This window comes from Giraffa tippelskirchi, chromosome 4, assembly GCF_054371585.1.
Source record: "Giraffa tippelskirchi isolate mGirTip1 chromosome 4, T2T-mGirTip1v1.2.pri, whole genome shotgun sequence".
NCBI classification, from domain to species: domain Eukaryota; kingdom Metazoa; phylum Chordata; class Mammalia; order Artiodactyla; family Giraffidae; genus Giraffa; species Giraffa tippelskirchi.
In genome coordinates, this window is record NC_137278.1 from 81,440,967 (window position 1) to 81,585,145 (window position 144,179).

Below are 144,179 nucleotides of genomic sequence, written 5' to 3' on the forward strand. Positions count from 1 at the left end.
GAAGCAGGTCCTCACTACCTGTTTGTTTAATCAGAATGAGTTAATTAATCTTTGTTTTCAGTCGCTCAGTCACGTCTGACTCTTTGCAACTCCACGGACTGCAGCACGCCAGATTTCCCTGTTCTTCACTATCTCTTGGAGCTTGCTCAAACTCATGTCCATTCAGTCAGTGATGCCATTCAGCCATCTCATCTTCTGTTGTCCCCTTCTCCTCCTGCCCTCAGTCTTTTCCAGCATCAGGGCCTTTTCTAATGAGCTGGCTCTTTGCATCGGGTGGCCAAAGTTTTGGAGCTTCAGCTTCAGCATCAGTCCTTCCAATGAATATTCAGGACTGATGTCCTTTAGGATTGACTGGTTGGATCTCCTTGCTGTCCAAGGGACTCTCAGGAGTTTTCTCCACTGTTCAAAAGCATCAATTCCTCGGCATTCAGCCTTCTTTATGGTCCAACTCTCACATCCATACATGACTACTGGAAAAACCATAGGTTTGACTAGATGGACCTTTGTTGGCAAAGTAATGTCTCTGCTTTTTAATACATTGTCCAGGTTTAAGGCCATATATTAAAATCTACCATTGTACTGCAAATTGATCTCAGGCTCCCTACTCATAGCTTTGTACTTGCCCTTGAATCTTAAGTTGCAATGGATCTGGTGCTAATAAGTTAATACATAACATTTTCTTACATTTTTGTGAAAATTAAGTAGTGTAATACATAAAACATGCTCATTATGAAGCTTTGACATAGTATGCAATCATAGTGGTCACATTAACTATGTGACTTCAGACAATCTGTTCATTAACAAAATGAGAATAATAATACCTCTCTCACAACTGTAAAGCATAAGATCATACAGGCCTAGTGAGTTTAAATGAATGGTTCAAGGTCGCACAGATGGTTACTAACGGGCCAGAACTCAAGCCCAGACTTAGATTATAAGTGTTCAAAACATGATGACTATTAATTATAGCTTTTATTTCTCTGTGTCTCTTCCCACTCACCCACCTGAATCATACACATACACACACACAGAGTTATTCACATGCAGTGAAAAAACTAGATCCTCAGTCTTCCTACCAGCTTGCCTTCTCATCCCTGGGCTTTAGGGCTGGCATTCTTTGTCTTCCCAGTCCACATTGCCTTTCCCCCAACTTGAAACTGCTTCTTGCTCTTTGTCCACTGGGTGCCAGAGGGCAGAAGTCTTCCTCCTGCCTGGAACATAATTCTGCAGTGCAGAGAAGGGAGCCTGATGGGGAGAATGGCAAGAAGGTCCAGCAGAGAGAGACAGAGATGCTAAGAAGTTGAAAGAGGGGACACAGGGGGATTGCAGTCTGTGTGATTAGGCACTGTGCTGGGCACCCTCCTGTTCCATTTAATCCTCATAACAAGGCCTGACCTTTGACATCTTGGGGCACATGGTGACACTGGAGATGTTAGGGCCATGGGAGGACAGGACCAGTCCAGCATCCTTTCTTGCTGTCCTTCCTGACCCCTCATGGAACCCACAGGTCTGCCTTAGACACAGGATGATTTTCTGGCAGTGGAGGAAGAGGAAGTCTTCCCTAATCTGTCCTCAAACTTAATTCCTCCCTGCGTGGAGGCAGGCCTTCTAGTTAACAACAGGAGTAAAAGGGAGGGTAGATGCTCCATCAAAACAGAAATAGTAATAATATATCAAAGGAGCAGAGCGTGTAGATAGAAGGGACGGTGTCTCTTAGTAAAGGAAGATGTCAGGGCTTCCAGAGAAGAAGTGAGAACACGCAGTGCCCCCAGGGGTGCTCAAGAACAACTTAAAAGACCTCATGTCAGCCTCCATATGTGGCCAGTCAATGGACTTTGGAAGCAGACAGGTCTGAATAAGAATCACATTTCTGTGATTCTCTTGCTGTGTGACATTAGGTCAGTTAACTGTCCACTCTGGGCAATAGTTTTCTCATTTGTATGATGAGGACAATCTCAGATGACTAAAATTCTAAAAGGCACCTCTAAATGAAGACTGTCCTTTGCAAGATTAAAGTGATATATATAAAACATTGAATAATATCTGGCTTTTAACCATTGCGGAAAAAATATAATTATTTCATCATCACTTACGAAGGAAAGTTACACGGCTCAAAATAGCCTGGAGTTAAAACTCCCCACCAGGTCCTCTCCACCATTCTATGCAAAACAAAGAACTCTCTCACCCGAAGAAAAACAAAATGGACATTAAAGTTGATTACACCCAGCTCCCAGCCACTCCCAGCCTCTGGCCGATCTCCAGAATTCCTTGCCCCAGAAGTTTAAGAGATAACTACTCCGAACAACCTTGGAGAAGAACAGGCCCCCTTAAGACAGTAGATTTCCACATACGTGCCTATATATACTTACTCTTTTCTTGGGTTAGTGCAGCAGCTCACTAATCTAACTGCTGCCCCTTCTCACCTCATTAAAGGTGATCTGTTCCTGTAAAGTGCCTGTCTCGTTCTTTTTCCGAACCTCGCCTTCTCTAACTCCCTTATCCCACAACTTATGAAACTGAAGTCAAGCTGAGCTCAGAGGAACTCCATGCTCTGTTTGGCATCCAGAGGGCTTACCTCAGTGGGACCCACGGGCCTGGCCCTCCTAGTGCTGAGAAGGGAAGGGTGGGTACGCAAGATGCCAAGGAATGTCCTCAGACATGGACTCCAGAATCTGATCAGGTGAGACCAAGGTGCGTCTGCTCCTACCTGTCCTTGGTATACCTATTGGTCCCAACCCTGTGGGCTTATGAGAATTCCCAAGTGTAATGAACTGCCCCTCCAGACTGCTTCCAGACGACTTGAGGTGCCTGCTATATGGCAGGTTTTATTCTAGAGGCTGTGGGTACAAAGACGCGTGGCTTCTGCTTGGCAGCACCACAGCTCAGGAAGATGAAAGGTGGACACAGACCCTGCTCCCAAACGCTGAGGCTCTGACACTAAAGGCGCAGGCGGCCCTGCAGCACAGACAGTGGTGAGCAGCCCTGAACCACGCAGGAGACAGTCCTGAATTTTCCAGAAAACACTGTACACAATGCGGGCATCAGTTTTCTTCTTGGCTCTTTACCCTAGGTACCCAGACTACTGAACCGGTAACACGGAACTTGGCTTATTTGATTGTTGGGAGAAATCAAAAACATCCTGAAGGAGAGGGGGCAGAGAGCCTCATGCAAAGAAAGACTCGAATTAGTAGCCGCCCTCCCTTGCCTGATGCTCCTGGGGCTGCTGAAGGGCACCCACCACTAAGGCAGACCCGGCTGCGGCAAGTCCCCAAGGTCCTCCCCTGGGCTTGGGGGAAGGGGTTGAGGGAGACCAGAGATGGGAAGAGGGAAGGGAGGCAAGAAGAGTCCTGGGCTATACTTTACTCGGACATGCAAGTAAAGGCAACAACTACCAGGTTTCAGAGGCTTCTGAAGCTTACAAACACCTGAAGGTATTACATTTTTAACTTTTCTTAAAATTCTCCTTCTCTCATCATCTCCTGAAAGTGCCAGATATGACTCTCAGCTTGGGCTGTCCCCATAGCCCTGTCAGACTACGTGGGTTATTGACTCTCAGGGCACTCCTGTCTCATCACCTATAAAATGGGCATAGTGACCCCGTGAGAGGATGATACAAGCCAAGGGCTGTAAAGCATTTCACACAGCATCTTCTACCAGTAGTTTGTAGGATTCCTTCCTTGAGTTTCTGCCAAGCTCTCTAGATCCAACAGGAAATGGAAAACACCATCAATGTGAATTCAGGAACATCTCATTTGGGTTTGGAACTATCTTTTAAGACCCAGTGAAACCAAGAAAACTGGCATGAGTTCACCATCCGGTGTGTGTGCAGCACAGTGCTGGGGCAATAGAACATGTGAAGGAATGGAAAAACAGCTCCTCTCCCAGGACTCATAAAAAGTCCCCTGCGTGCTGCCATGCACTTCTTTGGGGATTCTGGGCACTGAGCTCAGGGCTGGGTCTGTTTCTGGAGACAGTCATTAAACAACCAGAATCGTCGTCCAGCACTTAAACAAATTCTTATCTGTGGGCAGTATCAGTGGTGCCACAGGGATGCAGGGATAAAAAAACAATGTGGAAACATCTAAGGAAGATATAGAGAGCTGGAAGATTCTCTGTCTCTCCAGGAGGGAAGCTGAGAAAAAGTCTCCATTTCTACATGCTTGTTATTTTATGCATGTTTATTTAATCTTCGTGACAAAATCCTGCATAGTAGGAATTTTTATCACCATTTTACAACAAAGAAACTAAGGCTCAAAGAGCTTAAGTCACTTGCCAAAGTCTGGATCTGAATCTGAGTCTGAACACAGGACTTTTTTTCTCTCTCCTGCTACCTTTCCCAAGAAGCTTGTATTTCTGGGAAATAAATGAACTCCAGGGATAAGGCAGCACTTTCCCCATGTTTTGTTTTGTTTTGTGTTTTTGTGCATGACTTCTTCTTACTTTTTCTCTAGAAATAGATAACAAGGTCACCAGGATCCTAGAGGCAGCCCTGGTCATCCTTGCATTTGGATCAGCACAGTGGATTTTTGGCTGAGTTGCTTTGCCATCAGGCTCTTCCAGGAAGAACCCTGCATCTGACAGCTCAGTACAACTCATCTCTCAGGCTCTGCTTTCTCCCCACAGGAACCTGAGATTCTATCTCTGTGTGTGTTATCAGACCGCTAAAGAGTTACATATGTCAGCAGAGAAGAAGAGTGTTTGATGTGAGCTCCGCTTCCAGGAAAGCCCTCTCTGCTGCCCTGTTCTGGCTTGAGCTTTGTGTCTTTCATCAAGTCCCACAGGACACCTTGCTGCCTGCCAAGATCAAGGCAAATGAAGCAGAAGGCTCTCTTGGTAAATGCTCCTTCCCAGGACATGAATTTGGACAGCAGCAAAAGATGCTGATTATTCCACGGCTCTTACCCTTCACTTCCTTTGGGAGAGGGTATCTGAATTGTTGCTGGGTCTGATAGTCTGTGACTCCTTTGAAAATAAAAGGTGACAACAGCAAATTGAGTGCACGTCACAAGTACCAAAGTGAATGATTACCTCCCATCAAAGTTTGCAAACTGTACCCACACTTGTCATTTTACCTCCTTCAAGAAAAAGAAATGCAAAAAAGCAAAATGGCTGTCTGAGGAGGCCTTACAAATAGCTGTGAAAAGACGGGAAGCGAAAAGCAAAGGAGAAAAGGAAAGATATTCCCATTTGAATGCAGAGTTCCAAAGAATAGAGCAAGGAGAGATAAGAAAGCCTTCCTCAGCGATAAATGCAAAGAAATAGAGGAAAACAATAGAATGGGAAAGACTAGAGATCTCTTCAAGAAAATTAGAGATAGCAAGGGAATATTTCATGCAAAGATGGGCTCAATAAAGGACAGAAATGGTAGGGACCTAATAGAAGCAGAAGATATTAAGAAGAGGTGGCAAGAATACACAAGAATTGTACAAAAAAGATCTTCATGACCCAGATAATCATGATGGTGTGATCACTCACCTAGAGCCAGACATCCTGGAATGGGAAGTCAAGTGGACCTTAGAAAGCATCACTATGAACAAAGCTAGTGGAGGTGATGGAATTCCAGTTGAGCTATTTCAAATCCTAAGAGATGATGCTGTGAAAGTGCTGCACTCAATATGCCAGCAAATTTGGAAAACTCAGCAGTGGCCACAGGACTGGAAAAGGTCAGTTTTCATTCCAATCCCAAAGAAGGCAATGCCAAAGAATACTCAAACTACCACACAATTGCACTCATCTCACACGCTAGTAAAGTAATGCTCAAAATTCTCCAAGCCAGGCTTTAGCAATACGTGAACCGTGAACTTCCAGATGTTCAAGCTGGTTTTAGAAAAGGCAGAGGAACCAGAGATCAAATTGCCAACATCCACTGGATCATCGAAAAAGCAAGAGAGTTCCAGAAAAACATCTATTTCTGCTTTATTGACGATGCCAAAGCCTTTGACTGTGTGGATCACAATCAACTGGAAAATTCTGAAAGAGATGGGAATACCAGACCATCTGACCTGTCTCTTGAGAAACCTGTATGCAGGTCAGGAAGCAACAGTTAGAACTGGACATGGAACAACAGATTGGTTCCAAATAGGAAAAGGAGTACATCAAGGCTGTATATTGTCACTCTGCTTATTTAACTTCTATGCAGAGTACATCATGAGAAACACTGGGCTGGATGAAGCACAAGCTGGAATCAAGATTGCTGGGAGAAATATCAATAACCTCAGATATGCAGATAACACCACCCTTATGGCAGAAAGTGAAGAAGAACTAAAGACCCTCTTGATGGAAAGGGAAAGAGGAGAGTAAAAAAGTTGACTTAAAGCTCAACATTCAGAAAACTAAGATCAGGGCATCCGGTCTCATCACTTCATGGCATATAGATGGGGAAACAGTGGAAACAGTGGCTGACTTTATTTTTTGGGGCTCCAAAATCACTGCAGATGGTGATTGCAGCCATGAAATTAAAAGACGCTTACTCCTTGGAAGGAAAGTTATGACCAACCTAGACAGCATATTAAAAACCAGAGACATTACTTTGCCAACAAAGGTCGGTCTAGTCAAGGCTATGGTTTTTCCAGTGGTCATGTACACATGTGAGAGTTGAACTATAAAGAAAGCTGAGCACCGAAGAATTGATGCTTTTGAACTGTGGTGTTGGAGAATACTGTTGAGAGTCCCTTGGACTGCAAGGAGATCCAACCAGTCCATCCCAAAGGAGATTGGTCCTGGGTGTTCATTGGAAGGAATGATGTTGAAGCTGAAACTCTAATACTTTGGCCACCTGATGCGAAGAGCTGACTCATTGGAAAAGACCCTGAAGCTGGGAAGGATTGGGGTCAGGAGGAGAAGGGGACGACAGAGGATGAGATGGCTGGATGGCATCATTGACTCGATGGACATGGGTTTGGGTGGAATCCGGGAGTTGGTGTTGGACAGGGAGGCCCAGCGTGCTGCGGGTCATGGAGTCGCAAAGAGTCAGACATGACTGAGTGACGGAACTGAACTGAACTGTGTGAACCCTATGAGCTGGGGACAGCAGGCAGAAGTGTCCCCAGCAACAGATACTTGACTTAATCAAGATTAGGTGGGAGTCACACTGGGCTCCTGGCATGGATGTCCTAAAGGAGATGAATGTTGCCGGATGACATAGCAGATCTGTCCATGATGAGATCTCCATGGTTCTCTAGCATAGGCACCTCCTTAACTTCAAGTTGAGTGTCCATCCACAAGGGTTCCCTCGGTGTGTGCCCTGCTAGGCTATTCTTTCCCTCCCTTTTCCTCTCTTTTTCTACCTGTCCTTTTCAGTTCAGAGCCTCGGTTTCTTTCCTGGTTGGTATATCTTTCCCGGCTGTGGTATTCAGAACTAAAGAGCGTGTGGACTGTTCACGAAGAGTTACAGTGTGTAGCTGCAGATGCAGCTGTGCACACGTGGAATGTAAGCCTCTGTGTTACATGGCTGGTACCCTGAAGAGGCTCTGGGTATCATGCTGTTGTGTGAGGGCAGATCTCAAGATGCTGCTGCCTCCTGCTGGTTAAACTAGATCTAAATCAGCCGCTTAATTTTACAGTTTGTCTTCATGTCCTTCTTTTTCTTCCAGGGACTCTTCTTTTTTTTTTCAGTTGAGGTAACATTGATTAATAACATAATATTTCTACTTCTGTATACCCTACCACGTACTTACCACCCAATGTTTATTTTCCATCCATTACCATGCAGTTGATCCTTTTTACTCAGTTTGCTCTCCCTTCCCCTGTCCCTCCCCCTCTGGTCACCACTGCTCTGTTCTCTGTGTCTACATGTTTTTGTTTGGCTTGTTCATTTATTTTGTTTTTATTTGTTTATTAGTTTTTAAATATTCAACATATTAGTGAAATCATGTGGTATTTGTCTTTCTCCATCTGACCGGTTTCACTTAGCATAATATCTTTAAGGTCCATCCGTGCTGTCACGAATGCAAGACTGCATCATTTTTATGGCTGAGTAGTATTCCAGCTTCTTTATCCATTCATCTGTTGATGGCTTGGTGGTCATTTTTGAATGATCCATTTTACACACCACTTTTATCACATATTAAATTTGAATGTGTATTTGGATGTATTTATGACCTTTCACTTCTGTTTCACTGATTTGTTTACCTATTCATTCACAATACTGCATTAATTATCATAGATTTATAGTACATTCTTCACATCTGCACAGAATGGTTGCCTTTCCTTGACTGTTTCAGAATTTGCACAAAGATTCTTGCTGTTTGTTTTTTCATTTGAATCTTAGAACGCAAAAAAGAGTCTTGTTGGTGCTTTAATTGGAATTACACTAAATTTGTAGATTTACTGAGGAACCTTTGTTGACTCTTAGGATGCTGTCTCCTCAGTCAAAATACGCTATATCTTTCTATTTATTCAAACCCTGGGAATGCTTAGAATTTTGCTTATGTGAAAGTGAAAGTCACTCAATCATGTCTGACTGTTTGTGACCCCATGAACTATACAGTCCATAGAATTCTCCAGGACAGTATACTGGAGTGGGTGGATAGCTGGTCCCTTCTCCGGGAGATCTTCCCAACCCAGGGATCAAGTCCAGGTCTCCCACACTGCAGGCGGATTCTTTGCTTATGTAACAGGTATGAAACTTATTTATTCCTAGATATTTGATTTACTGTGGTACTGGTAAATGAGATATTACATTTTATTACATCTTCTATCTGCTTGTTATTTGTATTGGTAATGGCTATTGCTTTCTACACATTAATGTTTTATTGCACTAGCTCAGTAAATTCTCTTATTACTGAAAATAGTTTTGAACTTCATTTTCTCACATTTCTCATGCATAGAAGTTTATTTACCTACATAAAGGATGATATTTATTATTCCTTGTTAATATATTAATTTCAAATGTTGTATTGTAATTAAAGTATCTTTTCTAATTAGAGGTAGTACTTCCAAAACAATATTAAATAATAATAGTGATAATGTCACCCTTATTTTGGTTGTGACTTCTGTACAAATGCTTCTAAATTCTGTGTTCATAAGCATGATGTACTGAGATAAATATCTTTCATCCTGTTAAGAAAGTATCCTTTTATTTATGCTTTGCTAAGAATTTGTCTTTTAATCAAGAAAGGAGGCAATCTTACCTTTTAAAATGTCCTATATTCTATTGCTTTATCATGAACATTTCAGGAGAGTATATATTACATAATTAATTAATTGCATAGTTCAGTTCAGTCACTTAGTCATGTCCGACTCTTTGTAACTCCATGGACTGCAGCACACGAGGCTTCCCTGTCCATCACCAACTCCTGGAGCTTGCTCAAACTCGTGTCAATCGAGTCGGTGATGTCATTCAGCCATCTCATCCTCTGTTATCCCCTTCTCCTCCCACCTTCAATCTTTCCCAGCATCAGGGTCTTTTCAAATGAGTCAGTTCTTCACATCAGATGGCCAAAGTATTGGAGTTTCAGCTTCAGCATCAGTCCTTCCAATGCATATTAGGATTGATTTCCTTTAGGATGGACTGGTTGGATCTCCTTGCAGTCCAAGAGACTCTCAAGAGTCTTCTCCAGTACCACAGTTCAAAAGCATCAATTCTTTGGTACTCAGCTTTCTTTATAGTCCAACTCTCACATCCATACATGATTAATGGAAAAACCACAGCTTTGATTAGATGGGCCTTTGTTGGCAAAGTAATGTCTCTGCTTTTTAGTATGCTGTCTAGATTGGTCATAGCTTTTCTTCCAAGGAGCAAGCATCTTTTAATTTCATGGCTGCAATCACCATCTGCAGTGATTTTGGAGCCCCAAAAAATAATGTCTGTCACTGTTTCCATTGTTTCCCCATCTATTTGCCATGAAGGGATGGGACCGGATGCCATGATCTTAGTTTTTTGAATGTTGAGTTTTAAGCCAAATTTTTCACTCTCCTCTTTCATTTTCAACAAGAGGGTCTTTAGTTCTTCACTTTCTGACATAAGGGTGATGTCATCTGCATATCTGAGGTTATTGATATTTTTCCCAGCAATCTTGATTCCAGCTTGTGCTTCCTCCATCCCAGCATTTTGCATGATGTACTCTACATAGAAGTTAAATAAGCAGGGTGACAATATACAGCCTTGATGTACTCCTTTCCCAACTTGGAAACAGTCTGTTGTTCCATGTCCCGTTCTAACTGTTGCTTCTTGACCTGCATACCAGTTTCTGAGGAGGCAGGTCAGGTGGTCCGGTATTCCCATCTCTTTAAGAATTTTCCACAGTTTGTTGTGATCTACACCGTCAAAGGCTTTGCAGTAGTCAATAAAGCAGAAGTAGATGTTTTTCTGGAAATTTCTTGCTGTTTTGATGATTCAGCGGATGTCGGCAATTTGATCTCTGATCCCTCTGCCTTTTCTAAAACCAGCTTGAACATCTGGAATTTCATGGTTCACGTACTGTTGAAGCCTGGCTTCAAGTACTGTTGAAGCCTGTCTGGGAGAATGAATATAATTCTTGGAGGATTAATGTAATTTTAAATTATAATTTATATTATATAAGTATACATTAGAAATTATATTTATGTATTTTATATATGTTATAAATCAATGCAAGTATATTGGGAGATGTCAATTTTTTAAAATGTTTCAAACATGATTTTCATTATTCAAGCATTATATTAAAATATTAACATTTAACACATAAGATTTACTTTTATTTACTCTTTCCCTTTTTTTTTGGTCTCAGCACACAATTTGTGGGATCTTAGTTCCCTGACCAGGGATTGAACTTGGACCCTCAGCAGAGTTCTAATCACTGGACTGCCAGGGAATAAAATATAACATTTAGTATATATAATTACTCTTTTATTTACTGTTTTCTTTTTTTTTTTTTTTTGGCCTCAGCACACAATTTGTGGGATCTTAGTTCCCTGACCAGGGATTGAACTCGGACCCTCAGCAGTGAAAGCTCAGAGTCCTAATCACTGGACTGCTAGCGGATTCCCTACTTTTTCCTTTTTAATGCAGAAGGCACTTCAATATCTTGAAGGCTTTATGGATCATTATGGATATTGATTATTTTATTGGTTGATGGAAGATCAGTTAACTGAGGCTCAGTGTTTGAAAAGCCTTAGTTCTCCTGTGAAAAAGTCTGATATTTGTGGCTCTTTCAATGTCCTCCTTTATGTCAGACAGTAACACTATGCTCAAAATCCTTCAAGCTAGGTTTCCGTGGTATGTGAACCAAGAACTTCCAGATGTATAAGCTGGGTTTAGAAAAGGCAGAGGAACCAGAGATCAAATTGCCAGCATTTGTTGTATCAGAGACAAAGCAAGGGAGTTCCAGAAAAATATCTACTTCTGCATCATTGACTATACTAAAGCTTTTGACTGTGTGGATCACAACAAACTGTGGAAGATTCTTAAAGAGATGGGAATACCAGACCACCTTACCTGTCTTCCTGGGAAACCTATATGCGGGTCAGGAAGTAACAGAACCGGACATGTAACAAAAGACTGGTTCAAAATTGGGAAAGGAGTACAAAAAAGCTGTATATTTTCACTCTGCTTATTTAACTTCTATGCAGAGTGCATCATGTGAAATGCTGAGCTAGATGAATCACGAGCTGGAATCAATATTGCCAGGGGAAATAGCAACAATCTTTGATATGTAGATGATACCATTCTAATGGTAGAAAGTGAAGAGGAACTAAAGAGCCTCTTGAAGAAGGTGAAAGAGGAGAGTGAAAAAGCTGGCTTAAAATTCAACATTCAAAAAAGGAAGATCATGGCATCTGGTCCCATCACTTCATGGCAAATACAAGGGGAAAAAGTGGAAACAGTGACAGATTTGATTTTCTTGGGCTTTGAAATCACTGCAGACCATGACTGCAGCCATGAAATTGAAAAACACTTGCTCCTTGGAAGGAAAGCTGACAAACCTAGACAGTGTATTAAAAAGCAGAGACATCACTCTGCTTACAAACATCCATATAGTCAGAGCTATGGTTTTTCCAGTGGTCACATATAGTTGTTGAAAGTTGGACCATAAAGAAGGCTGAGGGCCAAAGAATTGATGCTTTTGAACTGTAGTGCTGAAGAAGACTCTTGAGAGTCCCCTGGACAGCAAGGAGATCAATCCAGTCAATCCTAAAAGAAATCAGTCCTGAATATGCATTGGAAGGACTGATGCTGAAGCTGAAACTCCAATACTTTGGCCACCTGATGCAAAGAGCCAGTTCACTGGAAAAGACCCTGATGTTGGGAAGGATTGAGGGCAAGAGGAGAAGGGGACGACAGAGGACGAGATGGTTAAATGGCATCACCGACTCAATGGACATGAATTTGAGCAAACTCCAGGAGATAGCGGAGGACAGAGTAGCCTGGGGTGCTGCAGTCCACGGGGGTCACAAAAAGTCAGACATGACTTAGTGACTAAACAACGACAACAAAATGTCAGATGGTGGTAATGACGCAGCAGTACACTGTGCCCCCTGGACCTGCAGCTCCCCATCATGTAGGACCATAGAATGACAGAGGCCGGTTTAGGTGGTAAGCTGTGTGTCTAGGCCTAGCTTCTCTGGCTCACGTGTGACACAAGTAGTGTTCCAACTGAAAGATGCTCTTTATGGCAGTGTCTGGGTGTGAGCTGATACACCGATGTGCAGACTGAATAGTGGGAAGGAACCAGGTCTCATAACACCCACAGCTTCAGCACAGCAGGACTTCCTGTCAGAGCCACTGCCAGAAGTCTTCCTGAGCAGATGATTCTGAAAAGTAAAGAAATACTAGTATTCTCTGTGGTCATAAAAAGGAAAAAGATAGCTGGAGGGATAAACATCTCTACCAACAAATTCTTTTTTATGGGATGTCTGGCTTTCTGCAAATTGTTACTGAACCAAGACATATGTTCTTTTTGAATTAATACATGCAGGGCAAAAACTCAAAACAATATGCTGATTTATTTCATGAAGATAATTTCCAGGCTAACTGTGGTTTGTTTTACACTGTCAACAAGAGAAGGAAGTGGGTGGGGAGGAATCTCGTAAAGTGTTGGAGATAAAAAGTTTGGGTTCACATGAAATCTAGAGTAAGTTCAATCTCTGTCTCTCTGTCTCACTCTCTCTAACGAAAATCTCCAGGGGGATCTTCCTGACCGAGGGATTGCACCTGAGTCTCTCGCACTGTAGGCAGATTCTTTACCATTTAAGCTACCAGGGAAGCCCCATGAAAATCCAATTTACTTTTTAAAGTATTTATTGAGCACCATGGAAAAACAAGGGCTTCCCTTGTAGCTCCGTTGGTAAAGAATCTGCCTGCAATACAGGAGACCTGGGTCTGATTCCTGGGTTGGGAAGATTCCCTGGAGAAGGAAATGGCAACCCACTCTAGTATTCTTGCCTGGAGAATCCCATGGACAGAGGAGCCTGGCAGGCTACAGTCCATGGGGTCCCAAGAGTCAGACATGACTTAGCAACTAAACCACTACCATGGAAACACAGAAGCAAGATAAGATGTTCAGTTTAGTTGTTCAGTTGTGTCCAAATCTTTGCGACCCCATGGACTGCAGCATACCAGGCTTCCCTGTCCATCACTAACTCCTGGAGCTTGCTCAAACTCATGTCCATTCAGTCACTGATGCCATCCAACCATCTCATCCTCTGTTGTCCCATTCTCCTTCGGCCTTCAAACTTTCCCAGCATCAGGGTCTTTTCCAAGGAGTCAGTTCTTCACATCAGGTGGCCAAAGTATTGCAGTTTCAGCTTCAACATCAGTCCTTCCAGTGAATATTCAGGACTGATTTCCTTTAGGATTGAATGGTTGGATTTCCTTGCAGTCCAAGAGACTCTCAAGAGTCTTCTCCAACACCACAGTTCAAAAGCATCAATTCTTCGGCGCTCAGTTTTCTTCACAGTCCAACTCTCCATTCCATACATGCCTACTGGAAAAACCATACCTTTGACTATACAGATCTTTGTTGGCAAAGTAATGTCTCTGCTTTTTAGTATGCTGTCTAGGTTGATCATAGCTTTTCCTCCAAGGAGCAAGCATCTTTTAATTTCATGGCTGCAGTCACCATCTGCAGTGATTTTGGAGCCAAGAAAATAGAGTTTCTCACTGTTTCCATTGTTTCCCCATCTATTTGCCATGAAATGATGGGACCAGATTCCATGGTGTTAGTTTTTTGAATGTTGAGTTTTAAGCCAACTTTTTCGCTTTCATCAAGAGGCTCTTTAGTTCTTCTTCACTTTCTGCCATAAAGGTGGTGTCATCTGCTTATCTGAGGTTATTGATATTTTTCCCAGCAATCTTGATTCCAGCTTGTGCTTCCTCCAGCCTGGCATTTTGCATGATGTACTCTGCATAAAAAGAAATGCAAAAAAGCAAAATGGCTGTCTGAGGAGGCCTTACAAATAGCTGTGAAAAGAAGAGAAGCAAAAAAAAAGGTGAAAAGGAAACATAAACCCATTTGAATGCAGAGTTCCGAAGAATAGAGCAAGGAGAGATAAGAAAGCCTTCCTCAGCGATAAATGCAAAGAAATAGAGAATAATAGAATAGAAAAGACTAGAGATCTCTTCAAGAAAATCAGAGATACCAAGGGAACATTTCATGCAAAGATCGGCTCAATAAAGGACAGAAAAGAATAGACCTAAGAGAAGCAGAAGATATTAAGAAGAGGTGGCAAGAATACACAGAAGAACTGTACAAAAAAGATCTTCACGACTCAGATAATCACGATGGTGTGATCACTCACCTAGAACCAGACATCCTGGAATGTAAAGTCAAGGGGGCCTTAGGAAGTATCACTACGAACAAAGCTAGTGGAGGTGATAGAATTTCAGTTGAGCTATTTCAAATCCTAAGAGATGATGCTGTGAAAGTGCTGCCACTCAATATGCCAGCAAATTTGGAAAACTCAGCAGTGGCCACAGGACTGGAAAAGGTCAGTTTTCATTCCAATCTCAAAGTAAGGCAATGCCAAAGAATGTTCAAACTACCACACAATTGCACTCATCTCACATGCTAGCAAAGTAATCCTCAAAATTCTCCAAGCCAGGCTTCAGCAATACGTGAACCGTGAACTTCCAGATGTTCAAGCTGGTTTTAGAAGAGGCAGAGGAGCCAGAGATCAAATTGCCAACATCCGCTAGATCATCAAAAAAGCAAGAGAGTTCCAGAAAAACATCTATTTCTGCTTTATTGACGATGCCAAAGCCTTTGACTGTGTGGATCACAATAAACTGTGGAAAATTCTGAAAGAGATGGGAATACCAGACCACCTGACCTGCCTCTTGAGAAATCTGTATGCAGGTCAGGAAGCAACAGTTAAAACTGGACATGGAACAACAGATTGGTTCCATATAGGAAAAGGAGTACATCAAGGCTGTATATTGTCACCCTGCTTATTTAACTTATATGCAGAGTACATCATGAAAAACGCTGGGCTGGAGGAAGCACAAGCTGGAATCAAGATTGCCGGGAGAAATATCAATAATCTCAGATATGCAGATGACACCACCCTTATGGCAGAAAGTGAAGAAGAACTAAAGAACCTCTGATGAAAGTGAAAGAGGAGATGAAAAAGTTGGCTTAAAGCTCAACACTCAGAAAACTAAGATCATGACGTCCGGTCCCATCACTTCATGGCAGATAGATGGGGAAACAGTGGCTGATTTTATTTTTCTGGGCTCCAAATCACTGCAGACAGTGATTGCAGCCATGAAATTAAAAGACACTTACTCCTTGGAAGCAAAGTATGACCAACCTACACAGCATATTAAAAAGCAGAGACATTACTTTGTCAACAAGGTCCATCTAGTCAAGGCTATGGTTTTTCCAGTAGTCATGTATGAATGTGAGAGTTGGACCATAAAGAAAGCTGACTGCCAAAGAATTGATGCTTTTGAACTGTGGTGTTGGAGAAGACTCTTGAGGGTCCCTTGGACTGTGAGGAGATCCAACCAGTCCATTCTAAGGGAAATCAGTCCTGGGTGTTCATTGGAAGGACTGATGTTGAAGCTGAAACTCCAATATTTTGGCCACTGATGCTAAAACCTGACTCATTTGAAAAGACCCTGATGTTGGGAAAGATTGAAGCCAGGAGGAGAAGGGGACAACAGAGGATGAAATGGTTGGATGGCATCACCGACTCAATGGACATGAGTTTGGGTAAACTCTGGGAGTTGGTGATGGACAGGGAGGCCTGGTGTGCTGCAGTTCATGGGGCCACAAAGAGTCGGACTCGACTGAGCAACTGAACTGACTCTGCATATAAGTTAAATAAGCAGGGTGACAATATACAGGCTTGACATACTCCTTTCTCAGTTTGGAACCAATCTGTTTTTCCATGTCAAGTTCTAACTCTTGGTTCTTGACCTGCATACAGATTTTGAAGGAGGCAGGTCTGGTTGTCTGGTATTCCTATCTCTTTAAGAATTTCCCACTGTTTGCTGTGATCCACACAAGTCAAAGGCTTTGGCATAGTCAATAAACAGAAGTACATATTTTTCTGGAACTCTCTTGCTTTTCTGATGACTGAACGGATGTTGGAAATTCGATCTCTGGTTCCTCTGCCTTTTCTAAATCCAGCTTGAATATCTGAAGTTCATGGTTCAGGTACTGTGAAGCCTGGCTTGGAGAATTTTGAGCATTACTTTGCTAGCGTGTAAGATGAGTGCAATTGTGTGGTAGTTTGAACATTCTTTGGCATTGCCTTTCTTTGTTATTGGAATGAAAACTGACCTTTTCCAGTCCTGTGGCCACTGCTGAGTTTTCCAAATTTGCTGGCATATTGAGTGTGGCACTTTCACAACATCATCTTTTAGAATTTGAAATAGCTCAACAGGAATTCCATCACCTCTACTAGCTTTGTTTGTAGTGATGCTTTCTAAGGCCCATTTGACTTCACATTCCAGTATATCTGGCCAACCTCCTTATTGTCAAATTCAGACTCAAATTGAAAAAAGTAGGGAAAAACCACTAGACCATTCAGATATGACCTATATAAATCCCTTATGATTATACAAAGTGGAAGTGACAAATAGATTCAACAGATTAGATCTGATAGAGAGAGTGCCTGAAGAACTATGGATGGAGGTTCGTGACATTGTACAAGAGGCAGTGGTCAAGACCATCCCCAAGAAAAAGAAATGCAAAAAGGCAAAATGGTTGTCGGAGGAGTCCTTACAAGTAGCTGAGAAAAGAAGAGAAGCTAAAGGCAAAGGAGAAAAGGAAAGATATATCCATTTGAATGCAGAGTTCCAAAGAATAGCAAGGAGAGATAAGAAAGCCTTCCTCAGCGATCAATGCAAAGAAATAGAGAAAATAATAGAATGTGAAAGACTAGAGATCTCTTCAAGAAAATTAGAGATACCAAGGGAACATTTCATGCAAAGATGGGCACAATAATGGTCAGAAATGGTATGGACCTAACAGAAGCAGAAGATATTAAGAAGAGGTGGCAAGAACACATAAAAGATAAGATGAGGCATATTTTAAATTATTTAGGGAATGAGTACATGTGCATATGGAGTAGGTAACAATTCAAAGAAATTTAAAATTGAATAACACTATAAGCAGCATAGACTGTATTGTGAGAGGTCACAGAAATCAGAATTAGTCATGAGCTTGTATCGACAGTGGTTCCTATAAGCAGAGAAGAGCAATGGAAGAAGAGGAACGGACACATGGTTTATATTTCCCTTTTCTCAGCAATGTTTCAATGCCATAGGCTCAATCTACCTGCTCAACTTCCAATGCAGGGGATTTCTGAAAGTCTGCTTGGATGGTCTCACTCTGGGACAAGAGGGAAATCACAGCTTCTGTCAGATTTATTATGTATGGCCAGTGTTAAGGCCAGAAAGAAAAAGTAACAATCTGCCAGCAACTTACAAGGACGCTTTTGGCTGTGGTATTATTAAATTTAGTGTCATGCAGCTAGTCAAGAGTGATTGAGCCACAGAAGGAGATACCCAATGAGCACATGAATTGATGCTCAAATCACTAGTCATAATTAAAACCACAACGAGATGCTGCCACACATCCACTAGAACGGCTGAAATGCCAAGTATTGGTGAGAATGTAGATAACTGGAACTCTCAGACATTTCAATGGGAATGCAAAATGGTGCAAGTGTCTAAGAAACAGCATGGCTGTTTCCTTTAAAGCTACCAGACGCTTACCAAGTGACACGATGATTCTTATTCTAGATTTTTACCCTCATCCTCCAAATAAAACTTCTCTGGTGGCTCAGACGGTAAAGCGTCTGCCTACAATGCAGGAGGCCTGGGTTTGATCCCTGGTCCCCTGGAGAAGGAAATGGCAACCCCACTCCAGTACTCTTGCCTGGAAAATCCCATGGACAGAGGAGCCTGGCGGGCTACAGTCCATGGGGTTGCAAAGAGTCAAGACACGACTGAGCGACTTCACTTTCCAAATAAAAACACATCCTTAAAAGGACTTCTACATGAATATTCAGATCAGGTTCATTCATAATAATCCCAAATCACAAACAACCCCAGACAGGCTACCCACTCCAGTATTCTTGGGCTTCCCTTGTGGCTCAGCTAGTAAAGAATCTGCTTGCAATGCAGGAGACCTGGGTTCCATCCCTGGGTTGGGAAGATCCCCTGGAGAAGGGAGAGGCAACTCATTCCAGTATTCAGGCCTGGAGAATTCCATGGACTGTATAGTCCATGGGGTCACAAAGAGTCGGACACAATGGAGTGACTTTCACTTTCACTTCCAGACAGGTGAATTGATAAACAATTTGCTGCATATTCACGCTATGCAATATTATAGCAACAAAATGGAATGAACTATTGATATACCCACCCAATAAAAATATTATAGATGAATCTCAAAAATGTGCTCGATGAAAGAATGAGCTCATTTATTCATTCATTGTTAAGAATAAGTAACCTATAGTGACAGGAAGCAGATTTGAGGTTCCTTAGTCCTGGGGGAGGTGAGATTGAGTGGGATGGGACACAAGGGAACTTTCGGAGCAATGCACATATTTTATACTTTGCTTGTGGTAGAAATGACACTGGCATAAACATTTGTTTAAACTCAGCAAACTGGGCACTTGAAATGATTCCATCTGGTTGTATGTAACTTATACCTCAATAAAGGACTGAGGCTGAGTCAGAGGCTAGTAGCAGTAGGTCACTGTGTGCTTGGTTAGATGATTCTTTTGAGACCTGACTCAATCCACTGGCTCTTCCCTTGATCTAGAAACTTCATCTGGGGTCTAGCTAATTACGTTCAGAAGAGCATTCTCTCCCAGGGCCTGTATGTCCCCCCATCCAGCCCGAGAAGGAGGAGGAAGGTCAGGAGGGGATGTGCTGCTGTCACTTCCACATCCCAGCGAGCTGGTCTCTTAATAAAGGAACCCAGTGTTAATGGTATCTAGCTGAGCTTGGGAAAAATCCAAATAAATTTTCCCCTCACATTGAGATTTCTTGGCCAACTCAGTGAGCCAGATAAAGCAGTCCATGTTTAGGGGGGGGTTTGCAACTGTGAGATAGGTCATATTCTCCAATAAGTAAGCTATGAAATGTAAATTATAGTTATGGAACAGTGAAAATTCACATATTTACATCAAAATTAAAAGGGAAACAAAGTATGACTATGTGCATCATCTTTTGGAGAAATGACCACAATCAGATGTAAGTAAATTATACCCGAAGGAGAAGAAGGCATCTTTCCAGGCCACTGCCATGAATTTATCTTGGACAGACCCTATACTCCCTATCCAAAGCCCATCTTAAATAACTGTTTTCCCATCCAATGAACCATTTCCTTCACTGTGGGAAATTTGTGTACATTTTTGGCAAGTTAGCAATGATACAAATTTTAAGAGGTTTATCTTTGTAGACATCTATCTTTTTAGCTGCTTTAATCACTTGGTTAGTAAATGAAAACAAAAGGAAATCAAGTTAGTTCCTGAAGGAGGTTAAATCTTACGTGGTTTAAGATGGATTGTATGGCTCCGATTATGATGTCTTTCATCACTGCACAGGCCCAGGCTGAGTCAGGACACAGGGGTCTGGTCACTGCTCACTCTTGAGCTCGGTATGTGACCTCCAGCAAATCTAACCTTCCATGGTCAGAGGAGGACGGCAGCATTTTCTCAATCCATCTCAGCAAGTAAAAAGCTTTCAGTGAAATATTAGGCATGAGAACACTTAGAAAAATGAAAAGTTTAATACGACTATAAAGCATGGCTTGTTTTGCATTTACAAGAAAACTTCAAAAATGTTATAAACATGATACGTGTGCTATCACTATACATATATGTTGTAAGACCAGCTCTCTCAAGCAATAAAAATACTAGGTCATCTTTTTATTTTTCCAATCCATTAGCAATGAGCCCAGGGGCCAAATATTCTCCAAAACAATAAGTACTCCTGCCAGGCTGTCAGGGATGGTCCTTTAAATCATTGTAAGCTTCACAATGGGGTACTGCAGGAGTTACTTTATTGCTAAAACAACAGACCAGAAACTAAAGTCTAGAAATAAAATTAAAATTTCAAAAAAAAAAAGTAATTGGGTCATAGAGAGTATGTGGTCTGTATTTCATTGAATGAAGGTTATGGCAACCAAAAAATAAAACTAAAATTTAAAAAATTCTGTATTGTCTTTAGGGAAGTAAGAGAGCACCTTAAATTTGCAGTAGAAAGGCTGGTCTTGGCATTGCCTCAGGCTTGCTGCCTCTTGTCTGGTCCTTGACCTGCCTCCTCTCTTTGCCGGCTTCTTCTCTCTTTCTCTGCTCTCTCCCTGTCACTTCATATCTGAAGGCAGACATTTTTTTCTCTTTTGGGAGCACTTTCTCAACCCATCTCAGCAAGTAAAAAGCTTTCATTGAAATATTAGGCATGAGAACACTGTGATGGATGTGGTGGGCGGGAGGGTCAATGGGCAACTTCCAGCCTGCACATCAGTGGCCCCAGTGACAGCTCGCTCCTGGGGCCTGCACTGAGCTTTAGACCCTGACTTGGACTCCGAGGAGAAGGATGTGAACAAGGTGCTGCTTGGTTTCCTGCTTTAGGGCCCACCATGATCTGGGTTTCAAGGCTTCCTGGGACCTCCTCATGGTTGGGGTGTGATGGGACTGGGAACTGGAGGCACCGAGGCTGGGCAGAGATGGACCAAGCACTGCCACAGGGCCCCCCGGCCAGCTCACAGTGCTCCAGGGGTGGGAGTCCTCCCAAGGCTCACTCACCCCAGGGAAGCTGTGCTGCCAAGGAAGTCATCGCATGCCATTTGTAACAAGAAAGGAGGCTGAGAGGGGCATTTCTAAACCATCCAAAATGAAAAATGTTAATACATGTCAATCACTCATGCTAGGTGAGAGACCAGTGTAACTATCCTATATCCCTTCTATAGACAATTACATTAAAAATTAACATCTTATGACAAAAAGAACAGTATGTGACAAAGTACAGGAAACAATATCCCAGAGATGTGCCTCAGAGTTAATAAATAATAATGACATTATTTTTCTCAATGTTTTTATATTTGTGGCATTTGTAAGCTTTTAAAACTTCGTAATTTGTTGTGATGTCTCTTTCATTCTAAATAAAGTTACTTTCATATCTAATTTTGTATTTTTCTATTCTTTTTCTTGGGCTTCCCAGGTAGCGCTAGAGGTAGACTCCACATTGTGTAAACTTGAGGCACACAAAATTGGATCAGCCCTTGGATAATTCCATGTTAGCTCAATATACATGTGATTAATTACGATCATTGGGTACCTTGAGCTCCTAGGGCTGAAAAACATTAAGGAAATAAACGCATTTCAAAGAGACAAAATAACTAAATGGTAGGTTGGCTGGAAAATCACTGTCTTCATGACTGGTACCTTTTGAAAATGAGAACAGACTGTGTTAGGCACCAGATGATTTCCACACTATACCACGGTCTGCCAGATTGGAAGGGGCTGGTTGTCCAATGAGGGCTCTGCCAAGAGGAGAGCTATGTGCCATTAATAATTTTTAATGCCGTTTCTACCTGCCATTTCAGCAGACTATATTTTCCCAATCACGTTTCCCAATTTAAATTAGGAAATGTAAATATAAAGTATTTAAGAAGGAGGAAAGATACAATTTAATTCTTCATATGCAAACTTTATGACCAAAATTTAAGAATGTTATATAAAAACAAAAAAATTATCTCAGAGTTCTAACCAAAGTCCAATTAATTAATTTCATAGTGCAATTGCTCAATTTGCTTTATTTTATAGAATAGACATATTTGAATGTTATAGAAACTTCTTTAAAAAAACAAAGTCAATATGTTAGAGTCTGGAAAGTGCCACAGTTACAACTTGCCAAATTAACAATTTCTGTCTTTTGAAATCCAAAACAAGGACAACGGATATGAATCAGTTGTTTTCAAGATATTGGTCAGCAGGAAAAAAAGGACAGTGGTTCCCGAGACACAGGTAATAAACAAAGTTAAGCCCTACAATTGCCCCAGGTCACTGTCTGGAGAGAGTTTCCAGGCAATGGTGCATAGTGGGTGCATCTCCTTGAGTTGAGGAGACAAATTAATCAACACGATGCCAATCAAAATCCCAGGTAGATTTTTTGTAGAAACTAAAAAAAAAAGAATTCTAAAATTCATATGCAAATGTAAAGAACTTAGAGTAGTCAAAAAGAGTTAGCAAAGGAACAAGCTTGGAGGAATATCTGATTTCAAGACAATAGGAAACTAAAGTAACTAACTGAAGGTGGTATTGGCATTATTACTGATAATAGATCACTGGTACAAAATGGAAAGTACATAAATAGACCCACATGTATATGAAAAACTGATTTTTGACAAAGGAGCAAAAGCAATTCAGTGGAGAAACAATAACCTTCTTAGCAGATGGTGATGGAACAATTGCAAATCCATTCACACAACAAATGAACTTCAATCCATAACTCAGATCATATACAAAAATTAACCTAGAATAGGTCACAGATTTAAATGTAAAACCAAATATTAAAAAACTTTTAGAAGAAAATATAGGAGAAAATCTTTATGACCTTGGATTAGGCAAAATATTTAGATACAGCACCAATAACAAGATACATGAACATATAAATTGTCTTATCAAAATGAAAAACATTTGTCTTGTGAAAGACACTATTAGGGAAGTCAAGCCACAGGGACAGAAAACATTGGCAAAATCTGTATCTAGTAAAAGACTTCTATCCAGAATATCTAAAGACCTCTCAAAATTCAACAAAAAAAGAAAACCAGCAACTCAGTTAAAATAATGGACAAAAAAAATTGAATGACACTTCACCAAAGAAGATATATGAATGGCAAATAAGCACATGAAAAAAATCTCAGTATAATTTGTCATTAGGGAAATGCAAATTAAAACCCCAAGTAGATGTTACTATATGTACCCAGAGTAGCAGCTAAAATGCAAATGACTGACTCTATTGTACAATACAGGGAACTGTATTCAATATCCTCTAATAATCTATAATGGAAAATATGTAACTGAATCACTGTTGAATACCTGAAACTAATATAATATTGTAAATCAACTATACTTCAGTAAAAAAAAAAAAAAAAAAGACTGACCATACCAAGTGTTGCCAAGAAGCTAGAGAAAGTGGAACTTTCATTCACTGCTGGTGAGACTGTAAAATAATACTTTGGAAAACAGTTTGACAGTTTTTAAAAATGCAAGATATAAACCTACCATATAATTCAGCCACTCTCTGCCTAAATATTTATCCAAGAGAAACAAAAGCATATGTCCATTTTAATAATTTATATGAAGATTCATAGATGTATTTCTAATAATCAAACACTGGCAACTGCCCAAATGTTAACAGGTGAATGGAGAAAAACAACAATGACAAAACTGTGGCATATGTAACAAAATACCAGTCGGAATAAAAAGGAATAAACTATTGTTACACACACCTAGACAGCATATTAAAAAGAAGAGACATTACTTTGCCAACAAAGGTCTGTCTAGCCAAGGCTATGGTTTTTCCAGTGGTCATGAATGGATGTGAGAGTTGGACTGTGAAGAAAGCTGAGCACCGAAGAATTGATGCTTTTGAACTGTGGTGTTGGAGAAGACTCTTGAGAGTCCCTTGGACTGCAAGGAGATCCAACCAGTCCATCCTAAAGGAGATCAGTCCTGGGTGTTCATTGGAAGGACTGATGTTGAAGCTGAAACCCCAGTACTTTGGCCACATGATGCCAAGAGCTGACTCATTTGAAAAGACCCTGATGCTGGGAAGGATTGAAGGCAGGAGGAGAAGGGGACGACAGAGGATGAGATGGTTGGATGGCATCACCGACTCAATGGCCATGAGTTTGGGTAAATTCAGGGAGTTGGTGATGGACAGGGAGGCCTGGTGTGCTGCAGTCCATGGGGTCACAAAGAGTCGGACACGACTGAGCGACTGAACTGAACTGAATGACATCAATGAATCTCAAAATAGTTATGTTGAGTAAAAGAAATCAGACAAAAATGAGAGTACATAATATACAATCCAGTTATATAAAAGCCTAGAAAATGCAATTGCTAGTGACAGATAACAGATATGTGGTTGGGGATGGGGGGGCGGGGTGTAGGGAGAGTCAGGAGAGAGGGGTTGCATTATCTTGCAGTGATGGTTTCATAGTCGTATATACATATATCTCAAAACGTATCAAATTACACACTTTGTGCATTTTTTTTAATATCAATTATACTTCAACAAAGCTATTTTTAAAACATGATTTGACTTTAGGCATGTAGAGCAAAATATAGGTTTGGGAGCTGTAAAAATAATCATAGAACATCAAGATATTAACCATATTTGGTTCTACAATGTGACCTTATCTTTAACTGTGAAGTGAAATATTCTTGTTAATTGTCCAATCAGTAGTTCACACAGTCCATAAGGAGGCTCTCCCCCTAAACACAGAGCAAGTGGAATGAGTCATTTAAAATAAGTTTCACCATTCCCCCGTTTTTCTTTCCTTATCTTGTGGGAAGAAGGTGGAAATATAAAAAACAGATTTAATATACGTCAGGATGCACAATGGGCTTCCCAGGTGGCTCAGTGGTAAGGAATCCGCCTGTCCATGCAGGAGATGTGGGTTCAATACTTTGGTCAGGAAGATCCCCTGGAGAAGGAAATGGCAACCCCCGCTCCAGTATTCTTGCCTGGGAAATCCTATGGACAGAGGAGCCTGGCAGACTACAGTCCATGGGGTTGCAAAAGAGTGAGACACGACTGAGCAATTAAACAACAATATGCACAATAGATTGTTGGGTACTTAACGATGATACCAGAAAATGAGTATCAATACCCAAAAAGTAAGTACAAGGAAAGATTTTTCCTTGCTCTTTTCTTTTCCTTCTGTTTTTTTTTTTTTTTTTACTTTTACCATCCCTCTCTACCATCCTTTTTTAAATAGCCCCTTTTTCCTTTCCCTTTTTTTTTCTGTTCTCCTTCCACCTTCTTTTATTCCCACATCCCCACGTTTGTTGGCAGGATTGTACAGTGGTTCAGAGCACCGCTCAGACTCTGGAGCTGGCTGCCCAGTTCAGATCTAGTACTGTGTCAGGCATGGTATCTAGAAAAATGGTACTGATGAACCTAGCTGTAGGGCAGGAATAGAGACACTGACTTGTGGACACTGGAGGAAGGAGAGGGTGGGACGAACTGAGAGAGTAGCATTAACATATATACACTGCTGCTGCTGCTGCTGCTGCTAAGTCGCTTCAGTTGTGTCCGACTCTCTGTGACCCCATAGACGGCAGCCCACCAGGCTCCCCTGTCCCTGGGATTCTCCAGGCAAGAACACTGGAGTGGGTTGCCATTTCCTTCTCCAACGCATGAAAGTGAAAAGTCAAAGTGAAGTCGCTCAGTCATGTCCGACTCCTAGCGACCCCATGGGCTGCAGCCCACCAGGCTCTTCCGTTTATGGGATTTTCCAGGAAAGAGTACTGGAGTGGGGCCCCATTGCTGTCTCCGATACATACACTACCATGTGTAAAACAGACAGCTAACAGGAAGCAGCTGTATAGCACAGGGAGCTCAGCTCAGTGCTCTGTGATGACCTAGAGAGTGGGAGAGAGGCCAAGAGGGAGGCTATATATGTAAACTTATAGCTGATTCATGTTGTTGCATAGCAGAAACCAACACAACACTGGAAAGCAATTATCCTCCAATAAAAATAAAAATAATACCCCATGCTTCAGATCCCCCATCTGTAAATGGGCTGTTTTTAAAACTGTTTTTAGTAGGGCTGCTGTGAGGATGAAATGAACTAATACAGGGAAAACACTCAGAACAGGTAAAACCATGCAAGTGTTACCATTTTCAGAACTCTTTCCCTCCCTCCCACTTCCCTCTTCCCTGCCATCAACACCAAACACACTGGACTCCACTCAGTTCAATGGAAAAGGCCCTGAGCTCAAATAAGTGTGCAGAAGGCGTGAGATTCCAAGGCCTGGAACCTGGTCCTGACTCAGCCACTCACCAATTTTCTGACCCTGTCCGTGTTGCTTATGTATCAGAGCTAAAACTGTTTACTGGTAAAATGAAAAGGCAGGTTTAGAAGATCTATGGTCCCATCCAACTAACACAGCTTTTTATAATTTAAAAGTATGCAAAGATTAAGTGAAAACCCTTTTGACAACTTTCAGGCACAACAGAGATTTTCATTTACAATGAAGGATATCCAGTACTTAGTAAGAAAGATAACATGGTAGATTACCCAGACATGACAATTGTTAAAATTTTAGCAGAACACTGAGTTACATTAATGTCTTACGAGATATTATAACATGCCCCTTATTATCTGCAGAAATTGAACACATTCAAATGTTCTGGATTGGAACTCCCCCTTTCCAAAGCTGTATATAAAGTCTCTTGAAAATATAGGAGTTCGTGTACTTCGTGGTAGAGGGTATACCATGGCCTTGGCCTTAGCGACCCACCAGGAGAAATCGTTTCAGAAACTCTCTGCAGCTATTCTGTCTTCTCCAAGGTCAGTAGAATGAGTGGTGAGTGAGCAACTACAGAGAGGAAAGAGTTCATAATGGTTCACTTTGTGTGAAATTCACTGGAGTTTAAGTGTAATAATCTACATATAATGCCGCCATCCAAAAATACCGCTCAGCTTTTAAAAGTGAGGGGAGGGTGGATTTAATGTGGAAATTGTCCTTAGCTGGCTTCACACATACATGCTTTGATTATAAACCTGACGAAGACTAGCTATGATTAGGCAGCCGGGCTCTGATGTTAATTGGCAGAGGATATGGTATTACCAGGATGAGGAGAGAGATTTCCTCCATTAACATCTTACTGAAAAATCTGTCAAATGTGGCAGAAATTCACAATATTTTCAAGATTCAAATAACTTTCAGAAAAGTTACACTCCTGTTGGGTCAAGTCCTTATTCAGAAACTTACCACTCAATTGAGAGACATCAATATGTCCAATGAAGGCATTATGGACTACAGGGACCAAATAGGACTTTTGTTAAAACAAGTGAGATTGATTAGGCCTTATGTTTCATTTATGACCCCAAGTCCCACCATTACCAAAGAGTGTTCTTGTAGTTTCTCATAATTCTTAGCCGAAGTCTCTATGCCACTTTCTGCTGGCTTCCCAGGTGGCACTAGTGGTAAAGATCCCACCTGCCAATGCAGGAGACATAAGAGACCCGGGTTTGATCCTTGGTCAGGAAGACCCCCTGGAGGAGAGTATGGCAACCCACTCCAGTAGTCCTGCTTGGGAAATCCCATGGACAGAGGAGCCTGGCAGGCTACAGTCCGTAGGGTCGCAGAGTTGGACACGACTAAAGCAACTTAGCACGCACGCACTGCTTGAATGAGCTGCTCCAGCAAAGCTTACAGTGTGACTGATTCTACATTATTTTCTGCTGCTAGACTCACCTGTCTCAACTTGCACATTCTCCTAGCTGTTTAGAGATAGCCAGAGGTAGCCATGGCTTTGTGGACATAAGTGTACCTGCAAAACTCTTGTCTCTTTAGCTAGTAGTTTCAGTGTTAAACTAGTTGTCAGAGTTTGGGCACGAATCAGTTGGACTGATTTAGGTATCTTGATGGGCTGTTATAAAAGATGAAAGGGAGAAACTAGCTCAGTTTGATGAACTGGTATTACTAGAACAAGGCTTGAAATTTAGTGTACAAGTGTGTCCATGCATTTGGGATAGCAAACAAGCAATTTTTGACCTGATTTCCAGGATAAGGCTGGATAAAGGGTAGTGGGGAATCTATAGATCACTGCTAGTTAAGTTCAATTGAAAAATCCTTTTAACTATTAAAAATTGGGGAATATTAAAACTAAAACACAACGCCACAGAAATATGAACATTTCCAATAGAAGAATTTCTATGCACATTTTCATAGAGTTGAGATCATGTGCATATATTATTTTGTCTTGTACTTGAACTTAAGATGCTCTGTGCATTTTCCTATGTCATTTTTGAAATTATTTTTAATGTAAAAAATATTCTATTGTAGTTATATTCTAATATGGTTAACTGCTTTATTACTGTTCTGTTCAGTTCGGTTGCTCAGTTGTGTCCAACTCTTTGTGACTCCACGGACTGCAGCACGCCAGGCTTCCTTGTCCATCACCAACCTCCGGAGCTTGCTCAAACTCATGTCCATCAAGTCGGTGATGCCATCCAACCATTTCATTCTCTGTCATCCCCTTCTCCTCCCACCTTCAATCCTTCCCAGCATCAGAGTCTTTTCCAATGAGTCAGTTCTTTGCATCAGGTGGCCAAAGTATTGGAGTTTCAGCTTCAGCATCAGTCCTTCAGTGAATATTCAGGACTGATTTCCTTTAGGACTGACTGGATTATTACTGTTACACATAGGGTTTTGCTGTAAAAAAATAATGCTGTTATGAACATTTGTGCATAAGTGTACTTTTTTGCTTTAAGATTTTTTTCTGTAAAATAAAATTATGAGATAAAGAGTTTATATATTTTTAAGGCTCTGGTTAAATTTTACCAAATGTTTGGTCAAAATGCTCTCCCAGCAGCAGTGTGTGAGAACGGTCCACCTTGCAGCATCATTGTCAGTACAGAATGTTTCTTTAAAGGAAAAGAAGTCCTTGCTATTTTGATGGTAAAACAGTATCCTATTATAATTTTCTTCACATTTTAAAAATTACTAGTTATAGTTCCCCTTTTGTTTTCTCTTATCAACAACTTGTTTATGTCCTTTGCCTTTTTTCCCTTTTTCTACCACATTAATAAAATTATTTTGTTTTGTAAAGTCTCCATTGAAGCAGCAATAAAACTCTCACTAGAGTTCATTTTATTGAATTGATTTAAATATTTTATTTAAGGAAATATTCTGAAGACTATAGTACATTATTTATAGGAAAAATATAAAGCATACAGGTTTAAAGATCATTTTGTAGTGACATTATAGGAAATAGATTTCTCCAAATAACATAATTAGTTTTGTAGTGCTACCAGTGGAATGCATCCTGCAGAAACATGGTTTTACCTTCAGATCTGAGCACACTGCCCTTACATCAAAAAAGAAAAAAAGGATAATAATAGAAAAAAACACAACTTTGATTAAATTTTTAGTAGACCACATCTGATTTGTTGACGAGCAAGTTCTTTTATTTACCTCTTCAAGGAAGTGCTTATTTTTTTCACCTCTTTCTGAGCATCTTTATCCTATAAAGAAAATACAAATACACAATAAAATTTCACACTTCACCCTGATACTCTAGGTACTTTGAAATAGACTTGTTGAACAAGGGGGTACTTTTTGAAAGACCATCACAAAGAAACTGTTGCATGTCTTAGGACCAGGCATGATTTGGATCTCTGAGAATGTAAGTGATACGGAGAGCTATTTCCAGGCTCTTTCTCCAGCTTGTCTGGGGTGGTCGATACAGGAAGCAGAACCCCTTCTGCATAAGCTGACACACTGGATCCATCATCGTGTTAATGATAACATTGTTTTCTTCTTCAACTATAACATGTGGAAAAGGTCTGAGTCCTAGCAGCAGAATTTGAACAACTCTGAGATTCCTCTGTAAGATCCAGACAAGATTTCATGGTAAGATCCAAACTACCTATTTTTTATCAGGTAATTTAAGATTTAAAATGATGTGTTTTATAGGACTCTATGTGTGTTATTATTTTCTTAGAACAAGTGTGGAAGTTATGAAGAGTGGAAATAAATTCAGATGGTAGGGTGCTCCTATGCATTTTTTGTGTTTAACAGACACTTACTGACCACCTATCAGAAAGAATTTAAGGAGTGTAACATATTTAAAGTAAACAGAGGAGGAAAAACTGGACAAAGTAGATTTTGGAAGCAGTTGTTGGCTATATTTTTTTTTTAAAAAAACTGGAAGTTCTTCAATAGTTTTAATCATAAGCTTTAATACAGTGATTCTATTGCAGTGACTGATAAACTAGAAGTCTACCTTCTATCAAATCAGTATTTTTGAAGACTGTGAGAAAATATGGCTAATGAATCTAGGTGAGTGATACATTATTAAAAAGAACTTACAGAAAAGCCACAATTCAAGGTTATCTTTGTAATCCTAGGGCTAGCTCAGTGCCTGGCACCTAGAAGATTCTAAATAAGTGCTTATTAAATAGGCAGTTGGCTACCAGAGCTCAGTAACAATTTCTCAAATCTAGGAACCAATTTCTTACAGATGAATGATATAGATGAAAGAACTGTTTCAGTTAAATGCTTAAAGAAATAAATATACTCAAACTACAATAAAAGGTTTAAAATTAAGATCATGGCTTAGCAATGTCTGCCCTCTGGAGGCACCACAAAGAATTCCTCTAATTCCTACCCAGTCCAACTGCTAACACACACACACACACACACACACACACACACACACACCCCTTCCTTTTTTTACCTCCTTCCCAGGGCTTCCACCCAAGTCTTTAATTAATTTACTTTTTGTTTTATGGATAGAGGACACTGGCAGGGCCTTTCAGCTAAAACAAAGTGAAGTCGCTCAGTCATGTCCGACTCTTTGCGATCCCATGGACTATAGCCTACCAGGCTCCTCCATGAACTTTCCAGGCAAGAGTACTGGAGTGGGATGCCATTCCCTTCTCCAGGGGATCTTCCCAACCCAGGGATCGAACCCAGATCTCCTGGATTGCAGGCAGACGCTTTACCATCTGAGCTACCAGGGAAGCAAAACAAAACACCACCTCAAACCACCACCTCCAGTCATGCTTTCTTGTCACTGCCTAAAATGCACTTCATTCAGGCCATTAATCCTCTCTGGTACTCACCCCAATACTGCTCTTCCATGCTCTCTCTTCCCTGACTCAACCTCTCACTTCTCCCCCTTTTCCCAGACAGAGCTCCCTGGAACTCCTGTTAGAAGACTTGTTTTGAAGTCATATTTGCATAACCAGCAATGTATTTGCTAAGAGAATATTTTTGAGGGAGGCTCAGGAAGAGAATGAGGGAGTGTTAGGGCCAATGGTGGAGGGTAATTGCCCTCGGCCGTTTCTCATATTTGTTAACAAACTCCTGATCACTCTCTTTTTATTTTATTTTTGATGACTTTGGTGCCTTGGTCACTCTCTCCACACCGAATTCTACCACCACTGTTGAAGACTTCACTGTTTCCATGGATTGTGTATCCCAGCCTTGCAGAAGGAAGGATGCCTCTTCATCTTTTCTTCCACCCCCATGAACACACCCTGCTCCATCTCTGAGACAGGGATCTTGTTCTCCAAACACTGCTTATCCTTGAGGGTCATTTACCTATCCGTCGCTTCTCTCTCTCAAGAATTCAACATTTCAGCCATACTATACTTGCTGAAGCTGAAGCTCCAATACTTTGGCCACCTGATGCGAAGAGCTGACTCACTGAAAAAGACCCTGATGCTGGGAAAGACTAAGGACAGGAGGAGAAGGGCATGAGAGAGGATGAGATGGTTGGATGGCATCACTGACTCAATGGACATGAGTTTGAGCAAACTCTGGGAGATAGTGAAGGAAGGACAGGAAAGCCTGGTGTGCTGCAGTCCATGGGGTCGCAAAGAGTCAGACACAAATGAGTGACTGAAAAACAACAATACACTTGATAGAGTGCTTTTTCACATCATATTTATCAGTTCTAAGCCTTTGTTAGTTCTCTAGTATTTCATAAAATATGGTGTGTATACCATCCATATTGGTATCACTTGGGATATTTGAATTACTTATAAAGTATGCATATTTGTCCATGTTTTAATTCACCCTTGCTAAGTAGGTATGTATTTCAACAATAGAGTAATGAGAACACATTTTTTATATGTTTCATTTTTCAGTCACATTAAAAGGTGTTGTCTGATTAAACAAAGTCTCTGTAAATGTGTTTAGAGCTGCATAAAAAATGGAAACTGATTAATCGATTAACAGTGATGTAATAAAGGAAAACACCTCAATTACTCAGCATAATGTTTCATGACTTTTAAAAAATTTATTTATTATTTATTTTATTTTTTGGCTGTGCTGGGTCTTCGTTGCTGCATAGGCTTTTCTCTAGTTGCAGCGAGCAGGGTCTACTCTCTAGTTGTGGTATGTGGTCTTCTCATTGCAGTGGCTTCTCTTGTTGCAGAGCTTGGGCTCTAGGGAGCAGGGATTTCAGTAGTTGAGGCTCCAGGATTCAGGAGCACAGGCTCAGTAATTGTGGAGCACAGGACTAATTGTTCCATGGCACGTGAGATTTTCCCCAACCAGGGATCAAACCCATGTCTCCTGCACTGGCAGGCAGATTCTTTACCACTGAGCCACCAGGGAAGCCCCATTTCATGGCTTTTAAAAGACAAATACCCATGTATTAGATTTATCATCAACAACTCTTATTAATCTCATTGTTTATTACGTCTCACCAAAATCTGTATTCAACATTTCTAAGAATGCATCATAGTTTTACATCTTTACATGGCATTATTTTCAGTAATATATTTGGCAAAAGTATAATTATATGTTGAATTTTGTACTAAAGGGTTCTTGATAGGTTCCCCCCCTCCCGAGTATGAATTTTCTTATATAAAATCCAGATGAAGGCATTTCTACATTGACTTGAGGCCTGAGGAATTCTAAAGTATAAGAACTTGAAGGCTGACTAAAGCATGATCACTTCATTCATAACACTGAGAGTGTCTGATACAGCGAAAATCTTCGCATGTCCTGGAGCGTTGCTTTATGAGTAATGGGTTTCCCATGTTTATTTCACTGAATTGCTTCTCTGACATGAACTATCATGTAGATTCCAAATGGCTTTATCCTCCTGGTAAAGACTTGCTGCTTCCCTTCCTGTTTGACTCAGTTTTCTGTAAGGCTTGAGCGTTGGCTGATGGCTGCAGGGTTTCTCCCCTCTGTGAGTTCTCTGCTGTTTATAAAGGTTGGTGCTGAGCCTGAAGATTCCTCCACATTCATTATATCTCTAGGGTTCCTGTCCGGTGTACGTTGTTTCATGATAGCTAAGGTTAGAGCATCAACTAAAGGCTTTACCACATAGATGATATTCATATGGTTTCTCTGCAGTGTGAATTCACTCATATCATTTCAAAGAATTAGTACTGGAGGCATTTCCATAATGATCACAAAGGGTTTCTCTCTGGTGTGAGTTCTCTGGTATGAACAAAAGGTAACTCTCTGGCCAAAGTGTTCACCACGTTTGTTACAGTTATAGGGTTTCTCTTCAGTGTGAGCTAACATGTGTTAAGTTATTGCTGAGCTGTGAGTGAATACTTCCCCATTCTCATTATGTTCAAAGAACTCCTTTCCAGTGTGAAATCTCTGCTACTGATGAGAGGCTGTTAAAGGTTTGCCCACATCCATTCATATTAACTCATTCATTTACATATGAATTCTATGCTGATCATTCAATGATAACCTTTAGTTAAAAGTCTTTGCCACACTGGTTATATTCAAAAGGTGTGTTATTCTCCTGCAGGTACACGTCTTCTCCTTTGGATTGAAGCATGTTCACTGCACAGCTATCTGATTAATTTTGACGCCTTCATTATGCTTCAAGCACTTGATATTTGCCCATATTTATACAAATGTCCTCTTATAAGAACCTGGGTTATTGTTTTGAGTTCAGGTTACTCCTTTCTTCCTCAAATTCAAACTATTTACTCTGACAGTGGAGGTGAAAAATAGCTTTAAGGGACTAGATCTGATAGACAGAGTGCCTGAAAGTTGAACTATGGGCGGAAGTTCGTGACATTGTACCGGGATCAAGACCATCTCCAAGAAAAAGAAATGCAAAAAAGGAAAATGGCTGTCTGAGGAGGCCTTACAAATAGCTGTGAAAAGAAGGGAAGTGAAAAGCAAAGGAGAAAAGGAAACATATCCATTTGAATGCAGAGTTCCAAAGAATAGCAAGGAAAGATAAGAAAGCCTTCTTCAGTGATCAGTGCAAAAAAATAGAGAAAAACAATAGAAGGGGAAAGACTAGAGATCTCTTCAAGAAAATCAGAGATACCAAGGGAACATTTCATGCAAAGATGGGCACAATAAAGGACAGAAATGGCATGGACCTAATAGAAGCAGAAGATATTAAGAAGAGGTGGCAAGAATACACAGAAAACTATACAAAAAAGATCTTCATGACCCAGATAATCACAATGGTGTGATCACCCACCTAGAGCCAAACATCCTGGAATGTGAAGTCAAGTGGGCCTTAGGGAGCATCACTACAAACAAAGCTAGTGGAGGTGATGTAATTCCAGGTGAGCTATTTCGAATCCTAAAAGATAATGCTGTGAAAGTGCTGCACTCAATATGTCAGCAAATTTGGAAAACTCAGCAGTGGCCACAGGACTGGAAAAGGTCAGTTTTCATCCCAATCCCAAAGAAAGGCAATGCCAAAGAATGCACAAACTACCGCACACTTGCACTCATCTCACACGCTAGCAAAATAATCCTCAAAATTCTCCAAGCCAGGCTTCAGCAATACGTGAACCGTGAACTTCCAGATGTTCAAGCTGGTTTTAGAAAAGGCAGAGGAACCAGAGATCAAATTGCCAATATCCTCTGGATCATCGAAAAAGCAAGAGAGTTCCAGAAAAGCATCTATTTCTGCTTTATTGACTATGCCAAAGCCTTTGACTGCGTGGATCACAATAAACTGTGGAAAATTCTGAAAAAGATGGGAATACCAGACCATCTGACCTGTCTCTTGAGAAACCTGTATGCAGGTCAGGAAGCAACAGTTAGAACTGGACATGGAACAACAGACTGGTTCCAAATAGGAAAAGGAGTATGTCAAGGCTGTATATTGTCACCCTGCTTATTTAACTTATATGCAGAGTACATCATGAGAAACACTGGGCTGGATGAAGCACAAGCTGGAATCAAGATTGCTGGGAGTAATATCAATAACCTCAGATATGCAGATGACACCACCCTTATGGCAGAAAGTGAAGAAGAACTAAAGAGCCTCTTGATGAAAGTGAAAGAGGAGAGTAAAAAAGCTGGCTTAAAGCTCAACATTCAGAAAACTAAGATCATGGCATCTGGTCCCATCCCTTTATGGCAAATAGAAGGGCAAACAGTGGAAACAGTGGCAGAAGTTATTTTTTTGGGCTCCAAAATCACTGTAGGTGGTGATTGCAGCTATGAAATTAAAAGATGCTTACTCCTTGGAAGAAAAGTTATGACCAACCTAGACAGCATATTAGAAAGAAGAGAGATTTCTTTGCCAACAAAGGTCTGTTTAGTCAAGGCTATGGTTTTTCCAGTAGTCATGTATGGATATGAGAGTTGGACTAAAGAAAGCTGAGTGCTGACGAAATGATGCTTTTGAACTGTGGTGTTGGAGAAGACTCTTGAGAGTCCCTTGGACTGCAAGGAGATCCAACCCGTCCATCCTAAAGGAAATCAGTCCTGGGTGTTCATTGGAAGGATTGATGTTGAAGCTGAAACTCCAATACTTTGGCTACCTGATGCAAAGAGCTGACTCATTTGAAAAGGCCCTGATGCTGGGAAAGATTGAAGGCGGGAGGAGAAGGGGATGATAGAGGATAATATGGTTGGATGGCATCACCGACTCAATGAACATGAGTTTATGTAAACTCAGGGAGTTGGTGATGGACAGGGAGGCCTAGCGTGTTGCAGTCCATGGGGTTGCAAAGCATCAGACACAACTGAGCAACTGAACTGAACTGAACTCTGACAATAGATGGCTCCTTCTTACAGATATTCTGCATGGAAGTTAGGTCCTAGCTTTTAAGACTTTTCAGCCTAGACTCTGGCCTTGGGCAAGTCCTCTCCCTCCCCCACCCCAACTTTTCCCCTTGAACCAACTGGGCAGGCACATCTGATTTTCAGAGCTCATCCCCCAGAGAGATCCAACGACTGATGTTTTCCATCACTCATGTCTCTGTATGGCTTCCTCTAAGATGGGTCCAGCAGGCCCACTCTTCCTAAGTCCACAGCCATGTCCTCAAGGGTCCTCACTTCCTGTGGCTGCAATGCCAAGAACTCAGCCACCACCTGCCTTCCTCTGTTCTCTTGCCCAGGGACCATCGGAGCACTAGGCCCACAGAGCAGAACCCAATGGACAGAGTGAGTCACAGTGATAGTGAGGTTGCTGTCACCACATTCTGCAGCTCGGCACTTTTTTCTCTCTCTAGAAAAAGGCCAGGAATTCATATTTTTAACAAGTCTCCCACACCTGAGAAGGTCTTAAAGATTTAAACGACTGGGTTTAAATTCTAATTTCTTTAGAATCTCAGTTACCTATCAGAACCTCAAGAAGGCTTTTCTTAGCCCCTGGTTCAGGTGCAGTCCCAGTTTTATTTTCTCATAAACTCTGTGCTTTCATCTCCATTACACTCATCATACTTTATTGCTATTACTTGTTTAGTGCCTGTCTTCAGACTAGAGAATTCATGGTGGCAAAGACAGGATCTGCTTTATTTCTCACTGTATCCCAAGCCTCTGACCTAGCAGCACCATATTTGCAATATAAATGAATAAAGTTAATTTTTTTCACTTACTCAAGCACACACATTTAAAAATATAGATTTGTTTGATCTGAAAGTGTCAGAAAGTATTATGTTTTGAGAAAATACATCAATGCTGTCTACTGAAGACTTCAGATAAATAAGAGAGAGACTTACTTATATTAAGCCATTATACTCTGGGCATTTGTATAATGATTTATCAGACATCAACTTTACTAGACTGCATACTGGTTAAAAATGACTGATCCCAAACTGATGCTATATCAACAGTTATTTTAAGAAAATTAATTACAGTTCAGTTAAGTTGCTCAGTCATGTCCAACTCTGCGACCCCATGGACTGCAGCACACCAGGCTTCCTTGTCCATCACCAACTCCCGGAACTTACTTAAACTCATGTCCATCGAGTCATGAGTTTCTTTTTTTTTTTTTGACAGTATATTAAAAAAAATTACAAGGAAGGCTAAAAAACTTCTTTAAGGTGTTTTTTATATAGCTAAGGCCATTATATACTGAGAAAGCTTAAGAAATAATATATATATATATGTATATTTTAGAAATAATATATTTTGAATGCAGATAAACAGAAGGTAAGAGACAAAAGAGTACAAATTGGAGTATGTAAACAGAATAAGACTTCCTACCTACAATTCAGCAAATGTCTGTTCAGATAGTGGGAAAGTATCCACTACAAAATGGCTTTATCAAAAAAATTTTTTTAACGTACAAGGAAGAATATATTCTCTAGGCAAGAATAGCAGAGAAGGTAATGTACAAGAAATACATTTGAATGAGAAAAAAATAGGCAAATACAAATTTCTAACAAATGAGACCTTGGACAACATTGCTGGATTTCCTACAACAGGCAGACAGGTTAAGAGTTGGGGACTGACTATACTTTCTAAACTTATCTGAAAAACCGATACTCTTAACTAAGATAATAAAATATGAGATCTTAACTAAAACAGAACTTAGAACTGAAGATATTTAAAGTAGAATTAGGATTTTAGGGAATTCTCTGATGGTCTAGTGGTTAGAATCGGTGGTCTCACCGCCAGGGCTCTGGGTTCAGTGTCTGGTTGGGGAACTAAGACCCCACAAGCCGAGTGGTGCAGCCAAAAACAAAAAAAATTTAGGATTTTTTTTTTTACTAAGAGTGGTTACTAAGGAAAGTGATGATTATCAATCTGTAGAACTGGTTGTAAATAAAGCCTAGGACTTTAAACTACAAGTAATTTCAAAGACAACTATATCACTTGCTTTAATTTCTACACTCCCAGAGGCATCTTCTTCCTGTGGTTGTTTCTGGTACATTGTATTTATTGTCCAAAAAGAGTTTGTCTTAGAGGAGCAATGAATGTCATTTCAAAGTTTTATAACATTTTTAAAGTAGCTTTTTTTCTTTACTGAATTAGCATATCCCTCGCTGAAACACAAAATCTTACACAATGTTTTTTACATTTGAACTTTCTCAGGTTGCTCTGAGCCAATAACTTGCACACTTCCTCTGGGCAAACAACTTTCAGGCCACTGAGGTCATCATTATTTCACTCAGTGATCATTCTCACATTGTCTCAGGCACAGGAATCCCTTTTATTTTAAAAGAAGGAATGATTCCCAGGACCTGACATTACCTTTCTAGGGTCAAGAAAAGTCCACATGAATAATAAAATACCGTAATTTCAGATTCTGGAAACATAAAGCAGCTTACATGCACGAATCTGGGCTCTAGAGGCCCAAGGGCTGACAGTCCCAATATTAAGTGCTATGTGACGAGCTCCAGGCTCCTTGATAAGGACAGAAGTCATTTCACGAATAACTGTGATGCCAAGAAGAGGGTACAAGTGGCATGGAAAGAAGCACAGATGCTATGCAAGTTCACAAAAGGGAGAGAAAACCAACGGCTGAGCTGCCTTTGTTGTAACAAATGCCAAAGCTAGATATGTTGGAAATAAATAACTGGGTCAGCAAAATCACTGATGTGATATACTTCAACTTAGAAAACCTTTACAGAGAGTGGATACTACAGATAACTTGCCTCATTCTAGTTTCTAACTGAAAAAGAAATTTGAGATATTCCTGACAGTATATTAACCACGTTAAAAAAAATACCTAGGAATACAAATTACTGGAAAAAATAAGTAATGTGGGAAATATTTGCTAATGCTGTTTTGCTTATTACATAAATAGTTCCATAGGGCCCAGCTTTCTTAGCTACACTTATTACTAGCTCAGCTGGTAAAGAGTCTACCGGCAATGCAGGAGACCATGGTTCAATTCCTGGATGGAGAAGTTCCCCTGGAAAAGGCATAGGCCCCCCACTCCAGTATTCTTGGGCTTCCCTGGTGGCTTAGACGGTAAAGAATCCGCCTGTAATGTGGAAGACCTGGGTTCGATTCCTGGGTTGGGAAGATCCCCTGGAGGAGGGCATGGCAACCCACTCCAGTGTTCTTGCCTGGAGAATCCCCATGGACAGAGGAGCCTGGGGGGCTACAGTCCATGGGGTCGCAAAGAGCCAGACATGACTGAGTGACTCAGCACAGGGCAGCTATTTAGTATTCCTATTAGCATTATTTTTTTTCTTTTGTATGGTAATAGTCTTTGGAGCCTTCCTACCAATACTTATGGAGTCCTTGTTATATGCCGGGCACTATATTTGGCACCAGGAAGAGAGTGATGAATGAAAACACCTAGTTGCTACTTCCATGGAACAACCACACAAATAACTATAGAATCACAACTGTGCTAAATGACAAGAAGGAAAAGCATGAGGTACCTTCTTGCCTGAGAGTGCCAAGGGAATCTTTCCTGAAGAAATGCCATTTCTGGTAAGGCTTGAAGAATGAAGGGAGTGGGGGGTGGTTCGTAAGGGAATGTTTCAGAAAGAGGGAACACCATATGCCAAGGGTGCAAGGCGGGAGGAACACAGTACAGAGGAGGAGAGAGGGAAACTATGGAGCTTGAGAGACTGGGAGACGCCAGCCCTGAAAGGCATGCTATAATTCTGAACTGCATCCTAAAAGCAAAGTGTGTTCAAGCAAGGAGGTGATATGTGAGGTTTATGTTTAATCTATGGCTTTGGCTGACACTGAGAGCCAACAATGACTGAGCAGGGGCAAGAGGCTATGAGACCAGCTGGGAGGTTTACATGATTGTAGTTCAGGTGAAAGAGGATGGTGCCCTACTCGGAGGGCTGGCTGGAGAGTGAGACAGATAGAGGGAGAGAGAGCACGCACGCAGCTGGATGACTCAAGGCATGTTTAGAACAACTCTGAGAACTTGGTGACTGGGGAGACACCCGGTTGGGGGGTGCTGAGAGATAGGAAGAGTCAAAGAGCATTCCCAGCTTTCCAGTTATGGGGGTGGAGGTGCCATTTACTAAGAGGGGCAGATGGAGGAAGAGTGGATGCAAAGGCCTAATGATGAGTTGAGTCTGAGATGTCTGTGAGTCATCCAAGCGGAGATGTCAAGCAGGACGTTGGATAATCAGGTCTAGACTCAGAGGGGAGGTCTAGAGACACAAATTTGAGGATCCCTGGTAGGTATGCAGCATTTGAAGCCACGGAGGATAGGTTTGGCTGGCAGGGAGGAGGAAAGGGAGAGAAGACTTAGCAACCAAGGATCAAACCCTGAAGCTCATCAATTTGGCCCTCTTGTGAGAGCCCTAAATGTCATGCATAGATACTTGCATTTCACACCAGGTAGTATACCTCATTATCATATTGAATTTTAATCTTGTATTCTAATAAGAATTCATAGACTTCCCTGGTGGCTCAGCTGGTAAAGAATCGCCTGCAATGCGGGGGACTTGGGTTTGATCCCTGGGTTGGGAAGATCCCCGGGAGAAGGGAAAGGCTACCCACTCTAGTATTCTGGCCTGGAGAATTCCATGGACTGTATAATCCATGGGGTCACAAAGAGTCGGACATGATTGAGCAACTTTCACTTTAACTTTCTAATAAGAATGCATAGACACTTAGTTTAAAACGACTGCATGTAACCCAAACTGGCATTGCTCAGGAGAGATGTGAAAGACAGTAGGCTCCCGACCACTAAAAAGAAGCAAGCAACCTGAGGGTACAAAATCTGTTCTTTGCTGGAAAAGTTACACAAACTGTCTTCTGGAGAAGGAGGGCTGTTTTCTTTCCAGGTGGCTCAGTGGTAAAGAATCTGCCTGCCCATGCAGGAGACAAAAAGGGTGCGAGTTTGATCCCTGGGTTGGGAAGATTCCCCTAGAGAAGGAAATGGCAACCCAGGCCAGTATTCTTGCCTGAAAAGTCCCACGGACAGAGGAGCCTGGCCAAAGGGTCACAAAGAGTTGAATGAGCACAGCACAGCACATGAGATGGGAACAGGAAAACATTTATCTATTTCTTTTTGTTCCCACAATACCTGTATACAGGAACACAGACCGAGCTGTTAATGCTGTGAAATTCCTAAAGCTTAGAGCACATCCAGAATTTTGAATTAGTGGGAGAAAAGGCAAGAAGTAATGTGACTGCTTCTTTTACATTAACGGTGTTCAAAGACTGAGAAAATGTTAGTACATATTTTTAGTCCTCTCCACGGCCTTGGACAGTCACAGCCTGCTATGCACCAGGGACTGATGGTAGCCACTGCAGGGACCCTCCTCCTGCTGTTGGGTGGGTGGCCTGTCTAGCTTGCTTGCTGCCTCCCCCAGTGTAATCACCAGCTCTGCAGAATTATACCTTCCTCTATCCTTCCTCTGGGGCTTATTCTACTCCCTGCTGTGTAACACCCAACAAGCATCACTGTATCTCAACTGCTAGCCCACAACTGACTTTCACGCCCATTAAAGATATAAGGGGTCTCCTGGTGAAGGGTTATCTATAGCAATTTTTAAAACTTCATAATACATGTTAAATCCAAGATAAAATCTTTTAGGATAGAAAAAAACTCCAGATGTATTTGAGCCACTTACTCATAGTTGAGGCTGGAATTGTACTAATTAAATAGTGCTTCTTGTCACTGTGTGGACTTACCTCTTTGGTAATACAAGGAAGCAACACCGCCAAATTACAGAACTTCACAGCATCGTCTATTTGATTAAGATCGACATAACACTAGAAATGAAAAAAATAATGTTAAGGGCAGCACATTTTTGTGCAATGGATTCAAAGTGATCTTAAAACAGTGGTCTTCATTACCTTGGCCATGAACATGTAATTGGACTTAGAAAACCCAGGCTGTAGTTCTTCAACCTGATTTTAAGAGAAAACAGAAAAGAGACTATCAGGGAAATATTAGAACAACAAGTAAAGGAGATATATTTCAATAAGTCTGACATTAACCAAGTTGCCCTAAGAATTTAGGTTGGTTGTGTCATATCTGAATCATTTTATCAGTTCAAGTATCTTTTGGGTGGAAATACAGCTTTTGAGCTTACCCATTAAAATGGGATTATTACTGTGGTCATAAAGCTTACAAAGCAATGAGATACTTTAAGATTTGGGGATCACCTTGTATAACCATCTTCCTCACTTCCCCTTCTCTATCCTTTCTTTTTTTTCTTCCAGGGACAAAACAACTGGTGGTACAGTCTCCTCAGGACAAGTCCCTACAATCTCCTTAGGAAGCAGGAGTGGAGTGTGACTGGTATTCTACGGCAAGCATCTTCCACCACATTAATATTTGATTTTTGATGATTTCAACACATTCTATACGAGCTGAATAATAACTGAGGCCCATGATAGCAAGTTCTTTTAAATAAAAGGCAGATGCTTAAAATAACTAGTCGAAGTGGCCAACCACCTTGCAGATTTTAGTTAGTGGGTATTATAAAGTTCTTTACGCCTCATCTGCTAGTGTCTCATGTACCAGTTCCTTTTCTTTCTCTCTGGTAAATAAGAATTTCGCCAGATATGTGGTGTTGCTACTAGAGAACTCTTCTTAGAACCTAAGTCTGTCTTTGCATTGGAGCCAGATTTTGCTCTTATGAAAGTCTACGTAGGAGGCTCCCAGGTTGGGATCCCGACCCCCAACACAGAAGAAGGCAAAACCCAAGAGGAGGATGCTTTAAAAAAATTTACAAATATATGCTTGTTTTACAACTTATGAATAATTCAGACATATTCAATGCTAAAAACTGAAAGCTTCTCTGTTCTAATTTTATTCTCAATTATGATCTATTTCCCCAGGGGTAACCACTATCAACAGTTTGACAAATGCATCCTACAGACCTTTAAGCAGAGGAACTCCCTGCCTCCCACCTCCCACCTCCCCACTACTCAAGATGACTGATTTCTGAAAAAAAATTTAAATAGGACCATTTCCTACCTATTGGTCCCAAACCTTTTTTCCTTCAATGTATCACAGACACGTTTTTGTGTTCACATACACAGATCTACCTCATTGTTTTTACGAGCTGTATTTCATACTACATATACACTATAATTAAATTAAGCATCGCCGTTAGACATTTAGACTGATTTTTCACTATTACTAACAATGATCAATGTATGTACTTGCTCCTATATGCCCGTGTGCATGTGATTATGTGTGCAGGAGAGATTCCCAGAAGTTGGATTTCTGAGTCAAAAGATACATACATTTTAAGGATGGACAGAGGGGAAAGCAAGAGCTAAGGTTCTGAGGAGTGTTCCAATACCTTATGAGAGCACATCCCTTGTAAAGGTCACTTATTCTCTGCAGAATCCAAGAGAAGGGTCCTGGGAGGAGGAGAAGCAGGGCAAAATCTCTTGGGTTGGGAAGCCAGAGTAGGTGTAACTCTTTAAGACCGAGTGGATGAACAGTGTGCGGATCTGGCCTAGAACCTGCTAGTGAAGCACCGGAGCTGCCGACAGACTGAAGGAAGCTGCTGTTCAGTCCTGGCCAAAGACTTGAAAGCCCAACAGAGCCATCCATGGTGCCAATGGGTTCTGGTCCTCCCGCTTCCTCTCTCTTGTCCAATTATTTCCATTTTAACTCTTTGAGTTAAAATTTTCTTTAAGATTTCTTTACTGTTGTTCCCACATGGAGATGATGAATGTTCACTAAACTTATTGTGATAATCATTTTGTGATGTATATAAGTCAAATCATTATTCTGTACACTTTAAACTTATACAGTGCTATATGTCCATTATACTTCAATAAAAACAGAAGAAAAAAAAGAAGGACCTAGATTAAACTTTATTTGATTGATGTCCAGTAGTTGCCCCAGTTTTGTCCAAATCCTGTCGAGATTAGTTGCCCCAGTTTTGTCCAAATCCTGTCTAGATAACTTGCCCCAACATAGGCACATCAGCAGCTTATTTCTTTAATGTTGGCATTTTAATTTCACATATATACTTTAATATTTATGTCTAATTAACCAGAATGATCATAAGTCAGAACACCTCTTTTTGTGCTTATGGTTAAAAAAAAAAGAAATCCAAAGGAGCAAAATCACTGAGGACAGTGACTGCAGCCATGAAATTAAAAGATGCTTGCTCCTTGGAAGGAAAACTATGACAAACCTAGACAGTGTATTAAAAAGCAGAGACAACACTGCTGACAAAGGTCCGTATAGTCAAAGTTATTTGGTTTTGCCATCTGAGCCACCCTATGGCTGATTCATGTTGATGTTTAGCAGAAAACAAAATTGTGTAAAGCATTTATCCTTCAATTAAAAAATAAATAAATTTTTTTAAAAAGCTATGGTTTTTCCAGTAGTCATGGATGGATGTGAGAGTTGGACCATAAAGAAGGCTAAGTGCTGAAGAATTGATGTTTTTGAATTGTAGTGTTGGAGAAGACTCTTGAGAGTCTCTTGGACAATAAGGAGATCAAACCAGTCAATCCCAAAGGAAATCAACCCTGAATATTCATTGGAAGGACTGATTCTGAAGCTAAAGCTCCAATACTTTGGCCACCTGAAAGGAAGAGATGACTCATTGAAAAGACCCTGATGCTGGGAAAGATTGAAAGCAGGATAAGAGAGTGAAGGACAGGGAAGCCTGGTCTAATGCAGCCATGGGGTCGCAAAGAGCTGGACACGACTTAGTGACTGAACTACAACAAAGGAACATAGGCAGGCTACTAACAATACTTACATCCTAAAATGGAGCAGATTCTGACTTTTGCCAAAGGCATTAGCTGTATAACAAGGAGGGTTGGGTCATTCAATAGAATGTTTTAATAACGGGCAGATTCTATGATGTTCTTCAAACTATGCCATAACATCTGGCAGAAAATACTGTACTTGCTTACTTCATCTTGGTCATCCAAGTTCCCCAAAGGCAGGAACTGTGATGGTCATTTCTGTGTTCCCTTCATTTGGTATTAGGTATATGCTTAAAAAACATTGCTGAATAAATTAGCTTTGTTTTAAAACATCTCATGAACTCATGCAGCAGCCCTCTGTCATATCAAGTCACAGAAGACAGCTCAGCAGCTGGTGATATCACTAAGGAAGATTCGGGGATCTTGTGACTGCAAACAGTGAGTGACACCAGGATGGCCACAATTGCCACACCTGTCTTCTACTACACACACCCATCCAAGAGTGCTCCAACATGCCATGGGCTGCACATGAAGGACCTTGAGAACTTTAAAACCAGGTCAAGCTTAAACCATGTTATACCGTAATTCCAATCATAGGTATTTACCTAAGAAAATTTAAAACATGTCTACATAAAAGCTTGCCTATGAATGTTCATAAACAGTTTATTCATAATAGCCCCAAGCTGGGAACAACTCAAATGTCCATCAATAAGTAAATGCATAAGTAAATTGCAGTAAATCCATGTAATGGAATATTACGAGGCAATCACAAATACATTCAATAAATTGACTGCATCTCAAAACATGCAGAGCAAAGGAAGCCAGATACACACAAAATACCAATGCTATGATTCCATTTATATAAAATTTTAAAATAGGCAAAGTGGTGGTGGTTACATAAGTATACAAATTTGTCAAATTTCACAGAACTGTACACATAAAATGGGTGTATCTAACTGCATATAAACTATACCTTAATATATTCAGATATTCTGAAGTAATTAGTCTGGATTGTAGCCTGGGTTAGCATTTTTTAAAGCTCTTGAGACAATTCAAATGTATCAGTTCTGTTCAGTTTGCATAGACAAGGTTAAAAACCACTGACTGAGGGAATCAGGCCAGAATTTTGGATGAAGTGGGAAGCATGCTATATCTTAAAAGAATGCTAACATGGAATTTTCAGATGTCTCTTGGTCTCAAACCACCTCCCTAGATGTTTTGAGGTTGTGGAGAACCAGATTTCACCGGTTTTATGAAAAAATAACAGCAATATTTATTTTTAGTTAGAGCACTTAGTGTGTGAGACCATGGGCCAAGAAAACTACATGTATTATTTCATGTAATTTTCACAAAAACAAAATTAGGTATTATTATGCCTACCTTTATCAGTAGATAAAGAATTTAAGGTTAGGAGAAATAAACAGGTCCATGTCATATTAACAGTAAAAGTCTCAGGTCTTAAACTGTCTGATTCTAAAACTAGAGCTCTCTCTCTACAGGAGTGAACTGCGTGGCTCTGGAGCGGTATTCCTGTGAATCTCTTTGGAGGCCATGGAGCAGGGCAGGACGTCCACAGTCTCGGTTCTGACAACATGACTTCCTGTTGGGAAGTGTGGGAGTGTGGGAGCCACGGTATGTGCTGTTTCTTTTTCCCCGCTTGTCCCCTCAGGTTTCTCAGTTCCTCTACAGCCTCAGCCCTCAGCACTCTAGGCTCCTCGGTACCCTCGTGTGCTGCACTAAATATGGGGTGAAGCACTCCTGATGCCTTCTCACCCTCTTGACAAACACTGTGGAATGCATTTCAGACAATATCTAAGTCATAACTGAATGGTGAGGTCCTCAAGATGGTTTGACGAGGTGTTTACAATGAGGGCTTCCCTGATGGCTCAGACAGTAAAGAATCTGCCTGCAATGCAGGAGACTCAGGTTCAATTCCTGGGTGGGGAAGACCCCCTGGAGAAGGGAATTGCTACCCACCTCAGTATTCCTTCCTGGAGAATTATATGGACAGAGGAGCCTGGCGGGCTACAGTCCATGGGATCTCAAACAGATGGACACAACTAAGCGACTAACTTTCTTTCTTTCCTTTTACATCTTAATGAAGTTAAAATTCTTTGAGTCTTTACTGAGCACTTATGAGGTCCTCGGCACTCTCTAAGCAATTTGCTTGGATTAACTTATTTAACCTTCACAACAACACTATCACCTCCATGTTATTGATTAAACTGAGAGAGAGAGATGTTAAGTAACTTGCCCAATGTCAGTCAGCCAGTAAAAAGCAGAACTGGGATTTAACCAGGTGGTCTGGTTTCAGAGTTTGTACCTCTACATCATTATGCTTCTTCCTTACTTTTGATTTTATCTGTGTAAAATAAGGTGCAGAAGCACCTTAAGAACTTTCGTTCCATGTCCTGAAAACCTGACCCTCTAATTATAACTTTGATACTATCAAAAATGGGTTTAAAGTTCAAATGAAATTTTTGCTAATGAACATGTGATTAGTCACTTAGTTGTGTCTGACTCTTTGTGACCCCTGGCAGGCTCCTCAGTCCATGGGGATTCTCCAAGCAAGAATACTGGAGTGGGTAGCTGTTGTCTTCTCCAGGGAATCTTCCCAACCCAGGGATTGAACCCCCGTCTCCCACATTGCAGGCAGATTCTTTACCAGCTGGGCCACCAGGGAAGCCCAAGAATACTGGAGTGGGTAGCCTATCCCTTCTCCAGGGAAACTTCCCAACCCAGGAGTTGAACCAGGGTCTCCTGCATTGCAGGCTGATTCTTTACCAGCTGGGCTACCAGGGAAGCCCCATGAACACAACACCTTTTATAAATCATTTTAAATGCACGATGATCTATATCCTTATAAAATTTAACAAGGGAGAACTAATTCTTGATGGTAGAAAGAAGGTGAAGTGATAATACAGTATCAGACTTCATTCATGTCTTTGACCTGCCATTATGTGACATTGGAAAAAGTTACATTCCTGATGTCTTGATTCCCTTTTTTATAAAACAAAGAAGATCACACTAAATAAAAAAGAAGAAACATACAGCCCTTGTACTTGTACATCCATACTTTATCCCACTGGGTGCAGGCTTGATTTCAGAATACTTATTTTTTCAAAAAGCCACTAGCCATTGTTCAGAGAAGTGCAATATATTTGCTATCTTAGAATATATGATTTTTAAACTCCCTTTTTGTTCTACAAAATCGAGCCCTAAAATATACCAAAAAATACTAGCCTTTAAAATATATTTGACAACACTGTTCAGAGTCTGATTTTGTCTATATTGTTACAAATCTGAAGTAGGCAGGAGGGAAAAGAAAAATCAGTATCTGTTAAGATTCCATAATTGGTTCCAGAGAAAAATGAAGAGATTAGCCCAAGAGAAAGTTGGTTAAATGCATGGATCTATTACACATTTTCATGTGTGCACACACACATATTACTATTTAGAGTTTGTCAGCAGAGCAATTGTACATTTTAGGATGGTAATGAAAATCTTGGTTTGGTCTGATGCCCCACGAATGTTCCATGAACTGTCTGCAATTCAAAGAGTAACTTTTAAAATAACTCATCTTCTTGGCAACTTTTAGTTCTTTAAGATTAAACTGGTTTTATGTTAGGATAATCAGGAGTATTTCAGACCAAGTCTGATAATCAGGAGGGCTTCCCAGGTGGGCCCAGTGGTAAAGAATCCATCTGCCAATGCAGGAGATGCAGGAGACATGGGTTCGATCCCTGGGATGGGAAGATCCCCTGGAGGAGGAAATGGAAACCTACTCCAATATTCTTGGCAGGAAAATCCCATGGACAGAGGAACCTGGCAGGCTACCGGTGCCAAAGAGTCGGACATGACTGAGCAACTGAGCATACATGCTTTCTAAAAATTAGGGCATGAATGCTTTTGTACATAAACAATCTGGAGAGCTACACTGGATTTGGCAGTAAGGGCTGCCACACCTAGGACTTAGCACAAAGCTATCCTCTAAGAAGTAGTTTGAACATGCCAAAATGAGGACACAATCTGGGGCTCTAGTTAGAGGTTTACACGTGGAGAAGAGAAAGATTTCCTTGACAGCAATGGTAGGTGAGCCTGATGAAGACAGGAGCCAGACTGACATAGAAATAATGGACAGGCAAAACATACCTTAAGGAAATTTTGCAAAGCTTCTTGTACAGTTGAGGATGGTATATTTCCAAACAGAGTAGCAGCCATTTTTCTCTCAATCCAGCTCAGTTTTGAGACCTGCAAATATACAGCAACATCACTCAGACAGTTGACCACCTCTTGAGTGAATAATCTCTCCTCAGATGCATGTATGTATGCACATATGTAGGGTATGCATACAATATCAGGCTGTCAGTTTCAGTTCAGTCATTCAGTCGTGTCTGACTCTTTGTGACCCCATGCACTGCAGCATGCCAGGCTTCCCTGTCCTTCACCACCTCCTGGAGCTTGCTCAAAGTCATGTCCATAGAGTTAGTGATGCCATCCAAACATCTCATCCTTTGTTGTCGCCTTCTCCTGCCTTCAATCTTGCCCAGCATCAGGGTCTTTTCAAATGAGTCAGTTTTTCACATCAGGTAGCCAAAGTATTGCAGTTTCAGCTTTTTTTTTTCAGCATCAGTCCTTCCAGTGAATATTCAGGACTGATTTCCTTTAGGATTGACTGGTTGGATCTCCTTGCAGTCCAAGGGACTCTCAAGAGTCTTCTCCAACACCACAGTTCAAAAGCATCGGTTCTTCAGTGCTCAGCTTTCTTTTTAGTCCAATTCTCACATCCATACATGACTACTGGAAAAACCATAGCTTTGACTAGACGAACTTTTGTTGGCAAAGTACCATCTCTGCTTTTTAATATGCTATCTAGGTTGGCCATAGCCTTTCTTCCAAGGAGCAAGCGTCTTTTAATTTCATGGCTGAAGTCACCATCTGTAGTGATTTTGGAGACCCCCCAAAAAGAAAGTCTCTTACTGTTTGCATTGGTTTCCCCATCTATTTGTCAAGAAGTGATGGGACCAGATGCCATGATCTTACATTTTTGAATGTTGAGTTTTAAGACAACTTTTCACTCTCCTCTTTGACTTTCATCAAGAGGCTCTTTAGTTCTTCTTCACTTTCTGCCATAAGGGTGGTGTCATCTGCATATCTGAGGATATTGGTATTTCTCCCAGGAATCTTGATTCCAGCTTGTGCTTCATCCAGTCTGGCATTTTGCATGATGTACTCTGCATGTAAGTTAAATAAGCAGGGTGACAATATACAGCCTTGACGTACTCCTTTACCAATTTGGAACTAGTTTGTTGCTCCATGTCCAGTTCTAACTGTTGCTTCCTAACCTGCATACAGATTTCTCAGGAGGCAGGTCAGGTGGACTGGTATTCCCATCTCGTTCAGAACTTTCCACAGTTTGTTGTGATCCACACAGTCAAAGGCTTTGGCATAGTCAATAAACAGAAGTAGATGTTTTTCTGGAACTCTCTTTCCTTTCAGATGATCCAGCGAATGTTGGCAATTTGATCTCTGGTTCCTCTGCCTTTTTTAAATCCAGCTTGAACATCTGGAAGTTCACAGTTCATGTACTGTTAAAGCCTGGCTTGGAGAATTTTGAGCATTACTTTGCTAGCATGTGAGATGAGTGCAATTGTGTGCTAGTTTAAACATTCTTTGGCATTGCCTTTCTTTGGGATGGGAAAAAAAAATGACCTTTTCTAGTCCTGTGGGCACTGCTGAGTTTTCCAAATTTGCTAGCATATTGAGTGCAGCACTTTCACAGCATTGTCCTTTAGGATTTGAAATAGCTCAGCTGGGATTCCATCACTTCCACTAGCTTTGTTCGTAATGATGCTTCCTAAGGCCCACTTGACTTCACATTCCAGGATGTCTGGCTCTAGGTGACTGATCACACCATCGTGATTATCTGGGTCATGAAGATCTTTTTTGTACAGTTCTTCTGTATATTCTCACCACCTCTTCTTAATATCTTCTGCTTCTGTTAGGTCCATACCATTTCTGTCCTTTATTGAGCCCATCTTTGCATGAAATGTTCCCCCGGTATCTCTAATTTTCTTGAAGAGATCTCTAGTCTTTCCCCCCTCTATTTCTTTGCACTGATCACTGAGGAAGGCTTTCTTATCTCTCCTTGCTATTCTTTGGAACTCTGCATTCAAATGGGTATATCTTTCCTTTTCTCCTTTGCTTTTCACTTCTCTTCTTTTCTCAGCTATTTGTAAGACCTCCTCAGACAACCATTTGGCCTTTTTGCATTTCTTCTTCTTGGGGATGGTCTTGATCACTGCCTCCTGTACAATGTCACAAACCTCCATCCATAGTTCTTCAGGCACTCTGTCTATATCAGATGTAATCCCTTGAATCTATTTGTCACCCCCACAGTATACTCATAAGGGATTTGATTCAGATCATGCCGGAATGGTCTAGTGGTTTTCCCTACTTTCTTCAATTTAAGTCTGAATTTTGCAAGAAGGAGTTCTTGATCTGAGCCACAATCAGCTCCTAGTCTTGTTTTTGCTGACTGTATAGAGCTTCTCCATCTTTGGCTGCAAAGAATAATCAATCTGATTTTAGTATTGACCAACTGGTGATGTCCATGTGTAGAGTCTTCTCTTGTGTTGTTGGAAGAGGGTGTTTGTTATGACCAGTGCGTCCTCTTGGCAAAACTCCGTTGGCATTTGCCCTGCTTCATTTTGTACTCCAAGGCCAAATTTTCCTGTTACTCCAGGTATCTCTTGACTTCCTACTTTTGCATTCCTGCCCCCTATAATGAAAAGGACATCTTTTTTGGGTGTTCTAGAAGGTCTTAAAGGTCTTCATAGAACCGTTCAACTTTAGCTTCTTCAGCATTACTAGTTAGGGCATAGACTTGGATTACTGTGATGAATGGTTTGCCTTGGAAACGAACAGAGATCATTCTGTTCTACTCTGATTATGAATCAAGGTAAATTGGAAGTGGTCAAACAGGAGATGGCAAGAGTGAACATCGACATTTTAGGAATCAATGAACTAAAATGGACTGGAATGGTGAATTTAATTCAGATGACCATTATATCTACTACTGTGGGCAAGAATCCCTTAGAAGAAATGGAGTAGCCCTCATAGTCAACAAAAGAGTGCGAAATCCATACAATATAATATATATAAATATATATCCATGTTATATACACGAGAGATATAACCTTTATGGTATTAGTATCTTGCCTTCCTTTTTCATAATTCTTACAAGCCATGAGCTCTAAAAGTACTGGTTACCAAACCAATTTGAAATACTCTTAAGCAGGCTTGTGTCCAAAGAAAGGCAGAGGGGTGGGGGTGGGGAATGATGCCGATCCTGTTTGTTCATGTGATTCTTGATTGTGAGATGACAAATAGTATTTCTTTGTACAGAATACAGTAGCTACAGGACTCTGCCTTTGCCATGCTCCCAACCTGACTGGAACACAGCATCTCAGAAATGCAAACAGGCCAAGGCTCCTCAATCCAGAAGGAGTGTGCCATGAGGGCCCGGTGTATGTATTTATAGTTCAGGGGAATTTTTTAAAAGCAACAACCACCAAAATTAAATCTCACATTGTCATTTGTTTTTTGCTTTCTTTTTAAATTTTTTGACTTTTAACAAATATGAATAGTAAATATATAATATAAAAGATTAAAGGGATTCAGAAATGAGTATTTAAAAGGGGAACTATGCTCTCCACAACCCCATCGAGTGCCTTCCTTTTCAATGCCATCTTCAAGGGTTCTAGGTAGCCATTGTTTTGTTGTCATTCAGTTGCCCAGTTGTGTCCGGCTCTTTGCGACCCTATGGACTGCAGCATGCCAGGCCTCTGAGGTAGCCATTCATTTCAGTTCAGTTCAGTTGCTCAGTCATGTCCGACTCTTTGCAACCCCATGGACTGCAGCACGCCAGGCCTCCCTGTCCATCACCAACTCCTAGAGTTTGCTTAAACTCATGTCCATCGAGTCAGTGACACCATCCAACCATTTCATCCTCTGTCGTCCCCTTCTCCTCCCGCCTTCAATCTTTCCCAGCATCAGGGTCTTTTCAGAGTCAGTTCTTCGCATCAGGTGGCCAAAGTATTGGAGTTTCAGCTTCAGCATCAGTCTTTCCAACGAATATTCAGGACTGACTTCCTTCAGGAAGGTAGTCATTAACCACTATTTTTTTTTAAAAATTATTCTACAAATATTTTATAATAACTTCAAATGGAATGTAACCTTTAAGAAGTGTGAGTTACTATGTTGTACATCTGAAACTTATATAATATTGTACATCAACTATGGCTCAGTTTTAAAAAAAGAGGTACAAACTATTGATATTATGTAACTATTAACATATGTAAGCTATAAGGATACACCATATAGCACAGGGAATATAGCCAACATTTTATGATAACTTTAAATGCAGTATAATCTATACAAGCTGCTTCCCAGGTGGCACTAGTGGTAAAGAACTTGTCTACCAATGCAGGAGACGTTAAGAGACTCTGGTTAAACCCCTGGGTCAGGAAGATCCCATGGAGAAGGGCATGACAACCCACTTTAGTATTCTTGCCTGGGAAATCCTATGGACAGAAGATCCTGGTGGGCCACAGTCCACGTTACTTTATTGCTATGCTTATTTTTGCTTTTTTTGAACTAGAAAAAAAAGATATGTTGTTCATCTCCTTCTTTGGCTTGTTGTTTTCTTTTAACATTATAGGTTTTAAGAGTTCATCTAGAGTAATTGAAGTTCAGTCATTTAAACAACTATGAGACAGTCCATCATTTAAACATACATCAATGATTTTTCATCCACTCTTTTTTTCAGTGGACATTTGGGTCTTTTCCATTTTTTTTGCTCTTAGAAACAAGGCTGCTACAGCCATTCTTATATATCCTTCCAAAGCACATCTGCAAGAGTCTCTACAGGGTAGGTACCAGTGTCATACAGTAAACAAGCAACCAAATTCAAGAGATAATACCCAATTGTTTCTAAGATGGTTATGTCAATTTGTGCTCCCACAAGAATGTAAGAATTTCTGTTACTCCATATTTTTGCAACATTTCATCTTAATAATTTAAAGTTTTATCAAATGGGAATAAAATGGCATCTCCTTATTTAATTATCATTTCCTATTATTTCTAATTCAAGATTTATGGTTTTTAAGTTGTTTTGTTTCTGAATTTCTAATACTGATATAATTGCTTTATGATCAGAAAACCTGTATGATATCAATTCTGACTTGCTTCATGATCTCATGTATGGTCAATTTTGTAAACATTCTGCATATGCTTGAAAAATGTATGTCCTCTTTGGCTAGATACATGTTTTCAACTATCTTTATTAGATCAAAATTATTAAATGTGAGGTTCCAATCAATGTTTTAGATACTTAACTACTACTTTTTTGTCTCTTGTTCTATTAATTATCAAAAGAGGGGGTGAAAATCCACCACTATGTAGTATCCTTACTTCCTTTCTGTGTCTTTTGATCTCCCCTTCATATTTTGCCTGTTTCTCTGTGCTGCCTCCTGGCAACATTTTCAGATTTATCCTAAAGGTCGTTAATTCTCTCTTTAGCAGTGCCTATCTACTACTAAATCCTTCCACTGAATTTTCTTTTAATCACAAATAATATACTTCTTTTTAAAATTTATTTTTAATTGGAGGATAATTGCTTTACAATGTTGTATTGGTTTTTGCTGTGCAACAATGTGAATCAGCCATATGTATACATATATCCACTCCCTCCCACTCCCCCACCCCCATCCCACCCCTCTGGCTGCCACAGAGCACTGGGTTGAGCTGCCTGTGTTATACAGCAACTTCCCACTAGCTATCTATTTTACATATGGTAATGTACATAAAAAACTGTATATACAATTGCATATAAAAATGTTATATACAAAAATATACATAAAAATTGTTTCTTTTTTTTCATATCTACCTGATCATTTCTGTAGTCTCATGTTCTTTATCCATTTCCCCCTGATTCATTTTCTTTTTAGGAACACATTATATGGGGCTTCCCTGGTAGCTCAGCTGGTAAAGAATCCACCTGCAATGCAGGAGACCCCGGTTTGATTCCTGGGTTGGGAAGATCCTCTGGAGAGAGGATAGGCTACCCACTTCAGTATTCTTGGGCTTTCCTGGTGGCTCAGATGGTAAGGAATCCACCTGCAATGCAAGAGACCTGGGTCCGATCCTTGGTTGGGAAGATCCCCTGGAGAAGGGAACAGCTACTCACTCTAGTATTTTTGATATACATATATCAAAAATTGTTCCATCTTTTTCATATCTACCTGATCATTTTTGTAGTCTCACACTCCTTATCCATTTTCCCCTAATTCATTTTATTTTTAGGAACACAATACATAGGTAGCTGTTTAATACTCTGTTTAATACTCTGTATTCCATGTTTCCAAAATCTTAAGTCCTTTCAGATGTACCTCTATTCTTCCTGTTTGTTTGTTCTGTTGAGTGCCATTTATGATGGCTTGTTTCCTTGTATGTATTCTGTTATTTTTGACTATGATATGAGCTCAACTCTGTAAGAATGTTCTAAGGCTTGTATGTGAAGGTACAATCCTCCAGGGAGGATTAGCATTCACTTCTGCCATTTGTCTGTGGCATGAAGATCAGGTTCCATTTGGAATTAAATTTTCCTTCTTGGGTTTTTTTTTTTTTTTTTAAGCGTAATCCAATAGTGTACGTTCTAGCTCCAGGCTCCTATGAGTCTGGGTCAATGATTTTTAAATCATGTGAGTCCCTTACCATCATGAAACTATTTTTTTAAAAAATATTTAAAACTGGCATAATAGAAACTGCTTACTCTTTAAAGGATGAAATGTAATAAGAAATATAAAGTATAAAATGCACACGTGACATACACAGCAGGTGCTCATTAAAAGTAAAACCTCCTGCTTTATCTTTAATCCTCTATAAGCCACAATTAAAAAGCTTCATCTTGTGCCTACCCAAATTTTCTCATTCAGAAATAGCATTTCTCTTTCGGGCAATTTTTCATACAGCTGTTAAGATACACTTTCACATTCTGTTAACTTTCTGTAAATGAGCATCATTTAACACACTGGGTCTCAGACTTACCAGCTGCATTTGTTTATTTCTATACATCTTAGGTCCCATCTAAATTAAGTTCCTTGAAGATAAGGATGGTTTTTTATTTACCTTCTGGCCAGTGAGCAAATAATTTATGCACAGTAAACTCAGATAAGTGAAAAAATCCTCTCACAAAACAGAGACCAGTGCATCAATATAGGGTACACGGGTGTAGGTGGCTGATCACCATCTGAGAAAGCACATATAAAGGGAAACACTGTGACTACTTTTAGGGAAAAGGGCAAGGCAGTAAAGAAAAAAGACATACACATTTATAAAATCAAATAGTGTATGTGGCCTTTCCTACTGGCTTAGCAGTAAAGAATCCACCAGCAATGCAGGTGATTTAGGAGACCTGGGTTCAATTCCTGAGTCAGGAAGATACCCTGGAGGAGGGCATGGCAATCCACTCTAGTATTCTGGCCTTGAGAATCCCATGGACAAAGGAGATGGACTAAAGTCTATGGTGTCACAAAGAGTCAGACACAACTAAAGCAACTGAGCATATTGTATGTAATGCAATATATACTTACATAATATGTTAAATTTATAAACTCATAAATAGGTATTGATTTCACAATTTTCTCTATAGCAGGCACTAGGTAAAACAAGAGTAAGCCACTGAAAATCTATCATATAATCATAGTATATTCAAATAAGATTTATAGATAGAAGCATTCAACTTACAGTGTAACAGTATCTTCCCTTGAGGTAATACAAAAAAGGTTCTTCAGGTAAAAATTCGATTGCTTTATCTAGATGTTCCTGAAAGAAAATTCAAAAAAAAAATGTCATCTCCCAAGTTTCAGGCAGTGTTGAATGGAACTCTGCCTAGCAATTTCAAAGGGACTTTATGATGCCGTTTCCTCCCCCTCTTTATCATTAATACAATTAAGCTTATCAATAATTCAATCATCAAAATGCTCACAACTAGAAGTGTGATTATGATTTAATAAGGCTACAGAGGATATCACTTTAAAAAGAAAAAACATCCAAGTCGCATTTTTGTCTGCCCATGACTTGCCTACCTAATATTTACTGATTGTCAAATGATATGGGTATAATGGAGAAAAAGAAGAGCAGAACTAGGTGACAGAGGAATCTACCCATTTGACTTTGTCAAAAGGTTATAGGGAAATGGAAAACAAAGAACTCTTTGCCCATCCTTACAATTATTGACCCTGAAGGGTTATTTACTGAGTGATTATAACTATTTATTGTTGGTGTTCAGTTGCTAAGTCATATCTATGCTTTGTAGCCCCATGGACTATAGCATGCCGGGCTCCTCTGTCCTACACTGTCTCCTGGAGTTTGCTCAAATTCATGTCCATTGAGTTAGTGATGCTATCTAACCATCTCATCCTGGGCTGCCCTCTTCTTTTGCCTGCAATCTAGCCCAGGATCAGGGGCTTTTCCAATGAGTCAGTTCTTCGCATCAGGCAGCCAAAGTATTGGAGCTTCAGCTCCAGCATCAGACCTTCTAGTGAATATTCAGGTTTGATCTCATTTAGGATTGACTGGTTGGATCTCCTTGCAGTCCGAAAGACTCTCAAGAGTCTTTTTCAACACCGCAATACAAAAGTATCAATTCTTCAGCACTCAGCCTTCTTTATGGTCCAATTCTCACAACCACACATGACTATTGGAAAAAGCATAGCTTTGCCTATACAGACCTTTGCTGGCAGCACAGTGTCTGCTTTTTAATATGCTGTCTAGGTTTGTTGTAGCTTTTCTTGCAAGAAGCAAGCATCTTCTCATTTCATGGCTGCAGTCACCATCTGCAGTGATTTTAGAGCCCAAGAAAATAAAACCTGTCACTGTTTCCATTTTTTCCCCATCTATTTGCCATGAAGTGATGAAATCAGATGCCATGATCTTAGCTTTTTGAATGGTGAGTTTCAAGCCAGCTTTTTCACTCTCCTCTTTCACCCTTATCAAGAGGCTCTTTAGATTCTCTTCACTTTCATTAGAGTAGTATCATCATATGCGAGCTTGTGGATATTTCTCCTAGAAATCTTGATTCCAGCTTGTGATTCATCCAGTCCAGTATTTCACATGATGTACTTTACAAAGAAGTTAAATAAGCAGGGTGACAATATGCAGTCTTGACATACTCCTTTCCCAATTTTGAACCAGTCAGTTGTTCCATGTCCAATTCTAACTGTTGCTTCTTGACCCACAAACAGGTTTCTCAGGAGACAGGTGAGGTGGTCTGGTACTCCCATCTCTTTGAAAATTTTCCAGTTGCTGAACCACACAGTCAAAGGCTTAGCATAAGCAATGAAGCAGAAGTAGATGTTTTTCTGGATCTCCCTTGCTTTCTCCATGATGTAACAAACGTTGGCAATTTGGTCTTTAGTTCCTCTGTCTCTTCGAAACCCAGCTTGTACATCTGGAAGTTCTCGGTTCACATACTGCTGAAGCCTAAATTGAAGGAGTCTAAACATAACCTTGCTAGTATGTGAAATGAGTGCAACTGTATGGTAGCTTGAACATTCTTTGGCATTGCACTTCTTGGATTGGAATGAAAATTGATCTTTTCCAGTCCTGTAACCACTGTGACTATAACTACAGGCACATTATAAATAATGAGTATGCTCATTACTTATTTTACTCATCTATCATGGCAAATTTAAGCCCTACATTGAATTCTACTCTTCCTAACAAGTTAATTTGTAGAAAATGTTAACGAATTAATTCCAGCCATGTTTATGATGTAGGTGAGGTCACGACCAAAAGGCTAAGGCTCTGCCTTTAGAAAAACAATACTCATCTACTTTGTGATTTCTTTCAGGTTCTATAATAGTAATAATTTTTAATCAACCAAAGAGCTTGATTCTTTTTGGCACAGTACTTTTAAAGACTGTCATTTCATTTAAGTAAAAAAGATGAATTCCTAGAGATAAATTTGTTGAATAATTTGATTTATACTTGTTAGTGGAATATTAACAAGCTACATTAAAACATTTTTAATATCAAGAAATACCTTGAAGCGATATCCGTAGTTAATTTTATTTTGTAAGCCCTCAAACTCAGATACGTAGCCACACAAAACTGCATACCTGAAAAGGATAAAAACAGTAGACACTGTGTAAACTTTTACTGAAATATCATGAAATTTAACATTTAAAAAATATATATAAACTATTCATTAATATTTAACACAACTATTCATATAGATGCAAGGACCCTAAAAATAATAAATACTTGACATAAACATGAGGCCAGTTTCCTCACCTATAACTGGGGATACTAACACCCTCTATCTTGTATATGTGCTGTGAGGGTAAAATATCTAAAATGTAATTGCTTAGAATAGTGCCTGGCATGAGTGAGTTTCATGAAAGATGAGCTGCTGCTATCACAATCATCAACATCAAAGTCACAAAGAGACTCTCAGGAAAGTCTAATCAAATTAAAAGTATTAAACTGAAAAATATACTGTGTCAACAGATTTCTGTTTCTTTTTCATAGACATAAAAAGTTCACGGTTCCCTTTAATGTCATTTGAAAATTAAAATAAATATCATCACTAAAAACAAAAACTAATAAAAAATTTTTTAAAAAATACTAAAATCAATGTGAAACGAATCGCCAGTCCAGGTTCAATGCATGATACAGGGTGTTCAGGGCTGGTGCACCGGGATGACCCAGAGGAGTGGGACGGGGAGGGATGTGGGAGGGGGCTTCTGGAAGGGGAAATCATGTACACCCATGGTGGATTCATGTCAATGTATGGCAAAACAAACGCAATATTGTAAAGTTAAAAAACAGATAAATAAACTAATTTAAAAAAAATAAATAAAAGCAAAAAAAAATACTAAAATCCAAGATAATTTTAGACTATGTTTTTTCAAAAATTTCCCATGCCCTTCAATCCTTCCTTGGAAACATGTTACTACAATATTGCATCTCATGAATTCTTTCCTTTTTTTCCATTAGGAATAGAAAATTTACATCAATAATTACTTGACTATAAATTGGATACAATATTTGTGCAGCAAACTGCTTCCTCTAAAAATTGAGCATATATTACTTTTTACATTCAGACTATTTCTGTACAAAAGTATTTCGAGTTTTTCTGTCTGAGGCAAAATATTCATTTACCTAAATATCAGTATTTCAAAAGCAGGTCCTAATTGTCACTTGCATTGTCATAACTGAAGTGGAAAATGCAATTTTTGGTGTTATTTATCTTGATTGTTTCTGTGGATACACATAACTTTCAAATAAGTTGAAGAGAACAATTTTCTTAATTTGGAATAGTCAGACCATTCCTGGACACAGAAGATCACACAATTCACAACAACTTATGCACAACCAATAAAATGGCCACTTCTCAGTTATAACTTTTTTGACCTCTTAATTTTCATTAGAAAATCAATAATGTCCTAACAGTAAAAGCAAGAGTTATGACAAAAGCAACCGATTAAAGGTGAGCTGAGAACTTACCTATACTAGGAGATACTACTTAAATTACTATATTTAGATACTATCTTAAATTACTATAATACATTTATCATAACTGTTGGTGTTTAGTCACTCAGTCGTGCCTGACTCTTTTGTGACCCCATGGACTGTAGTCCATCAGGCTCTTCTGTCCATGGGATTTCTCAGGCAAGATCACTGGATTGGGTTATCATTTCCTTCTCCAGGGGATCTTCCCAACCCAGGGATTGAACGTGCATCTCCTGCATTGGCAGGCACATTCTTTACCACTAAGCCACCTGGGAAGCCCATCACAACTGTAGCAATATTGATATACAATATTGAAAAATTTTATAATGAACCAATATTAATACATTACTGTTAACTACACTCATGCTTCCTTCTAATTTCCATCTGTTTTTCCCTCATGTCCTTAAATTTTGACATTTTTCTCTCCATCCCTCCTTTCATATTTATCCCTGTTAATTCACATCTTGTTTAGTATCCCTTTCTCATGTGAAAATCTTTTAATTACTCCTGTCATCCATCATCCACCCTGTTCCTCCTAATTTTCTGTCAGCTGCGACCTTTATAAGAATACCTTCCATATCATCACCCACTGAAAAAAATGACTGAACACACTAGTGTCTGAGATTCAGATCTGGAATGATAGAATAATGATATTGTCAACAGATATTCTGTTGAATAATTGAGGCTCAAACCATTCTCACAGCACAGGTAACCCAGAATCTTGCCTGTATTTTAACATCGTCTCCAAGAAGATTACAGGTGAACTTGTCTTCATGCTTTCCAGATAATTAGTTTAATTCCCCTACTCTATCCACTAGCAAAGAAAAAACAGATCATGTCACATTTTTAGAAAAATCTACGTTGGATCTACTTGAACTTCATCATTCACAGCAAACCCAACCAACTATTCGTGCTGGCGTCAAAAGAAAAGATTCGATGTTCACTGATCTACAGTGGTGGAATAAATCTTCTGTTTTCTGAAAAATCAGAAAAGCTTATGCACATCTGATCTTAGCTTTTACAGGGTTCTTTCAGCACATTCTTTACAAGTTACTCTAAGCGAAGGGGAAAAAAAGGAAAAAACATGACTTATGAAAACCATAATATGAAATGTGCGCATTTTCTCTTATAAATAATCTATTACCAGAGTCTTAGGTTTTTTGTTTTTTTTTTAATAAATTTATTTATTTTAGTTGGGGACTAATTACTTTACAATATTGTAGTAGTTTTTGCCATACATTGACATGAATCAGCCATGGGTTTACATGTGTTCCCCTTCCTGGACCCCCCACCCACTTCCCTCCCCATCCCATCCCTCTGGGTCATCCCATTGCCCCGGCCCTGAGCCCTTGTCTCATGCATCGAACATGGAATGGTGTTCTGTTTCACATATGATAATATACATGTTTCAATGCTATTCTCCCAGAACGTCCCACCCTCACCTTCTCCCTCAGAGTCCATAAAAGTCTATTCCTTTAAAGTCTAAAGTATTATTTATCTTCTTTCAAACCATTAATTCAAAGTTCACCTGACCACTTTTCCCAAAAGAATCATCATTTCTTTTCTGGCAATCAATCTCACCTATATCTACATGTATGTGGTATATATGTTGTTCTTTTTGATACTGTTTATCTTGAAAAATGTAATTTAAAATTTTACTTTTTAAACTCTTAGGTTGATGAGAACAAGTAAGAAACTATACATAATACAGTCTATGACCTCCATCTAGAGGTTTTTCTAAATATATTTGCTTTAACAAAAATTCTGTATTTTCTTTGCATCTATAGCAAATATTTCAATAATTGACAAGCAGTCCTGCCTCAACAACTAGTAAGCAACTATTAAATCAACTCCAAGAAGCACTTTTGATTCAGTGCCAATGCTATTTATACTGTGAAAAAGCAGAGGAAGAGTAATGTGAAAGATGAAATACTGAGTACATACAAATATAAGATCTGGCTTTTATTTTCCCCACTTATTGTGTGACCCTTGGTTACTAATCACAACACCACATGGCACACACATATACCAGCCCCCCCACACAAACACCATACACACAGACTGCCCTGCTGACACTTTCCATAAAATGGAAACAGGTTGTTCTGCGAAACACATGCATGTGGATATAATTTGTGAACAGCAGAGCACAACGAATATGTAAGACATTATTTATAATTAAGGTCAAGCCTGATTAGCTAACAAACTGCGAATCCATTGGTAATTTTGCTCTCTTGATTCTAGAAGTATTTTAGACCGGTACAACAAAAACAATAGAATTTTACAGAAAGCTTATGTAGCTTTAAAGTTACAAGGCAATTTCACTTGGAAAATATGAAGATGAAAAACAAGTTTTTAAAATACCATTTGTTTTTCAATTATTCCTTTGATATCAATCCTTTATGAAATTATTTCTAATGATTGCTCTTTTATTTCAAATTGAAGGCTTATAAACCATCACAGAACCCTGTAAACCATGGGTCAACAAACTTTCGCTTCAGGGTTAGGTAGCAAACATTTTAGGTTGTGGGATCAGAGAGTCTGTTACAACTATTCAACATCATTGCTATGTACAAATGCACAGGGATGGCTGTGCTCCAAAAAAGTTTTATTTACAAAAGCAGGCAGTCGCATTTGGCCTGGAGGCTATGGTTTGTCATTTATGCTGAATGAATGAGAAAAAGCCTTAACATATTGAGGAAAATTCCAGCAGAATAAGACATTTTCATGATATTTTATTACAATTGACTATGGAATCAGTCAACCTAAATTTCACCATTGCTTCTCAAATCAAAGTTTTAATTTTTCTTTTCCATCAGCCTAAACCTCTATTACTGTATTTAATTGAATGAGAATTCTTAAATCTAGTAGGTACATCATAATAAATTCTAAAAATTAAGATAAAATTGACTTTTGAATTTATTAAACTTTATTAACTGACCCGATTTTAATTGTTTTTTAATTAAAAAGTTATACTGAATAAAAAAAATCACATGAAACACAAATGGATCGGTACTCTGTGTGTTTCTGTGTGTATATGGATAAGATTTCCCTCAGGGTCAAATATCACGGTTACAAATAAAGTAGTTGCGTGCGAGCTAAGTCGCTTCAGTCATGTCCAACTCTTTGTGACCCCATGGGCTGTAGCCTGCCAGGCTCCTTTGTCTGTGGGGATTCTCCAGGCAAGAATACTGGAGTGAGTCACCTCCAGGGGATCTTCCAGACCCAGGGATTGAACTTGCGTGTCCTGCAGCTCCTGCATTGGAGGCAGATTCTTTACCGCTGAGGCACTGGGGAAGCCCAAATAAGGCAGTGAGTACACAACAAAAGGGCTCCCTAGTGGCTCAGTGGTAAAGAATCCACCTGCAATGCAGGAGGAGGCATGGGTTTGATCCCTGGCTCGGAAAGATCCCCTGGAGAAGGGCATGGCAGTCCACTGCAGTATCCTTGCCTGGAGAATCCCATGGACAGAGGAGCCTGGTGGCCTACAATCCATAGGGTGGCAAAGAGTTGGCCATGACTAAAGCGAGTTAGCATGCATGCACAAACATAACAAAAGTGAAAATAGATGAACAAAGGAGAAGTAGCCAGATTAGTGGAAGACAGGCTGGGAAATAGACTAAGGAAGAGTTAAGCATAATCTGTCCTCACACAGTGAATTTTAAAGTGTTTATGATGCCTTCAGGGAAGATTCAGGAATGTTTTTGTATGAAAATTTGGAAGTTCACACTGATTAAGTGTCCTCAAGTTGAGGATTAACATCAAATGTACCTTTTTAATGTGATTCTTCACTGACACAGATGCATGTATGGGAGAAGGAGGGCTTCCCTCGCGATTCAGACAGTAAAGAATCCACCCACAGTACAGGAAACCTGGGTTCGATCCCTGGGTTGGGAAGATGTTCTGGAGGAGGGCATGGCAACCCACTCTAGTATTCTTGCCTGGAGAATCCCCATGGACAGAGGAGCCTGGTGGGCTACAGTCCACGGGGTTGCAAAGAGTCAGACATGACAGAGCAAATAAGCACACATAGCACATAGGACAAAGCAGAGGACACCAGAGAAAGAGGAAGCAGAGGCTCAGAGTTAAGAGTAGGGCTTGAGGGTTCTTTCTGCATCCAAATCTGGCTGATAAGCACCCAAACATTTACAATATCATAAGAGATGAAGACAGTGTAGCTTGATCAGTAGAAATTCCTTATGGTTATATTAAAAACGGAAGAACAGAAGTACCTTAACACATATTAATTTATTAATATTAGTGTTATGCAAGAAAAGGAAGGTAATGTTGGCTATAGAAATAATAGCCAAGACCCGCATATACTGGAGAAATGACCTCAAAGATATCTACCAGGATGTTAATTGCAAAATAACCTTCCTCCTAGAATTCTGGAAGAGGCAGTAAGGGCACAGAACAATACTTTATCTGTTAGGTACGCCAGTTCCTAAAGCAAGATGTTCATCCATGCATGATACATGCATGAGTGAAATGACGCACAAGTTCTGCCAGGCTTAGCTCTTCATCCATTTCCAGGCTATCTAAGAGAAGGCAAGGAATTCTCTGTAGCAGAAGAGAGCTGGAGGGGGCAATTTCTGCAAATAGAATTGCTAGGGTACTTGGAGTCTTGTTCCACCTTCTCATGAGAGAGGGAACGGGGTAGGCTTGTATCTCATTTTAAGCCACGTGATGGCAACTTGAAGAGATATGCTCTTATTTTGGCATGTCCCTTAGTGTTTGTTCTTTAGTGTTTGGGGGACATAAAAAATGTTCTGATTCCTGCCCAGGGAATTTTAAAATGAGAGTTTGTGAGTGGTGCTCCCCCTGCTGGTGGCAATTTAAAGAAACAGGTCTGCTTTGAGAAAATGGATTGCAATTTTGAATTGGTGGAGGAAATACGAATTTCCTGGAGAAAAAACGTGGACCTGCAGAAAAGAAGCCATTTTAAGAGAAATTTTGCCTAAAGCATCTCAGAATAATAAAATAATCCTAAAGAGGTGTGGATTTCTGAAAACCTAGGTCTGAGAGAAGGGTCATAGATAAATTCATTACTAGCACCTAACATACCTATATTGCTGGGGAGAAAAAATAATTAAGGAACTGAGAAATGTTGCAAAAATGCAACTGTGAGTAAAATGAAGTGTTAATTAAAACACTATATTTCTTCTTGTGTTTTATAATTCTAAATATACAAAGGATCCAAGACAAAACAATACTCTCAAAAATAAATTTTTTGTTCCAAGAATACCCACCTACAACTATCCAACTAATTAAATTTCCTTTGTTTGAGTTTTCTTATATTAGAAATGGCTTTTCTTTCACTTATGGAATGTGTATACCTTGTCATCAAGGTATAATGGCTGATGTGCTTTTATTCTTTGAAGCATTCTCCCTACATTTCATTTAGAAACATGGCATCATTTTAGCATTTGTTTCCAAACAAAATCTTATACTAATTATAATTTATTTAGAATTTATCATATTCAAAGTTATTGGACTTGATAGATTCAGTTATGAAATATTCAATGAAAGTTTATCTTAAAAACATTTGAAATATACCTACTGAAAAATACATGAGAATAAACAGAACAAGAACAATTATTGCATAAATTCTATGTACTTACCATAGATGACAATATCCATTCTTGGGGGCTCTCGTAATAGCTTTTTCACCTAATGTCTTCCCTGAAAGATAAATGTACTTACAGTTTGGTACCTTCATGTGAGTTGGTAGGAGGTAAATTATTGAATTAAGCCAGTAGTTCCCAAAAGTATGGTCCTAATACCAGAAGTCATTACCTAGAATCTTGTTATAAAAGCAAATTTGGGGCCACATGGAAGACTTACTCGATCATAACCTCTGAGACACAGCTATCTGCATTAACTGGCCTTTAGTGGTTCTGATGCACGTTCAAGTGTAGACTCACTGGACTAAGTGATTTAACCAAATGCAAAAGAAGTCATTTGATCATTATTAATAGACATTGCTTTATAATTAACTCAACCAACATTTACTGAGTACTTTCTAAATGTCACATTATGTAAGCCCCTGAGAATAAAAAGTCAAAGAAAACACAATTCTTGACCTCCAAGAATTCACTGTTCAGTAGGCAGCAGGTATATAAACAAAGAAATTATGTGTAAAGATAAATACAAGGTTAAAAAGAGCATAGCAGAGAATGGGGAGAGCAACTCCATCTAAAGGGGTAAGGGAAGGTGTCCCAGAGAGGCTCTTAACTAATCATTCATGATAATGAACACACTCAGTGCATAAATAATTCCCCTAAATAATTTTACTTATTTTAGAATAACTTTTGATAATGTGTTAATTTTTGGATAGAGGTTTGTCTAAACCACATTCTCAAAATCTTTCTCAAAAAGCTGCTGTTTTATTTTATACAATCTCCTTTTCTCTGCTCTAATTTTTTTTTGCTTGAAGAGCAATGATGTGACCCAATGATCTGAAAAATGCTCTTCTAAATAACTGATATTACATTGTGGGCATATATTAGAAGAGTTAATAATTTGAAAATGAGTTCTTGAAAAGCATAAATATTTTTAATGTATAAACATTAAAAACTAAATCAACATCTTACCTACATTACCAAGTGAACAAAAATAGCTTTGAGGGCACTGCCATAAGCCTAAAACAGAGGCGATTCCATCGCTCTGAGAATATAAAAGGGAGCCAGGTAGTATACATACTGGATTTGTACCCTCACTGATGCAGCTTCAGCCTGAAGAGAAACCTATTTCCCTTAAAAAAATTTATTTTGTGGTCTATTTGTGTCCATCATTTAATCCTGAAAGTTACAAATATGTTCTTTTAGATATAAGATTCATATCTGATTTGCAAGACAAGTGTGATCAGTCATAGGACTTCAACAGATGTATTGCAACAATGGGACACCACAGTTAGCAGGTTAGGAAAGAATTTTGTACTCTCCAGGAATCAAATCTTCCCTCGACATAACAAGTTCAAATATACTGTCATGAGGAGCAAGAGTCAGCAAACTCTTCCTGCCCATGCCCTTCAACTCCAGTCTCCAATCTCCTGGCACCTGGGTTCTTTGCCAGGCACTTATCATCTGTGCACTGAACTACAATTGCCTGTTTCTGTATTGATCTTGTCAAATCATTTGGCATTCTGGCTGTTATTCTTTTGTTGTTACTTTAGAAAACAGAGGATGGTATAATGAACAATCATGGGCTCATCACTCTGTTTAAACAATTGTCAGCTCAAGGCTTATCTTGTTTTACTGAGATAAATTTTGAAAAAACATTAAAGTCTGAGTAGTTATTTCTTTGTGGTACCTGGAGTTCTATGTTATAGGAAGTAAGAAGGGTTATTTTAATTTTGGTGAAAGACTACTATTATTATTGCTTCTCAAATTATTACCACTTAATGTATCATCTTTCTATGATTTTATAAACTTTGAAAGCTGGAATTTGATTTTTTCAGTTGCCTATTCTAATATGCTCAAGTATTTTTAGAGACCATATACTTTTATCTAAAAATTCATTTGTGGTTTACTATAATAATGATTACTACCTGAGAATAATTAATATTCACAAAATACTTACCAATATTAGCATAATGCTTCTTTTCTTGTGTATTTGTAGATAGCTCATACATGTCTCCATAAGCACGAGCAAACCGCCAAATAAACTCTATTTCATCTCTAAACTGAACACACAGAACTGCCCATTAGATAAACTTAGTAATGTGACTAAACTACTGCAACATTTTTAAAAATTAGGTAGGTAAAATGGTTCTTAGAAATGACTGTCATCATGTGCATATCACACTTTAAATTCAAATATTCATGGCTATAAAATGTGATCTAATATAGTGTTACATTTGGGTCTTAGAAACCAATGAATATTATGCAGACACCAGCTCCACACCTGTGAAGAAGAGAAAATTGATGGGTGTTAGAATTTATAAATTCTCTCTGGGTGGTGGTATCCTCTCCTTGCTTTCCTTTCTAAGTTATCTACTATCAATATGACGCCTCAATGGGCATTTCAGATAATATCTGTAAATTATTAGAGATTATATATATTCAAAAGAGCAGTCACGTTTTTTTTTACCTAAATTACCTAAAGCACAACCCTAGAGATTTAAAACCTTTGAGTTAATGTGTTTAGAGTTTCTAAATCCTCAAAAGTTAGCCTTAAATTTCTCATGGGAAAGAAGATTTATTGATCTTTGTGATATTGCAAAATCCTTTTTTCCCCTTTGGTGGTGGTGGTGGTGGGAAGGATGAGCTTTGTCAATTCAGTCCAACATTAAACATTGAAAAATGATTACTGGTAGAAATACAGTGAAATACTAATGGCTGTTAATAACTGAAAAATAGTGAGCTTAAAGTGTAGCTTTTCCTCCCTCAAGAAGCAGTACATCTTATATTTTATCTGTTATAAAATATTTAAGAAATATATCAAATTGATAAAATTAACGTCAATCTGTATAATCAACCAGATCTCTGGTTCTCATTTTTACGACCTTTGAGCCTAATAAACCCTTCGTTGCTGTTGTCATGTCTGACTCTAAGTCGAGTCCAACCCTTTGCTACTCCATGGGACTGCAGCAATCCAGATTCCTCTGTCCTCTACTATCTCCAGGAGTTTGCACAAATTCATGTCCATTGTGTCGATGGTGCCATCCAACCATCTCATCCTCTGTTGCCCTCTTCTCCTCCTTCCTTCAATCTTTTCCCACATCAGGGTTTTTTCCAATGAGTCAGCTTTTCCCATCAGGTGGCCAAAGTACATATTGGTGCTTCCAGCTTCAGCATCAGTCCTTCCAATGAATATTCAGGGTTGATTTACTTTAGGATTGACTGATTTGATCTCCTTGCTGTCCAAGGGACTCTCAAGAGTTTTCTTCAGCACCACAAGTTTGAAAGCATCAGTTCCTCAATGTTGAGTTTTCTTTATAGCCCAACTCTCACATCTATACATGACTACTGGAAAAACTATAGCTTTGACTATACGGACCTTTGTCAGCAAAGTGATGTCTCAACCTTTTCATATGCTGTCTAGGTTTATCATACCTTTTCTCCCAAGGAGCAAGCGTCTTTCAATTTCATGGCTGCAGTCATCATCTGCAGTGCTTTTGTAGCCCAAGAAACTAAAGTCCATCACTGTTTCCACTTTTTCCCCATCTATATGCCATGAAGGGATGGGACTGGATGCCATGATCTTAGTTTTTTGAATAAACTTTTTAATTTACTTTTAAAAAAGTTTTAGTAATATTATAAAAAAATTTACATCAGTCATTTAGCTTTTGTAAAAGTGAAGTGAAGTCGCTCAGTCGTGTCCGACTCTTTGCGACCCCATGGACTGTAGCCTACCAGGCTCCTCCATCCGTAGGATTCTCCAGGCAAGAATACTGGAGTGGGTTGCCATTTCCTTCTCCAGGAGATCTTCCCAACCCAGGGATTGAACCTGGGTCTCCCACATTGCAGGCAGATGCTTTACCATCTGAGCCACTAGGGAAGTCCTTTGGTAAACTGTGGCACAATTGCTGTGGTCATAACATGAATGGAAGAGTAGATTAAATAAAAATTAAAACTATACAAACAGGTTATTATCACATATACCTTACCTTTTCTTTGTGGTCACAAAGCAGCTCAAAACTCTCCACTTTTGTGGACTCATGCATTCGTAAATTATCAGCCATCTGAATAAGGGCATCTAAATTTAATTCCTCCACATGAGTGTTAAATGCCTTAGGGACCGGAAAACTCTGTTCTTCGGTGTCAGTATTAGCTGTAACATACCTAAAATTGCAGAAATAATCATCAACTCTCTGGAAAGTTATACTCTAATGGCCAGAGAGGTCCTTTTAAAATATAAGTCAAATCATTCCACTCTTAGGCTTGAAATCCTGCAATGGTACCTCCTCTCACTCAGAGAAAGCTCATGTACTAATCCCTAGAGGAGGGCATGGCAACCCACCCCAGTATTCTTGCCTGGAGAATCCCCACGGACAGAGCAGCCTGACGGGCTACAGTCTGTAGGGTCACAAAGAGTCGGACGCGACTGAGCGAGTAAGCACATTTCCTAATAATTATCTACAAAACTGGATGAGATTTGTCTCCCACCTCAATCGACTCTCTGACCTTGTTTCCCAGCACGTTTCTCATTCAGTCAATTGCATGCTGGCTGCCCAGCTACTCCTTAAACAAGCCAGGACATTCCTATATCAAGACCTTTGCTTTCTGTTCCCACTGATGGGATGGCTCTTCCTTCAGTGCTGTGCTGCACTTAGTTGCTCAGTCGTGTCCAACTTTTTGCAACCCCATGGACAGTAGCCCACCAGGCTCCTCTGTCCAAGGGCATTCTCCAGGCAAGAATACTGCAGTGGGTTAGCATGCCCTTCTCCAGGGAATCTTCCTATCTCAGGGATCAAACCCAGGTCTCCCGCACTGCAGGAGGATTCTTTACCATCTGAGTCATATCTCACACCCTCACCTCCTTCAAGTCTCTGTGGAACGTCGTCATCTCAATATACCCCATCCAGACCACTTTATTTAATGTTGCAACCACCACTTCCCAACCCACACGCATTTCCTTCACCAATCTCCCTTATCATGCCTGACTTTTTTTTTTTTTCTGTAGTACATACTGTCTTCTGATACACTGTATATTCTACTAACCTACTACATGTTATTTTTGTCAGGATTCTCCCACTAGAATGCATGCTCCCTCACAACATAATCCCTAAAACAATTCTTTATTAACTGATGTCATCAAGTGCCTAGAACAGCACCTGACACATAGTGGATACTCACTGGATATTGCTGAATGAATGATACAGAGTTGTAGGAACTTGGAGGCACTCAGGTATATATATATATTAAATATATATATATATATATATTCATGTATTTATATATACATATGTATATAAACACATATTGTCATACACACACACACACATATATATATAAATTTGTGGTTCAAGATGGTGTTCTAACATTTAGCTTAGTTGTTAAAAATTCATGCTACTTCTCACATTTCCTTTTTGGTGGCATACAATGCAACAATTTATTTTCACTTATTCACACATTGCCTTGTTCTAAAAAAGATCTTAAGGAAGTATATAAGGATATATAACACAGAAGAGAATGAGTTACAAGTGGTGAGAAAAGATAAAAAACAAAGTCAAATGTGAATAAGGCCAATAAAAAAGTACATATACTTTAGATACCTATACCCTTGCTAAAGGCACATAAATGTGATTTTACATCTTCTAATAGCTGAAGCAGTCACAGTCTCCAGTAGATACTAACAAAGTGAAAGGAAGCAAGTTCTTGAGAGAAGTACACCTGTTTTCAATACTGACTCAAATAAATTTCCTTCAAAGTCCTTATAAATAAGACAGTATATAAATGATACTCAACTTCTTTAACAACATTATTAATGGCAACTTCATTCTTCTAATTGCTCAAACCAAAAATTTAGAATCCTCCTTGACTTCTTTGTCTCTCCTAAGCAACATTCAGAAATGTCTGTTGTTTCTATCTTCAAAATATATCCAGGATCCAGCTGCCTCTCACCACCTTTACCCACTACTCCCCTGGTCTAGACCACCACCAGGTTACCTGTATCAATGCAATGGCCTCTTATCATGCCTCTCTGCTTTAGTCCTTGGCCATTATAGTTTTTCTCAACATAGGAGCCAGAATGGTCCTCTAAAAAGCTGCATCAGATCATGTAATCCTTTGCTCAAAACCCTCCAACGGATGACAAAATCATAGTAAAAATGTTAAGTCCTTAGAGTTATCTATAGGATCCTTTATAATTGAGTCCAATACCTCTGACCTCATCTCCTATCACTCTCCTGCTTGATCAGCACTCCAGGGACACTGGCTTCCCTCCTGCTTTAATATCTTTGTGTTTGCTGGTCTTCCTGTCTGGTATGCTCTCCACTGAGTATCTATGTTAATTTACCTTCTCACCTGTTTCACACCCTTATTCAAACATAATCTTCATATTATGGCAGATGCTATGGTTACCTACATAGTACACATTAAGAAACCTACAAATTGTGAGACTAACAGAGTTTAGCAAGTTGGCTGCTGCTGCTGCTGCTGCTAAGTCGCTTCAGTAGTGTCCGACTCTGTGTGACCCCATAGATGGAAGCCCACCAGGCTCCCCTGTCCCTGGGACTCTCCAGGCAAGAACACTGGAGTGGGTTGCCATTTCCTTCTCCAATGCATGAAAGTGAAAAATGAAAGTGAAGTCGCTCAGTCGTGTCCAATTCTTAGCGACTCCATGGATGGAAAATCCTCTGTCCACGGTATTTTCCAGGCAAGAGTACTGGAGTGGGGTGCCATTGCCTTCTCCAAGTTGGCTGCATATAATACTAAAATATGAAAGTCAGTTTCATTTCTAATAGCAGCAAAAAGTCTAAAAAACAAAATTAAATAAAATACTTCACTTATGATCTCAGAGAATGTCAGACATCCAGGAATAAACTTAATAAAACATGTAAAAATTCTATGGAGAAGATTATAAAAGATATATTAAAAACTGTTTATAAAAGAACCTAAATTCATGAAAAAATACATCATGTTCATGGCTACAAACAATTGATATTATAAATGAATGAATTCTCTCTAGATTAATCTACAGATTCAATGCAACTCCAATTTTATAAACCTAAGAAGAAATTTCATACAATTTAATGAAATGATGCTAAAAGTTACATGAAAAGGTAAACAGCCTAGAATAGTCAAAGCATTGTTAAGAAAGAGAGCAGGGAGAGAAGACTTACTTCACCAGATATTAGACCTATCTTGCAGCTACAATAATTAAAGACAGTGTGTAACCGGTAAAAGGATGGATGAGTACTGAAAACAGAACAGAGTCAAGAAACAACCTCATATGCAAATGAAAAGTGTGTTACAAGACAGATACGGCAGTCAGATTAGTCTTGCTTTAGCAGGTGGTTTCACAGATGCTTATTATATTGTTTATAATAGCAAACTAAATAAATGAGTAAAAGCGGCACATGCAGGGACCATTAATCAGAATTTACATAAGCTAAAGACAGTTTTTAGTACAATTCTATGCACCTGAGATACAGTAAGAAAATAATAACCAAAAGAAAGTAACTAGTTTAATATCAGATACTATTATTTAAACTAAAACCCACCAAACAGTACACTTTAGAAGGGTGAATTTTGTGTTATACAGATAATATCTCAATAGAGATGCTATTTTTTATAAGAAAAAAATTGAATATTCTATAGCCATTAAATCAATTAAATCAGAACTTGTATGTCTATTCTAATAGAGAGAGAGAGGGAAAACACAGAATAGCTATATAGAGAGTTCTATTAATATATGCAAAGAATTAGATTTACTCAAATTCTAAGGAATTAAAAAAGAGGAAACATTACTTACATCATTTTATGAAGCTAGTAAAACTAATGCCAAAACCAAATAAGTATAGTAAAATAAATAAAAATTATAGGCCCATTTCACATATAAATGTTGACACAAAAATCCTCCAGAATATCAGCCAAAAAATTTCAACACACATGAGAGAATGCATCATAACCAAATTGAGTTTATCTCATGAATTACAAGCACAGTTAACATTAGAAAATTTCTCTAGTATGACAGATAAAATGAGGAAAACTATATGATCTTTACAGTGTTCACCAAATTTTTTTTTAAATAAATTCAATACCATTTCAAGACAAAAGAAATACCAAACCCATAAACAAGGAACAGAACTTCTTATAATAGAATATAAACCCCAAACCATGATACAGTTCACATATAATGATGAAACATTATAAGCATTCTCTTTAAAATCAGAAATAGAGAAGGATATCCAATATTGTTGCTTCTATTTAACAGAGCACTGCAGGTTCTGTTAGCACAATATTAAAAGAAAAAATATATATAAGAATTGGGAAATAAGAAACAGAACTGGTATTATTTGAAGATTATTCAATAAAAAGAAAACCTAGCTCCCTTCACCTAGCAAGGACACCGCAAGAAGCTGTCTGTAAACCAGAAAGTAGGTTTTCAACAGATACTGAATTTGCTGTAACCTTGATCATAAGCTTCCCAGCCTCCAGAACTGTGAAAAAGAAATTTCTGTTGTTTATAAGCCACCCATTCTATGGTACTTGTAGCAGCTCAAACAGACAGACAGTATTCAGTATTTAAATTGAAAGAAAATCTAACAGAATTTACAGATGAGTAAATAAAACTACCATATATGATCAATTATCCCCATGGACAGAGGAGCCTGGCAGGCTACAGTCCATGTGATAGCAAAGAATCAGACACAACTGAGTGACTAAGCACACAGGTTCCTATATCTATAGAACAAGTTACAAAATGTAATTTTATAAAATGTAGCCTTTATATACTATAGGACTATATACAGGAAAAATACACAGTATCCAGGAAAAAATTCCACAAGAGGTTTGTAGATTTTTCTATAGAAAATTACAAAATATCATCAGAGAACATTAAAACATGTTTAAATAGATGGGAAAAGACAGAAAAACTGACAGAAAAACTTAACTTTAAACCAATTTCATATGGTACCAAATTAATCGATAGTTTTAACATAATTCCAATCAAAACCACAATGGTATTTTCCTACAGAATTTACCTGACTCTAAACTTAATATGGAAGCACAAGTGTAAAAAGAACCAAACCATTACTCAAGGAAATAGACAGATTCAATGCAATCCCAATCAAATTACCAATGACATTTTTTACAGAACTAGAACAAAAAATTATAAAACTTGCATATAAACACAAAAAACTCCCAATAGCTCAAATAATCCTGAGAAAGAGGAATGAAGCTAGAGGGATCAGGCGTCCTGACTTCAGAGTACACTACAAAGCTACAGTAATCAAAACAGTGTGTTACTGGCACAAAAACAGACATATAAATCATTGGAACAGAATAGAAAGCCCAGAAATAAGCCATGCACTTATGGCCAATTAATTTACAATGGAGGCAAGAATATAAAATGGACAATAACCAGTCTTTTTAATAAGTGGTGCTAGGAAAACTGGACAGCTACATGTAAAAGAATGAAGTTAGAACATTCTCTAACACCATATACAAAAATTAACTCAAAATGGATTAAAGACCTAAATGTAAGACCAGATACTATAAAACTCCTAAAAGAAAACACAGGCAGAACACTCTTTGACATAAATTGCAGCAATATTTTAGGGGGGATGTATCTCCTAAAGTAATGGAAATAAAAACAAAAATAAACAAATGGAACCTAACTAAACTTAAAAGCATTTGCACATCAAAGGAAACCATAAAGAAAAATGAAACGACAACTGATGGACTGCGAGAAAACATTTGCAAACAGTGCTACTGACAAGGGATTAATTTCCAAAATATACAAATAGCTCATACAGCTTAACATTAAAAAATAATCAAAAATGGGCAGAAGACCTAAGTAGACATTTCTCCAAAGAAGAGATACAGATGACCAACAGGCACATGAAAAAATGCTCAATATCACTAATTATTAGAGAAATGCAAATCAAAACTACAATGGGATATCACCTCACACTAGTCAGAATAGCTATCATTAACGAGTCTACAAGTAATAAATGCTGGAGATGGTATGGAGAAAAATAAATCCTCCTACACTGTTGGTGGGAATGTAAATTTGTGCAGCCACTATGGAGAACAGTATGGAAGTTCCTTAAAAAACTAAAAATTGAGTTACCATATGATCCTGCAATCCCACTCTTGAGCATATATCCAGAGAAAACTCTACAGCAAAAATTCATTTTACTGTACCCTTGAAACAACCACAAAATTGTAAATTACTTGTACCTCAAAAAAAATTTTTTTAAAGAGAAAAAAATAAGAAGAGCCAAGACAATTTTAAAGCACAGATATCAGGACTATAATATAGAGAATAAAGGAAAGTCGCTCAGTCGTGTCCGACTCTTTGCGACCCCGTGGACTGTAGCCTGGCAGGCTCCACCGTCCATGGGATTCTCCAGGCAAGAACAATGGAGTGGTTTGCCATTTCCTTCTCCAGGGGATCTTCCCGACCCAGGGATCGAACCCAGGTCTCCCACATTGGAGGCAGACGCTTTAACCTCTGAGCCACCAGGGAAGTCCAATATAGAGAATAAAGCAATGGTAAATCAGTGTGGTATTGGCATGACAACAGACAAACTGGCCAAAAAAACTAAGAAAGAGAACAACTAGCCTAGTATCTTCCCCACATTAAAAAAACCCCCAAGTGCAAAAAAATTGTTTTCCTACTGTGAACAGGAATCTTCTATTTATAATTGGGCATTATTAAAAATTATGAGAAAGTTTTAAACGCAAACTTTAAAAATGGGGCCTGGGAAATAAATATGCCTGGGAAAATACACAACATACATATTGACTTTGTGTTAGAGCTTAGATTTCTACTGGGGACAAAAAAAAAACCCAAAAAAAAACGCATTTCATAGGTTATCTAATGTCTAACAATCTTCCAACACTCTTTCAGCAGGCCTGGAAAACTCTGCCCCCAAATCTCAAATTAACTTACAAACATTCATCTTCTAATAGGACTTTTCTGGCATATTTTCTGCTCCAAATTTGACTAAGAATTGTGCCATTTTATGTATCTCTTCATTGTTGGACAATTGATTCCTTGCTTTAACAGTAATGATAGCATGTTTTCAGGCATAGTTGTATATTTAAAGAGAAAAGGACATTATTTGCTGTGAAAATAGTGTATTTATAGAAATATATCAGTAGTGAGTTGCATCAGAATAGGCAAAAACATGCCTGCCTTCGGTACTGTGGCCTCTCTCCATATCAGGCATTCTGATTTAGCTCCCTTTGCCTAACCTTACCCACATAACACCTCACTGCTCCCACATTTTTTAAGATTCATACAAGAGAGACAGATGTCAGCAAGATGATAAACTAGGAAACTCTAGTCCCTCATTCCTCCATGGAAACACTGAACAAACAACAACAGACAGATTGAAACAGCTTTGTGGGAGATCTAAAAAGTACTCAAGGATTTGCAGCAATCAAGAAAAACCCATATTCAAACGGCAGAAAACTTCACAGTGTTTTCACTCACTCTTGCTTCACCCTTGCCTGGTATGGCACAGCATGGCTGGGGAAAAGTCATGCAATTCTCAGCTCCTCCCTTAGGACAGAAGGAAGTGAGTGCATCTTGTTTGCAATGTTCTGGCATGTTGAGAGGCTTCCTAGAAAACTAGTTTCTGTTTAGCTTTCCTTAGAGTTCAGGCAGAAATGAAGGCATAATATGGGCATCGTATTAGAGGCCAGTGAAAGCTGTGGCAATCACTATGACATGTGAGAGCTACAGAGGGACCATAGACTAATGGATGCATGGGCACAAGAGATTATGGGGAGAGGAATATTACAAGACATCTAAGGTGCCAAGAAGAACAGAATGAGATTCTTACTGAAAAGATATTTTAAAATAGTTATGTATTTAGGGGAAAGCACATACTCAGGCCCACAGAAAACTAATGCCTAGGAAAGACCTGACAAGCCCATAGGCCTTGGGCTAATTGGGCTAATTAGTGGGTCTTCCTTGTATACAGCCAATCTGCAAATCTACAATAGATGGCTATTTTTTCAAAATGTACAATTTTCAACAAAAGATCACAAAGAATACAACGTTTAGGGAAAGACTGCCCTTCAAATGAACAAAATAAATTACCAGAACCTGAATCTAAAGAAATACAGCCTTTGTGCTTATTGAGACAACAATTTTTAAAACAACAGCCTTAAATATGCTCAAAGAGTTAAAGGGAAAAAAATGGAGAAAGAACAAAAGGAAATTGGGAAAATATATGAACAAAAAGAGAATAAAACAAAGAGCTTGAAATTACTAAAAAGAGGACCAACAGAAATTCTGGAACATAAAAAGCAGTAAATAGAGAAATCCACTAGAAAGGATCAAGAAAATACTTGAACAAGCAGAAGAAAGAAGCAGCAAATTTGAAGACAAAACACTTAAAACTACTGAGTCTGAAGAGTCAAAAGAAAAAAAGAATGAAGAAAAGTGAATAGAGCCTAAGAGACTTTATGCAACATCACAAATCAGGCCAATATATATATTATAAGAGTCACAGAAAGAGAAGAAATAAAGATGCAGAGAGCTTATTTTGAAGAATAACACCCAAAAACTTCCCAAATTTGAGGAAAGATATGGATATATAGATACAAGAAGTTCCATTAACTCCAAATAGGATGAACTCAAAGAGATTCACACCAAGACACAGACTCAAACTGAAGGACATTAAGACAAATCATAAAAATCTTGAAATCAGCAAAAGAAAAGCAAATCATTACCAAAAAAAAAGTGATCCTCAATAAAATTACCACCAGGTTTCTCAGAAGAAATCTTGTAGACCTACAGACAGCAGGATGATATATTTAAAGTGCTGAAAGAAAAAAACTATCAGCCAAGAAGTATATATCCTTAAAGGAAAACTGTTCTTGAAAACATGATAGAGAAATTAAGGCATTCCGACATAAACAAATAAATGAAGGTGCTCATTACCTCTAGACCTGCCTTACAAGAAATGCTAAAGGGAGTTCTTCAAGTTGAAACAAAGGATATTAGGCAGGATATTAGGCATTAGGATATTAGACTAACTTGAAGTCATATGAAAATACAGTTTTCTGGTAAAGGTAAATAAATAGGTTGTTAAATATAAAAATTAGCATTATTGTAATTCTGGTTCATAACTCCATTTTTATTCTTTTACAGTATTTAAAAGAGAAAAGTATTAATATAAAAAAGAAAAGTGTAAAAATAATGATAAATCTAGCTAACAGCTATACAACTATATAGATGTAATTTGTGATATCAATAACGTAAATGGGGGAGTAAAGTTGTAAAGGAGAAAGCTTTTATATACAGTTGAAGTTAAGTTGGCATCAGTTTAAAATAGATTGCTATTACTTTAGGATGTTATTCATAATGCCCATGCTAAACACACAAAAATATCTATAGAATACACACAAAAGTAAATGAGAAAAGAATAAAAAATGTATCACTATAAAAAAATTAAGTCAACACAAAGGAAGGGAGTAAGGGGGGGAATGAAGGACAACAGGGTATAAGACACATGGAAAACAAATAACAAAAAGGCAACTACTAGTAATTACTTTAAATGTAAATGGATTAAATTTTCCAATCAAAAGACTCAGGCTGGTAGTATGGATGAAAAATCAGGATCAACTGTATGGAGTCTATAAAAGACTCACTTTAGAACTGAGGACACAGATAGGTAGAAAGTAAAAGGATGAAAAAAGATATTCAATGTAAAATAATATCCAAAAGAGAACAGGAGTGGCTATATTAATATCAGATAAAATCAATTAAGTCTAAAACTTATGAGACAAAGAAGAACATTTTATAATTATAAAAGATTCAGTTTAACAAGCATATATAACAATAAGAAACATACACGTAATAAACATTAGAACTTCTAAATATATGAAGCAAACATTGGCATAATTGAAGCAAGAAATAGACAGCAACATAAAAATATAAAACTCTTAAGAGAAAACATAGAGGAAAAGCTTCATGGCATTGTATTTGGCAATGATTTCTTGGATATGGCATCAAAAGCACAAACAAAATAAAAAATAGATAAACAACTTCAAAATGTGTCAAAGGACACAATCAACAGTGAAAGGCAACTCACACAATGGGAGAAAATGCAAATCAAAACCATAAAGAGATACCACCTCACCCTCATTAGGATAGTTATTATCAAAAAACCAAAATAACAAGTATTGACAGGGATGTTCAGAAACTTGAGTCCTTTTGCATTCTTAGAGAAATATAAAATGGTGCAGTTACTATGGAAAAAAGCATGGAAGTTCTTCAAACAATTAAAATAGATTTATCATATGATATAGTAATTTCATTTCTAGGTATAAATCAAAAGAATTGAAAGCAGGGCCTGGAGGAGATATTTATACACCCATGTTCATAGCAGCATTATTCATTATTCAAAAGGTAGAAGCAACCAAAGTAAGCATCAACAGAGAGTGAATAAGCAAAATGTGGTATATACATACAATGGAATACTATTCTGCCTTAAAAAAGGAAATGCTGACACATGCTACAATATGGGTGAAACTTCAGAACGTTATGCTAAGTGAAATAAGCCATCACAAAAAGACAAATACTGTATAATTCCACTTATAGGAGGTACCTAGAGGAATCAAATTTACAGAGACAGAAAGTAGAATAGCAGCTGTCAAGAGGCTAGGGGAAGAGAGGATTGGGGAACTATTGCTTAATGGGTATAGAATTTCACTTTTGCAATATGATAGATAATGATGGTTGCACAACAGTATGAATGTACTTAATGCCACCAAACTTAAAAATGGCTACAATAATGAATTTTGTTGTGTGCATTTCACACAACAAAAAAATTAAAATAGAAAAAAAAGTATGATACATTAAAAGGAAAAAAAATAAGAGTAAAATTATCTTAGTACAAATGATATTAACTTAGGGGACATTTTATTATGACAAATAATTGAAAATAATTCAAATTTCTTCCCTCTACAAAAACCAATTATTTTCTAAAAATTTGTAATTATTATATGACTTTCCATTTGTTATTCTGATAAACATATTCATAAACTTTATTAACAGAGTGGAAGAAATTAAATATTCACTTCAAAAATAAAATTTTGGAGACATGTTTTAAAATAAAAATTTTATTAAAATTTTTTTAAAAATAAAAATTTTGGAAAAAATCTAAAAATTTTCACTTTAAAAAAGTCATAAAAATCTCTGATTTCAGAGTTTTCTGAATTCTCATATACATACACAAATGTGTATTAAAACTATTTAATTAAAATATCTGGTTTCAATATATTCTATTTCTGACAGTATGTTTTTATTTATGATTTGATCCTTGTGTAGTATAAAAACATTGTCTATCAATGGGATGTCTGGCATGAGAAACAGGGCTAGCAAGGCTGATATAAATAGGAATTAGTAAACTAATATAGATCTATAGATTATATAGGAATACTATTTTAATGACTAGAGTAGAATAAAAGAAGATGTTAAACTCTTCTAATAGAACACCTATTTATCAAAACTTGATGTTATTTTCAGACCACAAAAGCATTACAACAGTAACTCAGAAATTTGGGACTAGGCAGTTGGTAAGCAGTAAATCTGTTAAAAGCCTGAAACAGATGAATAATCTTTGACTTCCATATTCCAATAATGTTAATAAATTATCTTTAAAAAATACAGAAATTAAAGTTAAATTTAGACTGTAATGTGGAAATCTTTTTCAGAAAGTGCAGTGAAGCTTAGCAAGGGAGACTTCTTGAACCTGAGCAGTGATTTCTACAGCCTATATACTATGCCCGCAGGGAGAGCTTCTGGTTTGAGCTGCCCTTCCAAGAGAGGGTAAAGTCTAAGGTGACCTTATTTTAGGAATTTCATTAAGCGAAGATTTGTCTTTATCTTTAAATGAGAGAGCATTGTTTTCATCTTCGAAGGGATGGATCTGAGGTAACTTCATTTTGAGGTAGGGCAAAGCCACTAGCATTTTTACAAAATGAAGTAAATTCAACGTTATGGAGAACAGGGAAAGTTACACTTTGAGAGGACTGCTGTTGAACCATAGCTGGAGAAGTGTTTCTACTGTGACTTTGAGAAGTGGGATAAACAGAATTGCTCCTTAACTGGTCTCTTTCTTGAATATCATTGTCAATTCCATGTTGTTCAGAGGAATAGGAAATAATACTTGGAAGAGTAAGCATGGTCGCTGTGCTTTGATACAAGGTAGCAACAGTGTCCCGACGGGCAGAGGAATTCGTTTTTGATTTAGAATTCATAAAATATGTCATGTTATATTCAGGAGAAAAACAGTGTATACATTTTTCAGCACTAGTAATACGCGAGTTGTTAGAAATGATTTCAACTTCATTTGCATCAAAAAAAGTACTAGCATTCTCATAACAGGAAATTATACTTAGTTTCGGGGCAGAGAAAACACTTCTGGATCTAAAGCGAAAAAGTTCTGAGGGCGACTTTAAATCACTGAAGCATCTTTTTTCTTCAGAATCAAAGTTAGCTCTACTTTGTACAGAATGAAGGGACGTACTGCCTTTCTGAAATTTAGGAAATAAAGAATGTCTTCTTTCAAAGAAAGTTGAGTAAAAAGACATATTTGATGAAGACGAGGAAATTTTACTTCCTTTACGTGAACTGCCTTTAAGCATCGGAGAAGGACGAGCTGCTTTAAAATCAAGAAATTTTGTTGGTTGAATAACAGAAGAGGCTCCACGATGCAGGAGGTCTGAAGTAAGTTGATCTGCAGGACATTTTGGTTGGCAGTTCTGGTCCTCTTTGCAGCAACTGGAGTGAGAAAAATGTCAAATGAGGAAAAAAGAACAGGGAACACAGGTGGAAACCTGCCAAGCGTCCTGAAGAATAATAGCCACCTTATCAATATGGAAACAGGGAATAAGAAATTAAGACAGGTGAAGTGGATGGCTACCCAGATGTACCCCCAAAGAACGCCTAAGTCTAAAAGACTATTTCTAACTACCTACATAGTACCTGCCCACTCTACTAAACCTTGGGAAGATAAATTGAAAGACTCAGGGTGGTAGGCAGAAAGAAAGGTCAGGGGAAAACATAATAGAGGGCACCAGAACGAGGTTCCCTGTAGGGAAAGGGAGAACTTCCTGTTTTGAAAATAATTAAGTCATAATATCTGTTTGAGACTACAGAACTAATATATTTGAAGCAGTTGATAAGTACAATAAACTTATACCCTGCTGGCTAATGCTATTTTAAAATATTAATCATGGATAAAGCAGAACCTCTCTGGAGAGAATATTTCAGATAAATATCCAGATATTCAGTTACTATGGGAAACTAAAGGAAGCATTAAAGCTTGGGTTATGAATATTTCAATGTTCTTTAGCACATGAAACATATGGAGACGTGTTTTGTTTTCTTTTTAAAGGCTTACCTTAAGCATTTTCCCATATTGAATTTAATACAAAGCAAATCTTTCCCTTCCTTTCTAAGCCATCATCCTTTGCCATAAAAATGTCCTGTGTAGGTGGAACAGGTTAGACGCTGAATGCTTAAGCTGTATATAGAATTAACATGGCAATAACACAGAATATGATGATAGCAGATTCTAGAATCTAATGACATCGGTTTAAAATAAAATTGTTCTATGGCTCATCTTTCTGAAAAACTGCAATTCATGTGACTGTGGAATGTGTATTCTAACTTCAAAGCTAAATTTACCTTGGCAATAAAGCATGGCATCCGATTACATGGGCCACATGCACAGATTATGGAGATCTGCTGTTATACTGTAACCCATTTAAAGGCAAGATTAGCAAAACTATTAGAATACCGTCCTCTTCCTTTTCTACCTGGGACATAAAACACTCCCTCAACAAGCTTCTCAATATCCTGTACACTGTAATACTACATCTTGCTTTTGTTCCCTTTCTAACAACCTTCTTTGGGAAACCCTTGAATAAATCCCTTTCAAAGCTCTCTAATTCTCACCATACCACTGTCAGTTTATAATCCAATTTTACCCAACATTCAAATGAATTAATCTGTTCCTGTTTCATGGTTGCTGGCAGAAGACACACGATTCTTGCATAAGAGACAGAGGACTTTGTTACTCACAACAAATTAAGCAATGTGATCACCCGCTTATTTATGTTGGTTCTCCTTGACCTCAGGACCCCCAGGGGCAATGCAGAGAGCCCAGAGACTCTTATCAAGTGAGCTGCGTTTCAAAGAGGGCAACACCAAGCTCAGGGAATCCCCCACTTTTAGAGCAAGCAGTAACCAAATCTGTTCAATCTGCTGTTAGTCAGAGGGGAAACACTGCCTCATTCTTCAGTTTCTCATCACAAACCAGAGAAATGGCCTGGAGAGAGAGGCCGCACAGACCTTACACCCGTCACAAAGATGAACTCAAAATGGACCACAAACTTAAATGTAAAATGTAAAACTAGGAAGCTCCGAGAAGATAACATAGAAGAAAACCTAGATAAATTTGGCAATGACTTTTTAAATACAATACCAAAGGCATGATCCATGAAAGAAATAACTGATAAGCTTCTGCTCTGAGAAAGATAATGTCAAGAGAATGAGACGCTACAGACTAAGAGAAAGTATTTGCAAAATACCCATCTTGAAAAGGGACTGTTATCCAAAATATACAAAGACCTCTTAAAACTCAGCAATATAAAAATGAACAATCTCATTTAAAAATGGGCCAAAGACCTTAACAGATACCTCACCAAAGATGTACAAATAGTAAATAAGCATATGAAACAATGTTCCACATGATATGTCATTAGAGAAATATAAACTAAAACAACAATGTGATGTTACTATATACCTATTAGAATGGTCAAAATCCAGAACACTGACAACACCAAATGCTTATGAGGATGTAGAGCAGCAGGAATTCATTGCTTATGGGAATCCAAAATGGGAGAGCCACTTTGGAAGACAGCTGGAGGCTTTCTACATAACTAAACATACACTTACCATACAATCCAGCAACCATGCTCCTTGGTATTTCCCCAAATGAGATGAAAATTTATGTCTACTCAAAAACCTGTACATGAATGGTTATTGCAGCAGTTTTCAAAATTACTAAAACTTGGATGCAACCAAGATGTCCTTCAGTAGGCAAATGGATAAATTGTGGTATATCCAGACAACGGAACATTATTCAGTGCTAAAAAGAAATGTGCTATCAGTGCACCATGAAAAAGTATAGAGGAAACTTAAATACACATTACTAAGTAAAAGAAGTCAAACTGACTACATACTGTATGATTCCAACAACATGACATTCTAGACAAGGCAAAACAGTAGAGAAAGTATAAAGATCAGAGGTTGCCAAGGGTTTAAGGGGAGAGAGGGATAACTGGCAGAGCACAGAGGATTTTTAGGGCAGTGTAAGACCAGCAAGAACAAATGGTTCTTCTAGAATACATGAGTTTGAAAACTAGATAATTCTATTAAGTGAGTAAGGCTGTATGGCCCATGTAGTCTCTTAAAGCCCAAATGAAATGGACAATGAATTTTATTATGGGGTGTTACTTTAACCTAAACTGAAATATAATCTAATTTTTGAAAGGGAGGTTTCTAAAGCTTTATATAACACTGTGATACAAACAGTACCTTTTTTTTTGGCCTGGGGGGGTGGGGTTTAATGACTGAACAAGACAGACAAAACTGAAGCTTCTGGAAAAACTATTTGTTCTTGCTGGTCTTGTATCTCTCCTCGAACTTGACCTCGGCCTCTCATCAGGCTTTGCATTTGACAGCGGGGTCTCTGAAGATATCCTTGTTGGCAACAGTTTCGTCCAAGGGGATACCCACAGAGTAGGTTGTGGGCCTGAGGTGACTATAATGATAAACTTTCACGAAAGACTTGATTTTTGACCTCTTGGCGATTTTCTTCTTGGCCATGGCAGCTGTCACTTTGCGGGGAGAGTGATTAGTTCCAGCATGGGGTGTGTCTAAGATACCATCATCAATGTTCTTCATGATGACTACTTTGTGTCCTTAGTAGTGACTGGCCAGGGCCAGCATCGCGTTCCTGGGTTTCATGAACTTGCTCATTTCGGCAGCTACCACTCGGGACAACAGCAGAAAACTAAATAATACTTGATTCATGTCAATGTATGGCAAAAACTATTACAATATTGTAAAGTAATTAGCCCCCAACTAAAATAAATAAATTTATTAAAAAAATAATAATAAACCCATGGTTTGATAGAGCAATACAAATAAAAGATTGACAGCCCGGCATATTGCAGTCCAGCGGGTCACAAAGAGATGGATACGACTCAGGGATTGAATAACAACAAGCACTGATCTCAAAAGACTTGATCAATCATTTACGTTTCTTCATGTATGAAATCCCCTTTAAATCCCTTCTCTTTGTTTCCTTTCTCTAGATCCCTCCTCCTTCTCCCAATTCTATAGTCAGCAGATCACCTATTAATTTAAGTAACAGTTATTGTCATCTACTCGGCTTTCCCAGTGGCTCAGCAATAAAGCATCTACCTGTGATACAGGACCACAGAAGATGGAGGGTTCGATTCCTGGGGTTGGGAAGATTCCCTGGAGAAGAGAATGGCAATCCATTCCAGTATTCTTGCCTGGAGAATCCAATGGACAGAGGAGCCTGATGGGCTGCAGTCCATAGGGTCACAGAGTCAGACATGACTGAAGTGACTTAGCGCACACACATGGTGGTGGGCATAAGAACAGGTGTTAGGAATATGATGATGAAAACACAGGATCCTTGCCCTAATGAATTTCAGGCTACATTGCATTCACTAGTGCATCTTTATTTACTTTCCTATTTTACTCCTTAGAAACACGAGTTAGGCACAGTTCCTTTTTTTCATAAGTCATTTGTTTTTTTCCCAAAGGATATTATTCATGCCTTGACTTTAGAATCCAATGAATTATCCCATGCAAGGATGAAACTGAGTCACTTGTACATTCTCAACTCTTTTTAGGTCTGTACTGCCCAATTCAGTAGCCACTGGTGCCATGTGGCTGTTTAATTTTAAATTAATTAGAATAACATGAGATTAAAACTTTTCAGTTCCTCAGCTGCACAAGCTACATTTCAAGTGCTTAAGAGTTACACATGGCTTGTGGCTACCATACTGGGCAGACAGATTTAGATCATTTCTATGATCACAGGAAGTTTTATTAGACCACTTATGGGACAGTTCTTAATTACATAAGAGGTCAGAGAGTGGCCACATTTAAAAACAAGTTACACGTTTTGGCAAATGATCACTCTCTTCCTCATACTCATGTGACACCACCAGCACTAGTAAGTTACTTATATTCTCTTTGTCAATGAGCTCTAAACTAAAATACTGACCTTCATTGAATATGGTTTTAATTATAACATAAGCCAAAATAATCACTCCTTTTTATGCCTTGTTATTAAATAGTAACAGCATATATGACTGGGAATGTATAATGAAAATACCTAAATAATAGCAATACTGCAATAAAGAATCGATTTAACATAGAAAACATCTTAAAGAAACTTACCCTCCCTCACTTTCTGCTTCCTCTGAACTATTACTTGTTGCTGAACTTTGAACTGTGGCAAGCCTTCTTTTTCTAGCTCTGTGCTGAGGACTTATCTTGTGAACAGTTACCTTCCCTCCAAGTTCACCTTGTATATACTCCTCCAGCTTTGGAATGGCTTCTTTAAGAACTCTTATTTCCTCTTTGAGTTCTTCCATATTTGTCAGTAATTCATTTAACTTCTCCAGTATCTGAAGCTGCCTTCCTTGAAAGATTGCTGTTGTTCCTTGGCCTCTAGGCATTTCATCTTGCAAAGTCATCAAATCAAGCGAATTACCCAGAGAAAGAAATTTAGGTAAATCCATTGCTGTCCTTGGTTTACGAACCTTGTGATACCACAAAAGCAGCAAGCTGATTCCGGCAGTTCCCACCACAATGCCAAGTATCATTTCTCTATTTGTGGAATGAGGCATTTCTTAGGTTTTGTTTCTAAAATTAAAAAAAAAAAAGTAAATGAACATTATTTCTGTCTTTGCCCAGGATGAAAATACTAGAGTTTTTTTCCCCATCAACAAAAATTGTCTGCATCATCATAAAAAATTTAATAACACTTGATAAATCACAAACTAAAATAAATTATGAATAATTGCCTCTATATAGCAATTACTATCTGGGTTTCCCCAGTGCCTCAGTGGTAAAGAATCCACTTATAATGCAGGAGATGTGGCAGAAACCACGAGTTCAATCCCTGGGTAGGAAAGATCCCTTGGAAAAGGAAATGGCAACTCACTCTAGTATTCCTGCCTGGAAACTCCCATGGATAGAGAAGCCTGGCAGGCTACAGTCCATGGGGTCGCAAAAGAGTCGGACACAACTTAGTGACTAAACGACAACAAAAAACCAAATTGCCTCTATAATGTATGTGGGTAAATAGAAATACCACCTTTAAAGATATTACTGACAATCAGTGTAAAGTATCAACTTTAACTCAGAATCTGTATTCTGTACATCTGATCTGAAACTTACTCTTTATTGTGTATTTTTAAAAGGTACGATAGAGGTAAAAACATCATTATAAATTTCTAAAAAAAACTATTTAAGAATTCAAATTATGCCTAACTGTATCTGAACCTTTTATTTGTATAAAATTAACTTTGTGACACTGTGGACTGTGGCTAGTGTGCTAACGTCTGGGTTTTACTTTATCTTTCAGGAAAGCCCAAGAGAAAGCTTTTCCTTAGCATCTAGTTCACATTTTGTATTCCAATTTAGAGTGATCAACCACATTTTAAAATGGGCTTTGGGATATATAATATAGAGAAAGTTTTGGCATGTTTGTACCCAGTTCATCTCTGCTTTATTCAATGTGGAAAGCAGAGACACTAATGTATGCGCAGGCTTCACCTCATTTCTTCTGACCAGGAATTCTTCTGCTTCTTAGTCATAGTTCTACTTCTGTCTGAGGCCTTAATGCTTTTATTTTCTTTCAAATGTTCACTTACTTTTAAAGTAACAAAAAACTCATTTCTTTGACTCCTTCCTCCTTCTGAACTTTCACCATTTTGCATCAAACATCTAAGCTCTGGCCCATCTAATTCCACATAAGCTCAGCTACTTTGACAAAATGCACCATAATCTTTCTTTACTTTATCCCCTCTTCACTAGTTTTATTGCTTATCATTGTTCTTAAAGTCAGAAGGCCACTAAAGGAAAACAACAGTATAAATTTTTCCAACACATAAAGTTACAGCAAGAAGTTGTCATCTTTAAACCAGGAAGCAGGCCCTCACAAGATACTGAATCTGCCAGTGCCTTGATCTTGGATTTCTTAAGACTATAAAATAATGAGAAATAAATTTTTGCTGTATATAAACCACCCAATCTACAGGCTTTTGTTATAGCAGTCTAAATGGACTAAGACATCATCCAAAAAGCACGCAGATTCAAAAAAAAAAGGACTAAACAAAAAACCAAGTAGAGCCTATAGGGTAGTATCAAGCAGTCTGAAACATATGTAGTTGAAAGGAAGTAGGGGCACCAAAAAAAAAAAAAACCTTAAAGGAAAAATGGCCAAAAAAAAATTCCAAGTTGGACAAAGCCTGTAAACCCAAAGATCCAAGAAGATCAACATAATCCAAGAAAAATAAAATCAAACCAAGGCCAAACATTATTAAAATGCTGAAAGCTAGTAAGAAATCTTAAAAGTAGCCAGTGATGGGGGAAAAAAAAGACATTACTTACAGAGAAAGAAGATAAGATTAGAGCAGACAGTGTCTCAGAGACATCACCTCATGGACTCTATGGGAGAGGGCGAGGGCGAGATGATATGGGAGAATGGCAATGAAGCATGTAAATTATCATATGTGAAACGAATCACCAGTCCAGGTTCGATGCATGATACAGGGTGCTCGGGGCTGGAGCACTGCGATGACCCAGAGGGATGGGATGGGGAGGGAGGTGGAAGTGGGGTTCTGGAAGGGGAAATCATGTACACCCATGGTGGATTCATGTTAACGTATGGCAAAACAAATACAATATTGTAAAGTTAAAAAATAGATAAATAAACTAATTTTTTAAAAAAATTAAAAAAAAAAAAAGAAAGAAACTAATCAAGCAAGAAAACAATGGAGTGACACCTTGAAAGGGCTGAAAGAAACTTTCAACTTGCATTTCTATACCCAGTAAAATATTTTTCAAACATGAGGGTATTTTAAACCAAGATACTATTTTAAATATTATTTAAAATAACATTTATTTTAAATATTGAACTATTTTAATTTTTAAAGACTATTTTAAACAAAGAAAAGTTGAGAGAATCCATTACCAGCAGCCGTTCACTATAAGAAATGCTAATGGGGTTCATCAGGCAGGAGTAAAATGATAACCACAGGAATTTGGATCTATACAAAGGATAGTGGTGGCAAACATGTGGCAAAATATAAAAGTCATTTTTTTCTCATTTTAAGATTGATCCATTAAATACTTGTTATTACAGCAAAAATGACAGTAACATCATGAGGTTTTTTATCAGATGTAGAAGTAAGAAAGTAGGATAACAACAGCACAAAGGATAAGGGAGAAAGAAAATCTGCTGTTGTAAGGGTCCTGGGTTATAAAGCAGTGTTATAATAAGTTAAAGATCCCAGTTGTAAGCCCCAGGGCAACCACTCAAAAGACAAAAACAATAACACCAAAAAAAAAAAAAAAAACCTCCATAAAAATATAAATAATCAGCCAGAAGTGGCAATAATAATGGGAAAACTGAAGATATTTCAATTAGTCCAGAAGAAGTCAGGAAAAGAGGAAAAAAGAACAAATGGGCAAGCAGAAAACTAGAAGAAAAGAAATGTCACGACTATACTGGAAAACAGCACCAAAAGATGGAGAAATAACATTTCTGTTTGTCAATGGAAAAGATCCAGTTTTTTTAAAGGAAGATTAAATAAATGACAGTAAAAGAGAGGTTAGAGCATCGCTGCAATTAACATGAGAAAGCAAAGAGGATGGATGGTCTCCAGTGCACAAGTACAGAGGCTGATGTCTGATGGAAACACAAACCATTCATTAGAGTAATGAAAGAAAAGACAGATTATGTAAGCAGGTTCAGGAAGGTGGGTGGATGTGATGGTGGGACCTTATGAAAGTTCTCTTTGATTGCTTCACTATTCTAAGTGAAATGGGAACAAAATAAACCACTGAGGGGGAGAATGGGGGGAAGTAGTATTGCAAAGATGCAAATTTTGAATTCAGTTGTATACCTGAAATATGCCTTCTTATGGCTCACAGCCTATGATCTCACATATTGAAGCGAAGCATTATTGGGAATTACCTGGCGGTCTAGTGGGTTAGGACTGGGTGCTTCCATTGCAGTGGTCTGGGTTCAGTCCCTGGCTGGGTAACTAAGATACCACAAATCATCAAGTGTGGCCAAAAATTGTTTTAATTAAAGAAAAAAAAGGTATTACTCTTACACTCTAAGCAGTCAAATAAATATGTTTCAATGATGCCCCATGGAAGAGAAAGACTAAGACTCTATTACCAAGAAGTCTTCCTAAAAGAAATTTTATTATTTATTTTTATTTTATTTGGCTATGCTACACAGCACACAGAATCCTAGTTCCCTGACCCGGGATCAAACCTGTGCTCCCTGCAGTGAAACCACAAAGTCCTAACCACTGGACTGCCAAGGAAGTCCCAAGAATATCTCTCTTTAGATTCCTCAGTAATATACTAAACTATAAGCGTTGAACACATGGATTACCCTATTTGGATGTATTACTGCTTCATAGGTTTAAGTATAAAAGAACTAATGCTTTTAAATAATAGTTTTCCAGAAACTATCTTGCATGTTGGTGAATATTATATCCAAGAGACTTAAGAATTCCTTCTCCTGAAGCCAAAGGTTCCAGTAGCAAGCCTGTGTGCTTAACCTGGCCTACCTGAATTCAGGATATAGTTTGTGCTGTGCTCCAACTCAGTCGGGTTGGACTCTTTTGAGACGCCATGGTCTGTAGCCTGTCAGGTTCCTATGTCCATGGGATTCTCCAGGCAAGAATACTGGAGTAAGTTGCTATGCCCTCCTCCAGGGGATGTTCCCAACCCAGGGGATCGAACCCAGGTCTCCTGAATTGCAGGCCATCTGAGCCACCAGGGAAGCCCATCACTATTTTTCTAAGCAAAAAGTATTTTTACCTAATCATTATAAATATGAACTCTAAGTCTAACCATCTGTCCACTCCCATCCTATGCAGGAGACATGCCAGCAGCAGATTCAGACCAGTTTGTAACTTTACCTAAAGTTGGAGGTAATTATTATCAGCTGGTCAATTTTATTTCTACAAAAAAATATATCATAAACTAAATTATTTTAAACAAGTATTACAAAAAGGCAACAGATACAAGAAAAGTCACTATATGTTCATGATTTAATATTTACATCACATCTAATAATCACTGAGCGTCAAGCTTGACCATCTTGGCTCTTTCTTTTCAATACAAAGATTAATGCAGGATGTTCATATGCTGACCTTGAAGTCTATCAAAAGAACTCTTCCTATTGATTGCTTTCTTGGCTCATTCCTGCTGGGCCTTCTTTGAACTCTACATTAAAAAAACATAGCCTAGTTTGAATTATTTTTTAATTTAATAAGTAAATAAATGGAAGTCTAGATCTACCAAGGAAGATCTTATTCCTGAGATGGTACCAGGTTTAAACAGGTGAGAAAGAATTATCAAATTTTGTTTGACCCTTTCTTTAGAAATTATACCAATCCCACATTATCTCTTTGAGGCAGGTCTTGCTATTATCTCTACTGTGCAGATAAGCAAATTGAGGCACAGAGCTGTCAAGTCATTTACCCAGAGGTCACCCAACTAGGAATGAGAACTGTTACCCTTGATAACTCCTGGTACTATTGCATGATGAAGAGTCAGACAGCATCAAGGACATAAAGGAGAATGCTGAGTGGGCAGAGATGTTCAGAACTGAAATATGACTTCAGAACTATGAAAATCAACTGGGAAAAAGAGCTAGAATCAATGCAGCAGGTATTGGTTTCAAATAACCAGAACTAGAGAATAACAGCTCAAACTATGTCTGAGTTTTATATCAGTATAAAATGAATGTGCTAAGTCAATTAATTTGAAAAAAGGAACTCATTAAAAAGAGTAACAGGAGAGTAACAGAACACCCGCTTGCCTGCAGTATAATTTCGAAGTTAATATTACATCATTTATATAACTTTAATATTTAATTATCACATTAGTAGTAGACACTTGCAGTTTATTATAAAAACATAATAATTTAAAAATATGTTGACCAGGGAGTTTCCTAGTGGTCCAGTGGTTAGGACTCAGCACTTTTGGTCCAGTGGTGAGGACTCAGCACTTTCACTGCTGGGGCCTCCGGCAATCCCTGGTCAGGGAACTAAGATCACACAGTAGAAAGAAAGAAAGATAAAAAGAGAGAGAAAAACAAAGAATAAATCTTGATTTAAAATATAGATACACATATATAGAGAGAAATTAGACAATCAGATTAATCAGATGCTAAGTATTATTCCTGCCACATGTTTCAATTTGTAAGGTGCTAATAATAATGTACAATAATAGATATAATTTTATTATAAATTATTGGTATCTAAAATTAATATGTAATACATAATTAAATATTATTTGCAGAGATGAAAATTAAGAATTCTGCTGAAATAGTAAATAATCAAAATGTTGATTCTACAGAAACTTCTACATCAAAATTCCTTTGTAGAACATGTCATAAAAAATTAACTTCAGAAAACATTTAATTTTCATGTTCTAGTTTCAACTAAAATTAATTTTCAGATATGCAAAGTATGCTTTACCAAGTTATTTACAATGCTTTCAAACAATATTTAGCATATACATTCACTTAGTTCATCAGCAGATTCGTAGCGGGGAAATACATAAAATATAGAACTCTGATAAACTCGGAAGATGGATGAAAACTTTTGCAAATCAGGTAAAGGTACACAGTACGGGTTACAAGTGACCATGAATTTTAAGCTTAAGGTAATTCTCTTTTGAGACCTTGAATTAGCGATTAGATTCCCCACCACGACCTGGATAACTTGCTACTTTCTAAGTGAATTCTAATACTCATATTTCATTCAGTTTTCACGTTTTCCCTCCTATTTAATAATTCTTTATTTCGGGCTCCCTGATGTTTGGCTTATTTGCAAATGTTTGTCGAACTGAAAATCCAGCCTTCATTTTCTGTAAAACAAGTAGAGAATCCGAGTTTGCCAAAACAAAACAAAAAACGTTTGCCGAAGGCTGAAAGGTAAGAAAGACCCTCGGGAGCTCAAGTGAGAGGAAGGCAAGTGTCTCCGGCGGAAACTCAGCTGGGTCTGCTGCCTCCGCCCGGCTGAGGCAGCACGCTGCCCGCTCCCCAAGCACCCCAAGCAGGGGACCCGCGCGGAAATACTGGCGACCTCTGGGGTCGAAGGCGGCGCTGGAGGGAGCCGCTGTAAACCCGCTCTGCCGCCCCACACAGCACCGCGGGCCAGCGGGAGGATGCCCAGCAGCGATGCGGCGGCCGACAGGACGCCTGCACGACCCGGAAGTGCGGTGGCCGTCGCCGGAAGTGCCGCCTGGGCCCTCCGCTCTCGGCCCTTGCCCGCGTCCCACCTCGGCCAGCAGAGACGCACACTCTCAACCGGCTTACGCACCTGTTTTCGCTGAGCTGGTCTCTCTGCTGTCGGAGACCTGGGACCTGCTGGCGGGGTGGTAGGGAGCGAAGCGGCGGGCGGACAGTAGTCCGGGAGCTTCCGAGTCCCAAGGTCCAGCGCCGCGGCCGCGGCGTCCTGACCCAGCTACCAGAGGCGCCGGGGGAGGGGCCGTCTCCACTCGCCCCGCGGGCTCCCGCCTCTTCCCGCTGGCGGTCAACTCACCGGGGCGGGTGCCCCGCGCATCTTTTGCAAAAGGAGACGAGTGCGCCTCACCGGGCGCCTCGACCCGCATCGGACTTTGTCGCCCGGTTGTCGCCTCTCCCAAAGCTCATCTCCCCGCCCTGACCACCGCGCCCTGGCTTAATGCCACCCGCGGAGGTTCGGCGCGCTTTTGCTGCCTCCGGCGCGCTTTCGTCCGTCACTGAGCCTCCCCAAACCCACCTCCTTGCCTTAGTATCATCCTTTTTCTCTACCGTTTTCTAGATATAATCTTGAACCTTCCACATGACAGAGTCAAACGTGCATGTCTTGCACGAATTACTGATCAAGTTATCCTAACTTTAACTCACTTTATTTTTTTTAAATGGGGGATAATTGTTTTGCAATAGTGGGTTGGTTTCTGCCATACATCAACATGAATCAGTCACAGGTATGCATATATCTTCTGGGTCCTGAACCCCCCCCACACCCGTCTCCTTCCCCCTCCCTCCCCATCCTTCCCATCTAGGTTGTCACAGAGCACTGGGTTGAGCTCCCTGTGTCACACAGAAAATTCCCTCTTGCTATCTATTGTACATATGGTAATTATATATTTCCAGTTAATTCTCTCAGTTCTTCCTACCCTCTCCTTTGTCCTTCCTCCAATCCCCACCATGGTCCTGAGTTCCCTTTAGGTAAAAACCGTTTTCAGATGCTTAACAATAGAGATTTTATCCAGCTTCACCTTCTGTGGTTTGTGTCAATATAATGAAAATAAAATTCTGTCAAATGAACTATTAAAAACTGCACACTCACTCTTTCTGTATTGTCCTTGCTTTGAGCTTTAAATTTAGGCTTGCAGAAAACTTGGTCTTGAATAGATTTCCTACCAATGTGTTGAATGGAATTAAAAATGGATGCACTCCTATTTATCAAAAAACCCCACAAAAACCACCAAAAAATTGCTCTGTAGAGTCAGAAGACTAATTTCACAATCCATATGAAACTATTTACTAATGGAGCTTCTATAGGACCTTAAGTGGAAGTGGAATCTCTCAGTAGTGTCTGACTCTTTGTGACCCCATGGACTGTAGCCTACCAGGCTTCTCCATCCATGGGATTTTCCAGGCAAAAGTACTGGAGTCGGTTGCCATTTCCTGCTCCAGGGAATCTTCCTGACCCAGGAATCGAACCCAGGTCTCCTGCATTGCAGACAAACACTTTACCCTATGAGCCACCAGGGAGAATGGTATAGGACCTTTATAGTCCATAGGACCTCTAAGACTATAAAATGTTTTTTAAGCTTTAGGCAAGCTATACTCAAGAGTAAGTAAGCCTAGCCAAGTCATTTTATTAAAACAAAGTTATATTTTGGAAGACAGCAAACTAATGTGTGTGTATGCTCATCTCTAAGTTGTGTCTGACTCTTTGTAACCCCAGAGACTCTAACCCACTGGACTCTGTCCATGGGATATTCTAGGCATGAGTACTGGAGTGGGTTGCCATTTCCTCCTCCAGGGGATCTTCCTGACCCAGGGATGGAACCACCCTCTCCTCTTGCAGCTCCTGCATTGGCAAGTGGATTCTTTACCACTGAGCCACCTGGGAAGCCCCCAGGTCATTTTATTAAAGCTGTTATATTTTGGAAGACAGCGGACTAATACTTAGCATCTAAGATTTGAAACAGTCCCTTCTAAGAACCACTTTTGTTCACATCTTGTGGTTTGCAAGGATATTAAAATATAATGCTAATGTTTGCTTTATGTAAACAGAATACAATGTAATGTAAGTTTTACATAGGTTTCTCTTTTAACAAGATTTTTTTCCTAAAGAAATTCAGCTGTCTCTTTGATAACACTTAAAAGGTTTGAAGCCCCTTGAGATTTAAGCTTTTCCAGGAATCCATTCAGTTGTTCACCACTGTTTCCCCAGCATACATCACAGAAGAGGTCTGCAACAAAAATGTGGAATATGGGCTGAGAACAGTGCCTTACCAACCCTCTGCTCCAAAAGAAAGTGCTGACTTGTTCTTCATGTTCAGGGAGTAGGTTAAAATAGCCGGATTCTTTCATATGCCTGTGTGGCACGTGTTTCCCCTTGATTATGTTTCTTGAACAGTAAAAATTATCTGAGAGGTAGAAACTCACATAGTGGTAGCCATTGATCTTTGGCAAAGTTAAAACTAAAAAGTAAAACAAGAGGAGCTGTTTTTGCCAGGCATTGTTGTAGGAATGCCATGAAAGAGAAGGAATGACTCCACTTGCCTCTACTAGGAATGAGGTCTAAAAGAACTGTCTGACGGGAAAAAGAAAATCACTAGGAATCTCAGTCGACTCGAACATGAGTTTGAACAAACTCTAGGAGACAGTGAAGGACAGGGAAGCCTGGCATGCTACAGTCCGTGGGGTCACAAAGAGTGGAACATGGCTGAGCAAGTGAACAGCAACAACAAAGGAATCTCAGAGACGTTGTTTGTTATGAACTGAATGTTCATTTTCCTCCAAAATTCATTATATTTAATCCCTAATCCCCATGTGGTGGTATTTGGAGGTGAGGCCTTTGGGAAATAATTAGGTTATGAGACTCGAGCTCTCTAGAATGGGATTAATTCCCTCATAAGAAGACATGGGGGCTCTTTCTTTTTCTACCATGTGAGGATACAACGAGAAGCCAGCCGTGTGCAACCCCGAAGAGGACCTTCACCAGAAACCAATGTTTCTGGTGCTGTGATCTCTGATATCCCACCTCCAGAATCATGAGAAATAAATCTTGGCTATTTAAGTTACCCAGTCTATGGTAATTTGTTACAGCAGCCCAAACTAAAGACATTTTTATTCATCACCACTAGCACGTATTACGGTCAGCTAACACCTCTGCTGTACGGGCCTTCACAATTTGTCCCCACCTACTTTTCCAGCTTTTCTCTACCATTTTCACCAGACATCAATTCTTCACTTCAGCTATAGGCAAACTACCTTATTTTCTTTCCATCAATGACACATTTCCCCAGTCTCTGTGTCCTCTTTAAGCTGCTCTCTGTGTCTGTAATACCCTGCTCTTTGCCACCTGTTTAAAACCAATTCATCCGATTTAATCTGCTTCCCTTGAGAAGCTACTTGACACATTCTCCTCCTCCCCCAAAGAAGTACTCCTCCATGCCCTATCAAAACTCTGTGGAAGGGTAAGGCGTTCCCATGAGCACAAACCCACTCTGGGCTGACTTTCTGTGCCCTGCTCTCAGGTACACTGGATTATTATTACCGCTTGCTCAGTGACTGCTGCATCCTAGATTCCGAACATATTCAAGGCAAGGATGTATTCATCTTTGTATCCCTAGCGCCTGGCACAGTGCTCGTATTCTATATTGATAAATATTTGAAAAGCTTTCTTTGAAAGTATTATTTACTCTCAAGAGAAAAGCATTACGAAATTTGTGGTCCTTTAGATGGTGGAAACATGAGAAGTGTCAAAGGTATGTGGTGCAGGGGTGAGTGTTTCATGTTTATTTCTTGGGTTTTACCTACATGGTTTTATTACTAGGAAGAAATTGAATGACAAAGTTGGTGGATGAAGGAGCGATCCAGGCATAACTGAAGCTCCAAGTTCCCCAGCTTAGATCTGTAAACTGGAGGGAGAACTAATAGCAACTACAGCTACAACAGAAAGATTGATTGACTCCTACACTCAGCTCCTGCTTTATTCTGTATATGAATTATCTTAGTTCATCTTCCCAACAGTCTTGTGAGGTAGGTTATATTATAGATGAGGCTTTGCTGCCTATGATGCAACGTTGGAAGGGGACTCTTCATAACACCTTTGGTAAGCACATCATAGCACTTCTCAAGTAATACTGTTCCGTCTGAGTGTCCTACTTCAGTTACTTGGCGTTCAGCCTTCTCTGCTCCCTCTATGGGGATTGAACCTCCAGATCAGAGCACTTATCCCATGGAAGGCTTCCTCGTTAGGGCTCTGCCACTATCTCTAAACCACAAGGTATAAAGTTATGTCAGGTCTATCATGTTCAGTGTAAGCTAGAAATAGAGTTTGGGGGAAAATAATCCTGTGTCTGATATAAACAGTTTGGAGCTTTTTTTTTTTTAATTTCTGGGATCTATAGAACACAAGAAAATTATTCCCGAAATTTCTAGAAAAATACCTATGACTAAATTGGACCTGCCAAGGGAAAAATGCTTTTATTGAGAAAAGTATAAGGATAAGTTTATTCACTATTTCCATAAGACTAAGCAATTAGTATAATAAATTATCAGTCACATCACACAATAAAATAGTTAGCTTGATATTTTGGTACTGAATGAATATTAGATGGTATTTTAAAAAGATATGTATAAAAAAGAAGTTAGCAACAGTATTTATGTAATGCAATGTAGCAATTCAATATTAATCAATTTGTTAAAAATATAACTGCCTCATTAAAGCATAGAATTCTTATAAGAAAATTTTTGTTGTGTTAGAAAAATTAAATTTTTGTTCAATGTCATATAAGTCGCCTGGTTGATGCTAACCTTGGTCAATGATTATCGGCAGTTTTTCCATGACAGATAAAGACAGGAATGAAGATTCTTCAGATATTGCAGGAGTTTTGTAAGCTACATTCTTACACTGAGTTTCTGAGTACAGCCTGTTCAAACAACTGCTTTGGATATATTCTAAAATGGAACTCAACCAATTCAGAGCAAAAAGTCAATTTGTCCCTCCCTTCTGCATTCGTTCTTCATCTTGAGAGCAAGTGTTATGGGACATCTTTGACAGTATGTATGTCAACTTTATACGTCAAGATCAGTTTCATTGTTTGTGGCGGATTGCAAAGAAGTCAAATGTTCATTAGATAAAACATTGCCACAATATGTGTATGTATAAATTAAGCAAAATAATTTAATAGTTTTAATTATATTTAAAACTAGAACAAAAGATTTCATTTAGGACATGGATGGTAAGTCTATTTTGTGTATGGTTCTCCTGGGAAAAATTGGGGTTAGCAATTTTCCAGACCTACTGTCATCAGACAATCCAAAGAAAACTTATTTTCCCTTTAGGAACAATATCTCATTCAAGAAATCATTCAGTAGACAGAGGCGGCCTCTTGGTGTGCAAATCAGCTTATAGAGACAGTTACTCTCCTAATACAAGAGAGACACATTAACTAGTCAACCACTGTTAAAACTTTGTCCATTTCATAAAAGTTGTGTTCCTATCTTTATAATTAAGGTGTGTATTTGGACTCTCATTCAAAGAAGTGAATCTAGAAAAAGAAGGAAATTCACCACCGTAATGATTTTAGAAGAAAGCTTGTCTCATTAAGCAAGTGACCAAGTCATTTGTATTATAATCAAAAATAATTGTAGTTTGACTGCTTAGAACTGGAAACATATCATAAAAGTCATGCTATAGAAATTGTGGTTTGTTACTTAAGTAATCCCATAAAATCCTTTTAATCCATACGATAATATGCTCAATGGTTTTCAGCTGAATTCTAACAGAACTGCTGATGTCAGGAAATCATCTTCTGTACTATGGCCTTGGCTGCTTCCATTAAAAAAAAAAGTACCCTTGACTTTACCAGCTGCAGCAGCTAATAACTGTCCAATGAAAGAGAGACCCATCCTCCAGCTATGATGTCTGCCTACCAGCTAATGTTAATACATCCTACCGCCGGTCAGCCTCTGCCAGGTTTTTAGCAATGAAAGAACTACCTAGTCAGTAATGGGGCTCTTTGACTTTCTCGCATGAAGCAAAGCAACCCTTCCGATCCTCCCTAAAACAAACAAAAAATTCTGACAGTAATAACATTTACTCTCTCTCTTACTAACGGAAACCTCCCGTTTCTCAAAACAAACAAAAGGGTGCTAAGAGGAGCTTCTCTTCCAGAAGTAATGACATCATACAGGAGACACAACTCAGAAGGCACAACTCATTTATGTATTTCATAAATGAAAGACTGCTGACAAAACTAACTTGAATAATTTAGTTATTTGCATACAGACATTTTGCAGAGTGAAAATAGCTTCAGAAATTTTCATAAAGCATCTAATTGTGAGAATCCAACTTTAGACGTAAAGGCACTTCCCTTATTTTTCTCTGCTAAATGTTTGCTCTAATGGAGACGTGAACATAATTATATGTCATGATTTTCTCCTCTTTTTAGGAGGTAGAATCTGTAAAGATTTTTCATCAAAATAATGTACTGCTACTGTGGCTTAAGTCATGGCTTTAAAGGCATCAAACATCTAAATAAAAAATGAAAATTTCAGTTGATCCAAATACTTTTAAATATTTTGGTACCACTCATTATCTTTCCTAAAACCCTGCCTCTCCTCTGTGTCACTACCATATCTCACAGCTATCGCTATCAAAAACTTTAGGAGAAAAATTCCCACTCACAGCCTTTACTTCCTGGCTTCTTACTCACATATCAGCTTGCTGCAGAAACCACTAAAGCTTCACTGATACTGCTCTCACAAGAAGGACAAGTTCTCCTCATTTCCCCCAGATAGTGGCTTTTCATCTCTTTAGAGAGTTTCTCAACTTCAGTACTGTTGATTTCTGTGTTTTTGGACTGGAGAATTATTTGGGAGAATAGGGAGAATTCTCTGTTTTGGGATATTTAGCAGCATCCTTGGCCTTGACCCATGAGTTAGTATGAGTGTGCATGTGCTCAGAAATGTCCGACTCTTTGCAACCCCATGGACTGTACCCTACCAGGCTCCTCTGTCCATGGGATTTTCCAGGCAAGTATACTGAATTGGGTTGCCGTTTCCTCCTCCAGGGGATCTTCCTGACCCAGGGATCAAACCCGTGTCTCTTGCATCTCCTGCATTGGCAGGTGGGTTCTTTACCACTGCACCACCTAGGAAGCTACCAAGTGAATATAGTAAGTACATTTTCCTAGTGAAATAAACAAAACTTGCTAAGCAATGCCCCAGCATTGAAAGAGGATGCTATAAATTCTTAATTTCTAAGTTTTGGATAACTTTTTCTTAAAAGCATGGACCATGCCTTATTCGTTTTTCTATCCTCTGTACCTGATGTTCAGTGATATAGATTGCAAATGAATAAATAGATTGATGGGTAAATGAAAATATCTAGGTGTCTAAAATTTTCACTTTTCAACCAGAAATTTTGGCAACTTTGAACTTCTGTGATCAGCCTATGTGATTGCTTAAAAAAAATTATTTTAATTGGCTAATTTCAAGTAAAGTAATGTAAAGGGAGAAAGTCTCCTTGGCCATGGAATGTGGAATTGTAACGAAGCTGAAAAAGGGAATTTCCAAAATTAAATAGAAATTTTTGATTTCACCTAAGATACCTAAATCTTGCCTAAAGTCAGCTCTGTTTATCAAAAAGGCTTTTCTCATCAGAATTATACTATCGAGAGTTTGGAATTCTTTCAAAATATATGTACTCTTTGAAATGTTTTAGTGTCACTGGTTTCTGGTTTGCAAAGTGCACTAAGTCTTTTAGCTAGCATTTATAACTAAGAAGACAAACTGAAAGATTGGGATATGTAGGTGCATACAAATCAACTGAACTCCTTGCTGATTATGTACAGTCTCTGAGTACCAAAGCTTCCAATTCTTATTTCCAAGATGGGGTCCAGGAATTTGTATTTCAAAATATTATCCTCAATTGATGTTGCATGGACCACCCCTCAAGAAACATAGCATGTAGCCAAATTTCTAAAGTAAAAACAGCATCAGGCAGCCTTATTCTAGAGGAACAACGTTGAATCTGGTTTTTATTCACTTTTGCTCTTTTATGCAAAAAGGGGTTCAAAGACCATGTTGAAAGGAACCAAATGAAATTCTGGTTTTGGAAACTATTTCATTAGGAGTTTTCTTTACTATTTCTCCTGCTAGAGGGAGAGTGGTAAGAAAATAGTCCTCTTTCATTCAGCAGGCGACTAAGTGGTCTCTGCTCCTCCAGCCTCTTCTGACAGGTGCACCCCTGGCTTGGGGCCTGTGGGACGGCTCTCAGCCATGTGTCCTAGCATGCCTGCAGGAGATGAGATGAGGCAACTCTCACATGAGCAGCACCTGCCCTTTCATTCTTGTCCAGCAGGTTTAGAGCTATCATCTGGATTAATCATTTATGTCACAATCGTTCTCTGCTCGCCAAATTCCTTCGCTTCTACCAGTTAATTCCCAGGATGTGTATAACCTGTGAACACAGTCAAAGGTTTCATACAAGAGGTGTGAGAATGCTTTCTGCCTCCTTTATCAGACACAGGACGCTTCACAATCGTGGGGTACTTGGGAGCATTCATAGCTTCTACATATCAGTGTTTGATGGTCATCCCAACCTCTGAGATGGACAGAGGAGGGATTTTCATTTTCACTTCACAAATGAGGAAACAGCCTCTCAGCGAGTAAGTCACATAGTGGAAAACAACAGGCATTTCTCTAGAATAAGGCTGCCCGATCTCATCTTTATTTTAGAAATTCGGCTACACGTGATGTTTCTCAAAGGGTGGCCCATGCAACATCAACTCATGACCTTATTTTGAAATGCAAACTTCTGGACCCCATCTCAGAACTAAGAATCTGAAAGTTTGGTGCTCAGAGAATCTATGTAACCAGCAAGTAACCTCATTGATTTATACGCACGTAAATTTAAAAAGCTCAGTACTCTTGACTTACTATGAAGGGCTCTTTCTTGCCTATCTTGCTGAAGCCTAGCTGTTAGTATTCATTTTTGCTCCTTGTTGGCTGAATTGTGAGAGCAAGTTTAGGCCCAGATGATGAGTGAGCAGAAAGGTAAAGCAGCAGTAGTTAACTTTTCATGCACAAAATCTGAAGTTCATTAACTTTTCCCACTTGTGCATTACTTATTTTAATCAGCAGGGAAAGAAAACTTTAAAGTGTTAAAGAGTACAAATAGTACGCTTTATTGCTGAGAGACTAGCAATACACTATTCGTTGTTTCATAAAGTTTTTATGAAATGTCTTTCAAGTCTTGATCTTAGAGATGACAAAGCATGTTTATTATCTTCATCTAGCACTGATTTCCCATTTCCTTAAGATTATTTCCAGTTCAGTGCTTTTGTGGAAAACACAACTTGTTCAGATCTTTGCTACAAGGTTCCATAGTGTGTTTGTAAATTCCTAGACTCAGAATTAGAAGGGACTTAGGAAGGTCACTTAGGTGACATCTAAAGGAATATTTCTAGGGTTCTACATATAAAATCAGAGGCCTTGATGAGGATGATACAAGGTCTTGTGACCTTTACTAGCACAGCATGGGGGAAAATCTGTTGCACTTTACTCAGAAGGAGTAAGCAAGTTAACACACTTTCAAATGAAAGCTTGGAATAACTGACAAGGACAACTTAAATTTGCAGGTTCAAAACACTTGAGCAGTTGGAAATTTACTTTTCCAAATAGTGCCTCAGTTTCTAACAACCATTGTCACAAAAAGTAAGAGCCTCCTGAAGTATATCTCAGAAATAAAAGAGTGATAAAATTTGGCAGCTTTTGAACTTATGCAGTAACAAGCAAAGATAACACAGGCTAGAATTCATTACATGAGTTGCTGAAAAATCATTCTTGTGATTCCAGGGAAATGGCATCTCTTAATACTTTTGGTTAATCCTAAACATTATGCTTTTATGAGACTTACTAGATTGGGTTTTAGGGATCATCACTTAGATCATTGAAAGTAATCAAACAGGGAATAAGTTCATAAAGAGTTGTGGTAGGAAGAGGGAAAATGTAAAGAATGAAAATCTAGGAGTAGATGGGGTCACAAAATAACAGTACAGAGGCCACATCCTCTGTCCACATGTATACTTACTTACAATATCTAAATATTCATGATAGTAAGTCTTTTATTTGATCTGTCATGGTATTATGCAAAAGCCACCTAAAACACTGAAGACAGAAACCCATATCAGGAACAGAACTAGAATTAGAAGCAAGGCACTAAAAGAATGGTTCTGAGAGGACATAGCCTTCTCCTGTTGGATGTAAACATCTCACGGAACATCCAACTCAGACAAAGATACCACAACAAAAAGGCCAAACACATGCCTCTCTTGCTGAATGAGTAATTTCGAATTCTTCACTGGTTACAGTTTTCTCTTACCTCTAGTCTGCTCTCCTTATACATGAGATTTATTGATACCCTTTGGGAAGCTCCCCTGGAAAAGGAAATGGCAACCCACTCCAGTATTCTTGCCTGGAGAAGCCCATGGACAGAGGAGCCTGGCAGGCTACCGTCCACGGGGCTCGCAAAGAGTCAGACACGACTAAGCACATACACGCTGACTGCCTAGAATTGCTCCCTCTTTCTGACAACACACACTTTAGAGCATTCCTTATATCCTCCCTAAAACTATCCGACTCAAACTCAACTCCTGTATGTGCATTTTAATACTCTCATGAAACGTCTCGCTGTCAATAGCAACGTCTCGCTGGTGGTCTTCGGCTGGAGAGTATTGACAGTTAAAGTATTCCTTAAACAGGTAGGTAACTTTTTTTGAATTGGAACTCCGAGATCAAAGGGACTAATGTTTGAAATTGTGATCAATATTGCCTAATTGCCCTCAAAATAATATTCATTTCAAATGCTCATCAGCAGTTTTTCTATTGGTTGTTAGTCTTTTCTTATGGTTGTGCAAGATTTTCTTTGTTATAATGATAGCATTGGTTACAATAAAGCAGACAGTCTTCTAAGTGTTTTCCATGCTACAAACTCTTGTTAATCCTCATACCAAACCTGTGATGTTAAATTCTATTATTCCCATCTTACAAATTAGAAAACTGCAGTAATTAGCGGTTATGCAGTTTGTACATCGTCACATGGCTGGGAAGTGCTGGAGCTGGGGTTTGGATCCAGAGCCTCTGCTTATAGTCACAATGTCATGGTGCTTTATTGCAACAGTGAAAAATAAGCAGCACTCACATAAAGAAGAAGTTAAAGCCCTAGGGAGAGACATAAAAATAGGCTGGAATAAATGAAAAACCACGCTACATTCCTAAAGATTTACTATTTTAAGAATGTTATGTGTCCTCATTTTAATCCACACAATTTCAACTCAAAACAGGCCATTCTGGGGTGCTTTACAAAAGCATTATTTTAATGTTCAACTGGAAAAATAAACTGTATGAATAATAAAATACAACTCTGAACAATAATAATGAATTTACCAATGGCTTTACGAATTATTAACATTTATTATAAAATAGATACTATAGCACAGAACTGGTACAGGAATAACATAATTAGTCCTGACTGTGGGCTTTTCACCTGAATAAGTCCTAGTGAAAATTTGACCTCTGGAGGAAATTTGGCTATTTCTGGAGACATTTTGGTTGTCACCACCAGGGAGAAGCAATTAATATCTAGGGGACACAGGGCAGGGCAGCTGTCAAATGTCTTTCAATGTCCAAGACAGCCCTGTACAACGAAGAATGATCAATTCCAAGTGTCATAGTGCTGAAGCAGGAATTCTGCCTGAGATGAAGTTTGGAGTAGAAGGTGTATCACAACCCCTTAAATCACATCATTTAGGCACCTTTTAAATTTTTTTTAATTTTACTTCTAGAGTGACTTACTATTGGATCTTTTTCGTGAAAATCGTTTCCTGATTTTTTTGTGAAGACCTAAACACATTGGAAGAAAAGTTATGACCAACCTAGACAGCACATTAAAAAGCAGAGACATTACTTTGCCAACAAAGGTCCATCTAGTCAAAGCTATGGTTTTTCCATTAGTCATGTATGGATGTGAGAGTTGGACCATAAAGAAAGCTGAGTGCCAAGGAATTTATGTTTTTGAACTGTGGTGTTGGAGAAGACTCTTGAGAGTCCCTTGGACCCAACTAGTCCATCCTAAAGGAAATCAGTCCTGAATATTCATTGGAAAGACTGATGCTGAAGCTGAAACTCCAATACTTTGGCCACCTGATGTGAAGAACTGACTCATTGGAAAAGACCCTGATGCTGGGAAAGATTGAAGGTGGGAGGAGAAGGGGACAACAGAGGATGAGTTGGTTGGTTGGCGTCACTGACTCAGCGGACATGAGTTTGAGTAAGCTCTGGGAGTTGGTGATGAACAGGGAAGCCTGGTGTGCTGCAGTCCTGGGATTGCAAAGAGTTGGACATGACTGAGTGACTGAACTGAACTGAAATGCATTTCAGTATGCATTTTGGAGCTTTGAAAGGAAAAGGTCTATATGACTAAAAAGATTTTGCTGCAAGTCTATAACTAAGGTTGTACATTTACAACCTAGGCTATATCCAAGGGTCCACTGTGCACTTACTATATGCCCGGTGTGGTTCTGGAGCCTGAGAACGCAGTGAACAAGATACACAGGGTGATGCAGGGTGATAACATTCTCATTGGGGGAGAGACGACAGACAAATCATCTACTCTAAAGCATGTTGGCAGAGCTAAGGGCTATGGTAAGTTGAAACAGGGGAACACAGACTTCCCTGCTTGTCCAGTGCTTAAGACTGGATGCTCTTAATGCAGGGGGTATGGGTTTGATCCCCAGCGGGGGAAGATCCCACATGCCACATGCGTTAAGTCGCTCAGTCATGTCTGACTCTTTGCGACCCTATGGGCTGTAGCCCACCAGGCTCTTCTGTTCATGGGATTCTCCAAGCAAGAATACTGGAGTGGATTGTCATGTCCTCCTCCAGAGGGTCTTCTCCACTCAGGGATGGAATCCGTGTCTCTTATGTCTCCTGCATTGGCAGGCAGATTCTTTACCACTAGCGCCACCTGGGAAGCCCTTTGGCGGTGGCCAAAAAAAAAAAAAAAAAAGAAATAGGGGACATGACAGAGGGGCAAGTTTAGATGGGACAGTCAGAGAAAACCTTGTGGAGAAGAGTGCTCTAAGCCTCTAAGCTGAGATTCAAGTGAAGGACAATACAAGCAGAGGGAACAGCTGGGCAAAAGTGTTAAGCTAGGGGTGAGCTTGGCCACTAGATGAATGAGAAGAAGGCTGGTGCAGCTGCACCATCGTGATGGGGAGACAGTGGGTACAGGGTGAGACTGGAGGTGTAGGCAGGACCACGTGACGGACACCATGTAAGAAGTGTAGATTTCATTCTAAGTAAAATAGGAAGCGGGAGGGTATGAGGATTTGGTTTTCATTTTGAAAGGACTGGCCTGAGTACTCTGAACATGAAGTAGAGGACAAATGTAGAAGCAGAGAGTCCAGCTGGGAGGGGTGTTAGTTCATCCAGTGGAGGGGCAGTGGCGGTGTGGACAGGAGAAATAACAGGTGACATGGAGAGAGAGTGTCTTGGGATTTGGCTGTGGCTTGGCTCATTTTGTGAACTCATGGGGCAGGCCCTGAATAGCTTACTTATACTGACAATAAAGTTCTGTTCATATAAAGTAGGATTGATGAGGTTAGGGACCTAGAGAAAGAAAATGAGATGGAGAGCATGACCTAATGTCCCAATAAGACCTCTCTAGTGGAGGGCTTCATATGAGAGGTGTAAGCAACATTCTTTTGTCCTGGGTGACAAACGAGATACAGGATGAAGTGAATGAAGGTTCCTTTGCCACTGGGAAGACTCTAATGTATGTAATTTAAGGTCTGGAAGACCAGGGCTGAGTCCTGGGGAAGCCATGGTGTCCACTGGGAAACAGCAGATGGTCAGTGGATACAGTCATACTTTTCTAAAAGCAGAATTGATGTGTTTGTGAGGACATAGAAGATGCTTAGTGGGGACTTCTGAAAATGCATGAGACATCCTGATTTTTGGGAATCCAGATCCTATATCAGTGATTGGGGACAGTGAGTCATCAAATGTGAGCTAATATTAATGTGATGTTACATATACTCACTCTCTGGGGCATCTTGGTGAAATGTGGGTTATATTTAGCCAATAAGGTTGAGTCAACAGATCTACTTCATTGTCTGTATGGAATAACCAGCTCTGCCAAGTGTCTTAAAATTCAGATAATGATGTGTTTTCCCCAGCATGTGGAACTTACTGCTTCTAAGTTCAGCGGTTAAAGTACTTTTTCTTCCACCTTTGAATTTTATGCATGCAGAAAATATCACTGGTTAAAGTCACATACTCACCACTAGCAGTTGTAAATCTCTAGATAAAGGATGATGAGACTAGAAGGAAAATGGTGCACAGGTAGGGGTGCATAAAGTGAAAGCAAGAAATATATCTGTTACTTTTGTGTGTTTGTTTGGCCACATGCTCTAAATGTGATGAGCTCTAAGAATTTTTGCCTAAAGGAGAAAAGTGGAAAATACATATCATTCAGAAATGCTTTTTTTAAAAAAAATAATTTTATTTATTTATTTTTGGCAGTGTTGGATCTTTGTTGCTGTGCAGATTTTTCTCTAGTTGTGGAGAGCGGGGCCTACTTTCTAGTTGCAATGCTCAGGCTTCTCTTGTTGCAAAGCACGGACTCTAGGGCATAAGGGCTTCAGTAGTTGCAGCACATGGGCTCAGTAGCTGTGGCTCCAGGGCTCTAGAGCACAGGCTCAATAGTTATGGCGCATGGGCTTAGCTGTTCCATGGCATGTGGGATCCTCCTGGATCAGGGATCGAACCCATGTCTCCTGCATTGGCAGGCGGATTGTTTACCAGTGAGCCAGTGCGGAAATCCCACTCAGGAATGCTTTTAACCACAAGTAACAATAACAAAATAATCCAACTAATAGTAGCTTAAAAAAAGGCAAGTGCTTCCTGGCTTTGATTCACCAGTTGATGATGCCATCAAAGGCCAGATTCAATCTTTCTGCACAATCATCTACAGCATTGGCTCTTGGTCCTAAGGCTTGTCTTGCTCATGGTGGGAAGAATGGAGAGAGAGAGACATGGTACCGGTTGTCAGGAAAGAGAAGCTATCTCTGAAATCCTCATGAAACTTATGCTTGTAACTCCTTGGCTAGAAATGGAACAGGTAGCCATTTCTAGTTGCAAGAGAAGCTGGGAAAGGGGTTTTCTGACCTCTGAGTTTCTGAGTTGAAGAATGAAAGAGTAAAGGATACTGCAAATGGTTTTTGGTTAATCAGCCAACAGGGTCTGCTATTCTGATCTAGTGGGAGGTCGAGTGTGTACTGAGATCCAGATGCTGACCTCTGCAGTACACAGCAGGGGGCCTCAGCCTACTGTGTATACTGGCTGTCTTCTCAGTCTCTCCCTTGTCTTGATACAATACTGTCTCAGTACTTAACATCATGTGGTAACATATTAATGCAAATATTGAGAGATCTCTTGCACTGAAGAGTTTTTAAGCAAAATCATTGTCTCATCACCTAATTTTTAGTTGCCATTCAATGCTCTATTTTCATACACTATGGATTCTAAGAATATTTTTATACAAACAGGCTCAGGCAAGATTTCTTTCTGAAATAAGAATTCTTATGTACTCAGTGGTCTATGTAAGAGCATATGGTTTGAGATGCCTTCAGCAGAATGGAGATGAACTGGAAAAAAAAGAACAGAAGATAGTAACCAGGTGGTGAGGTGTTTGAAAGAAGGGACTTCTCAAAAATATTGTCTTAAGGATATTATAGAGGTGGCTACAATAAAGCTGTAAGGAAAGAATTGGGCCTGGACAGTGTGGTTTTTGCAAAAGAGGAGAAATATAAATTTTAAAACTAGAAAGTTAAAGAATTAGGAATCATTAAAGGTAAACTAAAATTTATTTTTTATCTTTTATCTTTAAATGTTTAAAATGATTGAAATGAATGTCTAATCAGAGTGTCTGGATTCTAATCTGCCTGATTTTCCCTGTCTAATTTTTCTAGATCCAAAGAATCACAGCAGGGAAATTAGAATACAAACTAAAATGTTTTTATTCCATCTTCACAGCTTATGGGAATTAGTTCTGCCTTCTATGATTTTTAAATATTGCTTGGACATCTCTGGTTGCAAGTAACAAAAAGCCAACTTGAAGTGCCTTAAAACACTCAAAATTTTTCTTATCCCACATCTTAAAAAGTCTAGAGGTTAGGTTGATTCGGCATCTCAAAACTGTCATTAGGAGCCCAGACACTCTCCATGTGTCCATGCTACTAGCCACAGCATATTGACTTTCAGTCAAGGCTTGTATTCTCATGGTTGCAAGATGGCTGCATATCTCTAGGAGTAATGCCCTCTCACAACTGCTTCCAAAGGCAAGAGAAAAGACAGAGGCTCTCATGCATAGCTTTCTCTCTGAGAGTGAAAAAGATTTCTCTAGGTGTTCCTTATGTCTCAATGGCCTTAACGGATCATCCCTGTGCCATAGCTATTTTAGAAAAGTATGTGACTGTTATCTTGCACCTCTTTTGTGGGAGATAGTCTCTGTCAAACAGCAGGAACAGGGAGGGGAATGGCTATTGTGCAGGGAACCTTGTGAGTAAGGGAACAAAATGATAAATACTTCATTAACAGATTTGGTATCTTTCCTAAGACATTTCAATAAAAGTGAGTCCGATTTTAAACCTGACTTCAAATCAGAATAGTTCAGTCTCTAGTGTTTCCTAACTTCTGAGAGTAATTCTAGTTAATTAACCACCTTCAGAAAACAGAATGCTGATCATGAACCTAAGCTAGCCCCCTGCTAATACTTTTGCACTTTAAAGAGTAATGCCTGCATGAAAAAGGAGGATGTATTCCAGCAACACATTACATGCCAGAAGCATCATTAACAGAGACCTAAATAATATAGGAAGTCAAGAATCTTTAATCCCTTCATCCTGGCTAGCAATGAGATAGGAGAAATCAAAATTGCTTATTCAAGGCAACTCAGTTATTTTCAGGTTTTAAGTCTGGGATTCTCCCTGTTCCTGTTCACTTTCTCTTTCTGCGTTCATGCTCTGGCTTCAGCTGCTGAGTCTGGTCATGTCTATGGCCTTCAGTGTCAAGGTCTAGCATTTTGTTTCTTTTGTGGCTTGATCATAAGCGTTTTCTGGTCTCTGGCCCTCTCAGCACTCAGCTCCCCGCTCCTACTCCATCCCTCGGGGTTTCAGAAACCCTTGCCTGCTTTCCTACCTGGGCGGGGTAGCAGAACTTTTGGAGACAAACTGGCCTATTCATAAAAAAATACTAGTGACACAGCTAAGCATCAATATCTGAAGAGACACTTCTTGACCATGAGATTCTACAAAATCTCTAGTTTTCTGATACATATGTGCTTGCAAGTTGCGATTATGATAGAGGAAAATAAGAAATAAGCGTTGCTTCACAAGAGCTGCTCTGGGAAAGCAGGAAGAATTCAATCCTTTCTTCTTCAATAAGGGAACAAAGTCAGAGATAAGATAGTGTTGCCTTGGGAAAAAATGTTTGCTTTCAGTGGTTTTCCTCCTGGGACCCTGACTGGCATTTGGGGATTCAGTACTCAGAACTGTGTGGGTTTTTGTGCCAGTGACCTTCACTTATAAAGTATTCACCTTCTGGAATGAAAAGCTGTGAGATGCTAAGTACTCCCATACCGAATCAGTGCCTCGAGGCCTGAGTGAAATGGGGACTGTGGAATGAAACTGACATTTTTTTGTCTTAAAAAAAAAAAGAAAACATGGAAAGAAAGAGATGACTGATGTAGTTTTACCACCATTTTTAAATGTTTCATGCAGTTTAAAGGAAGAGTTTTGAATGATGACAATTTACATGTTTCAATACATACCATTTTGCAAGTTAACATTTAAGTGAAGTTCTACACAGATATCGGAGAAGGCAATGGCACCCCACTCCAGTACTCATGCCTGGAAAATCCCATGGACGGAGGAGCCTGGTAGGCTGCAGTCCATGGGGTCGCTAAGAGTCGGACACGACTGCACGACTTCACTTTCTCTTTTCACTTTCATGCACTGGAGAAGGAAATGGCAACCCACTCCAGTGTTCTTGCCTAGAGAATTCCAGGGACAAGGGAGCCTGGTGGGCTGCCGTCTATGGGGTCGCACAGAGTTGGACACGACTGAAGTGACTTAGCAGCAGCAGCAACCACACAGATATAAATCAAGGATTTTTCTGTGGGTGGTGGTGGCTGGGATTTTAGCCTTGGGCTGTCTTGATGAATAAACCTTCGAGGGAGAACTGGACTGTTGTTTTGACCTCTGAAATTGATTTATTTTGTGACCTCAAACAAGTCACCTCAAAGGATTTTTGTCATAGTGAGTCAAGGACAAAATCATCCACTGGAAAAGGGAATGGCAAACCAGTTCACTATTCTTGCCTTGAGAACCCCATGAACAGTATGAAAAGGCAAAAAGATAGGACACCGAAAGATGAACTCCCCAGGTCAGTAGGTGCCCAATATGCTACTGAAGATCAGTGGAGAAATAACTCCAGAAAGAATGAAGAGATGGAGCCAAAGCAAAAAACAACACCCAGGTCTGGATGTGACTGGTGATGGAAGTAAAATCTGATGCTGTAAAGAACAATATTGAATAGGAACCTGGAATGTTAGGTCCATGAATCAAGGTAAGTTGGAAGTGGTCAAACAGGAGATGGCAAGAGTGAACATCAACATTTTAGGAATCAGTGAATGAAAATGGACTGGAATGGGTGAATTTAATTCAGATGGCTATTATATGTACTACTGTGGGCAAGAATACCTTAGAAGAAATGGAGTAGCCCTCATAGTCAACAAGAGTCTGAAATGCAGTACTTGGATGCAATCTCAAAAACGACAGAATGATCTCTGTTCGTTTCCAAGGCAAATCATTCAATATCACAGTAATCCAAGCCTATCCCTAACCAGTAATGCTGAAGAAGCTGAAGTTGAACAGTTCTTTGAAGACTGATAAAACCTTCTAGAACGAACACCCAAAAAAGATGTCCTTTTCATTATAGGGAACAGGAATACAAAAATAGGAAGTCAAGAGACACCTGGAGTAACGGGCAAATTTGGCCTTGGAGTACAAAATGAAGCAGGGCAAAGGCTAACAGAGTTTTGCTAAGAGAATGCACTGGTCATAGCAAACACCCTCTTCCAACAACACAAGAGAAGACTCTACATATGGACATCACCAGATGGACAATACTGAAATCAGATTTATTATATTCTTTGCAGCCAAAGATGGAGAAGCTCAATACAGTCAACAGAAACAAGACTGGGATCAGATTGTGGCTCAGATCAAAAACTCCTTATTGCCAAATTCAGACTTAAATTGAAGAAAGTAGGGAAAACCACTAGACCATTCAGGCATGATCTAAATCATATCCCTTATGATTATACAGTGACAAATAGATTCAAGGGGTTAGATTTGATAGAGTGCTTGAAGAACTATGGATGGAGGTTTGTGACATTTTATAGAAGGCACTGATCAAGACCATCCCCAAGAAGAAGAAATGCAAAAAGGCCAAATGCTTGTCTGAGGAGGCCTTATAAATAGCTGAGAAAAGAAGAGAAGTGAAAAGCAAAGGAGAAAAGGAAAGATATACCCATTTGAATGCAGAGTTCCAAAGAATAGTAAGGAGAGATAAGAAAGACTTCCTCAGAGACCGATGCAAAGAAATAGAGGAAAACAATAGAATGGGAAAGACTAGAGATCTCTTCAAGAAAATTAGAGATACCAAGGGAACATTTCATGCAAATATGGGCACAATAAAGGACAGAAATGGTATGGACTTAACAGAAGCAGAAGATATTAATAAGAGGTGGCAAGAATACACAGAAGAATTGTACAAAAAAATCTTCATGACCCAGAAAATCACAATGGTGTGATCACTCACCCAGAGCCAGACATCCTGGAATGTGAAGTCAAGTGGGCCTTAGGAAGCATCACTACGAACAAAGCTAGTGGACGTGATGGAATTCCAGTTGAGCTATTTCAAATCCTGAAAGATGATGCTGTGAAAGTGCTGCACTCAATATGCCAGCAAATTTGGAAAACTCAGCAGTGGCCACAGGACTGGAAAAGGTCAGTTTTCATTCCAATCCCAAAGAAAAACAATGCCAACGAATGTTCAGACTACTACACAGTTGCACTCATCTCACATGCTAGTAAAGTAACGCTCAAAATTCTCCAAGCCAGGCTTCAGCAATATGTGAACCGTGAACTTCCAGATGTTCAAGCTGGTTTTAGAAGAGGCAGAGGAACCAGAGATCAAATTGCTAACATCCGCTAGATCATCAAAAAAGCAAGAGAGCTCCAGAAAAACATCTATTTCTGCTTTATTGACTATGCCAAAGCCTTTGACTGTATGGATCACCACAAACTGTGGAAAATTCTGAAAGAGATGGGAATACCAGACCACCTGACCTACCTCTTGAGAAATCTGTATGCATGTCTGGAACCAACAGTTAGAACTGGACATGGAACAACAGACTGGTTCCAAATAGGAAAAAGAGTACGTCAAGGCTATATATTGTCACCCTGCTTATTTAACTTATATGCAGAGTACATTATGTGAAATGCTGGGCTGGATGAAGCACAACCTGGAATCAATATTGTTGGGAGAAACATCGATAACCTCAAATATACAGATGAAACCACCCTCATAACAGAAAGCGAAGAGGAACTAAAGAGCCTCTTGATGAAAGTGAAAGAGGACAGTGAAAAAGTTGCTTTAAAACTTAACATTCAGAAAACTAAGATCATGGCATCCGGTCCCATCACTTCATGGCAAATAGATGGGGAAGCAATGGAAACAGTGAGAGACTTTATTTTGGAGGGCTCCAAAATCACTGCGGATGATGACTGCAGCCATGAAATTAAAAGACGCTTGCTCCTTGGAAGAAAAGCTATGACCAACCTAGGTAGCATATTAAAAAGCAGAGACATTACTTTGCCAACAAAGGTCCATCTAGTCAAAGCTATGGTTTTTCCAGTAGTCATGTATGGGCTTGAGAGTTGGAATATAAAGAAAGCTGAGCACCAAAAAATTGATACTTTTGAACTGTGGTGTTGGAGAAGACTCTTGAGAGTCCTTTGGATAGTAAAGAGATCCAACCAGTCGATCCTAACGAAAATCAGTCCTGAATATTCATTGGAAAGACTAATGCTGAAGCTGAAATTCCAACACTTTGGCCACCTGATGCAAAGAACTTACTCATTTGAAAAGATCCTGACACCAGGAAAGATTGAAGGTGGGAAGAGAAGCGGATGACAGAGGATGAGATGGTTGGATGGCATCACCGACTCAATGGACATGAGTTTGAGTAAGCTCTGGGAGTTGGTGATGAACAGGGAAGCCTGGCGTGCTGCAATCCATAGGGTCGCAAAGAGTCAGACACGACTGAGCAACTGAACTGAACTGAACTGAGTCAAGGACCTATCCTTGACATTCACTGAGGAATGAAGCAGACAGACATGTTGGCTGAACAACTGGAGTTTCTCATAAGGTCACCACTGCATGAAGAGTTCATATGACTTTCCTATGCAGCAGTGAACCTGGTTTTGACCCATCAGAGCTGGAAGAGACCTCTTAGACCATCCAGTTCAATCTTCTCATCTACAGGTGAAGCACCCATAGGGGAGAAAATAATTCGTAGCAAGATCACGTAGCCAATGAGGGCAGAGTTGGGCTCATAACTTAGGTCTTATGGTTACTGTGAGGTTTTCATTTTTCCCAGTGTCTGATTATGAATAAAGGGTTTGTTTTATGGTTAAATGCATGGCTAGTGAGGTCACAGTACTCTTAATAACACTCCAGGTTCTATGTCTTAGAAAATAGAGGGGTAGCTTAAGGGAACGGCCCCAGTAAATCAGGCAGAGGTTGCTTTGGGCATGAATTCTAGTCAATGCCACAGTCCATAGGAATAAGCTATTGAGGTGGCCCTGGGGTTGCTGTCTTCAAGCGGGAGGTAACCCAGGGAGTGGTCTGTGATCCCCACCAGCGAGACGACCAGCCAGGACAGCGTTGTGTAAGCAAGTCAAATTTGAGGGTAGGGTCAGAGGCCTGGGGTAGGTGGGTGGGGATGGAACACAGGAATAGAGCAATATCAAGTCTAAGCTGGGGACAGAAGCGGAGCAAAATGAGTGGGGACTCCACACACTTAAAATCTTCCCCTGGTGTCTGGTCCAGGATCCTCCTTTGACTTATTCCAACTCCATGATTTTTTTTCTGAGCCAACCTGCCCATTCCAAGCTCAATGTCAGGAATCAGAAACTCTGACCATTTGAGGAAGGAAGAGAGAAAACGGAGGAGGAAGGATGTTGGAGGTGGGAGAAGCAGCAGGCACTGGGCATGTTCAATTCAGCCTCAGAGGCTTCCTCTGCCTCAGGGCTGGAGTTCTCTGTGGCTTTGGGTCTTACCCTCTTTATAGCCCTGGTCTTGTGGAAATCACAGGCAGGAGAGGATCCTGCAGGCAAGTACAGCACCATGGTCTGGTTAGACCACAGATACTTGTTCAGGCAGAATAGTAACATAAGACAGATGTAACATAAGACAGATGTGTGTATGAAAGGTGGGTCCAGATGGGAGGCAGGATCCAGAATCAGAGCATAGGGCAGGAGTGTCCAGAGCCAGGTAGGAAGGGTCTGTGGGGCCCTGAGATCATCACAGTCAGAAGGAGGGCACAGATAAGATTCAGGAGAGTAGTTGGGCGAGAGCACTTAAGACTTCAACAGAAATACTAGACAAACTTGTGGGTTCTCGGTGCTGTGTTTTGGCATCTAGCCCAACTGTGTAAAGTTCTCAGAGCCACCACCGAACCAGGACAGACCACTGAGCCAGGGCAGAAGTGGTCCCTTGCTCATTGTGACTGGCTCCTCTGTTCAGACAGGGTGGGAAAACTGGCCACAAGAGGGCAGTAGGGAGCCACAGACACCCTTAGGTTTTGCAGAGGACTAACTGCCTGAAGAAGGAAATGGCAACCCACTTCAGTACTCTTGCCTGGAAAATCCTATGGACAGAGGAGCCTGGTAGGCTGCAGTCCATGGGTTCGCTAAGGGTCGGACACGACTGAGCGACTTCACTTTCACTTTTCCCTTTCATGCACTGGAGAAGGAAATGGCAACCCACTCCAGTATTCTTGCCTGGAGAATCCTAGGGACGGCGGAGCCTGGTGGGCTGCCGTCTATGGGGTCGCACAGAGTCGGACACGACTGAAGCGACTTAGCAGTAGCAACTGCCTGAAGGAAATCAGTCCTGAATATTCATTGGAAGGACTGATGCTGAAGCTGAAACTCCAATCCTTTGGCCATCTGATGCGAAGAACTGACTCATTGGAAAAGACCCTGATGCTGGGAAAGATTGAAGGCAGGAGGAGAAAGGGGTGCTAGAGGATGAGATGGTTGGATGGCATCACTGACTTGAAGGACATGAGTTTGAGTAAGCTTCTGGAGTTGGTGATGAACAGGGAAGCCTGGCGTGCTGCAGTCCATGGTGTCGCAAAGAGTCGGACATGACTGAGCGACTGAACTGAAGTGCTCTGCGGTGGCTCAACACAAAATTATCTGGTCAAAATGACACTCATTCTCAGCCCCACCCTGGACATTCAGATTCTGTCACCTGAGTGGGGGCTGGCAGTCTGTAGCTTTAATACACAGCCCACATAATTCTGATGTACCAGCTCCACAGCTGGCTTTTGGAAATTGCTCCCTTAAAATATTCAGAATCTTCTATTCAGCTCCCTTAAACCAAATGACAAAAACAATTGTTAGGAGAATAATATCTGTTGAAGTATTTCATTGGAAAAGTAGATCCTGTAACAATCAGCACATGAAGCAGATTCTCATTTCAAAGAGGATCATAAAGCAAAGAGCTATGCAAACATTTCTTAGGATAAAAAGAACTTCAGAAGCCCCAGCACTTAGATGCCGCCCGTGTCCTCCTCTCACCTCACATTCCCTCCTTCTCCCCAGAGGTTACCTTAATCCTGAGGTTTGGGAAAATAGCCCCCTTCCTTTTCTTTAAAGCTTAAAGCTGTTTTACCCTCAAGTAACATATTTTTTAACTTGGGCTGATTTTGAATTTTAATGATTATTTTTTTTGGTTAATGGTATGTTGTTGTTGTTGTTCAGTCGCCAAGTCACGTTCGACTCTTCATGACCCCATGGACTGTAGCGTGCCGGGTTTCCCTGTCCCTTACCATCTCCTAGAGTTTGCTCAAGTTCATGTTCATTGAAATAAATCCGTGTGGATGCATGCATTTGTAGTTAGTTACCTTGTATGGATATACCTACACAGATTTATCTCCTTTCTTGATGGACATTTAGGGAGCATCTGAGTTTGGGTTGTTTTTTTTCCTATTAGGAACAATGCCACTATGAATGTTTTTATACCTGGAGAATTTTGCACAAGTTTTTCTAGGGCACATATCTAGGAGTAGAATTGCTGGGGTTTAGTGTATGTACTAAAAGTACTTACCATTAAAAAAGAACTGATTAAATTTGATCACATCAAAATTAGGAATTTTTTAAGGATAGTGAAAAGACAAGCTCATACTGGAACAAGATTTTTGCGATACATATAATTGAGGAATACCCAGAGCATGTAAAGAATCATGAATCAATAAGAAAATGTTTGTAAATTCACTAGTGCTTCACACAAAGCAAATCCAGAAGGATACTACAAATATTAAAAGATGCCCAACCTCATTATCAGGGAAATGCAAATTAAAACCTCAAGCTTATATCTGTTTTGTAAATAAGTTCATTTATAATATCATTTTTTAGATTCTACTTATAAGTGATATCATATGATGTTTGTGTTTCTCTGTCTGACTTACTTCACTCAGTATGATAATCTCTAGGTCCATCCATGTTGCTACAAATGGCATTATTTTGTGCCTTTTTATTTGCCACAGTTTTAAACAAAAGGGTATAACAGGGTTTTTTAATATTGAAGTTAAAAAGTACGCACAATGATAAAAACTAATGAAGATTTTCAAAGACCCTTTCTAAGAATGGATTTCCTAGCCAATCTTTTCTCAAATTATTTGCTAAAAACATGTCTCAGCCCTGAACTTCAAAGCTGAGCAGTTACACTATGAGAAATAAAATTAAACATGAGGGTTATGTGGCCAAGATATCCCTCCATATGGTCAAAAACGAAATTGCAAATGTTTAGGATCAAGATATTTTCTCAGTTGAAATATGTTTCAAATAGCTGTTTTAAAGGTTCTCAAAGTGGTTTGATTTCTTACTGTCTTGAAAGTGTTTAGCTTAACTTCATCTCAAATGAAATTTTTAGACTGTAAGCCACACTGAAGGAATCCCTTGGACCACTTATCTCAAAGCTTCTGCTTGCAACCACAGAACACACACACACACACACACCCCACACTATTTGAAGTGTTTGCCTAGCATATAACCATCTCTGTGGTTATAATTTTCAAATATCTATTTCTGTACCCTTTTATGGAGAATTCAAATCTCGAGCAGAAAATACTCTTCAAACAAACCCAACTCATTGCATTGGGCAACCACAGACTACCTGGAGAGCCTTCAAAGGCCACATTTTCAGAAACTGTAATATAGAGCATAAAGGGGACCATGGTGTCTTGAGTTGAGGAGAATTGAAAAGATACCTGGTACCATCTCCCCCCTCTCCCCTAAATTTAAAAACCAGTAAAGCAAGTAATCTGCACTGATTCAGATATAAAAAATGTTTTAAAGTGATCAACTGTGGAACCCCAGTGTCACCTGAGACACCTCCCAGCCCTCAGGGATTTAGAATACTTCCTAATGGAACATGGCTAAGCTCTTGCATTCACAAATGTTTCTCTTAAACATTAAAAATTAGGGTTACGGTTAGGTTCCCTCAACCTGGACACTCAGGCCCCTGGAGATCTCTGGAACTGGTCATTCTCCTCTCACAAAGTTAATGACGTCACAGAAGGGCTATAGGGGGTCAAATGACGCCATTCCATACTCTGCCATCTCCTACATCTTCCCTACCCTCCTTCCCATGTCCACTTCCTGACTCCACCTCCATCCTTCCATAGGGAGTGGACAGTGCCACCTCCTGGCACTGTACGCTCTTCCTGCATGGCCTTGGCACTAGCTCACCACCATCCCCCACCCCAATCATCTCCCCTTCCCTGAGACTAGCCTTTTTTGAGAGGCCCTAATGAGTATTTTCCTAATGAGGATGGGATTCTTGAAGAGGAATTCACCTACCAGCTGCTGAAAGAAGAAAAAAAATCTTTGTCTCCTTATATTGTGTTGGCCATAACAGTGTATGGAAAAACCCAAATGAAATTTTTGGCCAACCTGCTATATGTGGCAGGTATGCATGTGTACATGCTATGTCACTTCAGTTGTGCCCAACTCTTTGTGATCTTATGAACTGTAGCTCGCCAGGCTCCTCTGTCAATGGGAGTCTCAAGGCAAGAATACTAGAGTAGGTTGCCATTTCATCCTCCAGGGGATATTTCCGACCCAGAGATGGAACCTGCATTTCTTATGTCTCCTGCATCGGCAGTTGGGTTCTTTACCACTAGCTCCACCTGGGAAGCCCATATATGTAAGACAGGTATGTGCATGCATGCTAAGTTGCTTCAGTCATATCCAACTCTTTGTGATCCCAGGGACTGTAGCCCCCAGGTTCCCCTGTCCAAGGGATTCTCCAGGTAAGAATACTAGAGTGGATTGTCATTTCCTTCTCCAGGTATAATGATCAAACCATGAAACTACACAAAAAGTTATTTAGTCTCATCTTCCACAGAGAAAAACCCACATAGAAAAACCCAGACAGATAGGTGAGGACAGATGAGAGGGTGTCTAAAGGCTTTGTCTCATAACCAACTCCTTTCCTCAACAAGTTCAGCAAATATGCATTACCTGAAATTATGCCTCTCCTGGTGCTACAGTCAGAGTAGGTGTCTCTCCCAAAACTACAACCAGAATAGGTTGCTGTTCCTATATATTCTTTTCCAACCCTGCGATATCCTTCTTCCCCATTAACTAAATCTATCATTCGATTCGTTCTCCATGTTTATAGGAACACATCCACAAAGCAAAATTTCCGCTTCTAGGTTTTGTACTTATTTCACTTGCTGTTGAAAAGACAATGTTACAGTGAACTGAACTCATCTGATATTTCATATATAGAAATCAATAAGTTCTTATGACAAAAAATAAAATGGAATCTTATGTTTTTCTCCAAGAGTTTTGTGCATACATGTGTTGTTTTCCTGACAAGGCAGCAAGCTCCTGAGACCCTGTCTTATATTTCCTTTCAACCTTCACCTAATCTAGCATGCTGCCACCTACTTGCTTTAGAAACGAACATAAATCGCTGAGCCTCACTAGGCTGCTTCCTACTAAGTCAGACAAAAGAGGGCACTGTCTGCATTCAAAGAGGACTTGAACGAGCACCATGATGTAACAGGCAACATTGGGGTTAAAGTCCAAGGGCCTGACATCAAAAGTGGTGCAGGCAGGTTATTGAGGTTCTCTGAGTTTCTTTGGTTTCCTTGTCTATAAAATAATTAATCATAATCACTGCCCAGCATAAGGCTGTTGTGAGAATCAAATACGATTGGGCATATTGAATGTCTGTGTAGACTGTAAAACATTTTATGATATTGAGATATCAAGCAGGGTTTAGTCCTCAATACACTACATAGGATGTGAAAGGAAAGAAATATGGATCCAGGAAATTATGAGTCCTTAAGTGCATTTCTTGGACTTAACCCTCAAATCCCTTCCTCCAGCTCAATTTTTCATACAAATCTTTCCTTTTTCTCCAACAGTAGCCTTGGGTTTGTGATGCATTGGTTGTGGCCTGGGTCAACAAAATAAATCTGTGTGAACAGGTAAACTCAGCCGTCATAAAGCAAGGCCCCACTGCACCATGATTGTTCAGGAGTGATCCATTTGTCTTTCCAGGGCTGCAGGCTCCAAGCCTGCCTCTATGGGTTGTGCCTTTTCCTTCTTTCCAGGACTTGTCTGAGCAGCACTCCAGGGCATGGAATCAGACATGATCTGATCAGCCAGGCTGGGTCATTCAGGCTCAAGCAAATCTTCATCTCTCTGACCCAACCAAACCCTCCAAGAAGGGTCTACCGAATGTTCCTCTTGCAGACTCCAGGGGATTCAACAGCCAGATTTGGCAAAGACCTGACTAGGGTGGGCACATAAGTATTTTACCAAGACCACAGGGCTAGGTAGGGTCTGGAAGTCCCCTGGTAGGTCAGGCATTCACCACAACCCCACAACCCCACTTTTTTTGCAGTTTCCTTTTATTTATTTATTTTATTATTATTATTTTAAAAATTTTGGCTGTCTTGGGTCTTCGTTGCTGAGCCCAGGCTCTTGACGTGGTGCTCAAGCTTCTCTTATTGTGGAGCATGGGCTCTAGAGCACATGAGCTCTCTAGTTGCAGCTTGAAGGTTTAGTTCTGTGATGTGGGATCTTAATTCCCAGAGAAGGGTTTGAACCCTCATCCTCTGCTTTGGCAGGCAGATTCTTAACCACTGGGCCATCAGGGAAGTCCTAGGCATTCACTTTTTAGTTTCTAGATCCAAGGGGAATGGAAAGGGACAGAGTCTGGAGAGTGAGAGTAGGGAGGAGGAGGTTGGAGGGGAGCCCTTAGGGAAATTGGACCAGCAGCTATTTGCCACCCTGCAGGAAAGTATTTGTGGGCTTCCCTGGTGGCTCAGACAGTAAAGAATCTGCCTGCAATGTAGGAGACCTGGGTTTGATCCCTGGGTTGGGAAGACCCCCTGGTGAAGGGAATAGCTATCCACTCTAGTATTCTTGCCTGGGAAATTTCATGGACAGAAGAGTCTGTTCATGGGGCAAAGAGTCGGACATGACTGAACAACTTTTTATGGGCTTCCCAGGTGGCTCTAGCTCCTTTCTCTGTTCTCTTTCCTACCCTTCCCTGTGTCTAAAGAGAAAGAATTTCCTCTCCTCTTTTTAAATTTCCTGTATGGACTTTAATGGTTCCGTATGGACTTTAATGCTCCTATATGGACTTTCAGGCTTCCCAGGTGGCTCTAGTGGTAAAGAACCTGTCTGCCAATGCAGGAGACATGAGACGATCCTTGGGTCCGGAAGATCCCCTGGAGGAGGGCGTGGCAAACTACTCCAGTATTCTTTCCTGGAGAATCCCAAGGACAGAGGGGCCCGGTGGGCTAGAGCTACAGTTCATGGGGTTGCAAGGAGTGGGACAGGACTAAAGGAAGCATATGGACTTTCATATGTGAAAGAAGGGTAAAAAAAAATTGGGGACAGTTTCTGTTACTATGAATTAGGCCTAGTTTTTAGGCTTAGTGTTTTGATGCAAAATACTATTTTAAATAAAGTTGTTATTCAAATATCAGTTTTTTTCCACTTTGCATTCTTGCTGTGACAATTTTTTTTTTTTGGCTATGTGGCATTCAGGATCTTAGTTCCCTGACCAGCAATCAAACCTGTGACCCCTGCAGTGGAAGTGCAGAGTCTTATCCATTGGACCACCAGAGAAGTCCCCCTGCTGTAACAGTATTAATCTTAGAGATTGATGATGCCTAAGGCTGCCTAGGGAGAAGGGCATGTACACGCAACATGTGAATCACAAACACACTAATATCTTACAGCCTCTTTCTTTACAGACCTTGATCAGTTGACTTCTAGGGAAGGCTTCACAGTGTTCTACAGACTGTGGTTTGCCTGCCTGGTGTTTGAGCAGCACTAGCTGTGTGGCGCTGCAGTTTGCAGCTCTCCGAGGATTCCGTCTGGGTTCTCTGTCATGATTAGTGTTTCCCCCATCATGCTCCAGCTACAGCAGTTCTGGGCTTTGCTCTTTAATTTCTTCCTGTCCACTATCCCCAGGGATGCTCTTGACCCACCACAGGAAGTCTCCAATTTGTGAATGGTCTCTGTTTGGAATGCCCGTAAGTGTAGTATTTGAAACCCAGAACTCATTTCTCTGTAGAGAGAATGTTAGATGTGTTTGTTGGGTCTCCAGGTCAACCCACAAAGGCCCACTCAACCCCTAGTACAGGTAATGAATTTTCCCTCTGCTCCTTTTATATATCATAGTTGGACAGAATGTCAGAGCTGAAAATGGAATTTAGAACATTGTGTTGTACACTGGTAATAGAGTTGTTTTCCACTGTATTCTATTACAAATACCCCACATTCCATCCACATTAGACTTAAGTAGGGTCCCATGATCTAGCCTGGAAACCCATCACCCTTTATAACATGGTAAATCAAATAGTTATAAAGCAGGAAATAGTCTTGCCAGAGAGGACATCACCTTGCCTCTTTTTCTTTACAAGCTTTGAAGCATACTGCAAAACTAGTCTTTGTCAGTGATGTTGTTTCTTCTAGGTACACAGATGTGATGTGTCCTGTCTTTATGTGGGCACTGATCATTCCTGTCCTCTTGTTTGAAATACTTTCCCCCATACATCCTTGTAAGATGTCATCAGTTCTTTATTCAAGTGTCTCTGCTATGAAATACCTGGAGTACTGGTTCTATCTAGACCAGCACTTCCTGGTGCTCTGGTCTCCTGTCCTCCTGTTGCTCTTCTCCATAGCATTTCTTTTTTTTAATTTATTTAATTGGAGGCTAATTACTTTACAATATTGTAGTGTTTTTTGCCATACATTGACATGAATCAGCCATGGGTTTACATGTGTTCCCCATCCTGAACCCCCCTCCCACCTCCCTCCCCATCCAATCCCTCTGGGTCATCCCAGTGCACCAGCCCTGAGCACCCTGTCTCATGCAATGAACCTGGACTGGCGATCTGTTTCACATATGATAATATACATGTTTCAGTGCTATTCTCTCAGATCATCCCACCCTTGCCTTTTCCCACAGAGTCCAAAAGACTGTTCTGTACATCTGTGTCTCTTTTGCTGTCTCACATATAGGGTTATTGTTACCATCTTTCTAAATTCCATATATATGTGTTAGTATACTGTATTGGTGTTTTTGTTTCTGGCTTACTTCACTCTGTATAATAGGCTCCAGTTTCATCCACCTCATTAGAACTGATTCAAATGTATTCTTTTTAATGACTGAGTAATATTCCATTGTGTATATGTACCACAGCTTCCTTATCCATTTGTCTGCTGATGGACATCTAGGTTGCTTCCATGTCCTGGCTATTATAAATAGTGCTGCGATGAACATTGGGGTACACGTGTCTCTTTCAAGTCTGGTTTCCTCAGTGTGTATGCCCAGCAGCGGGATTGCTGGGTCATATGGCAGTTCTGTTTCCAGTTTTTTAAGGAATCTCCACACTGTTCTCCATAGTGGCTGTACTAGTTTGCATTCCCACCAACAGTGTAAGAGTGTTCCCTTTTCTCCACACCCTCTCCAGCATTTATTGTTTGTAGATTTTTGGATAGCAGCCATTCTGACTGGCATGAGATGGTACCTCATTGTGGTTTTGATTTGCATTTCTCTGATAATGAGTGATGTTGAGCATCTTTTCATGTGTTTGTTAGCCATCTGTATGTCTTCTTTGGAGAAATGTCTGTTTAGTTCTTTGGCCCATTTTTTGATTGGGTCGTTTATTTTTCTTAAATTCAGCTGCAGGAGTTGCTTGTATATTTTTGAGATTAATTCTTTGTCAGTTGCTTCATTTGCTATTATTTTCTCCCATTCTGAAGGCTGTCTTTTCACTTTGCTTATAGTTTCCTTTGTTGTGCAAAAGCTTTTAAGTTTAATTGGGTCCCATTTGTTTATTTTGCTTTTATTTCCATTACTCTGAGAGGTGGGTCATAGAGGATCCTGTTGTGATTTATGTCGGAGAGTGTTTTGCCTATGTTTTCCTCTAGGAGCTTTATAGTTTCTGGTCTTACGTGTAGATCTTTAATCCATTTTGAGTTTATTTGTGTGTATGGTGTTAGAAAGTGTTCTAGTTTCATTCTTTTACAAGTGGTTGACCAGTTTTCCCAGCACCACTTGTTAAAGAGATTGTCTTTTCTCCATTGTATATTCTTGCCTCTTTTGTCAAAGATAAGGTGTCCACAGGTATGTGGATTTATCTCTGGGCTTTCAATTTTGTTCCATTGATCTATATTTCTGTCTTTGTGCCAGTACCATACTGTCTTGATGACTATAGCTTTGTAGTATAGCCTGAAGTTAGGCAGGTTGATTCCTCCAGTTCCATTCTTCTTTCTCAAGATTGCTTTGGCTATTTGAGGTTTTTTGTATTTCCATACAAGTTATGAAATTATTTGTTCTAATTATCTGAAAAATACCATTGGTAGCTTGGTAGGGATTGCATTGAATCTATAGATTGCTTTGTGTAGTATACTCATTTTCACTATACTGATTCTTCCAATCCATGAACATGGAATATTTCTCCATCTATTTGTGTCCTCTTTGATTTCTTTCATCAGTGTTTTGTAGTCTTTTGTTTCTCTAGGTAGACATATTCCTAAGTATTTTATTCTTTTCATTGCAATGGTGAATGGAATTGTTTCCTTAATTTCTCTTTCTGTTTTCTCATTGTTAGTGTATAGGAATGCAAGGGATTTCTGTGTGTTAATTTTATATCCTGCAACTTTACTATATTCATTGATTAGCTCTAGTAATTTTCTGGTAGAGTCTTTAGGGTTTTCTATGTAGAGGATCATGTCATCTGCAAACACTGAGAGCTTTACTTCTTCTTTTCCAATCTGGATTCCTTTTATTTCTTTTTCTTCTCTGATTGCTGTGGCTAAAACTTCCAAAACTATGCTGAATAGTAGTGGTGAGAGTGGGCATCCTTGTCTTGTTCCTGACTTTAGGAGAAATGCTTTCAATTTTTCACCACTGAGGATAATGTTTGCTGTGGGTTTATCATATATGGCTTTTATTATGTTGAGGTATGTTCCTTCTCCAGTACTCTTTTGCCTGGAAAATCCCATGGATGGAGGAGCTTGGAAGGCTTCAGTCCATGGGGTCGCTAAGAGTCAGACACGACTGAGCTACTTCACTTGCGCTTTTCCCTTTCATGCACTGGAGAAGGAAATGGCAACCCACTCCAGTATTCTTGCCTGGAGAATCCCAGGGATGGCAGAGCCTGGTGGGCTGCCGTCTACGGAGTCGCACAGAGTCGGACACGACTGAAGCGACTTAGCAGCAGCAGCAGCAGCAGCATGTTCCTTCTATGCCTGCTTTCTGGATGGTTTTTATCATAAATGGATGTTGAATTTTGTCAAAGGCTTTCTCTTCATCTCTTGAGATAACCATATGGTTGTTATCTTTCAATTTGTTAATGTGGTGTATCACGTTGATTAATTTGTGAATGTTGAAGAATCTTTGCATCCCTAGGATAAAGCCCACTTGGTCATGATGTGTGATCTTTTTAATATGTTGTTGGATTCTGTTTGCTAGAATTTTGTTAAGGATTTTTGCATCTATGTTCATCAGTGATATTGGCCTGTAGTTTTCTTTTTTTGTGGCATCTTTGGTTTCGGAATTAGGGTGATGGTGGCCTCATAGAATGAGTTTGGAAGTTTTCCTTCCTCTGCAATTTTCTGGAAGAGTTTGAGTAGGAAAGGTGTTAGCTCTTCTCTAAATTTTTGGTAGAATTCAGCTGTGAAGCCATCTGGTCCTGGGCTTTTGTTTGCTCGAAGATTTCTGATTACAGTTTCGATTTCCGTGCTTGTGATGGGTCTGTTAAGATTTTCTGTTTCTTCCTGGTTTAGTTTTGGAAAGTTATACTTTTCTAAGAATTTATCCATTTCTTCCAAGTTGTCCATTTTATTAACATATAGTTGCTGATAGTAGTCTGTTATGAGCCTTTGTATTTCTGTGTTGTCTATGTGATTTCTCCATTTTCATTTCTAATTTTGTTGATTTGAACCTTCTCCCTTTGTTTCTTGATGAGTCTGGCTAATGGTTTGTCAATTTTATTTATTTTCTCAAAGAATCAGCTTTTAGCTTTGTTGATTTTTGCTATGGTCTCTTTTGTTTCCTTCACATTTATTTCTGCCCTAATTTTTATGATTTCTTTCCTTCTATTAACCCTGGGGTTCTTCATTTCTTCCTTTTCTAGTTGCTTTAGGTGTAGAGTTAGGTTATTTATTTGATTTTCTTCTTGTTTCCTGAGGTAAGCCTGTATTGCTCTGAACCTTCCCCTTAGCACTGCTTTTACAGTGTCCCATAGGTTTTGGGTTGTTGTGTTTTTATTTTCATTCATTTCTATGCATATTTTGATTTCTTTTTTGATTTCTTCTATGATTTGTTGGTTATCCAGAAGCATGTTGTTTAGCCTTCGTATGTTGGAATTTTTAATAGTTTTTTTTCCTGTAATTGACATCTAATCTTACTGCATTGTGGTCAGAAAAGATGATAGGAATGATTTCAATTTTTTTGAATTTACCAACGCTAGATTTATGGCCCAGGATGTGATCTATCCTGGAGAAGGTTCCGTGTGCACTTGAGAAAAAGGTGAAATTCATTGTTTTGGGGTGAAATATTCTATAGATATCAATTAGGTCTAACTTTCTATTAGGTCTATTTCTATTGTATCATTTAAAGTTTGTGTTTCCTTGCTAATTTTCTGTTTAGTTGATCTATCCATAGGTGTGAGTGGGGTATTAAGTCTCCCACTATTATTGTGTTACTGTTAATTTCCCCTTTCATACTTGTAGCACTTGCCTTACATATTGCGGTGCTCCTATGTTGGGTGCATATATATTTATAATTGTTATGTCTTCTTCTTGGATTGATCCTTTGATCATTATGTAGTGTCCTTCTTTGTCTGTTTTCACAGCCTTTATTTCAAAGTCTATTTTATCTGATATGAGTATTGCTACTCCTGCTCTTTTTTGGTGTCCATTTGCGTGAAATATCTTTTTCCAGCCCTTCACTTTCAGTCTGTATGTGTCCCTTGTTTTGAGGTGGGTCTCTTGTAGACAGCATATATAGGGGTCTTGTTTTTGTATCCATTCAGCCAGTCTTTGTCTTTTGGTTGGGGCATTCAATCCATTTACATTTAAGGTAATTATTGATAAGTATGATCCCGTTGCAATTTACTTTGTTGTTTCGGGTTTGCGTTTATAAAGCTTTTCTGTGTTTCCTGTCTAGAGAAGATCCTTTAGCATTTGTTGAAGAGCTGGTTTGGTGGTGCTGAAATCTCTCAGCTTTTGCTTGCCTGTAAAGCTTTTGATTTCTCCTTCGTATTTGAATGAGATCCTTGCTGGGTATACAGTAATCTGGGTTGTAGATTTTTCTCTTTCATCACTTTAAGTATGTCCTGCCATTCCCTTCTGGCTTGAAGAGTTTCTATTGAAAGATCAGCTGTTATACTTATGGGAATCCCTTTGTGTGTTATTTGTTGTTTTTCCCTTGCTGCTTTTAATATTTGTTCTTTGTGTTTGATCTTTGTTAATTTGATTAATATGTGTCTTGGGGTGTTTAGCTGAGTTTATCCTGTTTGGGACTCTCTGGGTTTCTTGGACTTGGGTGGCTATTTCTTTCCCCATTTTAGGGAAGTTTTCAACTTTTATCTCCTCGAGTATTTTCTCATGGCCTTTCTTTTTGTCTTCTTCTTCTGGGACTCCTATGATTCGAATGTTGGGGTGTTTCACATTGTCCCAGAGGTCCCTGAGGTTGTCCTCATTTCTTTTAATTCTTTTTTCCTCTCTGCTTCATTTATTTCTACCATTCTATCTTCTACCTCACTTATCCTATCTTCTGCCTCTGTTATTCTACTGTTGGTTCCCTCCAGAGTGTTTCTGATCTCGTTTATTGCATTATTCATTATTGATTGACTCTTTTTTATTTCTTCTAGGTCCTTGTTAAACATTTCTTGCATATTCTCAATCCTTGTATCCAGGCTATTTATCTGTAACTCCATTTTGTTTTCAAGATTTTGGATCATTTTTGCTATCATTATTTTGAATTCTTTTTCAGTTAGACTCCCTATCTCCTCCTCTTTTGTTTGGTTTGGTGGGCATTTATCATGTTCCTTTACCTGCTGAGTATTTCTCTGCCTTTTCATCTTGTTTATATTGCTGTGCTTCTGGTGGCCTTTCTGTATTCTGGCAGTTTGTGGTTCCTTTTTATTGTGGAGGTTCCTCCCTGTGGGTGGGATTGGACGAGTGGCTTGTCAAGGTTTCCTGGTTAGGGCAGCTTGTATCGGTGTTCAGGTTGGTGGAGCTGGATTTCTTCTCTCTGGAGTGCAATGAAGTGTCCAGTAGTGAGTTTTGAGATGTCTATGGGTTTGGTGTGACTTTGGGCAGCCTGTATATTGAAGCTCAGGGCTATGTTCCTGCTTTGTTGGAGAATTTGTGTGGTATGTCTTGCTCTGGAACTTGTTGGCTCTTGGGTGGAGCTTGGTTTCAGTGTAGGTATGGAGGCTTTTGGATGATCTCTCATCGATTAATGTTCCCTGGAGTCAGGAGTTCTCTGGTGTTCTCAGGTTTTGGGCTTAAGCGTCCTGCCTCTGGTTTTCAGTCTTATTCTTACAGTAGCCTCAAGACTTCTCCATCCATACAGCACTGATGATAAAACTTCTAGGTTAATGGTGAAAAGATTCTCCACAGTGAGGGACACCTAGAGAGGTTCACAGAGTTACATGGAGAAGAGAAGAGAGAGGAGGGAGATAGAGGTGACCAGGAGGAGAAGCAGGGGAATCAAAAAGGGAGAGCGTAATCTAGCCAATAAACAATTCCCTATGTGCTCTCCACAGTCTGGAATCCTCAGAGAGGTTCACGGAGTTATATAGAGAAGAAAAGAGGGAGGAAGGAGACAGAGGTGAGCACGAGTAGAAAAGGGGGAATCAAAAGAAGAGAGAGAGATCTAGGCAGTTCTCTGTTCCCTAAGTGTTCTCCACAGACTGGAAAACACACAGAGATTCACAGAGTTGGGTAGAGAAGAGAAGGGGGAGGAAGGAGATAGAGGTGACCTGGGGACAAAAAGGAGAGTCAAAAGGGAGAGAGAGTAATCAAGCCAGTAATCACACTCCTAAGTAAAAATGGGTACTGAAGATTGCATTCTTAAATGTACAAAATTGATAGCAAATACCATAAAGCAAAGATTAAAAATCTAGAGTAGAGGTAAGACTCTCAAATATACAATATTAAAAAAAATCACAAAAAGTATAAGAAATATATAGGAGGTTTGCTTTAAAAAGAGGGTCTTTTTTTTTTTTGCAGGGTAATAGTAGGTTATAAAAATGAAAATTAAAGAAAATTTAAAAAAAGAAAAAAATTTTTTTTTAATTTAAAAAAATGATAGTAGAAAAAATATATCTAGTAATCTCTCTAGAGCTGTTGTGGGCAGTGTGGGGTGAGTTCAGTTTCAGATAGTTCCTTGTTCCAGCTTATATTTCTCAAGATCTATAGGCCCCTTCCAATGTAGTCAGTGCTAACTACAGGGATTTTAATCTGTTGCACCTGTCACTTCCAAAGCGGTTCCCTCTGTTTATTTGGTTTCTTCTGTTTGCAGGTCTCTTCAGTGTCTAATTTCTGCCCCGACACAAGGGGGAGAAAGTGGTCTCTTGCTTAGGCTCACTTGTTCAGTCGTGCTATGGGGAGGGAGGAACACTGCAAACAAATATCAATGGCGTGTGTGGGGAGTGCTTGCAATGTCTCGGCCACAGTGGGTTTGCCCCTGCTCATGGTGTATGTGCTTTCCCAGTCTACACTGCTCAGGCTCCAGGTTGCTCTGCAAGGAGCGGGCCCTGGGCTCCGTGCACTTCCCAGGTCTAAGCCACTCAGGTTCAGGTTCTTGGTTATTCCACAAAGGCGCAGACTCGGTTGGGCCTGCGTTTTGTGCCCTTCTCTGGTCCAAGCAGCTCAGGCGACCAAGTGCTTGGTGAGTGCACTCTCCCCAGGTGTCGAGTGAGTGCGTCTTATCACCTCCCTAGTCCCAGCTGCTGATTCCTGGGTGGCAGCAGGCGCGCCCGTCTCCAGTGTGCCGTGTGTCTCTTCTGGGGAGCTGATCTTTGGCTGCGACCCTCCTGGTGGATGTCAACTGTCCAGAATCCCAGGAAGTCTTGGTTAGAAACTGGAAGCCTGTTCGCAGTTTGGTAGGGGATGCCATCTCTTGGGCTGAATTTATCCCTTTCTGGCTCTGGCTGCCTCCGGCAGGGATGGGCTAGTCCGCAGCCTGCTAGTTCTCGTCTGGTATTTGCTCAGTCCTTTGTTCTGTGAGCAGGCTGGCAGTGCCTTATGTTAGGGCTTTTCGTGGGATAGTTCTCTCTCTCCCTCTCTCTCTCTCTCTTTTTTTTTCTCTCTCTCTCTCTCTCTGGCTATCCCACTGTTTAGGTTGCTATCTCACATTAGCTCCCTCAGATGCCCTCAGGGCATTCAGGCCCGGTCCTTACCCTAAACAATGCAGCCTGCTCCTCCCTGTTCAGCCCCCGCTTACTGGTGGCGGATGCGAGCGTCTAGGGTACTTCTTTGCTGGGAGTTGCTGTTAGGCACATAATCTGTGGGTTTTATTTATTTATTTATTTATTTATTTATTTATTTTTCCTCCCAGTTATGTTGCCCTCCAAGATTCCAAAACTCCCCACAGACTCACTGGTGAGAAGGTTGCCTGGTGTTTGGGAACTTCTCCTCTTTTAAAAGTCACTTCCTGGGACAGATCTCTGTCCCTAACTCTTTTGTCTCTCTTTTTATCTTTTATATTTTGTCCTACCTCCTTTCAAAGACAATGGGCTGCTTTTGTGGGTGCCTGATGTCCTCTACCAGCGTTCAGAAGTTGTTGTGTGGAATTTGCTCAGCGTTCAAATGTTCTTTCAATGAATTTGTTGGGGAGAAAGTGGTCTCCACGTCTTATTCCTCTGCCATCTGAGTACCACCCCCTCCATAGCATTTCATCTGATTATTTGTCAGATTCCTTGCCTGCCCCTCCCAATTCCCATGTAAGCTTCATGAGGGTAGGATTTTATTTGCTTACTCAGTACCATCACAACCTAGAACACTGTCTATCCAACACATAGTAGGAGCTCAGAACATTTATTTTTAAGTGAAAAGATGAAGTGAGTGAGAATGAAGTGAGTAGTAAGTGCTAGTTGCTCTGTATATATTATTTCATTTAAAACACTTTAATGGGGACTTCCCTGGCATTAAGACTTCGCCTTCCAATGCAGGGAGTGCAGGTTTGACTCCTGGTTGGGGAGCTAAGATCCCACATCCTTGGTGGCCAAAAAACCAAAACATAAGACAGAAACAATATTGTACCAAATTCAATAAATACAGAAAAAACAACTTTCTTCCAAAAAAAAAAAATTTCTGTGTGGTTAAGCTTCTGCTTCTACCTCCCCCTCTCTTCCTCCACCTTCTTCTCAAACAAGAGGCAAACCACCTTCAGTTTTAAATGCCACTTTGGCAATATAATTTGTGGTTTTCATATGCATTTTTTGCAGTTTCTAATTATTGATATCTTGAATATCTGTAAAATCCTCTCACATTTCATACAGGAAAAAGTTGAAATAAAAGAAATTTTCTTTCGATTTAGTTATTAAAAACAGGAAAGGAAAGGATAGCAGCCTCAAGTGATTTGCCTGTAAGGATATACCCTGAGGACAATTTTTAGCCAGCCTGATTCAATTCAAGTCAATAAATCTCACATGAGTAATTAGTATATGCTGCAGCGGGGAGTATTTTGAGGTCCCTATCCATCTCTTCATCCTGGGAGAAATGATATGTAATCATTTCTCATTCATCCATTCATTCATTTAACAAGCATCAATTCTACCCTTGAGAAATTCAGTTGCAGAGAGAAAGCTGTGTAAAATCAATTAATAATGCAGTGAGATGATAGTAACAGAGAGGTTTGTAAAAATGCTCTAAGGACTTGTGGAACTGTAGGTTCATCATCTTTTCATCCTCGGTTATGATCAAGGTTGCATATCAAACTCTCTAAGAGTCTTTATTACTTTCACACACACACACACACACACACACACACACACACACAGCATGGTTAAGCCGACTCAGTTCAGTTCAGTCTCTCAGTCGTGTCCAACTCTTTGCAACCCCATGGACTGCAGCACGCCAGGCCTCCCTGTCCATCACCAACTCCCGGAGTTTACTCAAACTCATGTCCATTAAGCCAGTGATGCCATCTAGCCATCTCATCTTCTGTTGTCCCTTTCTCCTCCTGCCTTCAATCTTTCCCAGTATCAGAGTCTTTTCAAATAAGTCAGCTTTTCGCATCAGGTGGCCAAAGTATTGGAGTTTCAACTTCAACATCAGCTCTTCAAATGAACACTCAGGACTGATCTCCTTTAGGATGGACTGGTTGGATCTCCTTGCAGTCCAAGGGACTCTCAAGAGTCTTCTCCAACACCATAGTTCAAAAGCATTAATTCTTCAGCACTCAGCTTCCTTTACAGTCCAACTCTAACATCCATACATGACTACTGGAAAAACCATAGTTTTGATTAGACAGACCTTTGTTGGCAAAGTAATGTCTCTGCTTTTTAGTATGCTGTCTAGGTTGATCATAGCTTTTCTTCCAAGGAGCAAGCGTCTTTTAATTCCACGGCTGCATTCACCATCTGCAGTGCTTTTGGAGCCCTCCAAAATAAAGTCTGCCACTATTTCCACTGTTTCCCAATCTATTTGCCATGAGGTGATGGGACCAGACCAATTTTAGACCTTTTAGAATGAACACCGAAAAAAGATGTCCTTTTCATTATAGGGGACTGGAATGCAAAAGTAGGAAGTCAAGAAACATCTGCAGTAACAGGCAAATTTAGCCTTGGAGTACAGAATGAAGCAGGGCAAAGGCTAAGAGAGTTTTGCCAAGAGAACACACTGGTCATAGCATCACCCTCTTTGAACAACACAAGAGAAGACTCTACACATGGACATCACCAGATGGTCAACACTGAAATCAGGTTGATTATAGTCTTTGCAGCCAAAGATGGAGAAGCTCTATACAGTCAGCAAAAACAAGACCAGGAGCTGACTGTGGCTCAGCTCATGAACTCCTTATTGCCAAATTCAGACTTAAATTGAAGAAAGTAGGGAAAACCACTAGACCATTCATGTATGACCTCAATCAAGTCCCTTATGATTATACAGTGGAAGTGAGAAATAGGTTTAAGGGACTAATCTGATAGAGTGCCTGATGAACTATGGACGGAGGTTCGTGACATTGTGCAGGAGACAGGGATCAAGACCATCCCCATTGAAAAGATATGCAAAAAAGCAAAATGGCTGTCTGAGGAGGCCTTACAAATAGCTGTGAAAAGAAGGGAAGTGAAAAGGAAAGGAGAAAAGGAAAGATATACCCATTTGAATGCAGAGTTCCAAAGAATAGCAAGGAGAGATAAGAAAGCCTTCCTCAGTGGTCAATGCAAAGAAAGAGAGGAAAACAACAGAATGGGAAAGACTAGAGATCTCTTCAAGAAAATTAGAGATACCAAGGGAACATTTCATGCAAAGATGGGCTCGATAAAGGACAGAAATGGTATGGACTTAACAGAAGCAGAAGATATTAAGAAGAGGTGGCAAGAATACATAGAAGAACTATACAAAAAAGATCTTCATGACCCAGATAATCATGATAGTGTGATCACTCACCTAGAGCCAGACATCCTGGAATGTGAAGTCTAGTGGGCCTTAGAAAGCATCACTACAAACAAAGCTAGTGTAGGTGATGGAATTCCAGTTGAGCTATTTCAAATCCTCAAAGATGATGCTGTGAAAGTGCTGCACTCAATATGCCAGCAAATCTGGAAAACTCAGCAGTGGCCACAGGACTGGAAAAGGTCAGTTTTCATTCCAATCCCAAAGAACGGCAATGCCAAAGAATGTTCAAACTACCACACAATTGCACTCATCTCACACACTAGTAAAGTAATGCTCAAAATTCTCCAAGCCAGGCTTCAGCAATACGTGAACCGTGAATTTTCAGATGTTCAAGTTGGTTTTAGAAAAGGCAGAGGAACCAGAGATCAAATTGCCAACATCCGCTGGATCAACAAAAAAGCAAGAGAGTTCCAGAAAAACATCTATTTCTGCCTTATTGACTATGCCAAAGCCTTTAACTGTGTGGATCACAATAAACTGTGGAAAATTCTGAAAGAGATGAGAATACCAGACCACCTGACCTGCCTCTTGAGAAACCTGTATGCAGGTCAGGAAGCAACAGTTAGAACTGGACATGGAACAATGGACTGGGTTCCAAATAGGAAAAGGCGTACATCAAGGCTATATATTGTCACCCTGTTTATTTAACTTATATGCAGAGTACATCATGAGAAACTCTGAGCTGGAAGAAACACAAGCTGAAATCAAGATTGCTGGGAGAAATATCAATAACCTCAGATGTGCAGATGACACCACTCTTATGGTAGAAAGTGAAGAGGAGCTAAAAAGCCTCTTGATGAAAGTGAAAAAGGAGAGTGAAAAAGTTGGCTTAAAGGTCAACATTGAAAACTAAGATCATGGCATCCGGTCTGATCACTTCATGGGATATAGATGGGGAAACAGTGGAAACAGCGTCAGACTTTATTTTGGGGGGCTCCAAAATCACTGCAGATGGTGATTGCAGCCATGAAATTAAAAGATGCTTACTCCTTGGAAGGAAAGTTATGACTAACCTATATAGCATATTAAAAAGCAGAGACATTACTTTGCCACTCCTTTGCCAGAGTCCATCTAGTCAAGACTATGGTTTTTCCAGTAGTCATGTACGGATGTGAGAGTTGGACGGTGAAGAAAGCTGAGCGCCAAAGAATTGATGCTTTTGAACTGTGGTGTTGGAAAAGACTCTTGAGAATCCCTTGGACTGCAAGGAGATTCAACCAGTCCATCCTAAAGGAGATCAATCCTGGGTGTTCATTGAAAGGACTGATGTTGAAACTGAAACTCCAATACTTTGGCCACCTCATGGGAAGAGTTGACTCATTGGAAAAGACCCTCATACTGGGAAGGATTGGGGGCAGGAGGAGAAGGGGACGACAGAGGATGAGATGGCTGGATGGCATCACTGACTCGATGGACATGAGTCTGGGTAAATTCCAGGAGCTGGTGATGGACAGGGAGGCCTGGCGTGCTGCGGTTCATGGGGTCACAAATAGTTGGACGTGACTGAGTGACTGAACTGAACTGAACTGATGGGACCAGATGCCAGGAAATTGTCACCCTTAATTAAGCAGGGTGACAATATACAGCCTTGATGTACTCCTTTCCCTATTTGGAACCAGTCTGGTGTTTCATGTCCAGCTGTAACTGTTGCTTCTTTACCTGCATACAGATTTCTCAAGAGGCAGGTCAGGTGGTCTGGTATCCCCATCTCTTTCAGAATTTTCCACAGTTTATTGTGATTAGGCCGACTGGGCACATTCATATAATGCAGCAGATCTAATGCATTTACATAAGCCTCAGAGCACAAGGAAGGGGCCTGAATTAGTACATGAAAAGCAGGTTCTCACTGAGGGCTCCAAAGTGAACATCCACAGAAATACATTGGAAGGGAATTTAGAGCCATGTTTCATGAGTTAATAGGAATGAGAACAACTTTGGAACTGGAAGAAACATTTGATTTAAACTTGGCTCTCACTTAGTTGTGTAATCTTGGGTATGGTACCTACTATCTCAAAATGTCTCCGTCTCACAGGATTGCTGTGAGGAAAGTTTCTGGCACAGTTTGACACTAAGCAAGTGCTCAATCAGTGTGGTCACATAATGATAGCTACCTTGTTCTGCTAGCCTTGGGGTGAATTTTACACATATTATTTAATCAACATAGTAACCTTAGAATTACTCATATTTTATAGTTGAAAAGACTAAGGGTAAGAGAAGTCACATATCTACCAAGTGGTTTAGCTGAGACTCACCATCCTTTATCCTCTTTCAAAGTTAGTTTCTCTTCCAGTATTCTTGTCTGAAGAATCCAAAGGACAGAGGGGCAAAGGACAGGGTTACAGTCCGTAGGTTCGCAGGAAGAGTTGGACACGACTGAAGCGACTCAGCATGCAGCATGCACGCCAGCATTACATAACTGTAGTTTAATATCATTTGATTCTTTCTGTAAGTTGCTTAAGGATGTCATGTGTATATACGAACGTTTGTCAATTAAGTCCCAGGATTATCAAATTGTCTTTCCCTCATTAAGCTTTAATTCTTGTTGACAAGTTGTAACGCTTCATTGTCTTATTACTGACAGTAGATGGCGCTGCTGATTATCCAAAGTCACAAAGATGCTCCCAAACACCCTACCCCCACTTCTTTCCTCAGCACCTTAGCCCCATCCCCTGCAAAAAACTGGTGAAATGAAAGCAAAATTTTCGTTCTAATGAAAGGCTGAAATTAAGAGTTTGGAACTGCCATGTAATTGATTTGGACGTGTGTATGATGCATCTGTGTTTTATTTGGGACTCTAGAGGAAATCTTCTGGGCTATTTGCAAAATTTCATGAACAGGATTAAAACAAAATATAGTAAAATTTAACTAGCCAGACAAACAATAAATTTAGAGTTCTTTGTTAGACAGATTTTATTCCCTGCCCATAATTTCCGGACGAGATGAATATTAAAACAACTATGTCTAGATATACATAACTTCCATTCCAGAATCCTAAAAACAGTACAGAGGAATATAGTGGTCAAGATGAAAAAACAAATTACTGATCTGGTCTTTGAGTAAGTTACTTAACATCTCAGGACATAAATTCCCTCATCTGTAAAAGTGAAATTGTTTTTGCCTAACCCCTAGGACAATTGCATGGATCAAATGTAGCAACGTAGTGTAAACACCTTGGGAATGATAATGTCCTATAACCAAATACGTATTTATCTTTTTCATACATTCACTCCAACTTCTTGTAGGTACTATCACTTGTGTGTGTGTGTGTGTGTGTGTTAGTTGGTCAGTTGTGTCCAATTCTTTGTGACTCCATGGACTGTAGCCTGCCAGACTTCTCTGTTCATGGGATTTCCCATGCAAGAATACTGGATAGGGTTGCCATTCCCCTCTCCAGAGAATCTTCCCAATCCAGGGAACAAAGCCAGTTCTCCTGCATTGGCAGATGTATTCTTTACCATCTTAGCCACCCCAGGGAAGCGTGAAAACTGAAATTCAGAATAAAAGACTTGAGGGCTCAATTTCCTCATTTGTCCACAAACAACAGAGTAACTTTCGGTGTTTAGATTTATGTAAAAAAAGAGACTAAGGTATTTTCATCCATCAGAGGAAAGTTTAACTGAATATTCAGTAACCAGAAAATTAAATAAAAGAACCCTTGAATCTGAGGTATATAACTGAATTGAAGTAGCCTGTTTTCACTGTCCTCTCTGTAGGAGTTTTTGTGCTATGTGTGGAGGCATTGGGGGAAAGTGTCTGTGGGGTATGTGTGGGCTACAGACCAAACTGACTAGCTGGGTATACTTAAGCTGCAGAGATGGGCACAACCCTGAAGCCTACGTTCCATGTCTCTCTTGACTTTCACACGAGGCAAAGACATTCCCTTTGCTTTCCCTTTTTTTTAATAGCCTATGGAAATGCCTTCAATATACATATGCAATATATATGAAATAGACACTTCTCAAAAGAAGAAATTCAATGGCTAACAGGTATTCAGCATCAGGGAAATGCAACTGGAAACAACAAGAAGATATTACTCTATTATCAAAAGGATAAAGATAACAAGTGTTGGCAAGATTGTGGATAACAGGAACCCTGTGTGTTGTTGGTGGGAATGTAAACTGGTATAGCCACTATGAAAAATAGTATGGAGTTTCCTTAAAAACTTAAAAATAGAACTACCATATGATCCTCTGCTCTTCTTTCAACTATAGAATCACAAATTTTTGCTGACCATGTTAAGTATTGTCATTTCTGTGGCAGGAAACCCAGGCCTTTCATGGCAGTGGCTGCTGGACCCCAGGTTGCTGCTCCAAGGGGTGAACACCCTCCATATCAGCAGCCCTAGGCGGCCAGGTGCAGCTTCTCCATTCCTGACAGGAGTAACTGTCCTGCTTCATGCTCCACTATTTCATCTGGGCTTTGGGGACCTAAAGCATCATCGCCCTGGCCTAACAGACTGACCAACTTCTAAAAGCACAGGGAGCAGTTTCCTGTCCCCTGCCCCCTCCCTCCTGCTTTTACAGATTTTATCACATTCTGCGGCAGGAATCTCAGCCTGGTGTCCATCAGGGCTACATCATATGCCCCTAGGAATATGCCCTTACAGGCCTATTGAGCTTGTGATAATAGAAGGGTTTGTGTGGGCTGTTTAATTTCTCCTACTAGACTCTAAGTTCAAGGGGGAGTGAAACACATCTGTCCTTTTAATGCTGTGTCCCCAACCCTGGCACAAGCCTAGCATAAAGTAAGTACTAAGTCAAGAGCTACTGACTGAGTGAAAGAATGACTGGCTTTAACCTTCCCCAGAAACGGCTGGCAGGCATCTAAGGGTTAAAGGTACCCACTCGCTAGGTGCCCAGACTGGCTGCCTTATGTCATTTCTCAGCCCTTTAAGAGGACAGGCCTACAGAGAGGAGGGGAGAGTTTCTGAGAGCGGCTGGCTTTGCAGCTGGCAGCCCCCCATGCGCTAGGCTCTCCAGAGCCTGTCTTGCTAACCTGATCCCCCAAACACATGGTCTGCCCTTCCTGTCCGCCTCTTTCTTTCATTGCTCCCTGTGGACTTGGGGTTGGCACTGACCTTGATCCTGAGTCAGTCTGTTCTAACAGGAAGCGAATAGTGTTCCTGCCCGGATGGAGGTGTTTCCTTCCTACAGAAGTTACAAAGGGCTCTTTTCACAGAGCAGGGGCCAGGCCTGTGTGTGGCCACGTGGCTGTCTGCCCTGTGCTGAGCGAAGCAGGGTCTGGACTCAGGGGCCTTCTCTTCTGGAATAGGTACCGTCCTGAGCCCTGAAACAGGGTGCCCAGGTCTCTCTGAGCCTCAGCCCCTAACCTGCTGCCTACCAGCGTCCTCTGGAAGCCCCCACCCCTACCCGGGGTCACTGTGGATTTTTTCTTTTCTTGGCTCCCAGCTCACAGCAGTCTGGGTTTTGTCGCAATCTTGTGGTCTCCTTCCTGGATCCTCGTCATCCTTGTAATCTCATCATCTTTTCATCCCGGCATCCCCAGTGTTCTGTCCTGGTCCTGAGGCCCCTGTTTTACAGCCACACTCATTCCTGGGTGAGCACACCAAGTTTCATGGTTACAAACTCCCCCATGTGCCAAGGAATCCCACATGCTTAATTTTGGCTTTGCCCTCAACTCCAGGTTCTCACAACTGACTGTCAACTCTACATTCCCCACTGGGGAGTCTAATAGGTGTTTCATGCTCACTGGAGTTAAAGCTGAACTCTTTTTTTGGAAGACTATATTAATACTTCTTTAGTAAGTGACAGAACATTAATGTAGACCTATGTAGTCTATAGCAGCAGCCCCAACCTTTTTGGTACCAGGGTCTGGTTTCATGGAAGATGGTTTTCCACAGAGTGGGGTTTAGGGTGGCGGTGGGGAATGGTTCAGGTGTTAATGAAAGTGATGGGGAGCAACAGATGCAACTGCGCTTGCTAGCCCACTGCTCACCTCCTGCTGTGCAGCCCAGTTCCTAACAGTCTATGGACCGGTAGTGGTCCATGGCCTAGGGGTTGGGAACCCCAGGCTATAGCATGTACAATATCGGAAACATTAGGGCCTTCATGTTAAAGATCAAGAAGACTGTAAGGAGTTGACCATCTTGCTGCTATTTTAACAATGAGGAGGAGGTTTTAGTCAATTAAACACAATGAAGGGAGTGGGTAGAAGAAAGGAGAATGAAAATTCTTGTTTGCAAATGGTGATTGTCTTCACCACAAACCAAAGGGAAACAATTGACAAAGAAAATAATAGAAAAGCGATATCAAATAATAGTTAGAAAATAACTCTACATATATTAATACCTTGTTCAAGCAGTAACAAATTCAGTTCAGTTCAGTTCAGTCGCTCAGTCGTGTCCAACTCTTTGTGATCCTGTGAACTGCAGCACGCCAGGCCTCCCTGTCCATCACCAACTCCAGGAGTTTACCCAAACTCATGTCCACTGAGTCGGTGATGCCATCCAGCCATCTAATCCTCTGTTGTCCCCTTCTCCTCCTGTCCCCAATCCTTCCAGGCATCAGGGCCTTTTCCAATGAGTCAACTCTTTGCATCAGGTGGCCAAAGTATTGGAGTTTCAGCTTCAACATCAGTCCTTCCAATCAAAATATAGTAAAAATTTCCCTTATCCCATGCATGCTAAGTCTCTCAATCGTGTCCAACTCTTTACAACTTTATGGACTGTAGCCCACCAGGCTCCTCTGTAGATGGCATTCCCTCCTCCATGCCACACCCTCCTCCAAGGGATTGTTCCAACTCAGGAAACCAACCTGGGCCTCCTGCTTTGCAGGCATATTACCGTCTGAGCCACCAGGGAAGCCCTGGGCCATCGCAATAGTCACAGATCTTTCTGCTTCCACTCTTGTCCTGCTACAAGCAGTTTTCTATACAGCAGTCAAAGTGACCTTCTTATCTATGGAATCAGGCCTCCCCCTGCTTCAAACCGTCCAGGGGATTCTCTTACATACAAGTGAAATGGCAAATTTCACACAATGGGATAGCCAACTTCACGGGCTCTAGCCCCTGATTATCCTTCCGACTTCAACTTCTATCTCTGCTCTTTCCACAGGCCTTCTTGGAATTCCTGACTCATACGCTTGTTACTGCCTCATATTTGCACCAGTGTCCTCTCTCTGTGCCTCTCTTTCCCCAGGTCTTGATGTGGCCTTGCTTTCTGGAGAGACTTAGAAATCTCAACCTGAGAAAAGCTGTGTTGATCACTTAAGATAGTCTCCATCACTGAACACTCCTCATGTGCCTTTGTTTTTATCACTGTACCTGTGTCAGGTGTTACTTATCTTTAGGTAAAAGCATGAGAAACCCTGGCTAGTTTAAGTGCAAACGCAATCTGTTAATAGACTTTGAGACTTTGTCTTTTACCATCTGTGTCCTCAGAGCCCAGAACGGTGTGTCCCCTTCCCCATAACTATGTGTTGAATGAATATCAGACACTGTATTGAAAGTCTTGCCAAATGTAAAGATTAAACAGTCTACTTGTGTTATCATTCATCCTTTTGGTGGTTGATGTTCCTGACTCCTCTTCCAGCCTTTCCTCCCCACAGATTCCCCCCCCCACCCCCCACCCCCCCCCCACCCCCCGGCAAAGCAAAAGCAAGCCAGTCTAGACTGATGAGGCTAGAAGGCAGACAGAGTGGGGCCAGGTGCTCTGTACCAGGGACAGTCAGTAGCAACAAGAGAACCCTAGGGAATTTGAAGGAGGGAGGTCGGGGCCAATCAGGGGTGAGGGCCAGAGCAGAAGCAAGTGAGATTTGGTTGATGAGAAAGCCCTAGCCTGTAAGCAACTTCCTCAAAAATGTCAGAGACCC

General features: G+C 39.8%; 1 protein-coding gene and 1 pseudogene across 5 annotated transcripts; both read right to left on the reverse strand.

The window, feature by feature from the left end:
- Window positions 1-29,275: 29,275 nt before the first annotated feature.
- RMDN2 (regulator of microtubule dynamics 2) lies at window positions 29,276-95,208 on the reverse strand. Of its 5 annotated transcripts, XM_081596188.1 has the most exons (13): window positions 94,842-95,208; window positions 87,658-88,125; window positions 82,255-82,929; window positions 70,124-70,298; window positions 68,095-68,197; window positions 66,135-66,195; window positions 59,045-59,120; window positions 56,746-56,823; window positions 49,090-49,188; window positions 42,103-42,156; window positions 41,938-42,018; window positions 29,602-29,651; window positions 29,276-29,494 (listed from the first exon to the last, which is right to left on the reverse strand). In XM_081596188.1, exons 2-13 carry the CDS (start codon window positions 88,107-88,109, stop codon window positions 29,389-29,391), a joined length of 2,010 nt encoding a protein of 669 aa, XP_081452314.1. In that variant the 5' UTR covers window positions 88,110-88,125; window positions 94,842-95,208; the 3' UTR covers window positions 29,276-29,388. The 5 variants fall into 5 exon arrangements, 4 of the variants coding, with proteins under 4 accessions (XP_081452314.1, XP_081452315.1, XP_081452317.1 ...); XM_081596189.1 differs by lacking the exons at window positions 87,658-88,125; window positions 94,842-95,208 and adding an exon at window positions 83,552-83,682; XR_014083642.1 differs by lacking the exons at window positions 29,276-29,494; window positions 87,658-88,125; window positions 94,842-95,208 and adding exons at window positions 54,887-55,116; window positions 83,552-83,682 and having other exon boundaries at window positions 29,573-29,651.
- On the reverse strand, window positions 84,425-86,196 carry LOC145544513 (large ribosomal subunit protein eL27 pseudogene; annotated as a pseudogene).
- Window positions 95,209-144,179: the final 48,971 nt, after the last annotated feature.

Excerpts from the sequence above, each read along its gene's own strand:
- RMDN2 (XM_081596188.1), bottom strand. The coding sequence starts at position 88,109 with ATGCCTCATTCCACAAATAGAGAAATGATACTTGGCATTGTGGTGGGA. Across the intron at positions 66,196-68,094 it reads GAAGCATTATGCTAATATTG|GGAAGACATTAGGTGAAAAA; the intron begins GTAAGTATTTTG and ends TTTATCTTTCAG. Across the intron at positions 59,121-66,134 it reads AATGGATATTGTCATCTATG|GTATGCAGTTTTGTGTGGCT; the intron begins GTAAGTACATAG and ends TATCCTTTTCAG.